The 123,131-nt window shown below is 43.5% G+C and overlaps 1 protein-coding gene across 1 annotated transcript; it reads left to right on the top strand.

The window, feature by feature from the left end:
- The first annotated feature begins 35,712 nt into the window (after positions 1-35,712).
- Positions 35,713-110,570, top strand: HNF1B (HNF1 homeobox B). Its single transcript, XM_070945326.1, has 9 exons — positions 35,713-35,937; positions 43,562-43,826; positions 45,511-45,749; positions 84,933-85,102; positions 87,546-87,548; positions 92,561-92,693; positions 94,539-94,715; positions 97,357-97,475; positions 108,706-110,570. Exons 1-9 carry the CDS (start codon positions 35,763-35,765, stop codon positions 108,724-108,726), a joined length of 1,302 nt encoding a protein of 433 aa, XP_070801427.1. The 5' UTR covers positions 35,713-35,762; the 3' UTR covers positions 108,727-110,570.
- The last annotated feature ends 12,561 nt before the right edge of the window (positions 110,571-123,131 follow it).

Here is a 123,131-nt window from a genome sequence, read left to right as displayed (position 1 = left end):
GTTTATTCCAGTGGAGACGGCCTAATCATTAAAAAGTTAGATAAAACTGCTCCCCCCTCCCGGAGGGGGGAAAATGGATCTGATTTTATTTTAACGCCCCCAAGTCCTTCGTTCGAGGCGAAGAGAGATGGAGGGGTGGAGGAGAAAATTGAAAAGAAATAAATAAATAAGAAAAAGAAGCAAGTGCCCTTCTCAATCCGGTTTCCTCCGGATTGAGCCCAAGCACCTTAAACGGAGTGAGGGCACGGGCTATATATAAATCGTCTGGAAGGGCCCCTTTGAAATTTTCTAGGACTTCCTAAGTGGAAAACTTCTGAAAAGAACGCACCCGCCCTCCCCGCCTCCCCCCACTTCTCATTTCCTCCGTTTATACCGTCCCCTTAAAATTTCAAAAAGGAAGGAAGGAAGAAAGAAAGAAAGAAGAAAGAAAGAAAGAAAGGAAAAAGGAAGAAAGGAAGGAAAAAGGAAGAAAGGAAGAAAGAAAGAAAGAAAGAAAGAAGGAAGAAAGGGAAAGGAGAAAGGGAGAAAGGAAGAAAGAAAAAAAGGAAGAAAGGAAGGAAGAAAGAAATTCATTATCCCCAATACCACTTCAAGGTGACTCAGATCCGCCACATCTTTTGGGGTGGAATAATTGGAGAAACGCCTGAGTGGTTTTGGACTACAGCACCCATCCGCCCCTACCCAACGCAATCTGCAATCCCCCCTAAGTTAATGCAAAGAATCTGGAAACCTCGGTTCATTTTCCGCTATGGTTTTTTTTTTAAAACTCAATGAGGTTTGATTTCTGAATGGAGGTTAGCAATGCTGACCCATAGCAAAAGTTTTTTGTCTTTTTTTTTTTGCAGCCACTTTGATGAACTCTCTAACCTTTATTTACATGGCTGATTTTCCTTACCTTTCTTCCCAAGGGGTTCTCTGGCAGCCTCTGTACCTTTCAGCACACCCTTAGATAGGTCAACTCAAAAGTAAACCCCATTGAGATCAAAGGAAAGTGGAGTATTTGTTTGTACAGGACAGTCTGCAACCCAGGATAGTAGAATGGAGAACCTTCGAGAGAGGTGAATCTAGTTAAATCTTGGAGGTGGTGGTAGTCACGAAAAGCTTCAGCCAGGTGCGGGTTTGCCCCAGGTGTGCAGTTTGGTTACCTTTTGTTTTTTTTAATTTTTTTTTAAAGTTTGGTTTATCTTCTTGTAGCTTAATGAGTTGTACAACCTTAACCCAGCTGGTTAAGGTTGTGCTTCCTATAAGTTGAAAATCGTGTGTCACCGGTTTAGAATAGAATAACTCATTGCGCTTGATTTAATTAAATCTACCGGATTGTTTTACGGTCATTAATCTGGATTTTTTCATCTATTGGTCTGAAGAATATTTTTCTGCTTTATCGATCTGTGCAAAGAAATTCCGTGACAAAAAGCCAATGGGCACTCCTGCCTTTTAAAAGCTAAAAATATTTAAAAGGGGTGGATCCTAAACCTGTTTTGAATCTTAACATGGCCTTCGATATGTGCAAAGGATTAATCATCTATTTTAATTTCATCTATCTTGAAATTCCTCTGTACCTCGAAATTGTCTTATTTTGTTTTGATTCTCCCTAGGATGAACATTTAAGGTTTATGTCTTGCTTCCTTTTTGCTATTTATAATCCCTAAAAAAGACAGACACGCAACAACAATGCTGTTATAAGGGAAGGGGATAAAAAAAATAATGAGTGGAAAGCTAAAGAATGGAGGAGGGGGAAATAAATAAAAATCAAACTAATAATCTGTTAAAGACTTTTCTGTAGTTAAACAATATAAACTTCTGCAGAAATATTTACTTCCTCTGGCAGCTTGAGGTATATTTTTATTAGAGCTTTTTTTTTTTTGCCAAGAAACCCAATGACCAAAAAAGAGCAAAACAAAACATAATAGAATATGCATTTATTTTAATCCCATTCCTCAATACCGTGAAAGGCTCCCCAAATGGCATGAAAGTATGCAAAGAGAAGATAAGAGCCTTGGTCGCGCAGCAGACTAAAGCACTGTTAAGTAACACCAGCTGCCTGCAATTACTGCAAGTTCAAATCTCACCAGACTCAAAGTTGACTCAGCCTTTCCATCCTTTCGAGGTAGGTAAAATGAGGACCCGGATTGTGGGGGCAATAAGCTGACTTTGTATAAAAAAAGAACACCGATACTAAGCAGGTATATACAAAAGTATGAAGGCTATTGCTTAATGCATTGTAAGCCGCCCTGAGTCTCCGGAGAAGGGCGGCATATAAATCGAACCAATAAATAAATAAATAAATAAATAAATAAATTTGGGAGGGGGAAGGGCTTCACACACTCACTAAACAGCAGAATAATAGAGTTGGAAGGGACCTTGGAGGTCCTCTAGTCCAACCCCCTGTTCAAGTAGGAGACCTTACACCATTTCAGACAAATGACTGTCCGGTCTCTTTAAAAGCCTCCAGTGAGGGAGCACCCACAACTTCTGGAGGTAAATTGTTCCATTGGTTAATTGTTTTCAATATTAGGAAATTTCTCCTTAGTTCTAGGTTGCTTCTTTCCTTGATTAGTTTCCATCCATTGTTTCTTGTTGTGCCTTCTGGTGCTCTGGAGAACAGATTGATCCCCCTGTTTTTGTGGCAGCCCCTCAAATATTGGAAGACTGCTATCATATCGCTCCTAGTCCTTCTTTTCACTAGACTGGACATACCCAATTCCTGTGACCATTCATCATATGTTTTATTCTCCGATACCCTAATCATCTTTGTTGCTTTTCTCTGCACTCTTTACAGAGTCTCAACCAGGGGTGGGTTCTACTTACTTTTACTACTAGTTTTTTTTTGTTTTTGTTTTTTAATAATTTGATTTATATGCCGCCCTTCTCCGGAGACTCAGGGCGGCTTACAATGCGCTAAGCAATAGCCTTCATCCTTTTGTATATTTATACAAAGTCATCTTATTGCCCCCACAAAACTGGGTCCCCATCTTACCTACCTTAGAAAGGATGGAAGGCTGAGTCAACCTTGAGCCTGGCGAGATTCGAACCTGCAGTAATTGCAGGCAGCTGGTCTTAATAACAGGGTGCTTTAGACCACTGTACTACCAAGGCTCTTGGTAGTGCAACAGGACTAGCTTTGCTCGTGTGGGCGCGCTTCTGCGCATGCGCAGATCACCCATGATGATGTCGTGGCAGGTGGGCGGAGCCTCCCGCCGGTTTTACTGCCGGTTCTATAGAACCGGACTAAACCAGGAGCAACCCACCACTGGTCTCGACTTCTTTTTTATTCTGTGGTGACCAAAACTGGGTGCCGTATTCTAAAGTCTAGTCTTACTAAGGCTTTATAAAGCGGTACAGGTAGTCCTCGACTTACAACAGTTTATTTAGTGACCGTTCAAAGTTACAACGGCACTGAAAAAAGTGACTTATGACCATTTTTTATACTTATGACCGTTGCAGCATCCCCATGATCACGTGATTTGCATTCAGATGGTGGACAACCGACTCACATTTATGACGGTTGCCATGTCCCGGGGTCGTGCGATCTTCTTTTGCGACCTTCTAACAAGCAAAGTCAATGGGGGAAGCCAGATTCGCTTAACAGCCTTGTTCCTAATTTAAGAACTGCAGTGATTCACTTAACAAATGTGAGAAAAGTTGCAAAATGGGGCAATCTCATTGAACGCGTCTCACTTAATAACATAACTTTTGTGCTCAATTCTGGTCGTACGTTGAGGACTACCTGTAACAATGCTTTCCCGTAGTTAATTCAACTGAGGTTTATTTAATTAACCGAGCCTGTTTCTTTCAACATCTGAAAATCCAAAGCCGTATATCCTTATGTTCGTATTTGAGTAACTTGGCTAATTGCCTGCTTACAAGTAAGTGTTTAAGAAGTTAAATCTGTCTGTTGTATACTTGAACTGCACCGTATAAACTTCCAGCACGTGGGACTCTGGCTGTTATTAATTTATTTCTATAAATCATCAACAGAAAGATACACAAATACTTGTGCTTTTTTTTTTTTAAAGGCGAACAATTTATTTGCAAAGTTGTAAATCCGAACCAACCAGAAGTTGTATATAGACAGTGCATGTCTATGTGTGACAGAATCTTGCTTGAAAAGAAAATCTACCAAAATAAAAGATATTTTCCTTTTCTAGTCTTAGATGAAATAGCAGAAATGCAGTCAGTGTTGATACTTTTATCCTGCTGGGAATTTCCTCAAATATTGTCTCAGATTCTAGCCGTGTTTTTCCAGGGTAGAAAAATTACCATGCCATTAATTCTTAATCCAGGTAGTAGAAAAATACCGGCATGTATCATATCTGGACTGGAATTCAAGGACCTGACAAGAGTAGTACCATAAAATTATATATCAATGGAAAGATAATTTAATCAAGAATGTAATGCAATAACTTTTATGAAGGATTTGCTATTACTGTAGAATAGCAGTTATAAAGAAGAAAAGTGAAACACGTAGAAAAAAACGACATATACAAAAATGCTCACCATAGAAAAAACGAGATATACAAAAATGATCACCCTGTCAGTTAATCCTTAGTTGGGTAACCTTTAGCATGAATGACAGTTTTACAACGTCTTCCCATGGAGTGAACCAAGTCTTTGAGTTCTGCAGCTGTTATGATGCGAAACCAAGATTGAAGATGGCTTCTATTAACTGGGTTTTACTGCTGGGTCGCTTCTGACTAGCAAGTTTCTTTTTTTTTTTTTTAAATTTGATTTTTATTATAACATATAGTGATACATTCAATACATTTTCGGTTCATTGGTGCAAATATATACATATATACATCTACATGCATTATTACTTGTCTTTTATTTTATATTGTTTCTTAAAGCTAAATTTAATTTCAAAACATTTAAAGATAATAGTGCTCAAATCTCTAACACTAAATGTAATACTGTTCATTTCTCCATGGATTTTGTTGATTAATTAATACTTAATCTCTGTACTCTATTTCCTTCTTTATTTCTTTTCCCCATCCATTCGTACCACATGTCCCACACGCTATAAAATTCCGAATCTTCTCTGTCATTAATTTCTGAAGTCAATTTGTTCATTTCGGCGCACTCCAGTATTTTCCCAATAACATGTTCTTGAGGTGGTATTTGTTTTTCTTTCCAATACTGGGCAAAGGAAATTCTAGCGGCTGTCAGAATATGTATAATTAAGTACTTTTTCTTTTTTGCATATTCAATTTTCAAAATTCCCAGGAGAAATACCATACTCTGGTTTCTCTTCAGATCGTATAAATCTTTCGCTTTTTATTGACTAGCAAGTTTCTTTAGTTGGCTCCATAGATTTTCAATTGGGTTAAGAAGGTCTGGGCTATTCCCAGGCCATTCCAGCAGTGGAATAGGATTATCTTGAAACTCCCCCAAAAAAGTGTTGTTATTAGACAGCAAACCTCAAAAATACACTTTTCCCAAAAGGTTTCCACAATTTTGGCCATTACTGTATGTATATATAACAAGCCACAAAGCAAAGGTTGGCATATTGATTCAGATGAAAATCGTCCAGAATTCCTAGTATGACAGATTGCTCGATTTATAAAAGTCTAACCCGTAGGAAGTAAATTTTTTCTGTATGGGTAATCCTCCACTTATGACCCCAACCGAGCCCAAAATTTCTGTGGCTAAGCAAGACAGTTGTTAAGTGAGTTTTGCCCCCAGTTTACGGCCTTTCTCATCACAGTTGTTAAGTGAATCACTGCAATTATTCAGTTAATAGCAGTCGTTGGATATGAGATGGGCAGCAAATAAATTTCATAATAAATAAATAAATAAATAAATAAATACATACATACATACATAGACAATTGTTAAGTGAATCTGGCTTCCCCATTGACTTTGCTTGTTAGAAAATCACAATCCCGGGATGCGGCAACCGTCATAAATATGAACCAGTTGTCAAGCGTCCGAATCACATGACCATGGGGATGCTGCAACGGTTATAAGTGTGAAAAACAGGTCATAAGTTGCTTTTTTCAGGGATGTCGTAACTTTGAATGGTCACTAAACGAACGGCTGTAAGTCAAGGGCTATCTCTACTGCAGGACCCTTCAATTAGTTAAAAGTGAGGGGTTTTTTTTCCACACAAACACACACAAACACACCCGTTCTTCCCTTTTCCTTTAATATTTAGGGTGATGTAGAATTCTGCAAAACTTCATAGATAGGAGATTTCTTGTTATACTAGAACAGTGATGGCTGACCTTTTTGCCGTCGCGTGCCAAAAGTGGGGGGAGTGGGGGGGGTCACGCGCATGTGTGCCCACACCCATAATTCAATATGCCCCACCCCCACGCATGCGTGCGCGATCCTCCCGCACTCCCCCCACTTTTGGCATGTGATGGCACGGTGGGCCCAGTAGGCCTGTTTTTTACCCTCCCCAGGCTCCAAAGGCGAAACAGCCTTCCCCAACACCACGGAGGCCCTCCAGAGGCCGGAAACGGCCTGTTTCCTGACTTCCGGTAGGACCAGAAGGCCCCAAAATAAGATGGCCGGAATGCGCATGCGTGCTGGAGTTGAGCTAGCTGTCTCAGGAATTCTGGGAGTTGAAGTCCACAGGTTGTACAAGAGCCACATTTGCCCACCCCTGAGCTAGGGCAATGCTCAAGTGCCCACAGATATAGCTCCGCGTACCACATGTGCCATAGGTTCATCATCACAGTACTAGAAGGTTAATTTGGCCTAAAGGAAGGAAATCTGCAATTTGGCGTCTCAACAGATTGAAGAAGTCTAGTTCAAGAACATAATTAGAACCCAAAAGGAAATTTCATATTTTGATTGCTTCCAGTCCTGTAGTTTATTTGTTGGAAACCAAAGTAAGATCTGTAAACCTGTTGCTTTTGAAATCTGCTTGGTCTGCAAATACAGATCATTTCTAGTGGATCTTTCTGCATTCCAACTTTGGACTATTTATGCAATACGCACTGGCTCTAAAATCTAATTTTTATAATAATGAGGCTGCCTCTGCATTACGGAACATCCTGCTCTCAAAGGTGAGAAAATCCCCTAATCTCTTAGCCTTCCGCAAACGTGGCTGTGCAGCCTTGCGTAGGGGAAACAGAGGCCTACACAACTGTGAGGCCAGGGGTGAAATCCAGCAGGTTTTGACAGGTTCTGGAGAACCGGTAGCGGAAATTTTGAGCAATTCGGAGAACCGGCCAATACCACCTCTGGCTGGCCCCAGAGAGGGGTGGGAATGGAGATTTTGCAATATCCTTCCCCCAGGAGTGGGGAGAGCATGGGCATTTTGCACTATCCTTCCCCTCGAGTGGGGTGGGAATGAACATTTTGCATTATCTTTCCCCTGCCACGCCCACCAAGCCACACCACGCCCACCAAGCCATGCCCACAGAACTGGTAGTAAAAAAATTTGGATTTCAACACTGCGTAGGGCAGATTAGTTCCATAATAGAATAGAATAGAATAGAATTTTTTATTAGCCAAGTGTGATTGGACACACAAGGAATTTATCTTGGTGCATATGCTCTCAGTGTACATAAAAGAAAAGATACATTCGTCAAGAATCATAAGGTACAACACTTAATGATAGTCATAGGGTACAAATAAGCAATCAGGAAACAGTCAATGTAAATCGTAAGGATACAAGCAACAAAGTTACAGTCGTACAGTCATAAGTGGAAGGAGATGGGTGATAGGAATGATGAGAAGATTAATAGTAATAGTAATGCAGACTTAGTGAATAGTTTGACAGTGTTGAGGGAATTATTTGTTTAGCAGAGTGATGGCGTTTGAGAAAAAACTGTCCTTGTGTCTAGTTGTTCTGGTGTGCGGTGCTCTATAGCATCGTTTTGAGGGTAGAAGTTGAAGGAATTTATGTCCAGAATGTGAGGGGTCTGTAAATATTTTCACAGCCCTCTTTTTGACTCGTGCAGTATACAGGTCCTCAGTGGAAGGCGGGTTGGTAATAATCGACACCCAGGGGGAGGGCCTTCTCTGTGGGAGCCCCAGCCCTGTGGAATGAACTGCCCCCGGAAATACGTAAGATCTCCGACCTCCAGGTGTTTCGCTGCGCTCTGAAGACCCTGTTGTTCCGCCAGGCCGGGCTATTAACATAACGTTTTAAACTGGGGTATTTTAAATTTTTGGGATTTTAATTGGAGCCTAATTATTTAATGATTTTAAATTTTAATTGTTGTTTTGTTTCTGTGTTTTTAAATAGGCTGTACACCGCCCTGAGTCCTTCGGGAGAAGGGCGGTATAGAAATAAAATTATTATTATTATTATTATTATTATTATTATTATTATTATTATTATTATTATTATTATTATTATTGTTTTTTCTGCAATTCTAATTATCCTCTGAAGTCTCTGTCTGTCTTGTTGGGTTGCAGAGCCAAACCAGACAGTTATAGAGATGCAGGTGACAGACTCAATGATTCCTCTGTAGAACTCGATCAGCAACTCCTTGGGCTCCTTGAACTCCCCTCACAACTGTATCAACAACGAATGAAGGCGAATCTACGTGTTCCCAGGATAATGTTGCAGGATCCAATCTGGGTCGGTTACCGGGACCAGAGGTTTTTGTCTTCCGAGCTTTCGGATTCATGCTGGAGCCGATCCTCAGGGATTCTCTCTTTAGCCCTAGGCTAGAGAAATTCTCTCAGGAGGGGCTCCAGCACGAGTCCAAAAGCTCAGAAGATAAAAACCTCTGGTCCCAGTGACTGACCCAGATTGGACCCTGTATCAACAACTGCTATGCCCCCCCCAGCTTGAAATTTTTCACCTTTTGAAATTTTACAATGTTATTTTTTGATAACTTTAAACTTTGTAAATTTAAATCATTTTGATTTTGTTGATTATATTGCGCACCATTCAAAGAGAGGAGCAGTTAAGAGAATACGTGCATGTGTGTGCATATGTATATGTATGTATGTGTGTGTGTGTGTGTGTGTGTGTGTAGAGAGAGAGAGAATAACAGAGTTGGAAGAGATCTTGGAGGTCTTCTAGTCCAACCCCCTGCTTAGGCAGGAAACCCTACACCACTTCAGACAAATGGGTATCCAATCTCTTCTTAAAAACTTCCAGTGTTGGAGCATCCACAACTTCTGGAGGCAAGTTGTTCCACTGGTTAATTGTTCTCACTGTCCGGAAATTTCTCCTTAGTTCTAAGCTGCTTCTCTCCTTAATTAGTTTCCACCCATTGCTTCTTGTCCTGCCCTCAGATGCTTTGGAGAATAGCTTGACCATCTCTTCTTTGTGGCAGCCCCTGAGATATTGGAACACTGGTTATCCATCCATCCATCCATCCATCCATCCATCCATCCATCCATCTACCTATCTATCCATCTACCCACCCACCCACCCACCCATCCATCCATCCTTCCATCCATCCATCCATCCATCCATCCATCCATCCATCCTTCCATCCATCCATCCATCCATCCATCCATCCATCCATCTACCTATCTATCCATCCACCCACCCACCCACCCACCCACCCACCCTTCCATCCATCCATCCATCCATCCATCCATCCATCCATCTATCTATCTATCTATCTATCTATCTATCTATCTATCTATCTATAGAGCAGCTGAGTGTGAGTGTAATGGGAGCATAAGGTGTTGTCTTAAGATGAGATAGATTGCTTGTTCATCCAATAAAGGAGAATATTAGGAGCTCAGGGTTGAAATGAGGGGTCCTTGGTGCTTTCTGAGTTTGGTTGTTTTCTTGCAGGCATTTCATTACCACACTATGTAACATTATCAGTGCACTGATGTTCTTACCTACTTTGAGTAATGAAACATCTGCAAGAAAACAACCAAACTCAGCCCCAAGGGCCCCTCACTTGTTCATTTTATTCAAGAACTGTGACTTTTTAGCAATTGGGGAGTCCTTGACTTACGGCCACTCACTTAGTCACCGTTCAAAGTTATAACCTACCTGAAAAAAAGGGAACATGACCTGGATCCAAAGTTCTGACAGTCCCGCCCCCCCCCCAGCGGTCATGTGACAGTACTTCGGCTGCTCAACAAAACAGCCACAATATACGGACATCGACAGTGACCTGGTGATCCTGGTTTACAACGGTTTTGCGGAAAACTGGCACTTCCATGTTTTCAGCAAAATCGTGCTGTAACGAAAAATGGGTAGGCTTAACGACCACAAAAACAACTACTGCCACCACCTGTTGTGGCCCGCCAGCGGCCTGCACGGATTGTGGCTGATCCCGACGAAGAGGAGGCTGGTGTGGTGTTGCTGAAGAGGATGTGGTGCCAGAGGCAGAGACTCAGCCAGGGCCTTCAGAACCTCCAGAGGCTCCTTCAAGTGGAGAGAGCAAAGTGGAGGAGCCTCTCCTCAATGCTCGAGCACGCAGGGCTGCCAAAAGGCCGGAGTGGCTACTCAGGAGGAGGAGGTCTACCCTAGAGTAGGGCTTAAGGATAATTGGCCACTCCCTTAGCCTATTTAAGTCGCACGCAGCTAGTGCTTTCTTGCTGGAAACAACTCGTATTTATTATCAGAGTATTTTGGTTTATCGTATCTTGTTTTCTGGGCTGGTTGCCAACCTTTGCCGGTCTTGTTTATTCTTGCTACTTAATAAATGTGATAAGGACCATTGGTGTGTGTCAATATCCTCGGAAATCCGGAGCTGGGGCAGAACAGTACCACATAAAGTCATGAATCAGATGGATCAGAGACCAAATCCTTTCACAACCATTCTGACTTAACGATCGTAATGGGCAGGCTCCATTGCAGTTGTAACTTAAGGACAGTTTGTTTACGGGTGCCCGAAGGTTGAGGTTCGGCCGCTGTGATGAAACTTGCGTTCTGCGCCTTAAGGAGCGGCCTTTCCTGTAGCAGAACAGATCGGTGCATTATGTTCTTTAAAAATCTAGATAGGAGAGAACTGCAAAAAAAGCAATGCAAGGGATCAGAAAAAGGAGATTCAGATCAAAGATGGATTTGCCCTCATCTCAATCCTGTTAAAAGCTATTCTTAGACTGTGTGAGTGGGCCTCGGTATGAACTGACTCTATCAAAAGCCGATGTGCTACTCAGAGTTACAAATGTTGATTATCATCTTCTGTTAGTTCAGGGTTGTCAAAACTCGATTTCTTTGAGGGCCACATCAGGGTTGTGTTTGACCTCGGGGGAGCCGGGGGAGGGGGCATGGCCAGCTCAACATCACTCATGTCAGGCGTGCCTGTGCAGAGGTGGGATTCACTTACCTTCCTTACCGCTTTGCAAATGTGAACGCGCGCACATGCTCAATAGTCGCGCATTACATCCAGGCAGGTGGGTGGAGCCTCCCGGAGTCGCCGCTACCAGTTCGCGTGATCCGGAGAGAACCGGCTGAATCCCACCACTGTGCCTGTGGTGAATCGAGCACTCTGCTAGCAAAATGGGGCTCCCGAGCTCCGTTTTTGGCTGTGACGGCTTCCTGCAACCCTCTACCAGTGAAAACAGAGCTCGGGAGGGTCGCATGCCAGCTGCATTTTCCCTGGCAGAGGCATCGCGGGTCAGTCCTTTGCTGTTTCCAGGTCGGCCCCGCGGGCCAGATCTAAGCACCCTGCAGGCTGGATCCGGCCCGTGGGTCTTGAGTTTGACACGCCTGTGCTACTTGCTTTGAATACGTGTTTAAGGATACTCAAGGCTGTTCTTGGAAATGGATCAGGCAAATGTGACGATAGATTTACAGGTAGTCCTTGACCTACGACCGCAATTGAGCCCAAAATTCCCCGTTGCCAAGCAAGACAGTTGTTAAGTGAGTTTTGTTTTTTTTTAAATTTGATTTATATGCCGCCGTTCTCCGGAGACTCAGGGCGTCTTACAATGCGTTAAGCAATAGCCTTCGTACTTTTGTATATTTATACAAAGTCACTTATTGCCCCCACAAACTGGGTCCTCATTTTACCTACCTTAGAAAGGATGGAAGGCTGAGTCAACCTTGAGCCTGGTGAGATTCGAACTTACAGTAATTGCAGACAGCTGGTGTTAATCACAATGCTATTAGTCTGCTGAGCCACCAGGCTCCTTGTTTTGCCCTATTTTACAACTTTTCTGGCCACAGTTGTTAAGTGAATGACTGCAGTTGTTAAGTCAGTAACTGTTCTGCCCCAACTACGGACCACAAAGAACGTAGCACACACAAACTCTATACAAAGCTTATTTTACTCAAATAACTCAGTCTTTATCAACCAAAAGCTGTTAATAAACTGTCTTAACAGCCTACCAGAATTCTAAGATAAAGTAATCACAGTCTTATTAGAGTTGGCAGAAAGCCCAGAAGTAATTTTGCAGAGAATCCAGACGCGAAGGAGAGTGAACTAAAGTTGTTCCCTACAGCTTGCTGCAAGCGGTGTTCCTCCTTAAATAGGCTAAGGGAGTGGCCAATTAGCCCCAAGCCTTACTCTCGAGGAGACCTCCTCCTGAGGAGCTACTCCTGCCTTTTGGCAGCTCTGAGCGCCTGTGCATCGAGAAGAGGCTCCTCCTCTTCTTCCTCTTCACTTATGGGAGCTTCTGGAGGTTCTGAAGGCCCTGGCTGAATCCCCGCCTCTGACACCACATCTTGTCCAGCCTCCTCACTGTCCGACTCAAGCGCCAGCTGCACAGGCTGCTGGTGCAACACCACACCAGCCTCCTCATTGTCGTAATCAGCTACAATCTGCACAGTCCGCTGACCATGTTACTGTTGTAAAGTGAATCTGGTTTCCCCATTGAATTTGCTTGTTAGAAGGTCACAAAAGGTGATCACATGACCCACCCCACCCCCCGGGACACTGCAACCGTCATAAATACATGCCAGTTGCCAAGCGTCGATTGGAAAGCAACTCCTTTATTGCATGTTACCATCAAAGCTCCAAATGGAAATTTACAATCAGATTATAGCCTGAAGTCTATTGATTTAACTCCATGGCTATTAAAATAATGCATTTCAGAGGAACTGTCCTTCAATGTAAGAGCATTCAAGTGAAACTTAAGGTGTCTGGCAACTACATGGTACATTCTACATTGTAGAATGGTCTATTCTACAATGTACAAAGCCAATGATTTAATTCTTTTTAATTATCTTAACTTTTGTATTGTATGTATTTTTAATTTTGGCTGTTCACCGTCCTGAGTCCCTTCTGGGAGAAGGGCGGTATACAAATTAAATAAATAAATAAATAAATAAATAAATAAATATTTAAGATTTGAGGGGGACCCCAGAGTTCATCTAGCCCAACCCCTATATGGTAGTATTCAATGCAGGATGAACAGCCTAAGATGCAATCTGGGTTTAGCATCCCTGCTGCTCTGAATGAGGCTATCGACTACAGGTAGTCCTCAACTTGGGACAACAATTGAGCCCAAAGTGTCTGTGGTTAAGCAAGACAGTTGTTAAGTGAGTTTTGCCTCCATTTTATGACTTTTCTTGTCACAGTTGTTAAGTGAGTCACTGCAGTCATTACATTAGCAACGGGGTTGTTAAATGAATCTGGCTCCCCTATTGACTTGGCTTGTCAGAAGGTCGCAAAAGGGGATCACGTGATCCCGGGATACTGCAACCGTCATAAATATGAAACAGTTGTCAAGCATCTGAATTTTGATCCTGTGACCATAGGGATGCTGCAATAGTCATTAAGTGTGAAAAACAGTAATAAAACACTTTTTTTTCCATCCCAGTGCAACTTTGAACGGTCACTAATCGAATGGCTGTAAGTTGTAAGTTGAGGACTACCTGTACGATCAAGTAGCTTGTAACATTTGTGCATTTCATCTAACCTTTTACTGAACGTTGCTTTCTTCTAATTTCTGAGAGAAATTGTGATTTGACAGGTTCTGCTCTCTGGACCAACAGAATTCTTTAAAGTTATATTTTGTCAAAATTACCTGTTCTCCTTGCTCATGTCCTTGTATCTTAAGCTCTCTGGCAAATATGTATTTTAAATCAAATAATTCCTGCCTCACTTTCAATTCTTTGTAATCATGCCCCAATGCCACCCTCCTCAAGTAGATTTTGTCAAGAACAGATCATGCCAAACAAAATTTATTTCATTCTTTGACAAAGGGACTAAATTAGTGGACCAAGGAAATGCAGTGGACATAATAAACTTGGATTTCAGTAAGGCATTTGACAAAGTAAACCACAATCTATTTCCTGCAAAGCTAAAATATGTGGGATGGACAGCATCTTGTGAGCCATGGTGGTGCAGTGGTTAGAGTGCAGTACTACAGGCTCCTTCCGCTGAATGCCGGCTGCCTGCAATTTGGCAGTTCAAATCTCACCAGGCTCAAGGTTGACTCAGCCTTCCATCCTTCCGAGGTGGGTAAAATGAGGACCCAGATTGTTGGGGGCAAGAGGCTGACTCTGTAAACCGTTTAGAGAGGGCTGTAAAGCACTGTGAAGCAGCATATAAATCTAAATGCTCTTGCTACTGCTATCACCATCAGATAGATTTGTAACTGGCTGAAAAATCATATTCAATGACTAGTTCTTAATGGTATTACATCTACATGGAGGGAAGTAAGTAGTGGGTTATCACAAGGTTCCATCTTAGGCCCAGTACTCTTCATAAACGACTTAGATGAGGAAATAGAAGGCTTCCGGCCTTCCTGAACTCCCAGTAGGCCCATTTTTCACCCTCCCCGAGCCTCCGCGTGAGCCCTGCACTTACCTGCATCCAAAACGGACCGCGTAGGGACTCCTGGGAAGGATGGGGCGGGGTGAGCGGAGCCAGCCAGGAGTGGGATTTGGGGGTTCTCCGAACTGCACAGAATCTTAGCTAGAGGTTCCCCCGAACCCCTGCGAACCCCCAACAGCCCACCCCTGAAGCCATTTCCAAGAATCAGACAAGACTGAAAAGGGGGGGCGGGGAGAAAGAAATTGGGTTAATTAAGAAACCAGGTTAAACATACTGAGTGAATGCAACCATTTCCACAGCAGTAATCAAGGCAGTATGAAAAAGCTTTATACAGGTAGTCCTCAACTTACAAAAATTCATTTAGTGACTGTTCAAAGTTACAAAGGCACTGAAAAATGTGACTTATGACCGCTTATCACAGTTACAACCTTTGCAGCATCCCCATGGTCATGTGATCGAAATTTGGACACTTGATAACCGGCTCATATTTATGATGGTTACAGTGTCCTGGGATCACGTGATCCCCTTTTGCGACCTTCTTGCCAGCCAAGTCAATGGGGACGCCAGATTCACTTAACAGCCGAGTTACTAACTTATCAACTGCAGTGATTTCCCTTAACAACTGCGGCAAGGAAGGTCGTAAAATGGGATAAAACTCACTTAACAAATGTCTCACTTAACAGCAGAAATTTTGGGCTCAATTATGATCGTAAGTCAAGATACTTACCTGTAGTATATACATTGAATTAAGTGGATCCAACTTCTGGATAAGTTTTCAGTGGGTGTTGCCTTAAGGCAGAAATTTGATTAGGAAGTTTGGTGGTTTAAATATTATCCCTGCTGGGTTAGTAGACTTGCTGTAACCCATTGAGAGATTTATTTTAAGCCTCTATAGTGCTTTAGGTTGTGAAAGTTGGACCCTAAGAAAGGCTGAGCGCCAAAGAATGGAGGCCTTTGAACTCTGGTGCTGGAGAAGACTCCTGTGAGTCCCCTTGGACTGCAAGGCGATCAAACCGGTCAGTCCTAGAGGAGATCAACCCTGACTGCTCTTTAGAAGGCCAGATCCTGAAGAGGAAACTCAAATACTTTGGCCACCTAATGAGAAGGAAGGACTCCCTGGAGAAGAGCCTAATGCTGGGAAAGATTGAGGGCCAAAGAAGAAAGGGACGGCAGAGAATGAGGTGGCTGGAGTCAATGAAGCTATCGGCGTGAGATTAAATGGACTCCAGAGGATGGTACAGGACAGGAAGGCGTGGAGGAATGTTGTCCATGGGGTCGCGATGGGTCAGACACAACTTCACAACTAACAACAACAAAATAGTGCTTTAGGTTCCATTCCAGAAAGCAGGTGCCAGCTTTAAAGACTTCTAGGCAGGTGCTACGTTCATGTCCCTAAATACTTTTCTGAAATTAAATCTGTAATCCTCCAGATATTTGGTATGATCTTTGCACTCATCACTCCATCTTTATTTATAATGGTCACAGTATCCCAGGGTCATATGATCCCCTCGTGTTACCAACTTAACAAATGCCAACGATCCACTTAACAACTGTGGCAAGAAAGGTTGTAAGATGGGACAAAAATTCACTTAAAAAGAGCCTTGGTGGTGCAGTGGACTAAAGTGCTGTTAAATAAGCACTTAGCTGCCAGTTGCCTGCAATTACTGCGAGTTCAAATCTCACCAGGCTCAAGGTTGACTCAGCAACCTTGAGCCTACTGTGGGGGCAGTAAGCTGACTTTGTATAAAAAAGAACACCGCTTAGGGGGGGCCAAAAGCCCTACTAAGCAGGTATATACAAAAGAATGATGGCTATTGCTTAATGCATTGTAAGCCGCCCTGAATCTCTGGAGAAGGGCGGCATATAAATCGAACCAATAAACAATAATAATAATAATAATAATAATAATAATAATAATAATAATAATAATAAACTTAACCACTGTCTCACTTAACAGCAGAAATCTTAGGCTCCATTGTGGTCGTAAGTTGAGGATTACCTGTAAAATAAACAACTGACTTTTTATTTATTTCTTAAATTTATATGCTGCCCATTTTGCTGTCCGAAGCTTAGAGCCATCCTCTGCATTTTAAAAATTACGTAACACCCCTGTTACTTAATTAAGCATGTCAGGTGAACAGGGCTACTAAATATAAAATAAAGATTTTTTTTGGAAATATAAATACTCTTGTGTAGGAGGTGTTATCTTTTCAACTCTGAGCAGGACATAGTCATTCCATCAAAGAATCTAGTCTCCGTTTGATTATTTCTTCCATGCTAATCTCTCGCCAAAAATGGCAAAACTTGAAAGATGTGTTAGTGCCCCATTCAAGGAAAATGCATCCATGATTCTGCCAGATTTTTTTTACATTTATTATTTATTATTTATTATTATTTATTAGTTCGATTTTAAATGCCGCCCTTTTCCGGAGACTCAGGGCGGCTTACAATGCATTAAGCAATAGCCTTCATACTTTTGTATATACCTGCTTAGTAGGGCTTTCGGCCCCCCCCTTAAGCGGTGTTCTTTTTTATACAAAGTCAGCTTATTGCCCCCACAATCCAGGTCCTCATTTTACCTACCTCGGAAGGATGGAAGGCTGAGTCAACCTTGAGCCTGGTGAGATTTGAACTTGCAGTAATTGCAGGCAGCTGGCAGCTAAGTGCTACTTTAACAGCACTTAGTCCACTGTGCCACCAAGGCTCCTACATGGGGCAAGAATGGAACATTTAAAATAAAGGTGAGCAGCGTATGGTCTTCAAAAGATAATAACAAAATAACAAAGCCCTCCATCCTAGAAAATGTAAGGGGCCAGCCCGCATGGCTTCGGCCTGGTCTACCCAATGCAAAGAGGAAACATGCCAGTGGTTTGCGGAGTGGTGTCAAGATGGCCACGCCCACCCAGTCGGCCACACCCACCCAGTCAGCCACGCCCAGTGAGTGGCATCAAGATGGCCATGCCCACCCAGTTGGCCACACCCACCCAGTCAGCCACGCCCCCCACGCCCCCGAGATCAACCACAGACTAGATGGCTCAACACCAGACTAGGCTCTCAGTGGTTAAGACACTGAGCTTGTCGATCAGAAAGGTCAGCAGTTCGGCAGTTTGAATCCCTAGTAATGGTCTCCTGTGTGAGCAGGGGGTTGGACTATATGACCTCCAAGGTCCCTTCCAACTCTGTTATTGTTACTGATGCGGCCCTCAATGAAATTGAGTTTGACACCCTTGATCTAGCCAATTGAAGAGAAGGATTTAGGAGGACATGATAACTGTCTTCTAGTATGTGAGGATCTGTCTCAGAGAAAATTCTTATTCTCCAAAGCACCAAAGGGCAGGAAAAGAAGGAATTGGTAGAAGTTTGTTAAAGGGAGATCCAATCTAGAAATAAGGATAAATTTCCTGACAGTGAGAACAATTAATCAATGAATAACAGAATAACAGAGTTGCAAGGGACCTTGGAGGTCATCTAGTCCAACCCCCTGCCCAAGCAGGAGACCCTACACCATTTCTGACAGATGGCAATTCAATCTCTTCTTGAAAGCTTCCACTGACGAAGCTCCCACAACTTCTGAAGGCAACTTCTGTTCCCTTGGTTGATTGTTCTCCCTGTCAGAAAATTTCTCCTTATTTCTAGGTTGAATCTCTCTTTCCATCCATTATTCCTTGTCTGGCCTTCGGGTGCTTTGGAGAATAGCTTGACCCCCCTCCTCTCTCTGGCAGCCCCTCAAATATTGGAAGACTGCTATCATGACTCCCCTGGTCCTTCTCTTCACTAGCTTGTCTCCCAGAAATTGTGGGAGCTCCATCACTGAAGGTTTTCAAAAATAGTCCAGACAACCATTCAACCGGGATGGTATAAGTACTCCTGCCTTGAGCAGGAGGGGGTTGGATTAGAAGACCTCAGGGGACCCTTCCAACCCTAAGATTTTATGTTCTAAAACTAATGCCATTTTTAAACCGAAACTAAGCTCCTTTCTTAAAAGGCCTAAGCAAAGCAACGCCAAACTTTCCCTTGGTAATTTATGAGGAAGGAGATTCCCTATGCTGGTTATTCATTAGTCATACTGATAAAAGGACTTTCCTTGAAGTTTAATATCTGCCTTTATTTATATACCTGGGTGTTGATCAAATGAAGCAACTGAAGGATATTTGTGCCAACCTGAAGCATGAATTTGCATACAAATTGTTCAGATTGTTGCTGGCTGATTCGCTTCCATTTATTCCATCCACTTTTTTAATTTTTTCGAACATCTATTTATCTGTTATCTGTGGGAACAAAACAGGTGATAATTTTCAGAGTCCCGTGTCTAAAGTGGTCATCTACTGCAGGGGTTTAAAACCTTGACAACTTTACGACTTGTGGATTTCAACTCCCAGAATTCCTCAGCCAGCATGCCGCTGGCTGAGGAATTCTGGGAGTTGAAGTCCACAAATTGTAAAGTTGCCAAGGTTGGAGACCCCTGATCTACTGGATTGGACTGCAGATCAGTGGTGGGATTCAAGTCCCAGAGGGCCTTCTCTGTGGGGGCACCCACTATCTGGAACGAGCTCCCCCCAGAGATACGGAGGATCCTGGATCTGCGCACTTTCCGCCATGCTCTAAAGACCCTCCTATTTCAGCAAGCCGGCCTGGCCTAATTTCCTCCCCTGTTTTAAAATTATTTTAAATCGAAATTTTAATCTGTTTTAAATTATTGGGATTTTTAATTGTCTCGGGCTAAATTATTTAATCTGGTTTTAATTATGTTTCTAACTTTTGTATCTATGTATTTTATTTTGTGCCTGTTCACCGCCCTGAGTCCTTCGGGAGTAGGGCGGTATATAAATTTAATAAAAACAAAAACAAACAAAACAAACAAGTAATTTAACAACCGGTTCTCTGCCCTAATGATTTCTTCCAACAACCAGTTTGCCAAACTGCTCAGAAAGTTAACAACCGGTTCTCCCGAAGTGGTGCGAACTGGCTGAATCCCATCACTGCTGGAGATGCTATAGAGCAGCCACCCAGAGCAGATGAGTTTCAGACTATAGGAAATGCAAGGGACTTTGGACGAACCGGTGGGAACAATGGAACAGCTTCCCTTCAGAAGCTGTGGATGCTCCATCACTGGAGGTTTTTAAGAAGAGATTGGACTGCCATTTGTCTGAAATGGTATAGGGTTTCCTGCTCGAGCAGGGGGTTGGACTAGAAGACCTCCAAGGTCCCTTCCAATTCTGCTATTCTGTTTGCACGTCCTACATGACAAGACCCAGCTACATTCTGCAAAGAATACCCACAACACACCATCAACATTTCAAATAGGTTCCCACCAGATCAAAAGTGGCTGCCGACTCTTTTTTTTTTTTTTTAGCAGCTTGTGCAAAATGAGCAAAACGTGATTTTTGCAGACTGTTTTATTGATTTTAATCACAATTGGAGGCCTTACACGTTGCCCTTACTCAATGCTACGTTGATCAAAAGCACAACATGTTGAATCCAGGGCAAATAAACAGACATCAGGAACAACAAGAGAGAACGCTTGCCCACAGAACTTAATCTATTTATCTAGCTGGTTTGCAGCAGTTTAGCCAAGATTTCTGCTCCATTTTTTAAAAACTATAAAAAAGATGTTGAGACTCTAGTAAAGTGCAGAGGAGAGCAACCAGGATGATTAGGGACCTGGAGGCTAAAACTTACGATGAACAGTTGCAGGAACTGGGCATGGCTAGTCTAGTGAAGCGAAGGACCGGGGAAACAGGATAGCAATCTTCCAATATTTGAGGGGCTGCCACAGAAAGGAAGGGGTCAAGCTATTTTCCAAAGCACCTGAAAGTCAGACAAGTAATAATGGATGGAAACTGAACAAGGAGAGATTCAACCTGGAAATAAGGAGAAATTTTCTGACAGTAAGAGCAATCTAACAATGGAACAGAAGTCGCCTTCAGAAGTTGTGGGACCTTCATCACTGGAAACTTTAAAGAAGAGACTGTCAGAAATGGTGTAGGGCCGTGATGGCGAACCTATAGTTCGCGTGCCACAGGTGGCACGCAGCGCCCTCTCTGGGCACGCGAGCCATCGCCCCAGTTCAGCTTCACCGTGCATGTTCGTGCGCCTTCCGCCAGCCAGCTGGTTGTCATATCTCTGCCGCGCATGTGGAGGGGCGCGTACGGGGTGGCCGTGCATGAACGCATGAGGGGGTGGGGTGCATGCAGGGGGCTGCATGCATATGCGGGGGGCGAGGGGCACAATTCACGGGGCCCACACACGCATTGCATTTGGGGGGTTTGAGCGGGCGCACACGCGCTTTGGGCACTCAGTCCGAAAAAGGTGAGCCATCACTGGTGTAGGGTCTCCTGCTTAGGTGGGGGCGGGGGTTGGACTAGATGACCTACAAGGTCCCTTCCAACTCTGTTAATCTGTAAAAAAAAACCATAGCAGAAAAAAAAAAGCACTGCTGTTATTAAATTAAGCCGGGGAAACAAAGAAAAGAGGAGTCCTTGAAGCTCTCTGAGCTTGGTTGTTTTCTTGCAGACATTCTATTGCCCAAACTAGGTAACAGCATCAGTGCTAGTATTGGAAACAAAGCTTGGAATAAGCAGGAAGAGGTTTTTTTGTATAGCAAGATAAGTTTGATTCACTTTAGCCATTTGTTACACATTCCTGAGTTTAGGATTCTTTTATTCTAAGTGATCTTGTTTTCTGGGGTATTTTTGCCAGTCTTCAGCAAATTTGGATAAGTTATAGCAAAACCTACTCCAAAGCAAAAGTATTGTAAAAAAAAATCCTCTTTTACATGTCTGCATTATGGCGCTGAAGCATCCTCAGATCTCATAAAAACCACATCTTGTTTTGTGCTTGTCAGCAAAAAACAAACAGGCAAGCCAGCCTATCAGGTGTGTTTTCCTCATGTAATTGTTATTCACATTTCTTTTAGAATAGAATAGAATAGAATAGAATAGAATAGAATAGAATAGAATAGAATAGAATAGAATAGAATAGAATAGAATAGAATAGAATAGAATAGAATAACAGAGTTGGAAGGGACCTTGGAGGTCTTCTAGTCCAGCCCCCTGCCCAGGCAGGAAACCCTACACCACTTCAGACAAATGGTTATCCAGCATCTTCTTAAAAATTTCCAGTGTTGGAGCATTCACAGCTTCTGCAGGCAAGTTGTTCCACTTATTAATTGTTCTAACTGTCAGGAAAGTTCTCTTTAGTTCTAGGTTGCTTCTCTCCTTGATTAGTTTCCACCCATTGCTTCTTGTTCTACCCTCAGGTGCTTTGAAGAATAGTTTGACTCCCTCTTCTTTGAGGCAGCCCCTGAGATATTGGAAGACTGCTATCATGTCACCCCTGGTCCTTCTCTTCATTAAACTAGACATTACTCAGTTCCTGCAACCGTTCTTCCTATGTTTTAGCCTCCAGTCCCCTAATGATCTTTGTTGCTCTTCTCTGCACTCTTTCCACTCCTTCTTTTCTTTCTTAACTGGTTATCTTATTGAATGCCACCCAGATTTACGTCTGTGAGATGGGCAGCAATAAAATAAAATGTAATTTAATTTATTAAATAAACAAAAATTTGGGGAGACATATCCCCAAAAAGGGGGGGGGGGCAGCTTTTGAATTTGTGAGAATGGTACCCTAACTGCTGCATATTACTTTGGAGTAAAGGGAAAAATAAGTCTCATTGCCATCCACAAGGACCTACTTTGGACGTTAGTGAGATGGGTGGCACATACATACATTCATTCATTCAATCAATCAATCAATCAATCCATGCTAAGCACCTATTTTTCAAATTTCCCTGCTCATTCTTTAAATGATTTTTTTTCATGCTGCTGAGTGATTGTGTCTTTTTGTACTGCAAGAATCCGGCATCTTGTTCCAGGGTACTTTTAGCAGTTTGCTTTGTTTTGTTTAGAGTGACTTTCTCCTTTCCTTTGTTGAATCCATTTCAGGACAAGTTAGATTTCCCCTCTGTAAATAAATAGATGCGAGCTTTAACTTGATGGTGAAGAGAGGGGAAGAAGAAGACAGAAAGGGGTGAAATGTTTTACTTATCCAGGAGGGATCCAGTGGTACTTTTTCAGGCTACAGGTAGTCCTCGACTTACAACCACAACTGAGTTCAAAATTTCTGTGGCTAAGTGGAGATACTTGTTAAGTGAGCTTTCTTGCCACAATTGTTAAGTGAATCATTGAGGTTGTTAAATTAGTAACATGGTTGTTAAGTGAATCTGGCTCCCCTATCAACTACTGCCAGCGAGCTGGGGGATCCCAGAGCGGGATAGAGCCCATTAAATGGCTCGTGTGATCAGCTGTCGCTGGGGTGGGTGGTGGGGGTCAGGGTGATTTTATTACATTAATTTATTTGATTTTTTATGTTTTACTGTTTTTTAAATGTGGTTTTTTATATTCTGTAAACTGCCTTGATTCGCCATGGGTGAATAGGCAGCAGTATAAATCTAATAAATAAATAAATAAAATAAACTTTGCTGGTCAGAAGAAAATTTGGTTAAGATAAGAAGTTAGGATGAAGGGTAATATTGTTTTTTTTTTTTAAAAATAGAGAGAATAAATATTATGGCAAAAAAAAAAAAGTAGTATAGAAATTGTAAATGACTAAAAATTGTTTAAATTTGTGAACCGGCCAATACTCTGTTCAGAAAAAATGCATTGTATGTTTGTACGTGTGTTTGTGTAAAAAATAAAAAAAAACTTTTTATAAAAAAAAAAGGTCGCATATGACCCCGGGGCATTGCAACAGTCATAAATATGAGTTACTTGCCAAGCGTCTGCATTTAAATCACGTGACCAGGCGGATGGTGCAATGGTCATAAATCTGAAAAACGGTCGTTAAAAGTTCCTTTTTAAAGTGCTGTTACAATTTGAACGGTCAACAGCGATATATAATTTAACCATTATAGAACTGTTGTAAAACAAAGACTTACCTGTGACACATTTTGTTAGAAGGCCGAAGCCTCTGTGAATCTTTTAGTCAGGTGTCCTCTCTTTACATGACAGGTTCAGCCCGTGCCCGTTTTTCGGAGAGGCAGGTTGTAGTCCAAAGTTTCTCTCCTGTGCAAATATAAATTATGGCCCCGTAAGAGACTTTGCTCTCAGCTTGCTTTAAGAGAGACTGTTAGACTAACAGAAGAAGTTAATGTGAGCTGCTTTGTCACCATATACCACATGCAGAAGATAAAAGAGATGAATTTCTATCTAGATGAATAGAAAATAGAATAACAGAGTTGGAAGGGACTTTGGAGGTCTTCTAGTCCAACCCCCTGCTTAGGCAGGAAACCCTACACCACTTCAGACAAATGGTTATCCAACCTCTTCTTAAAAACTTCCAGTATTGGAGCATTCGCAACTTCTGGAGGCAAGTTGTTCCACTGGTTAATTGTTCTCACTGTCAGGAAATTCCTCCTTAGTTCCAGGTTGTTTCTCTCCTTGGTTAGTTTCCACCCATTGCTACTTGTCCTGCCCTCAGGTCAGTGGTGGGTTTCAAAAATTTTTACTACCGGTTCTGTGGGTGTGGCATTACTTGGTGGACGTGGCTTGGTGGGCGTGGCAGGGGAAGGATACTGTAAAATCTCCATTCCCACCCCACTCCACGGGAAGGATACTACAAAATCCCCATTTCCTCCCAATCAGCTGGGACTCAGGAGGCTGAGAATAGATGGGGGCGGGGACAGTCAGCATTTTTACTACCGGTTCTCCGAACTACTCAAAATTTCTGCTACCGGTTCTCCAGAACCAGGGCCAGATTTTCCTATAGGCTAACTAGGCTTCAGCCTAGGGCCTCAAGATCAAGAGAGGCCTACATTCAAATTGTTAGCAAAATTAAAATTACACTATTCTAAAAAGAGTGAGCACTAAAACACTGAACCGAAAATAAGGAGAAATTCTATGCATATGACTAATAAACAAACATAAAAACTTAAAAATGGGAGGTGAAAGGGTCTCATAAGTGGAATAGCCTAGGGCCTCTTTACATCTAAATCCGGCCCTGTCCAGAACTGGTCAGAACCTGCTGAAACCCACCTCTGCCTTAAGTGCTTTGGAGAATAGCTTGACTCCCCCTTCTTTCTGGCAGCCTCTGAGATAGTGGAAGACTGCTATCATGTCTCCCCTAGTCCTTCTTTTCATTAAACTAGACATCCCCAGTTCCTGCAACCGTTCTTCATATGTTTTAGCCTCCAGTCCCCTAATCATCTTTGTTGCTCTTCTTTGTTGCTGAGATGAGATGGACGGCACATATGGATATGGAAATTTATTTATTTATTATTTATTTATTAGATTTATAATTTATTAGATTTATAATATAATAAATAATAAATAAATAAATTTCCGTATCCGAAAAGAAATCCAGAGGAAGAGAAAAAGGACAATAAGAATAATAGAAAATTAGGAAGAGCAACAAATTCAGAACAGCAGATATATTGGCAAATAGGCAAGTTATAAATCCAGGTAGTCCTCCACTTACAACAGTTCGCTTAGTAACGATTCAAAGTTATGATGGCACTGAGAAAAGTGAGTGATGACCGTTTTTCACACTTACAACCATTGCGGCATCCCCATGGTCATGTGATCAAAAAAAAAAAAAAAACTACACGTAACTCCATGTGCACACTATATAGGCAGTCCTTGACTTACAACTGTTCATTTAGTGACTTTTCGAAGTTACAACAGCACTGAAAATGTGACTTATGACTATTTTTCATATTTATGATAGTTGCACTGTCCCGGGATCATGTGATCACCTGAAGCCAGATTCCCTTAACAACTATATATATATATATATATATTAATTTGATTTATATGCCGCCCTTCTCCAGAGACTCAGGGTGGCTTACAATGCGTTAAGCAATAGCCTTCATCCTTTTGTATATTTATACAAAGTCAGCTTATTGCCCCCACAAACTGGGTCCTCAATTTACCTACCTTAGAAAGGATGGAAGGCTGAGTCAACCTTGAGCCTGGTGAGATTCGAACTTACCATAATTGCAGACAGCTGGTGTTAATCAGCTGGATAGGAGCCTGGATAGCTCAGCAGACTAATGCATTGTAATTTAACTCCAGCTGTCTGCAATTAGTAAGTTCGAATCTCGCCAGGCTTAAGGTTGACTCAGCCTTCCATCCTTTCTAAGGTAGGTAAATTGAGGACCCAGTTTGTGGGGGCAATAAGCTGACTTTGTATAAATATACAAAAGGATGAAGGCTATTGCTTAACGCATTGTAAGCCACCCTGAGTCTCCGGAGAAGGGCGGCATATAAATCAAATTAAAAAAAAATCACAATGCTATTAGTCTGCTGAGCCACCAGGCCCTTGTTAATTAACATTAACTATGTTAATTTAACAATAAAGTGGGACAAAGCTCACTTAGTAACTGTCTTGCTTAGCAATTGAGATTTTGGCCTCAATTCAGGGGTGAAATTCAGCAGGTTCTGAAGAACCGGTAGTGGAAATTTTGAGTAGTTCAGAAAACTGGCAAATACTACCTCTGGCTGGCCCCAGAGTGGGGTGGGAATGGAGCTTTTGCAATATCCTCCCCCCAGGAGTGGGGAGGGAATGGGGATTTTGCAATATCCTTCCCCTGCCACCAAGCCACGCCCACCAAGGCACACCATGCCCACCAAGCCACACCCACAGAACCAGTAGTAAAAAAATTTGAATTTCACCACTGCCTCAATTGTGGTCATAAATTGAGGACTACCTGTAATAAACATGGCTGGTGTGTTAACTACATGTGGGATGGGTGAAGGAGTTGGCGGTTTAGCATGTTGTATCGGCACAGCCTGTTGGGTTGGGGTGAATTTAACATTTTATCTGAATCTTGAGAATGGGTGAATTGTAAGAGTTCAGGCAACCCCCTTATTTGTCCACCCCTTGTCTATTATTTATTTGTCTGCTATTATTAATAACATAGCTAGACTTCTCAGGTGTGGCTCAAAAGAATAGCCAAACCAAAAAAGTTTCTTAAAATAGACTGGCAAGGAAGATCAAAGGGTTGGTTGGTTTCCAATTTTACTCCAGGTATGTAAAACAACACTGCCTAGAACAAGGGTGTCAAATTTGATTTCATTGAGGGCCGCGTCAGGATTGTGTTTTACCTCGAGGTGGGGGGACAGTGGGGGCGTGGCCAGCTCCACTTTACTCCTGTTGGTGCCTATAGTGGCCCGAGCGCTCTGCCAGCGAAAACAGGCTCCCAAACTCCATTTTCAGCTGCCACAACCACCTGCAACCCTCTGCGAGGGAAAATGGAGCTCAGGAGTCCGTTTTCACTGGCAGAAGCACCGCGGACTGGTCCTTTGCTGTTTCAAGGGCGGCCTTGCCAGAGGTGGGTTTCAGCAGGTTCTGACCAGTTCTGGAGAACCGGTAGCAAAAATTTTGAGTAGTTCGGAGAGCCGGTAGTAAAAATTCTGACTGGTCCCATCCCCATCTATTCTCTGCCTCCCAAGTCTCAGCTGTAGTATCCTTCCCCTGGAGTGGGGAGGGAATGGAGATTTTGCAGTATCCTTCTCCTGGAGTGGAATGGGAATGGAGATTTTACGGTATCCTTCCTCTGCCATGCCCACCAAGCCTTGCCACGCCACCAAGCCACACACACAGAACTGGTAGTAAAAAATTTTGAAACTCACCACTGGGCCCCGCGGACCAGATCTAAGTACCCCCCGGACCAGATCTAAGTACCCCCCGGACCAGATCTAAGTACCCCCCCGGACCAGATCCAACCCCTGGGTCTTGAGTTTACACACCCCTAGCCTAGAATCTATTTTCTACTTCTAAACTAACATTCCTTTCTCTGCCACTCTAAATCCGGAAACTATTTCTTGCACTGTTCAGCCATTTTGCAAAAGCTGCAATAAACAACAGTTTGGGTGGAACAGTTTCAACCAGGAGTACAAGGCCATGCTTGTATTTATTTTGAAAAAAACAACACCACAATTGAATGCAATATCCCAATATTGTTGTTCCTGTTTCCTAGTACTGTCCCTCAGTGAACACGTTTTCACAGAATCCTATTTAAGAGTCACGGAATCATTGGTGTAAACAAGAGGTCTTCAAACTTGGCAGCTTTAAGACTTGTGGAATTCTGGGAGTTGAAGTCCACAAGTCTTAAAACTGCCAAGTTCGGGGACCCCTGGTGTAAACTGTACACACTGTGTGCATCAGATTATTGATGATTATTGATGATTATTGATGATTATTGTGACAGTTATTCGAGAATACAGGGAGTCCTTGACACATGACTGCAATTCAGCCCATTTCTGTTGCTAAGGGAAATATTTGTTAAGTGATTTTGGCTCCGTTTTACAACCTTGCTTGCCATGGTTGTTAAGTGAATCGCTGCCGTTGTTAAGTTAGGAACATGGTTGTTGAGTGAATCTGGCTTCTCCCTTGACTTTGCTTGTCAGAAGGGCTGACAACGGCTTCTCCCTTGACTTTGCTTGTCAGAAGGTCACAAAAGGGAATCACCTGACCTTGGAACATTGCAACCGTCATAAATATGAACCAGTTGTCAAGCATCCAAATTTGTGACCATGGGGATGCTGCAACGGTCGTAAGCATGAGAAAAGGTCACAAGTCCCTTTTTTCAGTGCCCGTTGTAACTTCAAACAGTCACTAAATGAACTGTTGTAGATTGAGGACTGTCTGTATAGGATTGAACAGTCTGGGACAGCTTGACTTTTGTCTTCAAAGCGATTAGTCAGATATCTTTAAGAAGTTTTAGGTTATCAATTAGTTTAATTTCATTTGTATACGGCCCAACTCCCAATGGCTCTGGGAAGTTCATGAATAGTTCCTTAACTGTTACTCAGAGGAAAACTGTTCATACCATAAGATGTCTATCTTCATGAATTAAATGGATTTTGCGGCAATATTGCTGGCACTAGGATTACCCTTATTTTTAGTCTGTTTGGAAGTCAATCCCACGGACTTCAGTAAGGGACTATATAGGAATTACATGTTCTGCCTGCAAAGATCATTTGAAGTTCCACTGAAAGACTAGTGGTGGGTGGGGGGAATCTTTCTTTCTTTCTTTCTTTCTTTCTTTCTTTCTTTCTTTCTTTCTTTCTTTCTTTCTTTCTTTCTTTCTTCCCTCCCTTTCTCCCTCCCTCCTTCTTCTTTCTTTCTTTCTTTCTTTTTCTTCCTTTCTTTCTCTTTCTTTCCTTCCTTACTTCCCTCCCTTTCTCCCTCCTTCCTCTTTCTTTCTTCCTTTCTTTCTTTTTCTTCCTTCCTTCCTTTTTCTCTTTCCTTCCTTCCTTCCTTCCCTCCTTCCCTCCCTTTCTCCCTCCTTCCTTTTTTATTTCTTTCTCTTTCTCTTCCTTTCTTCATTCTCTCCCTCCCTCCCTCCTTCCTTCCTTCCTTCTTTCTTTCTTTCTTTCTTTCTTTCTTTCTTTCTTTCTTTCTTTCTTTCTCTCTTTCCTTCCTTCCTCTTTCCTTCCCTCCCTCCCTGCCTCCTTTGTTCTTTCCTTCTTTCCTTCCTTCCTTCCTTCCTTTTTTCTCTTTCTCCCTCTCTCTCTCCCTCCCCTCCCCTCTCTTCCCTCTCTTCCCCTGCCCTCCTTCCCCTCCCCTCCCTCCCTCTGGGGAATTCTGGGAGTTGAAGTCCACAAGTCTTAAAGTTAGACACCCCTGCTGTAGCACCGGTAAGAACCTGATGGCAGAACACAGAAGCTAATTTCTTTTTTTTCCCTAGATGCGAGTTATGGAAAACGGGATGGGGAGAGCAGGCAGGTGAAGGGGGCAGCCATGTGGGGCCTTTGTGTGTGTACAGAGAGATACAGATTAGATTGTTTGTTTTCACTGGAGAACGGGGTTTTATAATGCAAGGGAATAAATTCTTGGCATACTTCTTGCAGGATGTTACTGAGTTTTATTTACCCACTCCAGTGCGGAGGGTGGTTAAATGGACAGGGGAAGAGGGGATCAGGCAAATGTCCAAACTAAAGGGACATTTTTGAACAAATGGTTGTCTGTTTTGTGCAAGCAAGCGTGTTTCAGTGACTCAGCAAACATCTGACTTTGATCCAGGATCCTGAGTGCAAGTAGTCCTCGACTTACGACCACAATTGAGACCTGGTTTTCTGTTGCTAAGTGAGACAGTTGTTAAGTGAGTTTTTTTAGTATTATTATTATTTTTTTCATATACCGCCCTTCTCCGGAGACTCAGGGCGGCTTACAATGTGTTAAGCAATAGCCTTCATACTTTTTGTATATTTTATACAAAGTCAGCTTATTGCCCCCACAAACTGGGTCCTCATTTTACCCACCTTAGAAAGGATGGAAGGCTGAATCGACCTTGAGCCTGGTGAGAATTGAACTCGCAGTAATTGCAGGCAGCTGGATGTTAAATGCTGCCTTAGTAGGAGGCATTAGTCTCCTACGCTGTTACCCTGTTTTGCGACCTTTCTTCCTGTAAACATTTTTTATTGAGTTATAGAATATTGTAAAATACAAAATACAAAAGAATTGTAGAAGAGCAGTGATGGGGGAGGGGAAAGGGGGAAGAGAAGTGAGGAAAGATAGGGGGGAAAAGAAAGAAAGAAAAAAAAAGCATTGACTTCCGACTCTCTCTGTTACAATAAAATAAAGCATTAAGATCAAATCACAACTTTTTGCTTTTCCATAATAGTATGAACAGGCCAAGGGACACGGTGGCTCAGTGGCTAAGATGCTGAGCTTGTCGATCGAAAGGTCACCAGTTCAGCGGTTCGAATCCCTAGTGCAGTGTAATGGGGTGAGCTCCCGTGACTTGTCCCAGCTTCTGCCAACCTAGCAGTTCGAAAGCACGTAAAAAATTAAACTAAAAAAATAGGGACCATCTTTGGTGGGAAGGTAACAGCGTTCCATCACCTTTGGTGTTGAGTCATGCTGGCCACATGACCACGGAGACGTCTTCAGATAGCGCTGGCTCTTCAGCTTTAAAACAGAGATGAGCACCGCCCCCTAGAGTCAGGAACAACTAGCACATATGTGCAGGGGGAACCTTTACCTTTGCCTTTACCTATGAACAGGCTATTTCTATAAAGATCTATCAGTTTAATCTGTAAAACCCAAATTCAGAGTTTCATTCTTTCCCACATTAAGCTGTCTCCATGTGGAAACAAAAGTACTTACGTTCTTTTCCTTAATCTGTTTTACGACCTTTGTTGACACGAGTGTTAAGTGAATCATTGCAGTTGTTAATTTAGTAACATAGTCGCTAAGTGAATCTGGCTCCCCCATTGACCTTGCTTGTCAGAAGATGGCAAAAGGGGGGGGAATCACGTGACCCCGTAAGAGACGTTACAAACCGTCATCAATATGAGTCGGCTGCCAAGCGTTTGAATTTTGATCATGTGACCCTGGGAACGCTGCAATGGTTGCAATTGTGAAAAATGTCACTTTTTGTCGTAACTTTGAACGGTCACTAAATGAACCGTTGTAAATTGAGGACTACCTGTATGCAAGAAAGGCAACCGCTGATTTGTTTTAAAAGGCACCACTCTAAACAATAATAATAATAACTTTATTGTCATTGTACGTGTATACACAGTATACCCATACAACGAAATTCACTTAACACCCAAAGACCAGGTCCAACACACATAACAATCCCCAAACACACACACACACACCACCCACCACAAATTCCCCACCCCTAAACTATGTCCACACTGGCCACACGAGGTGTTGACCTTGATTTTATGCCCAGAGGTGACCTCGCCTGTCATTTCTTCCCATCTCCCCTCCCAGCTCACACATTGCTTAGCGAGGGGCAGACATAGGAATAAATGGCTACAGGAGCAACACAGGAATGTCATGTCTCTATCAGTGACTAATACATTCATTGTGACAGGAGATAGTGTTTGCTTGTTTTTAGGAGAGGGAGTGGGAGCTGACAAATGATGCCGGTGGGTTAATTGAGTTAAATCTTATATGGCAAGGCAGATATTGGGAGTAAATAGCTAAGAACTGCTGCCTCTTATTTAACTAAGAACAATGCTTAGAAAACTTGGGAGATAGATAGATGAAATGTAGATAGATGATAGATAGATCAGAGGTGGTATTCAGCAGGTTCAGACCAGTTCTGGAGAACCGGTAGCGGAAATTTTGAGTAGTTCAGAGAACCGGTAAATACTATCTCTGACTGGCCCCGCCCCTATCTATTCTCTGCCTCCTGAGTCCCAGCTGAGTGGGAGGAAATGTGGATTTTGCAGTTTCCTTCCCCTGGAGTGGGGTGGGAATGGAGATTTTACAGTATCCTTCCCCTGCCAAGCCCATCAAGCCACGCCCACCAAACCATTCTCACATGCACACATGCACTTTGGGCGCTCGGTCCAGAAAAGGTTAGCCATCATTGATATATACTGTTGATAGATAATGGATGGATGGATGGATGAATAGATAAGATACTTTTGATAGATGACACATTTATAGATATTGTTGTGTTCTTTTTCATTGTTTTTCATTGTTCTATTAGCTTACTTCTGTTCACATTCTTTTCATTTCTTCCTTTTTATGGTTATAACCTGCTTAGCGTAGTCCCAGGTTGAGATAGGTAGCAAATAAATTTAACAGAGGGAGAGAGAGAGAGAGAGAGAGAGAGAGAGAGAGAGAGAGAGAGATGGATAGATGATACTGTTGATTGATAGAAGATAAATGGATGGATACATGGATTAATAGTAGATACTTTTGACTAATGGAGGGATGGATGGACAGACAGACATTTAGATAGTATTTTGCTTCAGAAAGCTTCAGTGAAGTCAACAAATCAGAAGATGCCTAGTATTACCTGAGCACACAAAAATTTCTGCTTTTAATAAAATGCATTATTCAGAAAAGGGGCTACCAGACACCCCTTGATTTCTTTGACTAAGAGGGCTCTCCTCCTTCTTAGTGTCAGTCAAGTAACGAATCACAGAAATTGTGACATTAGTGGAAGAAGCAGGACCAAATTTTGGGGTGGTTTGAGAGAGAGAAATGGAGGTGTGAAATTACAGCCTTAAGTAGGCATCTCCACAGGGCTTATAATATCCTTTTTTGGCTCTTCTTGATCCAAGTGCCTCCCCACGTCAAAAGGGGAAAAAAGAGAAAAAATGGGGAAGCTTCAGGGATGGTGAAAGGGATGGTTGGGGTCACAGGAGGCCTCCGGATACAGCTTGCCCACCTGGGCTCTAGTCCCCCTTCTCAGAGCCTATGTTGGCCTCTGAATTTCACTTTAAGGCATTTCAATAAAAGCTGCAAATATAAAATTCTGCTTTTGCTTGTTAGTATTGAAATATATATGGTATTTGCCCTTCCCTTCCCTTCCCTTCCCTTCCTTCCCATTCTTTTCCCTTCCCTCCTTTCTCACTTCCACAGTTCCTCTTCTATCTCCTTCCTCCCTCCCTCCCTCCCTCCCTCCCTCGTGCAGCTTCTTTTGCATTGCCTCCTTCCCTCATGTTACTTTATTCAAAAAAAGACTTTAAAATCTGCCTGATTTTCTAGAACAGTGATGGCTAACCATTTTGCCATCGCGTGCCAGGAGTGGGTTGTGGTGGGGTGGGTCACGGATGCGCATGCCCACATTCATAATCCTATGCGCCCTGTGCATGTGCGCAGCCCCCCTGCCTCCACTCCTGGCACGCAATGGCCCGGTAGGCCCGTTTTTCTCTCTTCCTAGGCTCCAGAGCCTTTCTAGGAGTCTGGGGAGGGCAAAAACAGCCTCCCCGCCCCCCCCACCGAGGCCCTCCAGAGGCCGCAAACGGCCCGTTTGCCAACTTCCGGTGGGATCTCTGGAGCCTGGGGAGAGAGAAAAACAGGCCTTCCCCACTGCTCCCCCCCGAGGCCCTCTGGAGGCAGGAAACTGCCTGTTTCCCTGCTTCTGGTGGGCCCAGAAGGCCCGAAAATCAGCTCGTGTGTCCACCAATATGGCTACACATGCCACTTGTGGCACACATGCCATAGGTTTGCCATCACGGCTCTAGAAGTTGGCCTCCAGTGGGTCACGGACACTTGGCCAGTGGGATGATTGGCCTGATGATATTACTTCTGGATGTTTGTTTTTATATGGCTTTATATCCTTTTCTTTTTATTCTTTTATGCTTTACTCAACACAGAGCCATGATGGAGTTGGCTGGCCTATCAACTTGATAAATAAAAATTACCTATTTAATTTGATTTAAAAAAAAATAGCTAATATTTAATTTAATTAGAGACATAAATATAAAATCACTTATGCATGTAGAGCTATAATTGATACAAAATTTAATATCCAAATGACTTTGAAATAGGACTTGCACATTGCACAAAGCTCTAATTTGATGAGCCAAGGGAAACCAGTACTATCAAATGAATTCCTGGTTTGCTTTGTCTTTTAGTGCCCTGAATTTGCAGTTTTATAAATTTTACCTTCATGGATTCCATCACAGGGGCTGGACTAGAAGACCTCCAAAGTCCCTTCTAGCTCTCTCCTGATTGTGATTCAACAAGTTGGTATAAACTCTTAGCAGTTATTAATAGAGCTAGATCCTATATCTAATAGTACTGTACTCATAGTAATAGTAAGAACTAGATCTTTGTAGATTTGAGTAGATCTAATAGATGTACATTTAGTAGACTAGCAGATTTAGTAGATCTAGGCATACGTAGATTTTGTCCATGAACTTCCATCATGCAGATAAATCTTCTACAACTGGGACCATAATTTTTGTTGTAAGTGATTGCGTGCATTGCAATCGGACCTGATTTTAAAACAATTTATTTCATGATGGTCAGGCAAATAACATGATTGTTAAGCAAATCCAGCTTCCCGCATGGATACTTTTTTTTGCTGGAAACCAGGGGGGAAAAAAGCAGATTGCAAATTGCAATCATGTGACCACAGGATATTACAAGCAGTCATAAAATGGGAAAAGGCTGCCAATTCTCCAAATTGCAGTCACATGATTGTGTGTTTGTGTGGGTTTTAAGTGCAGGTACAGGTTTTTAGCCAATTTTTTCAAGGCCCTCATAACTTTTAAGAGTTGATTTATTCTCCAAAGCACCTGCAGGCAGGACAAGCTGCAATGAAGGACCAGGGGAGACATGATAGCAGTCTTCCAATATTTGAGGAGCTGCCACAGAGAGGAGGGGGTCAAGCTATTTTCCAAAGCACCCGAAGGCCAGACAAGGAATAATGGATGGAAAGAGAGATTCAACCTAGAAATAAGGAGAAATTTTCTGACAGGGAGAACAATCAACCCATGGAACAGAAGTTGCCTTTGGAAGTGGTGGGAGCTTCATCACTGGAGGCTTTCGAGAAGAGATTGGGCTGCCATCTGTCAGAAATGGTGTAGAGCAGTGATGGCTAACCTTTTTGCCATCGCGTGCCAAAAGCAGGGGGATTGTGAGGGGGTCGCACATGTGCGTGCCCACACCCATAATTCTATGCGCCCCCCCGTGCATGCACACGTGACCCCTGCGCTCTGCCCGCTTTTGGTACGCAGAGCCATATCGGTGGGCACGCGAGCTCAACTCCGGCACACATGCATGCACTGGCCAGCTCATTTTCGGGTCTTTTGGGCCCACCTGAAGTTGGGAAACAGACTGTTTCCAGCCTCCGGGGTGTCTGTGGGGAAGGCCCGTTTTTCACTCTCCCCAGCCTCCAGAGCCTTTCTAGGAGCCTGGGGAGGGCGAAAACAGCCTTCCCCACCCCCAATGGGAGAGTGAAAAATGGGCCTTCCGGTCCCACCGGAAGTCGTCAAATGGGCCATTTCTGGCCTCCAGAGGGCCTCTGGGGAGGTGGGGAAGGTTGTTTTCGCCCTCCCCAGGCTCTTAGAAAGGCTCTGGAGCCTGGGGAGAGAGAAAAACAGGCCTTCCACACACACACCCCGGAGGCCCTCCGGAGGCCGGAAACAGTCTGTTTCCCGACTTCTAGTGGACCCAGAAGGCCCGAAAATGAGCTGGCCAGTGCATGCATGTGTGCCGGAGTTGAGCTCGCATGCCCACCGATTTGGCTCCGTGTGCCACCTGTGGCACGCATGCCATAGGTTCGCCATCACGGGTGTAGGTTCTTCTGCTTGGGCAGGGGGGTTGGACTAGATGACCTACAAAGTCCCTTCCAACTCTTGTTAATCTGAATGTTTCTCCCGCATCTCCCATTGACTCAGCACTAACTAGAATCTTTTCCTGCCTTTCAGTGAAGACCCCTGGCGAGCCGCAAAGATGATCAAGGGTTACATGCAACAACACAACATCCCCCAAAGGGAGGTGGTGGATGTCACAGGACTGAATCAGTCACATCTTTCTCAGCATCTGAACAAGGGGACTCCAATGAAAACACAGAAGCGGGCAGCGCTCTATACGTGGTATGTCCGGAAACAGAGAGAGATCCTCCGGCGTAAGTAATACTATGGTTTGAGAGGTTGGGATGGATGTTGTAACAGGTAGCCCTCGACTTACGACCACAATTGAGCCCAACATTTCTGTTATTAAGTGAGACATTTGTTAAGGGAGTTTTGCCCCATTTTACGACTTTTCTTGCCGCCGCCGTTAAGTGAATCCCTGCAGTTGATAAATTAGCAACCGAGTTGTTAAGTGAATCTGGTTTTCCCCATTGTTTTTGCTTGTCAGACGGTCCCAAAAGGCGATCCTACGTGATCCTGGGACCCAGCAAAGGTCATAAGTATGAACCGGTTGCCCAGCCTCTGAATTTTGATCATGTGAGCATGGGGATCCTGCTGAAAAGTAGTCCTAAATCCCATTTTGTAATTTTGAACGGTCACTAAATGAGCTGTTGTAAGTCGAGGACTGCCTGTACATACATGTGGGCGCAGTTCCCTTGTCCGTCCTCCAAACATGAAGATGGAATGCTTCTCAGTTAAAGGAAACTCCGAAGCTGCTTTTACATGGAGTCCTCGACTTACGATCCCCTCCAAAATTTATGTTGCTAAGCACAAGACAGTTGCTAAGGGAGCTTTGCCCCATTTTATGACTTTTCTTCCGCTACGGTTGTTAAGCGGATCACTGCAGTTGTTAAGTTAATAATATGGGTTTTTAGGTGAATCTGGCTTTCCCGTGGACTTTGCTTGTCAGAATGTCACAAAAGGGGATCACATAACCCCAGGACACTGCAACCGTCATAACTACGAACCAGTTGTCAAGCATCTGAATGGGAATCCCGTGACCACGGGGCTGCTGCAACGGTCATTGGTGTGAAAAATGGTCATAAGTGAGGTTTTTCAGTGTCGTCGTAACTTGCAACGGTCGCTAAACAAACCATTGTAAATCAAGGCCTATCTGCACATCAAACTGACTCAATTCTTGCCACTTGGAAATTGTTTATTTTTGGAAGGTGTCACTTTCTCTCTATTCTTTTTCCTATTTCCTTAATTTTCTTAATCTCTGTTCTTTTTCCTATTTTCTTAATTTTCTTAATCTCTGTTCTTTTTCCTATTTTCTTAATTTTCTTAATTTTCTTAATCTCTGTTCTTCTTCCTATTTTCTTAATTTTCTTAATCTGTTCTTTTTCCTATTTACTTAATTTTCTTAATCTCTGTTCTTTTTCCTATTTTCCTATTTTCTCAATCTCTGTTCTTTTTCCTATTTTCTTAAGAACAGTAGAAAGAAGGAGATTTGTGCCTCCCAATTATGGATAAACTTGAATGGGCCATTGTGTCAAATGCAGCCAGCTCCTCTTGGGAGAAACAATGCGGTTAGGACAAAGTGATCCAATGAGCTGGCCACAGTCTTGCACATCCAAAGATAAACTTGTTGACTTTTTTCTTTTTTTTTATGGTGTGGGATTTAAGCGGAGTGTGAGATACCACAAGGTGTTGCCTACTCTAATTATCACCGCTTTGATGGATGAGTTTGAGGTAGGGCTGCACGTATCAGCTCTCCGCCTCCCCCACCCAGTTCTTAGTGGTGGTTATCAGCAGCAGAAAAGGTGAATTTAGAAATGTTAGCTTTCCCCACTTAGGGCAATTTTCTTGTCCCAAAGAAGCTTTTCTGTTGAATCTCTGGGGTAGTCTTAGGTCAGCTGGGGAGGGGAGAGGAAAGGAAGGGAACGGAAGGCAGTAGTGGCCAGGCAGAGAGAAGGAAGGAAGGAAGGAAGGAAGGAAGGAAGGAAGGAAGGAAGGAAGGAAGGAAGGAAAAAGAGTACAAAAGGAAGAAAGGGGAGGGGAGGGAGGGGGAAGGAGAATAAGGAAGGGAGGGGCAGGAAGGGAGGGCATGGAAAGGAAGGAAAGAAGGCAGGCAGGCAGGCAGGCAGGAAGGAAGGAAGAAAGGAAGGGAAAGGGGTATGAAAAGAAGGAAGGGGAGGGAAGGGAAGGGAGGGAATGGAAAGGAAGGAAGGAAAGAAGGAAGGAAGGAAGGAAGGAAGGAAGGAAGGAAGGAAGGAAAAAGAGTACAAAAGGAAGAAAGGGGAGGGGAGGGAGGGGGAAGGAGAATAAGGAAGGGAGGGGCGGGAAGGGAGGGAATGGAAAGGAAGGAAAGAAGGAAGGAAGGAAGGAAGGAAGGCAGGCAGGAAGAAAGAAAAGGAAGGAAGGAAGGAAAAGGGATACGAAAGGAAGGAAGGAGAGAGAAGGGAAGGGAAGGGAAGGGAAGGGAAGGGAAGGGAGGGAATGGAAAGGAAGGAAGGAAAGAAGAAAGGAAGGAAGGAAGGAAAAAGTACAAGGCAGAAAGGAAGGGAAGGGACGGGAGGGAAGGAAGGAAAGGGAGTGGCTAAGAAGGAAGAAGAATAAGGAAGGGGGAGGGAAGGAATGGGAATGGAGGAAGGAAGGAAGGAAAGGAAGGAAGGAAAGGGAGTGGCTAGGAAGGAAGGAGAGTAAGGAAGGGGGGAAGGATGGGAATGGAGGAAGGAAGGAAGGAAGGAAGGAAGGAAGGAAGGAAGGAAGGAAGGAAGGAAAAAGAATACAGGGAGGGAAGGGGGGGAGGGAGGAAGGAAGAAGAGAAAGGTCAAAAAAGTCAAGATGGGGGCCACAACAGCACAATCAAAGCTGCAGCACTTTCTTTATGGGCATTGGGCTTTGAGATCACTATAACTCAGCAGTGGCGAAAGACTGCCAATAGAGAAGACCGTCCAGTCTTAAGCTTCTTTGTAGCCTTATCCAGCCATATATCCTTTTCTAGTTATTCCTACTCTGCCACTCATTTTTGTGGGAGATGCCTGGGAGTCAATCATAATAAATTCATTAATTAAATGTATTTACTGCTCAGCTCCCTGTCACTTTGGCCAATTATGGAATGGCAGTGGAACCTCCATTTACCACCAAGCCAAGGGATTTCCCCTGGTCCCTGGGCCTCTGTTCCCTTCAGGAAATATTCACTGCAGCCCTGAGACAGACAATTAACTCTCCCCAAACTGTAATTCTGAAGGATTACTTATTAACAGCAATCCTTTTAAACTAACAGTGTTATTTTAAAGTACAGGTAATCCTTGACTTACGACAGTTCATTTAGTGACTGTTCGAAGTTGTAGTGGCACTGGAAAAGATGACTTATGATCGTGTTTCACACTTACAACCTTTGCGGCATCTCCGTGGTCACATGATCAAAATTCAAGTTATGCCCGTTGTTAAACATGTTGCCACATAACTGTGCTTGATTCTATGATTTTTTGTTGTGGTGGTTGTTAAGTGAAATACTGAGGTTGTTAAGCAAATATAAACGAATCCATTGTCTGTAATGGATGGTAGTTGTTTTTTTTTACCAGAAACTTGAAATACAGATAGTCCTCAATTTACAACCACAATGGAGCATGAAGGTTCCGTTGTTAAGTGAGACATTTGTTAAGGGAGTTTTGACCCATTTTACGATTGGCATGGTTGTTAAGTGAATCACTAGTTGATAAGTTTGTAACCCGGTTGTTAAATGAATCCAGCTTCCCCAGTGACGTTGCTTGCAGGGGGTCGCAAAAAGGGATCATGTGACCCCATATTTATGACCCCCATCATAAATATCAACCAAGTGTCTGATCACATGACTATGGGGATAATGCAAAAGTCATAACTCTGAAAAACCATCATAGGTCACTTTTTTCAGTGCCGTTGTAACTTTGAATAGTCACTCAATGAATTGTTGTAAGTCGAGGACTACCTATAAATCAGTGTTTCTCAACCTTGGTAGCTTGAAGATGGATGGACTTCAACTCCCAGCACTGGCTGGGGAATTCTGGGAGTTGAAGTCTACCCATCTTCAAGCTACCAAGGTTGAGAAACACTGCTATAAATGCTGGTTTCTGGAGAAAAGCGTGTGTGTTTGTGTGTGCGCGTCCATCAGACTGTCATATCTGGATCATAAGTAGCTCTGGGTAGATACTACTGTAACTTCAAATAACCACTAAGCCAGGGGTGAATCCTTGGCTCTTTTATGAGGTGTGGACTTCAACTCCCAGAATTCCTGAGCCAGCATGGAATTCTGGGAGTTGAAGTCCACACATGGAATTCTGGGAGTTGAAGTACATATATCATAAAAGGGCCAAGGTTCCTGCAGTCATTTTCTTAGATCCAGCTGATATTTTTCTCCCCCATTTGGAATTATGATTTGTGTGTGCGACTGTGAATGTGTGTGTGTGTGAAATCCCTGCAGTTTACTTGGCAAGAATTCAGAATTGGTTTACCCTTGCCTCTTTCCTAGGGCTGAGAGAGAGTGACTGGCCCAAGGTTGCCCAGCTGACTTCCTGCCTAAGGCGGGACTTACAACTCACTGTCTCCTGGGTTCTAGCCTGGTGCCTTAACTTAAGTTACGATTACAGACAGTCATATGTGGGTTTCTCACTCCCTATAAAGTAGGGGTCTCCAACCTTAGCAACTTTAAAACTTGTGGACTTCAACTCCCAGAATTCCTCAGCCAGCAAAGCTGAATTCTGGGAGTCAAAGGTTGCCAAGGTTGGAGACCCCTGCTATAAAGGACCTTGCTCTTTTACAAAATCTGACATTCTCCAATGCCCGATAAGGCTCTTTATTATTGATTCAGCATATCATTGAAGCTTATTAATCTGTTATGTGTTTTTTTTTTTAAATTGGTTTGCTTTATTATGGCTTCTCCTTTCTCTCTAACCTTGAAGAATATTGCAGATCCTTCGATCACTGTTTCATTTTCTAATATGCCATTCTAAGAATCTTTAACTGTAAATCACTGCAGGAAGTCCTCGACTTACAACCATTCATTTAGTGACGGTTCAAAGTTATAACAGCACTGGAAAAAAGCAACTTAACACCTGGTCCCTACACTTGCAACTGTCGTGGCATCCTCATGGTCATGTGATCAAATTTGGGGTGTTTGGAAACTGGCATGTACTTATGACAGTTGCACTGTTCTGGGGTCATGTGATTGCCATTTGCAACTTTTCCGGCCAAATTCTGACAAGCAAAATCAAGTGGGGGGAGGGGGGAAGCCAGATTCACTTAACAACCCTATGGATTCAGGTTCCCCCCATTGAACTTTGTTTGTCGGGAGCCAGCTGGGAAGGTCACAAATGGTAGTCACATGATCCCAGCATGGTACAACTGCCATAAATACATGCGAGTTGCCAAGCTCAGAAATGTTGATTATGGGACTCTAGCGATGCTAACGATGGTCGTAAGTATGAGGGTTGGTCATAAGTCACTTTTCCCAGTGCCATTGTAACTAGAGCCTGTTTGGTCTAGTCACTAGTGAGAGCCAATTTGGTCTAGTGCAGGGCTGTCATCGAGGGCCACATCCAGTGGTGGGATTCAGCCGGTTTAGCTACCTTCAGCGAACCGGTAGTTAAATTGCTGGCTGGGCCCTCCCCACCCTGCCCCTTTCCAGGAGTCCCCAAGCACCCCATTGTGGCTCCCAGGTAAGTGTAGGGAGGCCTACTAGGCTCAAAACGGGGCACGGGGGTGCCTGTCACCTCCTGGCCACGCCCACCATGGCCACGCCCACCCAGCCAGTCATTAGGGCAGAGAACTAGTTGTTAAATTATTTGAATCCAATCACTGGCCACATCAGGTTTGTCTTTGACCTTGGAGGGGGGTTGTGGCCAGGGTGGGCATGGCGCCTGTGGTGACCCAGTGGTGCCGATGAAAACGGAGCTGAGGGGGCATGCGTGGCCCCCCACCTGGGCTCCGTTTTCGGCTACAATAGCCTCCTACAGCCCTCTGCCAGCGAAAACGTAGCTTGCGGGGGGGGGTGTTGCACGTGGCCTACCCGGGCTCTGTTTTCAACCACGATGGCAGCCCCCCCAAGCTCCATTTTCGCTGGCAGAGGGCTGCAGGAGGCTGTAGCAGCCAAAAATGGAGCTGGGAGGATTGTGCACAGTCCACCTGAGCTCCCTTTTCGCTGTCAGAAGCATTGCGGGCCAGTCGTTGTTTCCAGGGAGGCCTTACAGGCCAGATCTAAGCACCCCGCGGGCCACATCCGGCCTGTGGGCCTTGAGTTTGACACCCCTGGTCTAGAGGTTAAGGCACCAGGCTAGAAACCAGGAGACTGTGAGTTCAAGTCCCGTCATAGCCATGAAAGACAGCTGGATGACTTTGGACCAATCGCCAGGAGATTGAGAGTTCTAGTCCCGCCTTAGGCATGAAGCAAGCTGGTGATTTTGAGCCAATCACAGGAGACAGTGAGTTCTAGTCCCACCTTAGGCTTGTAAGCGGACTGGTTGACTTTGGGCCAGTCACTCTTTCTCAGCCCAACCCACCCAACAGGGTTGTTGTTGTTGTTGTGGGGAAAATAGGAGGAGGAAAGCGTGTTGGATATATTTGTTGCCTTGAGTAATTTGTAAAAAAAAAAAAAACAATACAGGCAGGAAATAAATAAATATTTCAATAATCACTAAACGAATGGTCATAACTCGAGGACTCCCTGTGTTGACTTATTTTTGGGCCTCCAGTGGATGCTTCAGCTTGCTTCCTGATTGACATTTGTTTGGCACTGAGAGAAAAATCATCCCCCTATTGAGGCAACTGCCAATGTCGAAAAAAATCTAAACAACTGCCAGATGAAAAAACCCCAAAGAGAGTTAGAAACCTCTCTTGGCTCCCATCTCGTGTCGGTCCAGATTTTTTTGCATCCCAATTAAAAATGGGAGGTGAGAAAAGCAGCCCACAGCCGCAGTCCACAATCTTTGTGGCTTCACAGCCCGGCTGGTGGGGGAGGGAAATTACGCTGCACGAGTAGTGGGTCGCCATGCACGCCTATGCACATGTAGCTTGACTTGCGCAAGTTGAGCTAGCTGCACATGCGTGTGCATGCGTGCTGGCCTGCTGCTCGTGCAAGTCGAACCGCACACGTGTGCACTGGCCTGTTAGTTGTGCAGCCTGGTTCCAAATAGGCCATGGTAGTGAGCCGCGGCCCACTTAGCAAAGGGTTCTCTGTCCGGTTGCTGAGTAGGTGTGGCCATGGTGGGCGTGGCCTAGTCGGCCTCTTGCATCACAGCAGGGGGGGCTTTTTGCCCTCCCCAAGCTCCAGAGGCTTTTCTCGAGCCTCAGGGAGGGTAAAAATGGCCTCCCCAGGCTCCGAAGGTCCTCTGGAGGCAGGAAACAGCCCCGTTTCCGGCCTTCCCGAACTTCCGGTAGGCCCATTTTTTGCCCTTCCTGAGCCTCCACATGCGCCCTGCACTTACCTGCAGGGATGGGTGGGGCCAGCCAGGAGTGGAATTTGGGAGTTCTCCGAACTGCACAGAATCTTAGCTAGAGGTTCTCCTGAACCCCTGCGAACTCCCAGCAGCCGACCCCTGGAACTAGGCCACACGAGTGGTAGGCCGCCATGCATGCCTATGCACATGTAACTTGACTTGTGCAAGTGCAAGTCGAGCCGCACGTGTGTGCACCGGCTTGTTACTTGTGCAGCCTGGTTCCAAATTGGCCATGGTAGTGAGCCGCGGCCCAGGCATTGGGGACCCCTGGCCTAGCGGATGGTTGAACCAGCCATGCAGGCAAAGAAACCAGATTCTCGTGCCCTGAGCCATTCCTTAAAGTCAACTGACTCTCTTCCTACAGGTGTGTGTTACACAACCCTACCGGCAGGCCCAATCAAAAATCTACTCCTTTCTCTTTCAGAATTCAACCAGACAGTCCAGGGTTCTGGAAATATGACAGAAAAAGGCAGTCAAGATCAGCTGCTGTTTCTCTTTCCAGAATTTAACCAGCAAAGCCAGGGTGTGGGCCAGATAGACGACTCTTGTGCCGAAACACCCAGCAAGAAGATGAGACGCAACCGCTTTAAGTGGGGCCCTGCTTCCCAGCAGATCTTGTACCAGGCCTACGACCGGCAAAAGAACCCCAGCAAGGAAGAGAGGGAAGCCTTGGTAGAGGAATGCAACAGGTAAAAAAGCTCTGGACAAAAGAGAAGAATTTTCCCTTCTGCTGCTGCTGCATCAAATAAACCCACAGCTTGTTGGCAGAGAGCGGAGCTTTTGTTGTTCCAAACCAAAATCCCTATTATGTGAGGGGGCTGGCATGTTCTGGGTCAAAGGGAAAAGAACCCTGCTATCCTCACCATCTAACTAAGCAAACAAATCTCAATCTCTCTCTCTCCCTTTCCCTCTTTCTTCTCTTTCTCTCTTCTCTCTTCTCTCTCTCCTTTCTCTCTTCTCTTTCTCTTTCTCTTCTCTCTATCTCATCTCTCTCTTTTTTTCTCTCTTCTCTCTCTCCTCTTTCCCTCTTCTCTCTTTCTTCTCTCCTCTTTCTCTCGTCTCTCTTCTCTCTCTCTTCTTTCTTCTCTCTCTCTCTTTCTTCTCTTCTCTTTCTCTCTTCTCTTTTTCTCTTCTCTCTTCCTTCTCTTTCTCTCTCCTCTTTCTCTCTTCTCTCTCTCTCCTTTCTCTCTTCTCTTTCTCTATTACTTTTTACAAATCACCAGGAGATGGTGAGTTCTAGTCCTTAGGCATGAAAGGTAGTTGGGTGACATTAGGCCAATCACCAGGCGACGACGAGTTCTAGTCCCAGTTTAGGCATGAAAACCAGTTGGGTGACTTTGGGCCAATCACCAGGCAGCGACGAGTTCTAGCCCCACCTTAGACTTGAAATCCAGTTGCGTGACTTTGAGCCAATCACCAGGAGGTGGTGAGTTCTAGTCCCGCCTTAGGCATGAAAGCCAGCTAGGTGACTTAGGGCCAGTCCCTCTTCAGCCCAACCCACCTCACAGGATTGTTGTTGTGCAGAAAATAGGCAAAGCAAGGAGTTTTAGACATGTTTGCCACCCTTGAGTTACTTATAAAATAATAAAGCTTGGATAAAAATAAATAACTAGAATAAATCTTGAGAGCTGTGCTTTAATGAGGTACCATGACATACATATTTAAATAAAATAAATGTTAGCCCATCTGCTTCGGCTATGAACTGAGGATGAAACGCAACCAGTATCACGAAGACACAATATGTAAAAATAGTTACTGAATTCTGTTATTGCAGTCCTGGTGATGTGAGGACAGGACCTTAGGGGTAAGGTGTCTCTTTGCATACAAATAATTCCTAATTCAATGCCTACATTCTTTTTTAGACTTTTCTTTTTTAGCCAAAAATCAGAGAGTTATTTCAAATTAGAATAATAATATTGAGCTAGCCTGCAGCTCTGGAGCCATATGTGGCTCTTTCACCCCTCTGCTGTGGCTCCCTGTCATTCAAAATATGCATCACAACCGCCAATGTACGACACCCGCTGGCACACAATTTATTGAGCTTTTCAACCCCAGGTAGGCCAACCATGGATAAATCAAAGAAAAGAAAAGTTTCGGAACAAAACAGAATGTTTAATTCAACTACATATGCTAGTTTTGTGGCCGCTCAAGAAATAGTCAGGCCCGGGAAGGGTTTTGTGGCTCCCGGTGTTTTCTTTTCTGTGGGAAACAGGTCCAAATGGCTCTTTGAGCGTTTAAGGTTGCAGACTCCTGAACTAGCCGGACCAATTTTTTAGCCTGGTAATGTTCTTAGAAAGTTCTCCTCCTGTGTTAGTTCAACATCGGGGTCCAAACAAACCCTTTTCTAGGAATTTTCTTAATTTTCTCCTCTAGGGCAGAATGCCTCCAGCGGGGTGTGTCGCCCTCTAAAGCACACGGCTTGGGTTCAAATCTGGTCACGGAAGTCCGCGTCTACAACTGGTTTGCAAACCGGAGGAAAGAAGAAGCTTTTCGGCAAAAACTCGCCATGGATGCCTACAGCACGGGTCAGCCTCACACTATGAACCTCTTACTATCCCATGGGTCACCTCACCACACTCAACCCAGCTCTTCTCCGCCCAGCAAAATGCCAGGTAAGTCAAAGCTCCTGTTTGCAAAGGAGGCGAGACGTAGTTACTATTTTACAGTTACTGGAACACATTGCAGGTAGTCCTCAATTTACAACAGTTCATTTAGTGACTGTTCAAAGTTGCAGTGGCACTGAAAAAAGTGACTTATGACTGTTTTTCACACTTACGACCAGGGGTGAAATGTAAAATTTGTTGCTACCGGTTCTGTGGGCGTGGCTTGGTGGTGGTGGGTAATGTGACTGGGTGGGCGTGGCCAACTTTTTTTTTTTTAACTTTTCAAAGCATTTTTTCTAATGCTTTGAAAAGCCTCTGGCGATCAGGCAACTCAGCTGGGATCGTCAGAGACTTTTCAAAGCATTTTTTTTACCACCTCTTCGGCCAAGAGGTTGCAGAAAAAAATGCTTTGAAACGTCTCTGACGATCCCAGCTGAGCCTCGTGATCATCAGAGGCTTTTTTTTTACTTTTAAAAGCATTTTTTTGTTGGAAGAGGTTGTAGAAAAAATGCTTTTAAAAGTAAAAAAGAAAAGCCTCTGATGATCATGCGGCTCAGCTGGGCGTGGGGGGGGGGGGGCACACAGGGATTTTTGCTACCGGTTCTCCGAACCATCCGCAGCCATCGCTACCAGATCGGGTGATCCGGTCCGAACCGGGAGCATTTCACCCTTGCTTATGACCATTGTAGATTCCCGTGATCAAAATTTGGATGCTTGGCAACTGACTCATATTTATGACGGTTGCAGTATCCCGGGGTTGTGTGATAATCTTTTGTGACCGTCTGACAAGCAAAGCCAATTGGAGGGGGCAGGGGGAGCCAGATTCAATTTACAACCGTGTGACTAACTTAACGACTACAGTGATTTGCTTAACAATGGTGGAGAGAAACATTGTCACATGGGGGGAAAACTCACTTAACAACAACTCCCTGTACAGGTAGGACTCAACTTAACAACCACAATGAAGCCCATAATTTCTGTTGCTAAGCAAGACAGTTGTTAAGTGAATTTTGTCTCATTTCACGACCTTTCTTGCCATAGTTTTTAAACAAATCACTGCAGTGGTTAAATTAGAAACACGGTTGTTGAGTCAGTCTGTCTTCCCCATTTATTTTGCTTGTCAGAAGGTCGCAAAAGGTGATCACAGGACACCTCCCCCCAACCGTCATAAATACAAGTCAGTTGCCAAGCTTCTAAATTTTGATCATGTCACCAGGAGGATGCTGCAACACTTGTAAGTGTGAAACGCGGCCGTAAGTCACTTTTTTCAGTGGCACTGCAACTTTGAACGGTCACTAAATGAACTGTTGTAAGTCGAGAACTATCGGTATATTTGCACAACCTCTGTTCTAGCTGCTAATTACTCCTCTTCGTCCTCTCTTGCTGATGTTCTTTTTCTGGCCTCCTAACACTTACTCTGCCTTCTGTTTCTACTGAGATGTTCACCGATTTCGAAGCTTCCTTCTCCTCTTTAGTTTTTTTTCCCCCCTTAAAGATATTGTTGTTTTTCTTGAAAATTGTGAGCCCAGCCAGCTTCTGAGGTTTCCCTTCTTTTTTCGCTGAGTTTTGAAGAAAGAGATTTTGGAATCATGGTAAACAGTTCAGAGAAAATGTCAACACAGGCTGGATCCACTGTAAAAATACTCAACAGCATGTTAGGGAGAATAAGAAACGGCATTGAAAATCGAGATGCCACTAACATTTTGTGGTATGAACATCTGGAATACAGATAGTCTTCCACTTATGACCAACGTTGTCTGCTCAGTTAGAACAATTAATCAGTGGAACTACTTGCCTCCAGAAGTTGTGGATGCTCCAACACTGGAAGTTTTTAAGAAGAGATTGGACAACCATTTGTCTGAAGCGGTGTAGGGTTTCCTGCCTGAACAGGGGGTTGGACTAGAAGACCTCCAAGGTCCCTTCCATCTCTGTTATTCTATTCTATTCTATTCTATTCTATTCTATTCTATTCTATTCTATTCTATTCTATTCTATTCTATTCTATTCTATTCATATTGCTAAGCAAGACATTATTATTATTATTATTTTAATTTGATTTATATGCCGCCCTTCTCCGAAGACTCAGGGCGGCTTACAATGTGCTCAGGAATAGCCTTCATCCTTTTGTATATTTATACAAAGTCAGCTTATTGCCTCCACAACTGGGTCCTCAATTTACCTACCTTAGAAAGGATGGAAGGCTGAGTCAACCTTGAGCCTTGGCGAGACTCGAACCCTGCAGTAATTGCAGGCAGCTGGTCTTAATAACCAGCTTAATAAACCACTGTACTACCAAGGCTCTTATAATTATAGCATAATTATTATTATGCTATGCTATGCTATGCTATGCTATGCTATGCTATGCTATGCTATGCTATGCTATGCTATGCTATGCTATGCTATGCTATGCTATGCTATGCTACTCTGTTATGATGAACCAGAGATTCTGATAGAGAGCGTATGCACCAAGACAAATTCCTTGTGTGTCCAATCACACTTGGCCAATAAAGAATTCTATGCTATGCTATGCTATGTTATGCTATGCTATGTTACACTATGCTACACTATGCTACTCTGTTATGATGAACCAGAGGTTCTGACAGAGAGTGTATGCACCAAGACAAATTCCTTGTGTGTCCAATCACACTTGGCCAATAAAGAATGCTATGCTATGCTATGCTATGCTATGCTATGCTATGCTATGCTATGCTATGCTATGCTATGCTATGCTATGCTATGCTATGCTATGCTATGCTATGCTACGCTACTCTGTTATGATGAACCAGAGGTTCTGACATTGCTGTACTCGCCCTCTCCCCCAGTCTCGTGATTGAACTCAGTAGCATGATCACACTTACAGCTGTTTGCAGTGACCCATGTTCATGTATGACAGTTTTGTAAAACCAACATTTACTTCAAGTTTTCAGCAAAAGCTATTTCCCTGTCGAACCGTTGATTTGCTTAAGGACCATGACATTCAGTTAATGGAGCCCAGGTGGCGCAGAGGTTAGAATGCAGGCAAGCTCTGCCCACTGCCAGGAGTTCAATCCTGACCAGCTCAAGGTTGATTCAGCCTTCCATCCTTCCGAAGTCTGTAAAATGAGGACCCAGTTTGCTAGGGGCAATAGATTGTTGGGGGGCAATATGCTGACTTTGTAAACTGCTTAGGGAGAGCTGTAAAGCACTATGAATTGGTATATATGTCTCAGTGCTATTGCTATTAATGATTTTTGTATCGTGACTTACAACTGTGATGGGTAGACTCCATTATGCTCATAAGTCAAGTCTGTATTATGTGTGCTTTTGGTTAGTGGTCCTCCAAAAAGAGATTGTGGAGCCAGAGAAGGTTCAGAGGAGGTCAACTAAAACGAAAGTGGCTTTACTATGAGGAAAGATTGTGACATTTGGGGTTTTTACTCTAGAAAGGATGAGAAGGGCTATTTTCCCCTCTATACTCATTTTATAACCCAAACAATGCAGCAATAAGAAGGCACCGAGAATACAACTTCATTTGCATTGTTATTTCTTTGTAACAGTTATCTCCCACTTTCAAGGAGCTTAGTGACATATATTGTCTTCGAGTCACACTATGTTATCCAGTGGTGGGTTTCAAAATTTTTTACTACCGGTTCTGTGGGCGTGGCTTGGTGGGCGTGGCATGGCATGGCATGGCTTGGTGGGCGTGGCTTGGTGGGCGTGGCAGGGGAAGGATACTGTAAAATCTCCATTCCCTCCCCGCTCCAGGGGAAGGTTACTGCAAAATCCCCATTCTGCAAATAAAAGTCCTCCATTTCTAGGAAGTGCCTACCCTTAATGCTAGCAATCGTCTGGATTTTGCAGCTCTATCTGGTCTCTAATGAGCCTTGTACCGTGAGATTCCAGGTAGGTAGGTAGATAGAATAGAATTCTTTATTGGCCAAGTGTGATTGGACACACAAGGAATTTGTCTTTGGTGCATACGCTCTCAGTGTACATAAAAAGACAAGATACACTCGTCAAGAATCACAAGGCACAACGCCCAGTGACTTCATGATGTCAAACAGCCAATACGGAGTGGCATTTGGCCACTGGAGCCAATCAATGATAGGAATAGTCCTGTTACAGACGTCATCTAGACTTGCTCTTCATCTCTTACTCTGTCAACAGTGTGGACACAATGGATTTAATTGACTGGGTTTAGATGTTCTTGAGAACAATTGTCTGGACAGACTTAATTACCTCTTTGCATGAAGGTGTCTTCTTTAGATGAACTACCGTATTTTCCCAAAAATAAGACTCTTATATTTTTTTGAACCCCAAAATAAGCGCTTGGCTTTATTTTCGAGGAGTTCTTATTATTTTGGGGCGTATGGAGCAAGACAGGGCTCCTTTTGCTGTCTTACCTGATTTCCAGATGTGTCTCCCTAACCCTAACCAGAGGAAATGGCGAGAACTGGCTGCGCATTCGTTTAAATATTTTTGGGGAGGACTTATTTTAGCGCATGCACACAGAAGCCCAATTGGGCTTACTATCAGGGGATGTCTTATTTTCGGGGAAACAGGGTAGTTGTCTAGTTTTGGCGTTCCTACAATTATTGGCATCCATGCAGGAAGTAAAATATAACACTGTAGAAAAAAGGAGTGGGCATTGATTGTAGGTAGGCCTCAGGTTATAACTATTTGTTTAGTGACCAAAGTTACAGTGGCATTGAAAAAAATGACCTACAACTGGTCCTAATACTTAACCTTCCGCAGCATCGCCAGAGTCACACGATCAGAATTTGGGCGCTATCCCTGGTCAAAACTGCCATTTTAACTTTTTTTTAAGGTCTACTGTGGATACCATTGTCTACACAACACATTGTCTCCATTCGATGTGCTGTGGGAACAAAGTGGCTGCGTTCACACAATAGGTTCAGTCAGATAAATTAAATATTGGCGGTTGCATTCACATAGCATGCTAAGTGTACATTATATTCCTTGATTTGTAACTTGGTGTGTATTCTATGCTGATTTAATATTGTAGACCAGGGGTGTCAAACTCAAGACTCAGGAGCTGGAGCCGGCCCGTAGGGTGCTTAGATCTGGCCCGCGGGGCCGCCCTAGAAACAACAAAGGACCGCCTCGCTGTGCCTCTGCCAATGAAAACGGAGCTCGGGAGGGCTATGTGAGGCTCTCCCGAGCTCCATTTTTGCTGGCAGAGGGTTGCAGGAGTCCGTCGCAGCTGAAACAGGGCTCAGGAGTCCGTTTTCGCTGGCAGAGCTCTCGGGCCGCCACAGGCGCCCCCGACACGAATGACGTCAAGCTGTCCAGGCCCACCCTGGCCACCCAAGGTCAAACACAATCCTGATGCGTCCCTCAATGAAATCGAGTTTGACACCCCTGTTGTAGACAAAGCCAGAAGTTTAGGTCAATACAATAATCAAGGAATACGGTTGTCCCAAAGGTGTTTTTTCAGAAGGCAACTGGACTTCCTTTGTTTTTCCTTGAAGACGTTTCGCTTCTCATCCAAGAAGCTTCTTCTTCTTCTTCTTCTCTTATCTGAAGAAGCTTCTTGGATGAGAAGCGAAACGTCTTCCAGGAAAAGCAAAGGAAGTCCAGTTGCCTTCTGAAAAAGCACCCTTGAGACAATCATGTGGATTGTATTGTGTCAATGCTGCCAAAGAATAAGTAGCCCAAGGCATCTAATCAGCTTTATCGTTTAGCAGAGACGTAAAATACATTTCTCCCCCCTCATATTAAAGTTGCTCAGGTTCATGAACATAGAGCTACAGGGGAAAACATAACCAAACAATAATCTAGAGCTAAACTGGACCAGAACTGCCTTAACCCCTTGGTTTTGTCAAAATACAGAATAACAGAGTTGGAAGGGACCTTGGAGGTCTTCTAGTCCAACCCCCTGCTTAGGCAGGAAACCCTACACCACTTCAGACAAAGTGTTGTCCAATCTCTTCTTAAAAACTTCCAGTGTTGGAGCATTCACAACTTCTGGAGGGCAACTTGTTCTACGGATTAATTGTTTTGTCATTTTAACAACACAAAAATCCCTTGCTAGATAGAAAGGCCATATCTCACAAAGACCAGGAATGGATCTGATATTTGCTTGATCTAGGGCCGCATTTCACAAATTTGGCAAACTTTAGGAAACTCACTGAACGCATGTATCAATAACAACGCATTTGGGCTCATTTGTGGTTGTAAGTCGAGGACTATCTGTATATATTAAAAACAAGAATCTAAAGGAAGGGATAGGAGCATTATATGGGTGACCACGTTCTTCATTTAACATTGTGACAGACAGCAGGGGTCTCCAACCTTGGCAACTTTAAGACTTGTGGACTTCAATTCCCAGAATTCCCCAGTTGGTAGCTGACTGAGGAATTCTGGGAGTTGGAGTCTAAACATCTTAAAGCTGCCAAGATAGAGAAACACCGCTGTAGCTAATGTAAGAACAAAACTCAAGGTAAGTTCTTCACCATTTTTCCAAATTCTCCCAGGGGATTCAAATTTCAGTAAATTAAATGCTGTTCCATCCACAGTGAGTGATGGGCTCTTTGGTCTTTCTTTCTTAGTAATTTAATTTGCACTGTGGTTTTGTTTCTGTAATCCTGTTTGTTGATCCCCCATCCCCTGACTTCACTGTATCAGAGAAAGATAGTGCTTTAGTTAAATAAAACCTTTCATGATAGCTTCATTTAAATAGGATTAATAAAGTTCTCTCCCCTCCCCAACCTCCATATTCACATTGTGCCAGAGAACAAGGGCAATTATCTTACACTTGAGATGGTGTTATTTCTCACTGATATGCTATCTATTTCTGATACGTTTATTTCTGCTGTAAACTTTGGTTGAATAAAATTAAATAGATCTAATTTAGAAATTCTTCAGTGCAAAAAATGCATTTCAATCGAAAACCAGCTGAACAGATAACAAAATGGGAGCCTATTTCAACACAACCCAGTGGGATAGAGTTGGAAGGGGCCTTTGGAGGTCTTCTAGTCCAACCCCCTGCTTAGGCAGGAAACCCTACACCGCTTCAGACAAATGGTTATGCAACATCTTCTTAAAAACTTCCAGTGTTGGAGCATTCGCAACTTCGGGAGGCAAGTTGTTCCACTGATTAATTGTTCTAACTGTCAGGAAATTTCTCCTCAGTTCTAAGTTGTTTCTCTCCTTGATTAGTTTCCATCCATTGCTTCTTGTCCTGCCCTCAGGTGCTTTGGAGAATAGCTTGACTCCCTCTTCTTTGTGGCAGCCCCTGAGATACTGGAACACTGCTATCATGTCTCCCCTAGTCCTTCTTTTCACTAGACTAGACATACCCAGTTCCTGCAATCGTTCTTCATATGTTTTAGCCTCCAGTCCCCTCATCATCTTTGTTGCTCTTCTCTGCACCTTTTCCACTCTTTGCAGTATTGCAGCTACTTCAGCTGGCTGCTAGTTCAGCAGATCAGCGGATCAAATCTCACCAGCTCAAGGTTGACTCAGCCTTCCATCCTTCCGAGGTAGGTAAAATGAGGACCCAGATTGTTAGGGGGCAATATGCTATTTAGTATACCGTCTTTGGTGTAAGCCGCCCAGAGTCCTCGGAGAGTGGGCGGCAGAGAAACATGACTAATAAATAAATAAACAAATAAATAAATAAATACCATATCGTGTCTCCCCCCCCCTCCAAAGTCCTTCTTTTCCTCTAGACTAGCCAAGCCCAAATGCTGCAACCGTTCTTCATATGTTTTAGTCTCCAGGCCTTTAATCATCTTAGTTACTCTTCTTTGCACTTTTTCCAAAGCCTCAACAATTTTTTCACATTTTTTTTTGGTAATGTGGTAACCAAAATTGGATGCAGTTTTCCAGGTGTGATCTTACAAAGGCTTTACAAAGCGGTACTGATACTTCACATGCTGATTCTATGCCTCTGTTTATGTACAGTAGTGGCCAAAATTGTGGAAACCTTTTGGGAAAAGTGTACTTTCTAAAACTAGCTAATAATGCCACGTTTTTTTTTGGAGTAGTACCATAAAATTATATATCACTGGAAAGATAATTTAACCAAGAATGTAAGGCAATAACTTTTATGAAGGATTTGCTATTAGAATAGCCGTTACAGTATAAAGAAGAAAAGTGAAACACGTAGAAAAAACAAGATATACAAAAATGATCACCATGTCAGTTAATCCTTTGTTGGGTAACCTTTAAGCATGAATGACGGCCTTACAATGTCTTCCCATGGAGTGAACCAAAAGTCTTTTAGTTCTGCAGCTGTTATCATATGAAACCAAGATTGTTTCTATTAACTGGGTTTTATTGCTGGGTCGCTTCTGATGAACAAGTTTCTTTAGTCGGCTCCATAGATTTTCAATTGGGTTAAGGTCTAGGCTATTCCCAGGCCATTCCAGCAGTGGAATAGGGTTATCTTGAAAAAAAGTTATGTTATTTAGCTATCAAACCTCAAAAATACACTTTTCCCAAAAGGTTTCCACAATTTTGGCCACTACTGTACCTGTTAGAATAAAATTTTCTTTCTTTTCAATTTCATGAAAAGAAGGACTAGGAGTGACATGATAGCAGTCTTCCAATATCTCAGGGGCTGCCCCAAAGAAGAGGGAGTCAAGCTATTCTCCAAAGCATCTGAGGGCAGGACAAGAAGCAATGGATGGAAACTAATCAAAGAGAGAAGCAATCTGGAACTAAGGAGGAATTTCCTGACAGTAAGAACAATTAACCAGTGGAACAGCTTGCCACTAGAGGCTGCAGGCTTTTAAGAAGAGATTGCTCAACCACTAAATGGTATAGTTTTTCCTGCCTGAGCAGGGGATTGTACTAGAAAACCTTCAAGGTCCCTTCCGCAACTCTGTTATTCTGTATTCTTGGCATAAGTATTTTTCCTTCCAGAGAAAAATGAAATTAACTGGGGGGTCTTGTATAAACGGTAACTTTTTTCTCCTTTTATACCCAAGAGGCTTGTCTGAAAGGCATGTTGGCACAGCTAAACTAGATACAGTAAAAAGGACAAAGGCAGAACTCGGCTTAATCTGGAGAGAAGCTATCTGCAGGGAGTGGTGTGTAGCACCCAGCATTGTTGCCGAGAACAATCCGCATTGTTCTTCTACCTGTAATCTACACACCAAAGGCCCTGAGCAAAAGGAAAATCCGCTCTCGGACAAGCATTAGGGTCGCAAAAGGGTCAGTGTGGGGTCACCAGCCTTTTCATGTCGGCTTCCACCACTGACTCCTTAAACAATGAAGCATCCCCGGTGGCCCCACCCTCTTTAAAAGGAGGTGGAGGGAAAGACCAGGCATGGAGGCCAACCCCACCTTGGAAGAGGGAGGCCACCAGACAGGCTAGAAGTGATGCAGAGTTCCTGGAAGTGATGCTGTCTGCAAATTTAGTCCTTGATTTATGACCACAGTTGAGCCCAACATTTAGGGATAGATCACGTGAACTGTTAATACCATTTTATAATGCCTTGGTAAGGCCACACTTGGAATACTGCATTCAGTTTTGGTCGCCAAGATGTAAAAAAGACATTGAGACTCTAGAAAAGAGTGCGGAGAAGAGCAACAAAGAGGATTAGGAGACTGGAGGCTAAAACATATGAAGAACGGTTGCAGGAACTGGGTATGTCTAGTTTAATGAAAAGGAGGACTAGGGGAGACATGACAGCAGTCTTCCGATATCTCAGGGGCTGCCCCAAAGAAGAGGGAGTCAAGCTATTCTCCAAAGCACCTGAGGGCAGGACAAGAAGCAAGGGATGGAAACTAATCAAGGAGAGAAGTGACTTAGAACTGAGGAGAAATTTCCTGACAGTCAGAACAATTTATTTATTTATTTTTATTTATTAATTTTGTTTCTATACTGCCCTCCTCCCGAAGGACTCAGGGTGGTGTACAGCCTAATTAAAAACACAAAGACAGACAAAATTAAAAAATAATTAAATTTATTAAATAATAGGCCCAATTTATAAAACCCCAAATTTAAAATCCCATTTAAAACCAATTAAAATCTTTACATTGATAGCCCAGCCTGGCGGAACAACATGGTTTTGAGGGCACAGCGAAACACACAGAGATCAGAGATTTTACGAATTTCTGGGGGCAGTTCATTCCAAAGGGCAGGGGCTCCCACAGAGAAGGCCCTCTCCCTGGGTGTCGCCAGCCGATATAATTTGGCCGATGGCACCCTGAGGAGACCCTCTCTGTGGGAGCGAACTGGCCGGTGGGAGGCTATTGGTGGCAAAAGACGGTCTCGAAGGTATCCAGGTCCAATGCCATGGAGCGCTTTAAAGGTGGTAACCAACACCTTGAATTATTCAGTGGAGCAACTTGCCTCCAGAAGTTGTGAATGCTCCAGCACTGGAAGTTTTTAAGAAGATGTTGGATAACCATTTGTCTGAAGCGGTGTAGGGTTTCCTGCCTAAGCAGGGGGTTGGACTAGAAGATCTCCAAGGTCCCTTCCAACTCTGTTATTCTATTCTATTCTATTCTATTCTATTCTATTCTATTCTATTCTATTCTATTCTATTCTATTCTATTCTTATTGCTAAGTGAGACATTTGTTAAGTGAGTTTTGCCCCCGTTCTACAACCTTTCTTGCCGCAGTTGTTAAGTGAATTGCTGCCATTGTTAAATTAGTAACCTGGTTGTTAAGTGAATCTGGCTTCCCCCATTGACTTTGCTGCTGGCCGTAACTACCAGTTCGCCCGAACCGGTTTGAACCGGCTGAAACCCATCCCTTCCCAGCTGTCCTCTGACAGGCAAAGTCAATGGAACCCAGATTCATTTAACGAGCACATGATTCTCTTAACAATGATAGCAATTCACTTAACAACTGTGGCAAGAAAAGTCGTAAAATGGGGCAAAACATGCTTAACAAATGTCTCGCTTAGCAACAGAAATTTGGGGCTCAATTGTGGCCGTACGTCGAGGACTTCCTGTATTTAATTTCAGTAAAGCTCAGGATTTCATATGGCTCTTTCACTTACTCTATAATTTGGAATGAGACGAAGGCCACATCAGGGGACATGCAGGACAAAGTTGTAGCAGCCCTGAATATGAATTTGAATTTGAATTTGAATTTGAATTTGAATATGAATATGAATTTGAATTTGAATATGAATATGAATATGAATATGAATATGAATATGAATATGAATATGAATATGAAAGAGTACATATGGTCCTTTAGCAATCATTGGAAGTTGCAACTGCACTAAAATAAAAGTGAGTTACAACCCTGTCCTCTTGCTTACAATCTTTGCAGCATCCCATGTCACGTGATCAAAATTTGGGCACTTGGGAACTGGCATGTATTTATGACAGTTGCAGCATTCCAGGGTCACGTGTTCCACTATTTGAGACTTTCCCACCTGGCTTCTGAGTAGCAAAGTCAATGGGGGAAGCTGGATTTGCTTAACAGCCATGTGATTCACTTAACAACTGCATTGATTCGTTTAACAACCGTAGCAAAAAGCTCATACAATCAGATGTGATCCAGTTAACAACTGCTTTGCTTCGCAATGGAAATTCTGATCCCACTTGTAGTCGTAAGTCAAGGACTACTTTTAATAGCTGTTTTCCAAAATATTAGGGCTCGTTATTCTTTTTCCAATATTTGTATTTTGCGCTTCAGTTAAAATAGGTGTCCAGAATGGCTTATTTTTAATAAAACAAGTGAATTTTATAATTTTGGAGAGGACAACGCACAAGGAAAAAGAACAAGGGGTGGGGGAAGAGGAAATAGGTACCCTTAATCACAAAATAGAATTCAGACTTTCTTGCTTGTTACTGCTCTTCTTAATCCAGTCATTTCATTATTTTTTTAAAAAAATGTTTCTTATATCAAAAGTTTCTAACTTTCTATTGTCTCTCAGTGTATGAATGCATGCTGCCTCTATGGCTATTTTTCTTGGTGCTCCAGTGATTGAAAATTCAGGACAGTCGTCGTTTTTTAAGGTGGAGTTGTGTTAGGAAAATTGCTCTGTATACCACAACTCTAAACCAATCTTATTTTCCTTCTGCAAGAGACACCTTCTTCTGGAAAAACAGAAGAAGAATAAGCTAGGAAATGTCTTAGAAGACTTAGAATGGACTTAGAATAACTTTTATCGTCACTTTAAATTTACACTAATTGGCAGTACATTAAAATGAAATTTTGTTGCATACAGTTCTCAAAGGGTCACCACCTCTAATATACACTTCATAAACATGACAATCAATCAAAAAATATGCACATACCCACATATATTATATGACACAGAGAAACAACACAGTCTAGTTTGGATGTATAAATGTACATGGCAAGAAAAAAATGAGTCTATGGAGAATCTCAATCATCTTGCCTGATTGGCAACTTGCCTGCAGAAGTTGTGAATGCTCCAACACTGGAAATTTTTAAGAAGATGTTGGATAGAAGATGTTATCTGAAGTGGTGTAGGGTTTCCTGTCTGGGCAGGGGGTTGGACTAGAAGACCTCCAAGGTCCCTTCCAACTCTGTTATTCTATTCTAGTCTAATCCAGGTCATGGTTGTCCCAAATGTGCTTTTCCAAAAGGCAACTAGACTTTCTTGGGTTTTTTCCTTGAAAACATTTCACTTCACATTCAAAAAGCTTCTTTGGTTCTCGAGAAGCTTCTTGAATGAGAAGTGAAACATTTTCAAGAAAAAAACCTAAGAACGTCCAGTTGTCTTTTGGAAAAGCAGATTTGGGACAACCATGACCTCGATGATTGAGAATCTCCTTAGACTCCATAGAAATATTTACAGACCCCTCACATCCTGGACATAAATTGTTTCAACTCCCACCCTCAAAACGACACTATAGAGCACTGCACACCAGAACAACTAGACACAAGGACAGTTTTTTCCCGAACGCCATCACTCTGCTAAACAAATAATTCCCTCAACACTGTCAAACTATTTACTAAGTCTGCACTACTATTAACCTTCTCATTGTTCCCACCATCTATCTCCTTCCACTTACAACTGTATGACTATAACTTGTTGCTGTATCCTTACAATTTATATTGACAGTCTCCTAATATGATTTGATCGCTTATTTGTACCCTATGACTATCATTAAGTGTTGTACCTTATGATTCTTGACGAATGCATCTTTTCTTTTTATGTACACTGAGAACATATGCACCAAAGACAAATTCCTTGTGTGTCCAATCACAGTTGGCCAATAAAGAATTCAATCTATCTATCTATCTATCTATCTATCTATCTATCTATCTATCTATCTATCATCTATCTATTATCTCTCTCATCTATATCATCTATCTAATCTATATCTATCTATCTATCTATCTATCTATCTATCTATCTATCTACCTATCTATCTATCTATCATCTCTCTCATCTATATCTATCATCTTATCATTTCTCTCATCTATATCTATCTATCATCTATCAATCATCTCTCTCATCTATATCTATCTATATCATCTATCATCTATCAATCATTTCTCTCATCTATATCTATCTATCTATCATCTATCTATTATCTCTCTCATCTATATCTATCATCTATCTATCTATCTATCTATCTATCTATCATCTATCTATTATCTCTCTCATCTATATCTATCATCTATCTATCATCTATTATCTCTCTCATCTATATCTCTCATCTATCTAATCTATATCTATCTATCTATCTATCTATCATCTCGCTCATCTATATCTATCATCTATCATTTCTCTCATCTATATCTATCTATCTATCTATCATCTATCTATCATCTATCTATTATCTCTCTCATCTATATCATCTATCATCTATCAGTCATCTCTCTCATCTATATCTATCTATCATCTATCATCTCTCTCATCTATATCTATCTATCATCTATCATCTCTCTCATCTATATCTATCTATCTATATATCATCTCTCATATCTATCTATCTATCTATCTATCTATCTATCTATCTATCTATCTATCTATCTATCTATCTATCTTTGGGACAAGCTAGGAAATCCAAACCTTGCTAACTCTTACTAAGACCTTTTCCAAGTGACAAATAGGTCTTGTGATTTATCAAAGGTCTGGCAAATGCAGACAAAAGTCATCCCGGCTCGTTTAGAGGAGCCACATAAACATCTGAATGTACTTTCCAGCCCTTGTCTTCATTGGCTTCCCTCTTCTTCCCATTGACCACGAGGTGACCCTTGAGGTGGAATGTCCTGACAATGCTAGTGCCCGAGCGGGGAGCCTGCTACCTTCTGTCAAAGTCTGATTGCTTACAAGATGCCCTACGAGCTCATTGTCAGCAAAAAAATCAGCTGTTTTCAGTGTTTCTCCCGCTTGGCATTACAATAATACACCAGCATGGTGTCTGGGGGTTGTCATGGATTTGTTTTGCTCCTCTCCCCAGTTGTGCATCCTTAATTGACAATTAAAATGGGGCTTTTGAACCATCCTGGGTACCTTTGATGTGCCCTCTGTCTTCCTTCAGCATCTATGGAGTTACCCTAGGATGTTCTTTTGTCTTCTCTATTAGAGGCTGCTGGGATTGTGCTAACCAACATCCATTTGATTCAGAGGGAGTAGAAAGGGCATTAAGATTAGACCTTTGGGCCCACGACCCCCTTTCTCTCCTTTATACTTTAGCAAAATAACAGAACAGAATAATAGAGTTGGAAGGGACCTTAGAGGTCTTCTGGTCCAACCCTCCAGAAGTTAAGAAGATGTTGGAGAACCATTTGTCTGAAGTGGTGTAGGGTTTCCTGCCTATGCATGGGGTTGGACTAGAAGACCTCCAAGGTCCCTTCCAACTCCGTTATTATATTATATATTATAACCCCCGGCTCAGGCAGGAAACCTACACCATTTCAGACAAATGCTTGTTCAATTTCTTTCTTAAAAACCTCCAGCGTTGGAGCACCCACAATTTCTGGAGACAAGTCATTCCACTGATGAATTGTTCTGTCAAGAAATTCCTCCTCACTTCTAGGTTGCTTTTCTCGTTGATTAGTTTTTATCCATTGTGTCTTGTCCTGCCTTCAGGTGTTTTGAAGAATAGGTTGACCCCCTCTTCTTCATGGCAGCCCCTCAAATATTGGAACATTGCTATCATATCACCCCTAGTCCTCCTTTTTATTAAACTAGACATTCCCAATTCCAGCAACTGGTCTTTAAATGTTTTAGCCTCCAGTCCCCTCATCATCTTTGTTGCTCTTCTCTGCACTCTTTCTGGAGTCTCAACATCTTTTTTTTATGTTGTGGCAACCAAAACTGAATGCAATATTCCAAGTGTGGCCTTACCAAGGCATTATAAAGTGGTATTAACACTTCACGTGATCTTGGCCTAAACTTTGAATCAGCAAGCATCACTGTACAGCCTCAAAAGTTGGTTTGCAAAAGAGTTGATTACTCTCCTGAATGAGTCATCAACTGAAAATAAGTAATACTATAAACATTGCAAGGAAAATATTAGCCATTACAGGGGTTTATTTCTGGGAAATGAGGACTTTGTTTATTGCCTTATATTGTGCCAAAGGACCATTGATCTATCTAGTTTAATATTGCATCGAGTGGCTGCTAAACCCCTCACACCTATGCACAGACCCACAAATATACAAATATGTATTGCATGTGAAAACGCGTATCTTGTCACGAGGGGCTCCCAATTTTGCATTTTAGAATCAAATGTGTACAACGATGGGTATTTTTCTTAATTTTGGTACACTTTTTTTCCCCTTTATATGAACATACGACAAAAGGGCTGCAGATAAATAGCTCCATTAAATCCCTGTGAGGCAAGATGAATGTATAGGACAGACTTAATGCTGTAAATTGCAATGCTAATTCTCTGTAATATGCCTGCACAATTTCCATTGCAGAGAATGTGGGGTTCAAGATATCCCAGTGTAGATACTCTGAAAACGTTTTCAGTCATCATTGGAAATTCCCCAGCTTTAAGAAGAGTAACAAAGATGATCAAGGAACTAAAGGCTAAAACATATGAAGAACAGGTGCAGGAACTGGGAATGTCTAGTTTAATTTAAAAAAGGACATAGTGTGACATGATAGCAATCTTCCAATATCTCAGGGGCTGCCACAAAGAAGAGGGAATCAACCTATTCTCCAAAGCACCTGAAGGCAGGACAAAAAGCAATGGATGGAAACTAATCAAGGAGAGAAGCAACCTAGAACTAAAACGTTTCCTGACAGAACAATTATTCAGTTCAAACCTTTATTGTCAGTGCACAACATATGTACAATGAGTTTGGTTGAGCTCCCTCAGTGCACACCCCCCCCAACACAAAACAACTCACAGTGAAGACAGAAAATCCCTAACCCAATAAATCATATATATTTTTTTTATTTGATTTATATGCCGCCCTTCTCCGGAGACTCAGGGCGGCTTACAATGCGTTAAGCAATAGCCTTCATTCTTTTGTATATTTTATACAAAGTCAGCTTATTGCCCCCACAAACTGGGTCCTCATTTCACCTACCTTAGAAAGGATGGAAGGCTGAGTCAACCTTGAGCCTTGGAGAGATTCGAACCAGCAGAAATTGCAGGCAGCTGTGTTAATAACAGGGTGCACTAAACCACTGTACTATCAAGGCTCTTTTATTAACAAAACACCCAGCCCTATTGCACCAGTGTGAACATGTTTCACGTTGCACCGGCCCTGCAGGTCCATCGTACTATGTAGTTTTGATGTTATTTGCATTCAGGAGTCTGACAGCCCACGGATAAAAGCAGTGGAGCAAACTTGCCTGCAGAAGTTGTAAATGCTCCAACACTGGAAGATGTTTTTAAGAAGATGTTGGACAATGGCATAGTGTTTCCTACTTGAGCAAGGGGTTGGATTAGAAGACTTCCAAGGTCCCTTCCAACTCCTGTTATTCTGTTAAAATTATCCTCACACGCACACACCATGTGAGGCAGGGTTGATTGCAGGGTGGATTTGATTTAAATCGAGTTGATTTAAATCACAATTTAAATCATGATTTAAATCGCTAGTAAAAAGGCTTGATTTAAATCAACTCGATTTAAATCATAATTTTTAAAGAGCAACTGTCATCTCTGCTACTCCTTTGACCCACTGTTGACTCACCGATAGTCCCAGTGTTGCAGAATATACAGCCTCATGCTACATAACTAAGCTCCATTTCATGCTGAAGAAACTAAATTATTTATGTATCTTAAATAGAAAACTATCTTACGATAGATTTTTACCCCAAAAGTTTGTTATTAAAATAAATTCGATAAAAATCAAAAAAATCCGATTTAAATAAAAAAAATCTGATTTTTTTGATTTTTTTTAAAAAAATCATTGATTTTTATCCACCCTGGTTGATTGATTGGGCGGTGGGCACTATGCTGAAGTTCCATCTCCCCACACCAGCTGTTTTCTGACCCCACTGATGATTCCCCATGCTGGGATTTGAACTGTCCTTGCACTGGTTTTGTAGAGGTTTTTTTTTTTTTTTTGTCTAGAGCACTAAATTCCTTCACTGTTTAATAGCGTGCCTCAAACAGTCGGTTGGCAGAAGGCTCTACGCCCACTTGCGTTCCAAACAATTGCAACGCATTAAAAGTTATCTGCATTGGCAGGACACAGAAAGATTTTAATCAGAGGAGAAACCTTAGAAAAACCTTTATTTTTTTATTGTTCAAGTTTATACTTAATACATTTCTGTAGCATCCTCCAGAACAGGAAAAAAAAAAAAGAATTTATTTATTGCAAAGGCAATATCTGGCCATCTTTATTGTATTTATTATCCCAACCACTCACAGTACATTATAGACTTGGCTTTACAGACAGGGAGCTGAAAATCCAGAGGTTCAAAAAGCTAGCAGTGCAGATCTAACCTAAGATAACTTGTGGCATCTGGTGCCTTTGTGTATGCTATTTATCACGATATGCAATCCTACTACATGTTTTATATGTTTTAAATGCATCGGTTGCTACGTTTCCAAAAAAAAAAAAAAAAAATTTAGGAGGAAGAGCTTTCTAACAAATCAGCTTGTGGATCATATTGGCTAACTTGTCTTAACATGGTTAAAAGTACAGGTAGTCCTTGACTTGCAGAATAACAGAATAAGTTGGAAGGGGACTTGGAGATCTTCTAGTCCAGTGATGGCTAACCTTTTTGCCGTCGTGTGCCAAAAGTGGGGGAGCATGGGGGGTGGCAGGTACGTGTGCCCACATCCATAATTCAATGCGCCCCACCCTCCCGCGCATGCACACGTGACCCCCCCACACTTCTTCCTGCTTTTGGCACGCGATGGCACTGTGGACCCGGTAGGCCCCCTTTGTCCCCTCCCCAGGCTCCAGAGGCTTTCTAGGAGCCTGAGGAGGGCAAAAACAGCCTTCCCCATCCACCTGGAGGCCTTTCGGAGGCAGGAAACAGCCAGTTTCCCGACTTCCGGTGGGACCGGAAGGCCTGAAAATCAGTTGGCCGGTGCGCGCATGCGCGCTGGAGCTGAGCTAGGGCAACACTCGCGTGCCCACCAATATGGCTCCGCGTGCCACCTGTGGCACTCATGCCATAGGTTCGCCATCACGGTTCTAGTCCAACCCCCTGTTCAAGCAGGAAACACTATACTATTTCAAGACAAAGGATTTCCCAATCTCTTCTTAAAAGCCTCCAGTGTTGGAGCACCAGAGGTGAGTTTCAGCAGGTTCTGACCAGTTCTGGAGAACCGGTAGTGGAAATTTTGAGTAATTCGGAGAACCGGTAGTAAAAATTCTGACTGGCCCCCATCTATTCTCTGCCTCCCAAGTCCCATCTGATTGGGAGGAAATGGGGATTTTGCAGTAACCTTCCCCTGGATTGGGGAGGGAATGGAGATTTTACAGTATCCTTCCTCTGTCACGCCCACCAAGCCACGCCCACCGAACCGGTAGTAAAAAAAATTGCAACCCACCACTGTGGAGCACCCACAACTTCTGGAGGCAAGTTGTTCCACCGATTAATTGTTCTAACCGTCAGGAAATTTCTCCTTAGTTTTAGGTTGCTTCTTTCCTTGATTGGTTTCCATCCATTGTTTCTCGTCCTGCCCTCAGGTGCATTGGAGAATAGCTTGATTCCCTCTTTTTTGTGGCAGCCCCTGAGATATTGGAAGACTGCTATCATGTAACCCCTAGTCCTTCTTTTCATTAAGAAATCCAGTTGCCATGACTCAACCTCCAGACTGGTAGAATATGGCTGCTCCCCATTGCTTTCTATTGCAGTTTCCTTCTTGATTTTTCATTCTGTGGACATTGCGTCCCCACCCAGCTACTTTCAGGATCTCCTGTGTGATCGTTTTTACAATCCTTCAGGTTCCTTCAAATGCCTTAATACTTCTTTCTCAAGAGTGCCGGTAATGGTGTTTGAGCCGTACCACCCTCAGCCTAAAGCAGGCCTGTTAAACTGGCGGCCCGCGAGCCAGATGCATTACATGCAGGCCACGCCCACCCAGGCTCCACAAAGGCAAAAAATGTTGCGATACGCCACGATATGTCACATGACACAATCGAGTTTGACCCCCATGACCTAAAGCATTGTTTCTCAACCTCAGCATCTTGAACCTGTGGACTACAACTCCCAGAATTCCTGGGCGTTGGCTGAGGTTGAGAAATTCAAGTATTGAATAATTTAAAAGTAAAAGTTTCCCCTGTCCAGGTGTTGTCCAAAGGGAATTTCTGCAGTCATGTGGCCAGCATGACTTATACACCAAAGGCGCACCGAAGGCTGTTACCTTCCCACCGAAGTGGTACCTGTTTATCTACTCGCTTTTGCATGCTTTCGAACTGCTAGGTGGGCAGGAGCTGGAGCAAGGAACGGGAACTTACGCGGAGCTCGGGTCTCGAACCTGGACTGACAAGCTCACTGCCTTTATTTGCTGAGCCATCACTAGCATGCCCCCTCAGATGTTGAGAGATTTCTCCAAAGGTTGGACATAAGGGGATTAATTGCAATGATGATGATGGTAATGTGAAAGCAACTGAGAAAATAATGCCTTGCTGAACGCCGAATGAGCTCAGCGAAGAGCCTATGAATTGTTTGTTAGAAAGAACAAAGAGATTTGTGGCACCTTTAAAAAACCCACTTACTCGCCCACCAGCTTTTGCCAATCACAGCCCACGTCATCCGAAGAATCTGCTTTTGTGAATCCTATTCAACGGTCTTTGTTATTTATGAATTCAGACAAGCCTTAAGATTGTCATCGGGCCTTCTGTAAATTGTCGCTCTCTCAATCTCTCTCGATGATCTGAGATGGCCTTGATTTGAACTGAATTGTCCAGCTCTGATTTTTAATGCATCGTGCACCCTTGTCCTTGCAAATCCTCTCATTTCAGTGATCTGCTTTCTATGCGCAGTGGTATAGGTCAGGGGTCTGCAACCTTAAGCACTCAAAGAGCCATTTGGACCCATTTCCCACAGAAAAGAAAACAGCGGGAGCCACAAAACCTGGGTGGGCGTGGCCAACTCGATGTCACTCACTTCCACCAGTCACATGACCACCCCGCCAGCCACGCCTACCCAGCCAGTCATTAGGGCAGAGAACCAGTTGTTAAAAAACACCGGGAACCACAAAACCCTTTTGACATATCTCTCTCTCCCCTCCCTCCCCCCTCTCTCTCCCCATCTCTCTGTATCTCTCTGTCTCTGCCCCGGCTGCTTCTCCATCCCCCACCGTCGCCCTTACCTTCTCAGGCCAGGCGAGGAGTGACTGGGAGGGGAGGGTGAGGGGCGGGGCCAGCCAGTGGTGGGATCACCCAACAAGGAACCACAGCAGAGGGCCCAAAGAGCCGCATGTGGCTCTGGAGCCACAGGTTGCTGACCCCTGCTATAGGTAGTCCTCGATTTACAACAGTTCACTTAGTGACCGTTCAAAGTTACAACAGCACTGAAAAAAGTGACTTTTTATATTTACGACCGTGGTGCATCCCTATGGTCACATGATCAAAATTCAAATTTCATTTCATTTATTTCATTTCATTTATTGGATTTGTATACCGCCCTACTCCCGAAGGACTCAGGGCGGTGAACAGCCACAGAATAAAACACATAAATACAAAATTTAAAAACAGAATAAAACTGAATTAAACAATTTAGCCGAGACAAATTTAAAACACCCAATAATTTTAAAAACAAATTAAAATTTACATTTTAAAGGGGAAATGCTTGGCAACTGACTCATATTTATGACAGTTATAATATCCCGGGGTCATGTGATCACCTTTTGCGACCTTCTGACAAACTACGTCAGTGGGGAAGTCAGATTCACTAAACAGTGTTACTAGCTTAACAACTGCAGCATCTGTGGTATTCACTTACTTTCCCTACCAGTTTGCAGATGTGAGCAGTGCTTCTCCTCCAAGAAGCTTCTTCAGCTCTGACAGGATAGTGCAGAACGGAAGGATTTATATTCCTTGCAGACAGCTGGTCATTTGCATCCTTTTAAAGGGTTGTTGAAACCCTTGGAGGTTTATCTGTGTCCTCAGGGTCACCTGGTTCCTGCAGGCTGCCATTTTTCCTCTGGAAATCCATTCCTACTCCCACACCATTCAAAGGGTGTTCGTCCCAAATTGTGTAGCTATATCCTGTCAGAGCTGAAGAAGCTTCTTGGCTGAGAAGCGAAACTTCTTCAAAAGAAAAAACAAGGAAGTCCAGTTGCCTCCTGAAAAAAAGCACCTTTGGGACAACCATGACCTGGATGACCGAGAACCTCTCCAGATTTTTTCCATCACTGGATGTTTTCACTGGCCAGCTGGTCATCGGGTGTGCACATGTGCGGGGGGACAGGGCACGTGGGGGGGCACGTGCATTCGCGGGGTGGGGTGCGTGTGGAGAGTGCATGCATACGTGGGCACCGCATGCCCATTGCATTCTGGGGATTCGTGCACTTTCGTGTACATGCCTTGGGCACTCGGTCCGGAAAAGGTTAGCCATCACTGTTATAGGGTCTCCTGCTTGGGCATGGGGTTAGACTAGAAGACCTCCAAGGTTCCTTCCTACCCTATTATTCTATGATTAAGTAGCAGAAAACACAATATTGATGTGTGTCTGTTTCTTTTTTCCCCCCAAGTTTTATTTGTTGTATTTATATAACATTCGATTTTCATCCTGCTTAAATAGTCACATTTATACATCTTTGTTGTGATAGGTCATCACCATCATATTAATAATATAACAATATAATCAGTGGTGAAATCCACATTTTTTTTACTACCGGTTCTGTGAGCGTGGCTTGGTGGGCGTGGGGTGGCTTGGTGGGCATGGCAGGAGAAGGATACTGCAAAATCTCCATTCCCACCCCACCCTGGGGCCAGCCAGAGGTGGTATTTGCTGGTTCTCCGAACTACTCAAAATTTCCGCTACCGGTTCTCCAGAACCTGTCAGAACCTGCTGGATTTCACCCCTGAATATAATAATATAATAACATTTAATACTTAAGATTTAACCTCCTCATCTTTAACAACTCTCCACTATCCCATTTCCTCCATTTATATCTCATCCTTTCTAACTTCTATTTCTCTTATCTATCCATTGATAGAATACGTCCCGTATCAAAAAAATATTCAGTTTCTTCTTTATCCTTAATAGCAAGTGTTAATCTATCCATTTCTGCACAATCTATTATTTTTTTAATTACATTCCCCTCAGACGGGATCTCTTCATTTTTCCATTGTTGCACAAATACAATTCTAGCTGCAGTTAGTATATGCAAGATCAAATATGCAGTCTTTTAATCATATTTTTTCTGGTAGCCTGCCCAGCAAAAAAATATCTCTGGTTTCAAGTCTTTATGTTGTTTTATCATTTTTTCCAGCCATGTGTTTATTTTCGTCCAATATTTTCTTGCTTTTGGGCATGTCCACCACATATGAACCAGATGCTTGATTACACTTCCAACATTTATCTGTGTGTGTCTACTTCATAATGACTTTTGGAGCAGAGGTGGGTTTCAGCAGGTTATGACCAGTTCTGGAGAACCGGTAGCGGAAATTTTGAGTAGTTTGGAGAACCGGTAGTAAAAATTCTGACTGGCCCCGCCCCCATCTATTCTCTGCCTCCCAAGTCCCATCCGATCGGGAGGAAGTGGGGATTTTGCAGTAACCTCCCCCTGGATTGGGGAGGGAATGGAGATTTTACAGTATCCTTCCCCTGGAGTCGGGTGGGAATGGAGATTTTATGGTATCCTTCCCCTGCCACGCCCACCAAGCCACGCCCACCAAGCCATGCCACGCCCACCAAGCCACACCCACAGAACCGATAGTAAAAAATTTTGAAACCCACCACTGCCTTGGAGGTCTTCTTTTCCAACTCAAGCAAGAGACCCTGTAATATTGATCTGTTTCTGGGCCCTCCAATCTCAGAGTTTCATATCGTGGGAGACAGGCAGTGAGGTTGGACTTGAGGGCACCCATTGTGGCTTCCTCCTTTAAATGCTAGGGGAGTAAAAGATTGCCAGATTCAAATGCCCAGTGGTTCTAAGCCCATTACAGTTTCCATTTTACGCTTTCTTACTCCTCATTGTGTTCTACCAGGCCAACAGGTTGTTTAGGGAGTTTTATTGGGGATCATTAGAGCTTTATGGCATCATCTGAATGGCTGCAGGGGGGCAAGGGGCAGTCACAATAAACTGGTTTATAATAGACATAAACGATTCACCAATTCACCGTACAGCCAAAGGACATTAACACTTTCAGGCACTTTTGATAGGCAGCTGTTGTGTCTCTGCAGAATCCATTTGTCTGAGGCAGGGAGGGGTTCTGAAGTGCCATGTTAGGAAGGTAGAAAGTTTATTTCATCCACTGACTTTTGAGGCGAAAAGCTTGCCTTCCACCAGACAGACTGACTTGGATGCAGCCCTACGGCATATTTTCAAACTGATTTAAAAAAAAACAGCTTGCATTATTTTTTTTTTACAAATTAAAAATAACCTCAAATACTTTAATGCCTTTAATTAAATCTGGGGCGAAGAGTTTTTAGTGAAATCACTATTCCCAAATGGACGTGCAATAATTAACGAGAAGATAGACCTGAATTTAAAACTCCCTTCGGCTATGAAATACCAAGGTTAGCTATGACAAATGTTCAGTCAGGGTTTATAATCATGTGGCAAACCATGGTTTGTTTTATTTATTTATTAGATTTTTTTTTTAGTCCCATCTTTATTATTCTTATAAGTAATTGGTGATGTGACAGCTAAACAAGCAATTGCAATTCAGGCGACATCACCGGAAGTAAGATTTTGGAAGAAAGGGAGTAATCGTTCTACTTTATTCTGCACTGGTCCTAAATGTATTTCAAGCATCTTGCCAATTCTGGGTGCCGCACTTTTAAAAAAAGTCAGAGGAATCAGAATACAGGTAGCTGATTTGATTTACAACCATAACGGGGAACAGAGTTTCCATCGCAAGTCAGTAAAGTTGTAAAGTGAGTCATCATGTGACTGGACCTGATTTTATGACCATCTTTAACTGCGGTTGTTAATGGAATCCTTTAATGGTCATTAAGCAAATCTGGCTTCCCAAATTGTCAATTTATGCATCTGTCGTAAATGCTAGCTGGTTGCCAAGCACTCAGTTGCAATGATGTGACTGGGTGTATGTGTGATGCGATGGTCATAATTTTGAGGACAGGTTGTAAGTTATTTTTTCTAAACTTATTGTACTCTGTTAATCTGTAAATTATTGTAAACAATGAATCACTGTTAAACAAATGGTTGCAAGTTGAGGACTCCGTATAAGTGCAGAAAAGGAGAAAATGGACAATGAAGGAAAGGAAAGTTGACCTTTTGAGAAGGGAATGAAGGAACAGGACAGGCTGATTCTCAACCACAGTAATTTTTCAAATACTTGAACATGAAATAGTTACCTCTTCTTCACTGGGTGTATTCAACTGAGAGGGGAAGGGGGAGGGAGGGAGGGAGGGAGGGAGGGAGGGAGGGAGGGAGGGAGGGAAGGAAGGAAGGAAGGAAGGAAGGAAGGAAGGAAGGAAGGAAGGAAGGAAGAAAGACACAGTGAGAAAGGAAAGGAAGGAAGACACAGTGAGAAAGGAAAGGAAGGGAGAAAGGAAAGGAAAGGAAAGAAGGAAGGAAAGGAAGAAGGAGAAAAAGGAAGGAGGGAGGAAAAGGAAGGAAAGAAGGAAAGAAAGAAAGAAGGAGAACAAGGAAGGAGGGAGGGGGAGGAAAAGGAAGGAAGGAAGGAAGACAGGAAGGAAGGAAAGGAAAAGGAAGGAAAGAAAGAAAGAAGGAGAACAAGCAAGAAGGGAGGGAGGAAAAGGAAGGAAGGAAAGGAAAGAAGGAAAGAAAGAAAGAAAGAAAGAGAACAAGGAAGGAGGAAGAGCCTTGGTACTACAGTGGTTTAAAGCACCCTGTTATTAACACAGCTGCCTGCAATTTACTGCTGGTTCGAATCTCGCGAAGGCTCAAGGTTGACTCAGCCTTCCATCCTTTCTAAGGTAGGTTAAATGAGGACCCAGTTTGTGGGGGCAATAAGCTGACTTTGTATAAATATACAAAAGGATGAAGGCTATTGCTTAACGCATTGTAAGCCGCCCTGAGTCTCCGGAGAAGGGCGGCATATAAATCAAATTTAAAAAAAAAAAAAAGAAAGAAGGGAGGAAAAGGAAGGAAGGAAGGAAGGAAAGGAAGGAAGGAAAGAGGACAGAGAGGGAGGAAGGAAAGGAAGGAAAGAGGACAGAAGAAGGAAGAAAGGAAAGAAGGAAGGAAGGAAGGAAGAAAGAAAGAAAGAAAGAAAGAAAGAAAGAAAGAAAGAAAGAAAGAAAGAAAGAAAGACTCATAAAGGCATTTGTGAGCTCTGCTAGCCAGTGTCAAAAACACTTGGGCAGGCCCCATAAATGAACTTTTATATTCTGTCAGTAATTCTAGTAAAACTCTCTTTGTGAACCCTGGCACAGACATGCTGTAAGCCTTCAAGAGACTGGGTTGCCGTTGGCTGTAGCCATCCCAGCTTAATGGGAGGTGAACCCCCAGTCTATTTCTTTACATCCGTCCTGCCTCAAGCAGGAATGAGGGGAAGCCAGCTGCACAGTAAGGCTGGCTGTTTCTCCATAAACCCCAGACAATATCCTTTGCACCACCCATTATCCCAAAGCATTCAGCAGCAAGGAAAACGTTCGTCTTCTCATCTGGCTTTTCAACTTTCCTGAGTCAAATATAGCATCCGATGTTTAAGGCATCCTGAAATGGTATAGGGTGGACGAGAAGACCTCCAAGGTCCCTTCCAACTCCGTTATTTTTTTAATTCCGTAATTCTGCATTTAACCCACTGCTTTTTATGTGATTCTTGTTGCTAACCTTTTAATTGCATTGGTAATTGCATAGTTATAGTTAATTTGTAATTGCAGTTAGAACAATTAACCCGTGGAACTACTTGCCTCCAGAAGTTGTGAATGCTCCAACACTGGAAGTTTTTAAGAAGATGTTGGATAACCATTTGTCTGAAGTGGTGTAGGGTTTCCTGCCTAAGCAGGGGGTTGGACTAGAAGACCTCCAAGGTCCCTTCCAACTCTGTTATTCTATTCTATTCTATTCTATTCTATTCTATTCTATTCTATTCTATTCTATTCTATTCCATTCCATTCCATTCCATTCCATTCCATTCCATTCTATTCTATTCTATTCTATTCTATTCTATTCTATTCTATTCTATTCATTTGTAATTGCATAGTTCTAAGCACCATTTTTCTAAAAAAAAAAAAATTTCTGCAGGAAATGGGAAGAAACAATTAGATAAAAACAAATTGGCACCTCCCCAACCGCATCCAAGGGTCAAAAAAAATAAAATCTATATATAAACTGAGAACTATAATGATCAGTTAAAGATACTTCAAAATATACTACTGTGTGCATATTGGAAAGAGTTTCACAGATATAGCCCTAAGCTTAAATACAGGCAGTTTTAATATTATTTATCTGTTTTAAATGACATTAGGTTTTCAGATTGTACCATGGATATTTTAACAGTATTATTTATTCTGTGTCAGCTGTGTCAGTCTTTTTTGATCACGGGCATAGAAATATAATAATGAAATAATGATAAATCATGAAATAAATAGAGCAAAATATACTCATTACAGTTAGTTGCTTACTGACTATTCAAAGTTACGATGGATCCCCCAAAGATATTTATGACCTGGATTTGAAGATATGACAGTCCATCCTACCCATCACCCCGCAGTCACATGATCACATTTTGGGCACCTGGCAACTGGCCTACATTTACCGCTGTTTCTGGAGTCCTGCCAGTCATGTGATTGCCATTTATGATTTTTTATTTATTTTTTTTTGCTGGAAACCAGTAGTCACTTCTGGTTTCCAGCCAAAAACACCCCTTGTGGACAATGAATTTATTTAACAACCTCAGCATCCACTTAACAACTGCGGTGTTTGCAGTTTCCCACTGCCACAAAAAAAAAAAAGTAGTAAAATCAGATCGGTTAATGCAGGTGCCTCAGTTTACGACCGTCATGACATCAGGGTGGATAAAAATCAATGATTTTTTAAAAAAAAATAAAAAAAATCAGATTTTTTTGATTTAAATCGGATTTTTTTGATTTAAATCGGATTTTTTTGATTTTTATCAAATTTATTTTAATTAAAAAACTTTTGGGGTAAAAATCTATTGTAAGATAGTTTTCTATTTAAGATACATAAATAATTTAGTTTATTCAGCATGAAATGGTGCTTAGTTATGTAGCATGAGGCTGTATATTCTGCAACACTGGGACTATCGGTGAGTCAACAGTGGGTCAAAGGAGTAGCAGAGATGACAGTTGCTCTTTAAAAATTATGATTTATTTAAATCAAGCCTTTTTACTAGCGATTTAAATCATAATTTAAATTGTGATTTAAATCAACTCGATTTAAATCAAATCCACCCTGCATGACATACAATGGAAATTCTGGGCTCTGTCACGGTCATAAGTTGAGGACTACCTGCGGGCCATTAAAAACATTCTGCTTTTGAAGATTTTTCTTCATCTAACAACCGACTTTCCTTAAACATTCAGTTTTGAAGACAAATCTCTACGCCTGGGCTGGAGAGGTGCAAAATGAAGTACTCATTTATTTATGTTTCGGTTTAAAAAAAAAGAAAAGAAAAGAAAAATAAAAGCCCGGCCTTCAAAACCCAGCTCCTTTGTTCTTATGATCTTCCCTCCCATTGTTCAAACAATGCTTCAGCTCTTCTGACCTGCCCCAGTCTGGCCACCCTTTGCATGAGTTTAGAAATACAGTCCAAGAATGTGGTGACAGGTTTCCCACTTGAGCAATGTTTACCCTGTTCCTGTCTGCGACGTCCACTTCTCCTGGCCAGAGTCCATTTTTCAAAGGGTGTCCTTCCATGAGAAGGGATGGGGAAACAGAGAGTGAAAAGACCTCTTCAGAAGAAAGCCTCTTGAGACCTTTGACCATGTAAGGTTGGGCCTATGCAAACAGCCCTAGATCCTAGATCAGGGATGGGCAAGTATGGCCCCCTTTGCCACCTGTGGACTTCAACTCCCAGAATTCCTGAGCCAGCCATGGCTGAGGAATTCTGGGAGTTGAAATTCACAGGTGCTAAAGGGGCCATAGTCGCCCACCCCCTGTCTTAAATGGAACGCCATGGAGCGACGTCTAGGGCAGAGGTTGCCAAACTTGGCAAATTTAAGTTTTGTGGACTTAAACTCCCAGAATTCCCCAGAAGCATGGCTGGCTCAGGAATTCTGGGAGTTGAAGTCCACCGGTGCTGAAGGGGCCGTAGTCGCCCACCAGTGGTGGGTTTCAAATTTTTTTACTACCGGTTCTATGGGCATGGCTTGGTGGTCATGGCAGGGGAAGGATGCTGTAAAATCTCTATTCCCTCCCCAATCCAGGGGAAGGTTACTGCAAAATCCCCATTTCCTCCCAATCAGCTGGGACTTGGGAGGCAGAGAATAGATGGGGGCGGGGCCAGTCAGAATTTTTACAGAACCTGCTGAAACCCACCTCTGTTGCCCACCTCTGTCTTAAATGGAACACCATGGAGTGACGTCTAAGGCAGAGGTCTCCAAACTTGGCAAATTTAAATCTTGTGGACTCAAACTCCCAGAATTCCCCAGGAGCATGGCTGGCTGAGGAATTCTGGGAGTTGAAATCGACAAGTGCTAAAGGGGCCATAGTCGCCCCCCCTGTCTTAAATGGAACGCCATGGAGCGACGTCTAGGGCAGAGGTCTCCAAACTTGGCAAATTTAAGCTTTGTGGACTTAAACTCCCAGAATTCCCCAGGAGCATGGCTGGCTGAGGAATTCTGGGAGCTGAAGTCCACAAGTTGCCAAGTTTGAAGATCTTCATTAACAGATGGAGGATTTAGATCTCAAGAAGGCGATGAACCATTATTCCTGATGGCCACTTGATGCTATTGCTGGGTACTTGGCAATGGTGGTCCTCGAATTACAACCACAATTGGGACCGACGTTTCCGTCACTAAACAAGGGGCTCGTTAAGTGAATCGTGCCCAATTTTGTGACTTTTTTTGCCACAGCAAATCCTGACAGTTGCTAAATCACGCAGTTTCTAATTGCCAAGTAGAAAGGTCACAAATGGGGATCACATGACCTGGGACCCTGCTTTATTTTAATTGTGACATCAGGTGACTTAAAAAATGAAAGATAAGCACATTCTGGTCCAGTGCAAGCAGGAGTATCTCCTGATTTCTGGTATTGTAACTGGTTTTGCTGGGCTGAACATGGATAAGTTTAGAAGAAGTCACATAGGCTATTTTTGGACTACATGTAGTCCTCGATTTACAACAGTTCATTTAGTGACCATTCAAAGTTACAACGGCTCTGAAAAAAAGTGACTTAGAACCATTTTTCACACTTACGACCTCTGCAGCATCCCTATGGTCACGTGATCAAAATCCAGATGCTTGCCAACCGTTTCATATTTGCGACGGCTGCCGTGTCCTGAGGTCATGTGATCAGCTTTTGCGACCTTCTGACAAGCAAAGCCAAGGGGGGAAACCAAATTCACTTAACAACCGTGTTACTAAGTTAACAAATGCAAGGATTCACTTAACAATGGTGGCAGGAAAAGTCGTAAAATGGGGCAAACTTGCTTAACAAATTTTTCACTCGGCAACATAAATTTTGGGCTCAGTTGTGGTCGTAAACTTGAGGACTGCCTGTACTTCTGTGCAGCCTTTAGCTTAATTTCCAAATCCCTTTCCAAGGGATTTCTCTTTTGCACAGAGTGGAATAATATTTTGGGAGGGTGGGTGTTGGAGACAAAGGGAGGCAAAAAGAGAAAGATGAAAGAGGCTGGTCCTGACCTTTATGCTACCTTGGCTCACTGCCAGCGTACAGACCCCAGAAAATTAAACTCAGGAGAAAGTGGCATTCAATAAAAATGAAATATTATCCCTCTGCCTTAATGGATGGGTACTACAAGCAATATACATAACTGAACCGGGATGGGGAATGCTGAAAAGTTTGAAAGTTTGTGATGGGCCATGCTTATGGGAAACCTTTGATGATTCCTAAAAGTGTTGGATAGAATAATAGAATGGAAGTTTTGGAAGGAATTTGGGAGATCAAAGGTCATGAGAAAGTATTGATTTTAAAAAAACGAGGGCAGTCCCGTTTCCCAGGTAGCAACTTATTTATTTATTTATTTATTTATTTTATTTTATTTCTATACCGCCCTTCTCCCGAAGGACTCAGGGCGGTGTACAGCCTGATTAAAAGCACAAAGACAAACAAAATTTAAAAATAATTAAAATTATTAAATGATAGGCTCAATTTAAAACCCCAAATTTAAAATCCCATTTTTAAAAACCCAATTAAAATCTTTACCTTGATAGCCCAGCCTAGTGGAACAACAAGGTTTTGAGGGCACAGCGAAATACTGATGAGGTTCTTCCTCACCTTTTTCTCAATCTAGGATTGGCATACAGGTAGTCCTTGACTTATAACCAGGGGTGGGCTGCTGGGGGTTCGCAGGGGTTCGGGAGAACCTCTGGCTAAGATTCTGCGCAGTTCGGAGAACCCCCAAATCCCGCTCCTGGCTGGCCCCGCCCACCCCTCCCAGGAATCCCCACGCGGCCCGTTTTGGATGCAGGTAACTGCAGGGCGCGCATGGAGGCTCACTGGAACTACTGGAAGTTCAGGAAGCCTGTTTCCGGCCTCCAGAGGCTGGGGAGGCTGTTTTCACCCTCCTGGAGGCTCAAGGAAAGCCTCTGGAGCCTGGGGAGGGCAAAAATGCCCCCCCCCCCGCCGTGGTGCAGGAGACTGACTATGGCCACGCCCTCCCAGCAACCGGGCAGAGAACCCCTTGCTAAAATTTTTGAAGCCCACCCCTGCTTATAACCATTTATCCAGCAACTGTTTGAAGGTACAATGGCACTGAATAACATGATTTACAACTACAGGTAATCCTTGATTTAACAACAGTTCATTCAGTCACCATTCAAAGTTAGAACAGCACTGGGAAAAAAGTGACTTATGACCATTTTTCACACTTATGACGATTGCAGCATCCCCATGGTCCTGTGATCAAAATTCAGAGGCTTGGCAACTGGTTCATATTTATGACGGTTGCAGTGTCCCGGGGCCACGTGATCAGCTTTTGCAAACTTCTAGGAAGCCAAGTTAATGGGGAAGCCAGATTCACTTAATAACCATGCGACTAACTCAACAACTGCAGTGATTCACTTAGCCACTGTGGCAAGAAAGGACGTAAAATGGGGCAAAACTCACTTAACAAATGGCTCACTTAGCAAAGGAAATTTTGGGCTCAGTTGTGGTTGTAAGCTGAGGTCTACCCAGGGATGGGCTTCAAAAATTTTAGCAAGGGGTTCTCTGCCTGGTTGCTGGGTGGGTGTGGCCATGGTGGGCGTGTCCATGGTGGGTGTGGCCTAGTCGGCCTCCTACACCACGGCGGAGAGGGGATGTTTTTGCCCTCCCCTGGCTCCAGAGGCTTTCCTCAAGCATCCAGGAGGGCGAAAACGGCCTCCCCAGGCATTGGAGGCCCGCTGGAGGCCCGTTTTTTGCCCTTCCCGAGCCTCCGTGTGCACCCTGCACTTACCTGCACCCAAAACAGGCCTTGTGGGGACTCCTGGGAGGGGCAGGGTGGGCGGGGTCAGCCAGGAGTGGGATTTGGGGGTACTCCGAACTGCACAGAATCTTAGCTAGAGGTTCTTCCGAACCCCTGCGAGCCCCCAGCAGCCCACCCTTGGGTCTACCTGTAATCATTGGCGTTGATAACCATTGGACCCAGAATCAAAATTCTGGAACTTGGCATGTATTTGTGAAGGGTTGCAGCGTCCTGGTGTCATCTCATGCACGTGTGAAGAGGTGAAGTTTGTGGCTCAAACTTCCTCATCTGGACAAAACCAGAAAACCTCTGCAGAGACCCCACAGACCGCCCTGATCTTTTTGGCTGTTTAAACACATCTGATGATCCTTTCCCATGGTTATGTTATTTTGCTTTCTTTGAGGCTTTCCCGAAGGGTTAGCGGAGATGGTGGACTTATACAGACAGACAGACAGACAGACAGACAGACAGACAGACACCAGCATTTTTGGTAGATGCGATATGACAGTTTATAACAAATCACCCTGGAATCCTAGAACTGATAATAGAGGTTTTGTTCCTCAGCTGGGCTCCTTGGTTAATTATTTCTGATCTGCTTAATGAGCTTGCCAGTATGGCATCCAGTATGGTGATCTCTGAAGGGACATTTATTTTTAACTAAATTAAACACCTCTGCAATGAATCATTCCATGATTCTTCGATGCACCTGTTGAACAAGAGGCAACCTCTGTTTTTTTGTTTTTTTGTTTTTTTTTTAAATTTGATTTATATGCCGCCCTTCTCCAGAGACTCAGGGCGGCTTACAATGCGTTAAGCAATAGCCTTCATCCTTTTGTATATTTATACAAAGTCAGCTTATTGCCCCTACAAACTGGGTCCTCAATTTACCTACCTTAGAAAGGATGGAAGGCTGAGTCAACCTTGAGCCTGGCGAGATTCGATCTTACTTTAATTGCAGACAGCTGGTGTTAAATTACAGTGCTTATGTCTGTTGAGCTAAACCAGGCTCCTGGTTTTTCTTCACTAGTGCTAGTGGCTTCCATGAGCAATCAGTTTAAGAATGCTGGACTGCAGAACCTTAATATACGTTTCATGAGAAGCATCAAATAGGTAAAACAAACGCCCACAAAGGTGAGATGGGAAGAGAACATGGAACATGGAACATAGAACATCATCAGAGTTGGAAGGGACCTTGGAGATCTTCTAGTCCAACCCCGTGGACAGACAAGAAACCCTATGCCATTTCAGACAAATGGCTGTCCAGTCTCTTCTTAAAAGCCTCCAGTGATGGAGCACCCAAACTTCTGAAGAGATACCAATGCCTTATATAATTTAAGCAAATAAACACAAAACAATAAATATGACGTTTTGTAGAACGTATTCTGCTTCTGGGGAGAAGAGATCAGAAAGAACCAATTTAATCTAGTGGTTAAGGCACCAGGCTGGAAACCAGGAGATTGTGAGTTCTAGTTCCAACTTAGATATGAAAGCTGATTGGGTGACTTTGGGCCAATCACCAGGAGACTTCTAATCCCACCGTAGCAGTGGTGGATTTCAAAATTTTTTACTACCGGTTCTGTCGGTGTGGCTTGGTGGGCGTGGCCTGGCTTGGTGGTCATGGCAGGTGAAGGATACTGTAAAACCTCAATTCCCTCCCCAATCCAGGGGAAGGTTACTGCAAAATCCCTATTTCCTCCCGATCAGCTGGAACTTGGGAGGCAGAGAATAGATGGGGACGGGGCCAGTCAGAATTTTTACTAGCGGTTCTCCGAACTACTCAAAATTTCTGCTACCGGTTTTCCAGAATTGGTCAGAACCTGCTGAAACCCACTTCTGCACCGTAGGTATGAAAACCAGTGGGTGACTTTTGGCCAATCACTTTCTCTCTGCCCAGCTTACCTCACAAGGTTGTTGTGAGGAAAAGAGGAGGAGGGAGGAGTATTAGGTATGTTCGCCACATTAGTTTATTTATAAAAATAATAAAGGCGAGATGAAAAATATAAAACAAAAAAACCCTAACTAGGACCCAGTTTGTGAGGGCAATAAGCTGACTTTGTATAAATATACAAAAATATGAAGGCTATTGTTTAACGCATTGTAAGCCGCCCTGAGTCTCCGGAGAAGGGCGGCATATAAATCAAATTAAAAAAAAAAAAACCTACCCCAGATTAGGCAGTGACATTTTCTTGACTTCACCTTAAGATTCACCACACAATGCCTGGTCAAAGAGTTTGGCCATTTTTATTAGTATGCGATCACTGCTGTAGGACCTGTGTACTGTAAAATCTTTTTCAGTTTTTATGGAATGAAAACAGCTCCCTTTGTAGCATAGACACCTCGTGTATACACCTCGTGTATACAGGTAGCCTTCAATTTACAACCATTTGTTTAGTAACTAATTGAAATTACAACAGCAGTTTAAAAAGTGACTTACAACTGATTCTTGCACGTATGACCATCACATCCCCAACTCATGTGATTAAAATTCAGATGCTTCTTAACTGGCATGGATTTGCGATGGTTGGGGTGTCCCAGGGCCATATGTTTGTCATTTGTGACCATCCTAGCTGGTTTCTGACAAGCAAAATTAATGCAGGAAGCTGGATTCATTTAATGACTGAATGATTCATTTAACAATGCAGTGATTTGTTTAACAACCATGGCAAAAAAAAGGTTGTAAATTCAGGTATGATTCATTTAACAATGTGGAGCGATGGAAATTTTGATCCTTACGGTAGTCACAAGTCAAGGTCTATCTATATGTGGATATTCATTTTTTTCAACTTTATTTAGAGCTAATGCTTCCCCTTCTTGCTAATCCTTTAATACTGTATTTTCCCTACATGTTTGATTCAGTTATATGGGTGATCTTCTCCAACAAAATATATTCATAAAATAATAATAGTAGTTGTTTTATCTTTCATGCATCTAAAACTCAGCAGCATTCAAAATATCACTACTGGCAGTAATATAGAATTCTTTATTGGCCAAGTGTGATTGGACACACAAGGAATTTGTCTCTGGTGCATATGCTTTCAGTGTACATAAAAAAGAAAAGATACATTCGTCAAGAATCATAAGGTACAACACTTAATGATAGTCATAGGGTACAAATAAGCAATCAAATCATATTAGGAAACAGTCAATATAAATCATAAGGATACCAGCAACAAGGTTACAGTCATACAGTCATAAGTGGGAGGAGATGGGTGATAGGAACGATGAGAAGATTAAGAGTAATATCGTCAGGTAGTCCTCAATTTACAACCACAATTGAGCCCAAAATTTCCATTGCTAAGTGAGACAGTTGTTAAATGAGTCCCTTTTTTCAGTGCCGTTCAACTTTGAACTAAACGAATGGTTGTAAGTCACTAAGGGTTTAACTGTAGCTGTTCTTGCTTTTTTTTCCAAGGGAAAAGGTCGGGGAAGAAGTGATTGAAAAAGGAAAGAGAAAGACAGAAGCCCTATTTAGACAATGCAAAAGGTTAAATTCACCAGATAAACAGTCCCTTCCAGGCATCAGCTAAACTCACAGGGCTGTTCAAATGTGCCACAAAGTTAAATTAGCCATTCAGACTGCACTGTAGGATGCCTTGAGCCCAGGACAAATGACAGCCATTGATGCTAAAATCCCTGGTTTGAGGATTAATTATAGAAGGAGAAAGAAAGAGATTAATTTAGGCACATATATCAATATACCTTGATTCTGAGAAAGCAAAATCCTACAATGATTACAAATAAGCAACGATGAAATATAAAATTTTAAGTAGTTCAGAAAAGCCATTTGCAGGATAGTCTCGCTAAAAAGACAGGAATACCCCAAAAGCATGTTGAAAAATATAAGATGGAATCAACTGGGAGCCACGGGATTATATTCATGTAGCAAATAAGGAATATTAATTAATCTTGGTGAGTATTTTTCTCGAGAAGGAATAAACATTTGATGTTTATTTCACTCTGCCCAAAACATAAAAGTTGTGATCTCTGTGGCAAATTTAAAAGTTGGAATTTTAAAACAAGGAAGTTGGCTGGTTGGCTGGGGAAATTCTAGGAGTTGAAGTCCATAGATGTTAACGTTGCCAACATTGGGCACCTCTGATCTAACAAATTCCTGAAAGCTTGGCTTTCAGTCAAATTATCCATCAATAGACACACAGATAAATCAGTGTGAGGTAGTATGCAGTGTGCAGTATTTATATGCAGTATTTGTGTAGTATTTATCTTCAGCAGAATAGAATAGAATAGAATAGAATAGAATAGAATAGAATAGAATAGAATAGAATAGAATAGAATAGAATACCAGACCACATCAGACCAGACCAGACCAGACCAGACCAGATCTTACCTTACCTTACCTTAGCTTAGCTTAGCTTACCTTACCTTACCTTACCTTACCTTACCTTACCTTACAGGTCTTCTAGTCCAACCTCCTGCTCAATACCCGTGATGGCGAACCTATGGCACGTGTGCCACAGGTGGCATGCAGAGCCATATCTGTGGGCACGTGAGCGTTGCCCTAGGTCAGCTTCAGCATGCATGCCAGCTGATTTTTGAGCCTTCCGGGCCTACCAGAAGTCGGGAAATTGGCTGTCTCCGGCCTCCAGAGAGCCTCCAGGGTGGTGGTAAAAGCTGTTTTCACCCTCCCCAGCCTCCAAAAAAGCCTCTGGAGCCTGGGGAGGGCGAAAAACAGGCCTACCAGGCCCACAGGTAACCTTTTTGCCATCGTGTGCCAATAGCGGGGGAAGCACGAAAGGGCGGTCGCGTGCACATGCACAGGTGGGCGGGGTGTGGGGGACATTGAATTATGGGTGTGGGCACACACACGCGCGACCCCCCCCCCTGCACTCCCCCCCACTTTTGGCACACGACGGCTAAAAGGTTAACCATCACTGCCCTATACCATTTCAGACAAGTGGCTGACCAGTTTCTTCTTAAAAACCTTAATTGATTAAGGATCCACAACTTCCTCTAGGCAAGCTGTTCCACTGATTAATTGTTCTCACTGTTTCTCCTTAATTCCAGGTTGCTTATCTCCTTGATTAGTTTCCACCCATTGTTTCTTGTCTTGCCTTCTGGTGCTTTGTAATATAAATTGACCCCCCCCCTCTTCTTTGTAGCAGCCCTTCAAATACTGGAATACTGCTATCGTGTCACGCCTTGTGCTTCTTTTCTCTAGACTAGCCAAACCTAAATCCTACAACTGTTCTTCATATGTTTTAGTCCCCAGACCTTTAATCATCTTAGTTGCTCTTCTCTGCACTTTTTCCAAAGTCTCAACATCCTTTTTGTAATGTGGTGACCAAAACTGGATGCAGTATTCAAGGTGTGCTCTTACCAAGGTTTTATAAAGTGGTAATAAAACTTCACGTGATTTTGATTCTATGCCTCTGTTAATACAACCAAGGATTGTATTAGCTTTTTTGGCTGCTGCCGCACATTGCTGGCTCATATTTAAGTGATCGTCCACTAGGACTCCAATGTCCCTCTCACAGTGACTGTTTTTGAGCCTGGTTTCGCCTAAGCAGAAACCGAACCCAACCCAACCCAACCCAACCAGCAGGGCAAGTTATTACGCAGTACTTTGGTGGGGCTGAAGTTTCCTCTTTGATGGTTCCTTAATTAGTATTGTTTTCTGCCTGTTTGTTTGTCTGGTGTTAGTCTGATTTAAAGAGAGCAATGGGACAGTTAGTAGAGCTCTCATTCTTAAAAAAATGATGTTGTAAGTAACTCCACTAGTGTCCTTACCATTCTACACTGTTGCCTTCTCTCTTTGTGCCTGGGTGTGTTGATTGTTATATATTGAATTCGGACCTTGGAAATCTTGATTTGAAGAGAATGGAATTACCGTTCGGGGGATTGAATCCCAACTGCTGGACCTTCTCACCTAAGAATCTGTTGTGCAATGGGAAAGCCAGATTCATTTAACAACCATTTTACTAACTTAACTACTGCAATGATTCACTTGACAACAATGGCAAGAAAGGCCGTAAAATAGGGCAAAACTCATTTTAAACAGCTTTCTTACTTAGCAACAGAAATTTTGGGCTCAATTGTGGTCGTAAATTGAGACTTATCTCCAGCAACCTGTGAGTTCTCATTCTGCTTTAGACGTAAAACCCAGCTGGGTGACTTTGGTCTAATAATCAGGAGACTGAGAGTTCTAGTTCCTCCTTAGGCATGAAAGCCGACTGGTTGACTTTCATGATTGAGCCAATCACCAGGAGAAGGTGAGTTCTAGTCCTGTCTTAGGCATGAAAGTTGGCTGGTTGATTTTGAGCCAATCACCAGGAGACGGTGAGTTCTAGTCCTGTCTTAGGCATGAAAGTCAGCTGGTTGATTTTGAGCCAATCACCAGGAGACGGTGAGTTCTAGTCCTGTCTTAGGCATGAAAGTCGGCTGTTGATTTTGAGCCAATCACCAGGAGACGGTGAGTTCTAGTCCTGTCTTAGGCATGAAAGTCGGCTGGTTGATTTTGAGCCAATCACCAGGAGACGGTGAGTTCTAGTCCTGTCTTAGGCATGAAAGTCGGCTGGTTGATTTTGAGCCAATCACCAGGAGACGGTGAGTTCTAGTCCTGTCTTAGGCATGAAAGTCGGCTGTTGATTTTGAGCCAATCACCAGGAGACGGTGAGTTCTAGTCCTGTCTTAGGCATGAAAGTCGGCTGGTTGATTTTGAGCCAATCACCAGGAGACGGTGAGTTCTAGTCCTGTCTTAGGCATGAAAGTCATCTGATTAACTTTGAGCCAATCACCAGGAGACAGTGAGTTCTAGTCCCGTTTTAGGCATGAAAGTCATCTGGTTGATTTTGAGCCAATCACCATCAGATGGTGAGTTCTAGTTTACTCCTTAGGTGTGAAAGCCGGCTGGGTGACTTGGGGCTAGTGTCCCTCTCTCAGCCCAATCCAACTCACTGAGTTGTTCTGGGGCACATATGAGAAGAAAGTATTGTGTCCGCTGCCTTTTTTTTTTTCAATCCAAGTTTTTTTATTTTATATTATTTATACATATCGATGCGTGAATGGTGTGATACCTGTGTTCGCTGCCTTGGGTTACTTATAAAAGAAATAAAACTGGGATATAAATAAATAGCAAATAAAAACAAACGACCTTCTAACCTTTTTTCCTAATTTAGCTTTAAAATTGCTATGATTTCTTCTATGTGATTGCATTCTCGCAGGGATCCGCTACAGTCATCCAGGTGGCAACGAAGTCACGTCTTCAACTTCCATCAGCCATCATGGTAACAATTCGATGGTCACCACCAGCCAGTCCATTCTCCAGCCAGTATCTCCGGCCAGTTTGGACCCAGGTCACAGCCACAGCCTCCTGTCCCCGGACGGTAAAATGGTGAGCACACCTGGGCTATTGTACCTCAGGTGCTGATAAGATAAGTTACTTTAGGAGGCGAAAAACAAACAGAACTTTCTTTTTTTTTCCCCCTATATGTTAAAACTCTCCTTCCCCCCCACCCAAGACCTGCATTAAACAATGAAAGGCTTGTAGGCATGAGGAGGGTAAAGGCCTGAGTGCTTTCAGGGAAAATAGCCTTCTGACCTTCCCATTCCCTGCTTAGGCATTGAAACATGCCAATAAAAACTGTTCTCAGGGTATTGATCGAATGCCTCTCAAATGGGCACAATGGGGTGGATCAGTGTTTACTCTTCGCTGCTGATGACATTCCGCATGATTAAAAAAAAAAAAAAAACCAGGCCACCAAAAACTGGATTAAGTCATCCCAGATTCCACTTAACTCTTCAAATTTTATAATTTTGTTTAGCAAGCTTCAACAATTAACCAGTGGAACAACTTGCCTCCAGAAGTTATGAATGCTCCAACACTGGAAGGTTTTAAGAAGAGGTTGGATTACCACTTGTCTGAAGTGGTGTAGGGTTTCCTGCCGAAACAGGGGGTTGGACTAGAAGACCTCCAAGGTCCCTTCCAACTCTGTTATTCTATTCTATTTTAATTCCCCCGCCCTCCTTTACTTCTACAAATATGGACATCAAATGGAGTGAAGGATACAGTGATAAAAATGCTTTTGTCAGGATAGTGCTATTGATAACTTAGCCTTTGTGGCAATATTGGGGTGAATTCTTCAGTTCAAGCCATATAATATTATACCATAATAGAAAAATTGGTTTCACAGACTTTGTTGGCTATGAGTCATCCCAGCTTGGTACCTAATTTACAATGACAAATTTATTAGGGTTGTCCTGAAGAACTGCATAAACAGGAAATGAAACAAGAAAAAAAATTATCTTTGTCTTTTTAGTTATTATTTAGTTACTATTTAATTATTGGGCAGATGAAAATATAAATTGTTTTCTTCTGTGGGGTAGATGTTTCATTACTAAACTAGCTAACATCTTCAGCACTGATGATGTTACCTAGCTTGATAATCAAATGTCTGCAAGAAAACCACCAAGCTCAGAGAACACCAAAGACCCTACAGTTTAACCCTGAGGTAAAAATATTCTCTTCTATTGGTTGTTTTCTTCTTTTCCCACTTTTTCAGGCAAACTTTCTCCCTTTCCCTCACCTCCTATTTTCAGGAGAAGAGGGTATATATTTTGATTTGTTTATATCGTTGTTGCTGCCTTAATAATAAAATTAAAGGATTAAAAAAGAAACAAAAATCAAGCCCAGAAGGATCCCAGAGTTTACTTCTCAATTTCTCCCTCTTCATAACCCCAATGTGAACAGATGTTTCTGCTTTTTCCTGTTTGTATTTGAAATGCAAGGATCTTTCCAACAATATCCATCCCCTTTATCTTTCTTCTTCATCTTTATCTTTATTTGATTTATATACTACCCTACTCCCGAAGGACTCAGGGCGGTGAACAGCCAAACGATAAAATATATAAATACAAAATTTAAAAACAGAATAAAACCGAATTAAACAATTTGGCCCAGACAAATTTAAAACATCCCAATCATTTAAAAACAGATTAAAATTTTCATATTAAAAAAAAAAAAAGGGAAAAGATTAGGCCAGGCCCGCCTGGTGGAATAAAAAGTCTTGAGCGCGCGGCGGAAGGTGTGCAGGTCCGGGATCCTCCATATCTCCGGGGGGAACTCATTCCAGATAGTAGGTGCCCCCACAGAGAAGGCTCTCCCCCTAGGGGCCGCCAGTCAACATTGTTTGGCTGATGGCACCCAGAGGAGCCTCTCTCTATGAGAGCGTACCGGCCGGTGGGAGGCTATTGGTGGTAGTAGGCTGTCCCATAGGTTAATTAAATCCCAATTAAATCCCCTGATTTAATTGAGGAAAATGGCACAGGCACTTTTTATTTATGATCCCAAAACCAGCTACGAATGTGCACATTGCTTAAATTTACACCGTCATCCTGTCCACACTCATCTCAGAAGTAAAATTAATTGGACTTTCTTCTAAGCAAAATAGTGGTACTATCGGGATAGCAAAACAGTGGTGGGATTCAACCGGTTCACACCACTTCAGCCAAGCCGGTTGTTAAATTGCTGGCTGGCCCCGCCCTGCCCCTTCCAGAAATCCGCCCGCAGCCCATTTTTGCTCCCAGGGGGCTGCAGAGAGACCTAGTAGGCTTAAAATGGGCCCCGAGGGGGTGCAGTGTGCCCCCCCACGGCCCATTTTTGCTCCCAGGCGGGTGCAGGAGGCCAAGTACTGCCTGTCACATCCCCTGGACACACCCACCATGGCCACGCCCACCCAGCCGGTCATTAGGGCAGAGAGCCGGTTGTTAAATTATTTGAATCCCACCGCTGTAGCAAAACATAAATTATCGTTTAAAATATATTCCTAATACAACAGCAGGTTAAAAAAAATGTAAATAGATCAGAATTTGCACTGGAATTTGGCCTATGAATTATTCCGGGGTTTAATTCCTTGCATGTCTTGGGGGCCTTTATTCCAGAGAATGCCATAATGGATCTGAAGTCTTTTATCACAGGGTTTAAATTCTTTCCCAGTCAGGTGATTTCCTCTCCCTTGCCGCATTAATTTTTTTTTTTTCTGTCCTAATTGTTTTTCCAAGATGAGCTGGAGCCTAATGGTGGCTTTTCGCAAATATTTATATTTAAAATTTTATTATGTATGCATGCCTGGCTTAGCTAAACTGAGGAATGTCTCCTTCCTTGAGGGAAGATTAGAAGGAACAATGTCCTGTGCTGAGGAACATTTTTATTCTCTTTATATTTTATGGGCAGTTTACAGTGTGAAATATGAATGTCTGACCACAGATCAGGAACTTGGTTCCTAGGAATTGAGGACAGCTGTATCACAGTGGGCCTAATGAAGCAACCAGCTTCAGTAACCAGTAAATTGTGGAGATCATATTGTTAGTCCTCTGGTTATTCAACTATTCTCCTCAGTCTTGCTTAGAAGTTTCTTTGAGGTTGATGTGAATATAGGATTACCAGGTATAAGTAGCCCATGATTTACAACCATTTGTTTAATCTCTGTTCAAAGATACAACCTCACTGAAAAAAAGTGACTTATGACCATTTTTCACACTGATGACCGTTGCAGCATTCCCCACAGTCACATGATCAAAATTCGGACGCTTGGCAACTGGTTCATATTTATGACGGTTGCACATGACCCGGGGTCATATGATCATCTTTTTTCAACCTTCTGACATGCCAAGTCAATGGGGAAAGCCAGATTCGCTTAACAACCGCGTTACTAATTTAACAACTGCGGAGATTCACTTAACAAATGTGGCAAGAAAAGTCGTAAAATGGGGCAAAACTCACTTAGCAGTTTTCTCACTTTAGCAACATAAATTCTGCGCTCAACTGTGGTCATAAGTTGAGGACTACCTGTACAGCTGTGTTTCTTGAAGATCTATGACTGCGATGGCGAACCTATGGCACGCGTGCCACAGGTGGCACGTGGAGCCATGTCGCCTGGCACGCCAGCTCAGCTCCGGCCAGCTGATTTTCGGGCCTTCTGGGCCCACCAGAAGTAGGGAAACAAGCTGTTTCCTGCCTCTAGAAGGCCTCCAAGGGGGTGGGAAGGCTGTTTTCACCCTCCCCAGATGCATAGAGAGGACCTGGAGCCAGGTGAGAAAGAAAAACAGGCCTACCAGGCCATCACGTGCCAGGAGCTGGGGGAAGGGGGATCATGCATGCATGCGCAGGGCGGGGCATATAGAATTATGGGTGTGAGCACCTCCACCCCAACCTCCTTCCTGGCATGAGATGGCAAAAGGGTTAGCCATCACTGATCTATTAACTTCAACATAGCTGGCTGGGGAAATTCTGGGAGTTGAAGTCCACAGGCCTTTAAGTCGTGAAAGTTGAGAAACACACAGCTTTAAAGGACCGGAAGGGACTTCTGTTGACATAAAGACCACTCATATAGAGTTACCAAATACTAGACACCAAGCCTCATCAGCCTCTCCAGAAAACAGTTTTCCCACCACTGTTGATCTTCCCATCCGCCAGTTGGCAAGTTGAACGGAGACCCATCCTTGACCGATGTCCTCTGTGTGAGCAAAATATGTACTTTCAAAATAAGAAGATGCCACAGTGCCAGACTGCTAGAATCAACAATGAAAACAGTCAGTGCTCTGATGCCTAAAAACCTTTCCCGGGAACACACTTGGCAAAATACAATTGTTCATCTATCATTTCGTCTGAAGTCTATCTCTCTTTTTTTTCTTTTCTTTTAGCTACCTTTGTACTACAGGTAGTCCTTGACTTGCCACCACAACCGAGCCCAAACTTTCCATTGCTAAGCAAGGCAGTTAAGTGAGTCGTGCCCCCTTTTACAACCGTTTTTTGCCATGGTTGATAAACGAATCACTGCGTTTGTTAAGTGAATCATGTGGCCGTTAAGCGAATCTGGCTTCTCCCATTGACTTTCCTTGGTTTTTTTTTTTACAAAAAAGTTTTTAATTTTTCAATTACAAAGATAAACATTCCATCTTTCCTTACGCAGTGTGTCGTCTGGGTACAAGCATCTTGTGCAACATCGTTCCCCATTTGCCACATCTTTCTCTAAGCTTTAGTATTATAATATGTTAAACATTTAAACATTGCAAAAACTCTCCATTTTCTTCTTAATATCTTCTAGTGATGATACATATTAACTTTAAACACCATTATTCTCATCATACATATACTAACCATTTTCATCTTATTTATATCTCTATCTTACCCTGTTTCCCCAAAAATAAGACATCACCTGATAATAAGCCCAAACGGGCTTTTGAGTGCATGCGCTAAAATAAGCCTCCCCCTGAAAATAAGCCCTCCCCAAAAATATTTAAATGCAGAGCTGGAAATCAGGTGAGATGGCAAGAGGAGCCCCATCTTGCTCTATGCGCCCCAAAATAATAAGACCTCCCCGAAAATAAGGCCAAGAGCTTATTTCGGGGTTCAAAAAAATATAAGACAGGGTCTTATTTTCGGGGAAACATGGGTAATATATTTTCTACTTATTCTCTAGCCTTCTTCATTTCCAAACTCCTTTTTTATTCTCCAACCATTGATAAAATACTTCCCATATCATATAATATTCCGTTTGCTCTTTCTCCTTAATTGCTAATGTTAATCTGTTCATTTCTGCACGTTCTAATATTTTCCTTATCACCTTCTCTTCAATGGGAATCTCTCCACTTTTCCAATGTAGTGCAAATACAATTCTAGCTGCGGTTAATACATGAATAATTAAATATACTTTGACTTTCCTTGCTGTGAAGCCGGCTGGGAAGGTCGCAAATGGATATCACATGACCCAGGGACAACGCAACTATTTTAAACACACGTCAGTTACCACTTGATCACGTGACCATGGGGATGCTGCAACGGACTCCCAAGTGTGAAAACTGGTCATAAGTCGCTTTTTTTCAGTGCCGTTGTAACTTCGAACGGTCACTAAATGAATGGTTGTAAATCCAGGACTCCCTATAATTATGTATCTGTTTTCTCCTCGTTGTTTGGGCTCTGCCAGGCCTCGGTGGCAGCAGACTTAGAATATTTGAGCAATTCATCTGGTGGGGTTATTTTTCTTGGCCTAGCTTGACTGATTCAAGTCACACTAGATGGTTTTTATGGCCTTCCTTTCTCTCTCTCTCTCTCTCTCTCTCTCCCTGGTTGGGGATGCATAGTTCTTGACTGAGACAGCCTGGTCTTCCATCCAGAAAGTCATTTGTTGACTCTTGAAGCCAGGGTCAATTGGGCCTCCAGACAGATTCCTGCCACCCCCTTGAAATGAAATGTGAGGCATATTTTCAAGACAGTCTTTTTTTTTTTTCTTTCTCAAGTGAAACCTTTGTAGGAGTTGTGAAGTTAAAGGAATTTCGAATCAGGTTTAGCGAAGTATCTCAGGGGTTGGAGGAGGCTATGGTGGGTTTCAGCAAAATGCAAGCTGTGTTTGGAAGGCCTCCTTCATCTACAGTTGTTGTTGTTAATCCGAAGTTGTGTCCGACCCATCACGACCCCATGGACTACCTTCCTCCAGGCCCTCCTGTCCTCCACCATCCTCTGGAGTCCATTTAAGCTCACATCGACTGCTTCAGTGACTCCATCCAGCCACCTTGTTCTCTGTCGTCCCCTTCTTCTTTTGCCCTCAATCTTTCCCAGCATTAGGCTTTTCTCCAGTGAGTCCTTCCTTCTCATTAGGTGGCCAAAGTATTTGAGTTTCATCTTCAGGATCTGGCCTTCTAAAGAGCAGTCAGGGTTGATCTCCTCTAGGACTGACCGGTTTGATCGCCTTGCAGTCCAAGGGGACTCACAGGAGTCTTCTCCAGCACCATAGTTCAAGAGGCCTCAATTCTTTGGCGCTCAGCCTTTCTTATGGTCCAACTTTCTCATCTACAGTAGGGATCTCCGAATATAAGACTTGTGGACTTCAACTCCCAGAATTCCTCAGCCATCATTGCTGCCTGGGGAATTCTGGGAGTTGAAGTCCACAAGTCTCAAGATTGCCAATTTTGGAGTCCGTGATCTACAGGTAGCCTTTGACTTACAACCATGCAGACGGGAATTCTGGGAACTGAAGTCCACAAAGTTGCCAAGTCTGGAGCCCCTGATCTACAGGTAACCTTTGACTTACAGTTGGGACCAGAACTTCAGCCACCAAGCAAAACAGTTCTTAATTAAGGCGTACCCAATTTTAGGACCTTTTTATTGCTGTGGTCATTAAACGAATCACCATGGTCGTTAAGGGAATCTCATGGTTGCTAAATGAATTTGGCTTCTCCCATTAACTCGTCATAAATATGAATCGGTTGCCAGGCATCTGAATTTTGATCACGTGACCATGAGGATGCTGCAATGGTCGTAAATATGAAAAATAGCCACAAGTCACTTTTTTCAGTGCTGTAACTGCGAACAGTCACTAAATGAACCGTTGTAAGTCGAGGACTACCTGTAAATAGGGCAAATATGACACTCCACAGTTGTCTGTATGATCTGAGGACCACGGGCACGCTCCAAATATTTTGGATGAATAAATCAAACAAACACTTACTGATTAAAATAAGTTTGGATCTTGCTCCTCTGCATTAACAAGAGTGGCACAAGATGGATAATATTGTTTTTTATTTATTTATTTACGGTATGGCACATTCACATCATATTTCAGTAAAAAGGAACACGGGTAAAAGAGAAAACACAGAATATAAAAACTGAAATCTTAACAGGAAGATTACGAAGATATATCTAAGTTACAAATACAACTTTTTACTTCATTTGTCGCAGCCAGGAAATCAGTGAAATCTTCATTATAGGCTCTGCTTTGGCACTTTGTTACTGTGGGTTAATAATATTGCACTGTTGATGGAATTCTGACTTGTTTGTTCTTTCTTCTCTTGACAGATTACAGTTTCTGGCGGTGGGCTCCCCCCAGTCAGTACCCTCACCAATATCCACAGCTTTTCCCATCACACCCCACAACAATCCCAAAACCTCATTATGACACCTTTATCAGGAGTCATGGCTATCACACAAAGTAAGTGCTTTATGAGTTAGACAAACGTCTTCTTGTTCTTAGAATTATTCATGATTATCTCTTTCCTTGTAAAGCACCATCAGGAAGCAAGGAGCTTTACAGAGTCCAAAAGGGCAGGATCCTGTCTGAGAAACTTTGCAGAATATTTACTATCTCTTCCTTTTTTCTTCCTGCAATTGTCGCTGGCATTGGTTTCCATTGGTGTCAGTCTCCAGTTGCTCAGTAAATATTAAGAGAGAAATATTGATTTTGGTGCACTGTGAGAAAAGAGGGAAATTGAGATTAAAAAAATGAATCAGTGATGAGATCCAAAGAGGGGACGGGGAGAGAGAGAGGGAGGGAGGGAGGGAGGGAGGAAGAGAGAGAGAAAAGGAAGGAAGGAAAAAAAAGAAAGAAAGAAAGAAAGAGGGAAGGAAGAAGGAAAGAAGAGAAAGGAAGGAAGGAAGGAGGAAAGAAGAGAAGGAAGGAAGGGAGGGAGGGAGGGAGGGAGGGAGGGAGGGAGGGAGATAATACTTTTTGTGCCTCATCCCAAAACAACTTGAGGGTTGAGGATCTCTGCAAGAGGAGAGGTCAAAAAAATCAAAATGGTGGCCTACATCTCGGGGATTAAAGCCCTATCCCCCCACTTTTTTTTTGCAAAAAGGAGCAGAGCTTCAGTCATGTCATTCCAATAATAGTAATTTAAAAAGTAGTACTAAAGGTGCTTTTCAAAACGCTGTTGGGCTTTCTTATTTTTTTCCCCTTGAAGATGTTTGCCTTCTCATCCAAGAAGCTTCTTCAATTAAAAAATTAAAAAAATTAAAAAAATCAATGCTCTGGAAAATCAGGTTCCAGACTATTCAAGTTGAGAAATTTCATCTTGGAAATTGTAGAGAGGCTGTGGGTGTTATAGGGGAAATCTGAAGACTTTGGAGCTTTGTAATCAAATGCCTCTGATTGTAAGGTGACCAATCGTCCTCCTTTAGGGAGGACAGTCCTTCTTTTGTAAATTCTGTCCTCTCTCGAAAAGTGCCCTCCTACATGTCCTCCTTTTTAATATTTGAAGACTACCGTATTTTTCGGAGTATAAAACGCACCTACCTTTTTTGGTGAGGAAAAGAAGAAAAAGAAATCTGCCTCTGCCTTTGAGCAATTTTGCCTCATTGCAGCAAACAGCAAACAGCCTGCTTTACTTTCAGTTTCGTTTTCAGCATAGCTTGATTAGCACAAGGAAACAAAAATCTGCTCCAGCAATTTACCTCTTTGCAGCAAGCAGCAGAGGCCCATGCAAAACAGCTGAGAGCAAATCAGCTGAGAGTCGGGAGGCCGATCCAATCAACTTGTGCTAATTAGGCTGTGCTGAAGCTGAAAGGAGCTGTTTTTTCTTGTTGTTTGCTTGCAAGGAGGTAACTGCTGTGAGGCAGAAGCCAAAGGGTGGGGGCCAGTGGGTGGGCGGGGCTACATTTGGTGCATAAGACGCACCTAAATTTTCACCCCCTTTTAGGGGGGAAAAAGGTGCGTCTTATACTCCGAAAAATACGGTAATCTGTAAGTCTCCGTATTCGATTGATGCTGATCCGATCTGTTGCGTGTGATGTGACGTATTTGTATTTGACATGACGATTCGTCAAGGCTTGGTACAGCGCGGCAAGACGCGATTATGAGACGCAGGAGAATTGTTTTGAGAGAGTGTCCCACGCGCAAGTGGCTTTGTTTACTCCTTCTGGAAACACGACACGGCACACACGCATGCATGAGACTCATTGTTGCAATGAATTAAATGTTTCTTTTATTTACGATATTTTTGTCCTCCAATTTATTTGTGTCTTCCTTACTCACCTTACTGATTGCCTCTCTGTCTTTCAGGCCTAAACAGTTCTCAGGCCCAGAGCGTCCCCGTTATCAACAGCGTATCCCTACAACCGGTCCAGTTCTCCCAACAGCTGCACAGCCCACACCAGCAGTCAATCATGCAGCAGTCGACCAATCCAATGGCTCAACAGCCGTTCATGGCGGCGGTGACACAGCTGCAGAATTCACACAGTAAGATTCTTTTGGGGTGTCAGCTAAAATAGAAGGGCGGAAGCTAGGAGAAGCTGTCTCAATCAGGAAGGTAGCCACAACTGTGCAACCCAAACCTCATTTATTTTTTTCATGCACAGGTGATCCTCATGTACCTGAATGTGCTTGCCTCCTGAAGTCATGGGTGCTCCAACACTGGAGATTTTTAAGAAGAGATTTGATGACTATTTGTCTGAAATGGTTTAAGGCCGTGATGGCAAACCTATGTCATGCGTGCCAGAGGTGGCACGCAGAGCCCGTGGGCACGCGTGCCGTCACCAGCTACTCTTTTGGTTTCCAGTGCACATATGCACACTGGCCAGCTGATCTTCGCGGGTACCGGAGCACTGGAAAACGGCCCAAGAAACGGCCGGAAAAATGGCCCCAAAAATGGCCAAAAATGGCCAAAAAATAGGCATGCGTGCGCCAGCCAGCTGGTCTTTGGGTTTCCAGCAGGGGTGAAATGCTCCCGGTTCGGACTGGATCGCCCAATCCGGTAGCGATGGCGGTGGGTGGTTTGAAGAACCGGTAGCAAAAATCCCTGCCCCCCCCCCCATCATGCCCAGCTGAGCCGCGCAATCATCAGAGGCTTTTTTTTTTTTTTTTTACTTTTAAAAGCATTTTTTCTACAACCTCTTCGGCTGAAGAGGTTGTAAAAACAATGCTTTTAAAAGGCTCTGACGATCCCAGCTAAGCTGCACGACAATCAGAGGCTTTTTTTTTTCTTTTAAAAGCAAAAAACAAATGCTTTCAAAAGAAAGCAAAAGCCTCTGACGATCAGGCAACTCAGCTGGGATCGTCAGAGCCTTTTAAAAGCCTTTTTTTAACAACTTCTTTGGCCGAAGAGGATGTAGAAAAAAATGCTTTTAAAAGTACAAAAAAAAAGAAAAAAGTTGGCCACACCCACCCAGTCACATTACCCCCCACAAAGCCACACCCACAGAACCGGTAGTAACAAATTTTACATTTCACCACTGGTTTCCAGTGCTCCAGTGCGCACACATGCACAAACATGCATGCACATTCCAGTTTGGGCACTCTGTGCCGAAAAGGTTCGCCATCACTAGTATATAAGGTCTCCTGCCTGAGCAGGGAGGGGTTGGACTAGAAGACCTCTTAGGTCCCTTCCAACTCTGTTATCCTTTCAATAGACCTTTTTCTCATATACAGGTAGTGTTGAGTTTGTTTTTTCAAACAGATATATTCGTAAGAAAAAGACTGTAAGCGAAGAGCATTCTACCATTATTGGAACCAGCATTCTGCAATGTTTAGTTCCTCATAATTTTTTTTTTTTATCAAGAAAAGGAAAGAATTTTTCAATTGGCAAAATATTATTGAGAACTTTTAGTTATCCATGATGTTATCTGTGATGTCTTAGGGAGTCATGTAGGTAAAATTAAACAGCATAAATTAAATCCTAGTAGTGGGACAAGAATATGGGGAGATAAACATGGCAGGAAGTAGCAGTTTTCAAGTTTACAAGTTTACAAAAAAACTGTTTCAGACCAATCACTGTTTCTAAGCCTAACCAACATCAGAGGTCAGTTGCAAAGGAGTGTGGCAATATCAAGGACACCAATCTGGATTGTTGGAGAGTATGTGATGTCTTCAGAATCACAGAATAATATGAGTTGGAAGGGACCTTGGAGGTCTTCTAATCCAACCCCGATTTAGGCAGGAAACCCTACACCACTTCAGACAAATGGTTATCTAATCTCTTCTTAAAAACTTCCAGTGTTGGAGCGTTTACAATTTCTGGAGGCAAGTCGTTCCACTGGTTAATTGTTCTAACGGTCAGGAAATTTCTCCTTAGTTCCAGGTTGCTTCTCTCCTTGATTAGTTTCCATCCATTGCTTCTTGTCCTACCTTCAGGTGCTTTGGAGAATAGCTTGACTCCCTCTTCTTTGGGGCAGCCCCTGAGATATTGGAAAACTGCCATCATGTCTCCCCTAGTCCTTCTCTTCATTAAACTAGAGATATCAAATTCCTGCAACTGTTCTTCATATGTTTTAGCCTTGATGCTTCATATGTTTTATTCCTGATTTGAGCCTGACTCCCGTTTAGCACTTTTATTAGCATGAAGGCCTCTGAGGTTGGACTTAAAATTGCAGAGTTCTAGAACTGCAAGGGACATAGTCCGCTCCCTGCCCAGGTAGAAATCTCTAGCTGAAAAGGAAGGAAAAATTCTTATGTAGGATATCCAGCATTTAATGGATTAGAGCAGGGGGTCTCCAAATTTGGCAACTTTACGACTTTGTGGACTTCAACTCCCAGAATTCTGGCTGAGGAATTCTGGAAGTTGAAGTCCATAAGTTTTAAAGTTGCCAAGTTTGGAGAATCTTGGATTAGGAAATCAATGTTCACAGTCCCATTTATGTTTTATTCTAATTACATACAGTATGTTGAGGCTTTCAAAAGTTGCTGATTTAACGCTTGAAGGGATAGCAATTTGGTTCTGTTTGGAATAAAATATTTGGTGGGAGAGCAATTTATGGCTGTAGTTTAAAATCATTGTCATTCTTTTCATCCCTCTGACTTTGTCTCTATCACTCTTTTTTACACACACACACACACACACACACACACAAACACAAAAGAATGACTGTTGGCCTTTTTTCCACAGTGTACGCGCACAAGCAAGAACCTCCTCAGTATTCTCACACCTCACGGTTCCCTTCAGCGATGGTGGTCACGGATACCAGCAGCCTCAGTTCACTAACCAACATGTCTTCCAATAAACAGGTAAACAGATGTAATGTTATTGGGGAAAATTAATACGGGCGGTACTTGACTTACGACCACAACTGGAATCAGAATTTCAGTTGCTAAGTGAGGCAGTTATTATATAATACAAGAAAAATTGTCAACCACTCTAATTTTGATGGCATGACCATGAGGATGCTGCAACAGTCGTTAAGTGCAAGGACCGGTTGTAGGAGGAATTTGAGTTGATCAAATGGCTGTCTCATTTTATGACCATGACGACATAGGACCTGTTCTGCCCCAGCTACGGACCCCAAAGAATGCAGCACACACAAAGTCCGTTCAAACCTTAGTTTACTAAATAAACCAGTCTTTTACAACAACGGCTGTTAATTAATTGCATTAACAGCCGCCAAGAATTCAAAGAATAATAACTGAAAGCTTACTATAGTTGGCAGAATGCCCAGAAGCAATTTGCAGGAAGCTGATAAAATAAGCAAGACAAGACACAAAGGTATGTGAACGAAGTTGTTTCCTGCAAATTGCTTCAGTCGGCATTCCTCCTGAAATAGGCTAAGGGAATGGCCAATTAGCCCCAAGCCTTACTCTCGAGGAGACCTCCTCCTGAGGAGCCACTCCTGCCTTTTGGCAGCTCTGCGCGCCCGTGCATTGAGAAGAGGCTCCTCCTCTTCGTCCTCTTCACTTAAGGGAGCTTCTGGAGGTTCTGAAGGCCCTGGCTGAATCCCTGCCTCTGGCACCATATCTTCTCCAGCCTCCTCATTGTCCGACTCGAGTGTCAGCTGCACAGGCTGCTGGCGCAGCACCACACCAGCCTCCTCGTTGTCTGAATCAACTACTAGCTGCACAGGCCGCATACGGGCCACAACAGGACCATAATGGGCAGGCCCCATTATGGCTGTATGTTGAGGAATACTTGTATGGTGGAGTTCAAGAGCTAAGGCACTCAGTGGATGTCAGGGGATGAATAACAAAATAACAGAGTTGCAAGGGACTTTGGAGGTCTTCTAGTCCAACCCCCTGCTCAAGCAGGAGACCCTATACCAGGGGTGGCGAACCTTTTACTTACTGAGTGCCGAACAATAATGCGCTTCACACGCTGCGTGCGTTTGCATACCATCCGCGATAATGTGCGGCTCCTCCCCATGTGCTGCGGGTGGAACCGTACCATATGCAAATGCGCACAGCTTTTGTGTGCGCACTGCATGCGCACAAATGCTGTCTGTGCGCACCAGTCATCTTGCATGCATGCACCAACACCCGCACATGCACAGGAGAGCTCTGAAGACCAGCTGGGTCTCCTGAATTGCACGCATGCGCACCGGTTGCCTGAACACCAGCTGGGGCGCGTGCTCAGGTGAGCTTGGCGATGGCTCGCGTGCCCGGAAAAATGGCTCTGCATGCCACTTCTGGCAGGTGTGCCACAGGTTCACCAAGACGATCCTATATGATTTCAGACAAATGGTTGTCCAATCTCTTCTTAAAAACCTCCAGTGTTGGAGTATCCACAACTTCTGGAGGCAAGCTGTTCCACTGGTTAATTGTTCTGTCAGGAAATTCCTCCTTAGTTCCAGGTTGCTTCTCTCCTTGATTAGTTTCCACCCATTGCTTCTTGTCCTGCCCTCAGGTGCTTTGGAGAATAGCTTGACTCCCTCTTCTTTGTGGAAGCCCCTGAGATATTGGAAGACTGCTACCATGTCACCCTTAGTTCTTCTTTTCACCAAACTAGACGCACCCAATTCCAGCAACCGTTCTTCATATGTTTTAGCCTCCAGCCCCCTCATCATCTTTGTTGTTCTCCTCTGCACTCTTTCTAGAGTCTCAAATTCTGCATAAGGGAGAGCAAATTACACAGAACGTCATACTAGACACAACTTGTTTTTAGCTAAAAGAGAGAAGAACCAGAAAAACCCAGTTTGACGCCATGGTGAGGGTGCTGGATTAGAAACCAGGAGACAGTGAGTTCTAGTTCCACTTTAGGCCCGAAAGCTGAATTTGGAGAAGTTGCTCTCTCTCTCAGCCCAACTCACCTCACAGGGTTACTCAGAGGTGGTATTCAGCCAGTTTGGACTGGTTCGGGCGAACCAGTAGCGGAAATCACGGGTGGGCCCACCTACCTACCTGCCCACCCGCGATTTCCGCTACTGGTTCGCCCGAACCAGTCCAAGCCGACTCACCCGCCCACCCACCCGCCCCAGCTGTATGCTGTCGTATTTAGGCATGTTTTTGAGGCCGGGCGCATGCACAGAAGGTGTGCACGTGAGCAAAGTGCATGCACGGAAGGCTAGGCGCATGCGGGGAAGGCAGGCCCATGTGCGAACTGGGTGCACGTGCAGCAAACCGGTAGTAACAAAATGTGAAACCCCACCGCTGGGGTTTCAGTTGTAGAGAAAACAGAAGCTAACATTATTATGTATGCTGTCTTCACGGTACAAAATAAAAGTGGGATATAAATCTAATATAATGAAAGGATCCCCATAAAGGGGATCTTTCAGAGAGATTGATCCAGTGGTGAAATCCAAATATTTTTTACTACCAGTTCTGTGGCTTGGCGTGGCTTGGTGGGCGTGGCTGGGGAAGGATACTGCAAAATCTCCATTCCCACCCCACTCCTGAGGGAAGGATATTGCAAAATCTCCATTTCCACCCCACTTTGGGGCCAGCCAGTGGTGGTATTTGCCGGTTCTCCGAACTGCTCAAAATTTCCTCTACCAGTTCTCCAGAACCTGCTGGATTTCACCTCTGGATTGATCCTAAACGGTTATATTTTTTTCTCAGCAATTGGTTAGAAGACGAAATTAGCTAACTTTACACAAAGTAAAAAAAAAAAAAACAACCACCGCACGAAGGCATCCTGGTTTTTACACTTCTTGATATTATAGCACTTTAGCGTCCCGATGAAAAATAAAACCGAGAGTCCTTTTGTGTAAACCTGTCTGCTCATTTTTTATTTTCTTTTTGTGATGAAAAATTGCTCCAGAGCAGACAAAAAAGCCTCTTTTCTTCCTTTCTTTCATTTTTCAAAGGCAGCTTTGCAGACTGTGGGAAATATGTGGCCTCTATCGATTGTTAGATAGTTCGAAGAGAAAACCTTGAACTTCTCAACAGATAAGCTGGCATGTTGGGGGGGGGTGTTTCCCATTTGGAGAGACTTGTGCCAAAAATCATAATAATGGGGTGTGTTCACCAACGTTTCGAATGCATTTTTGAATTCTGATGCAGGTAATCCTCAACATACGACCACAATGGAGACCCACATTTCTGTTGTTAAGTGAGTTTTACGACGTACCTTGCCACCGTTGTTAAGCGAATCGCTGCGGTTGTTAAGTGAATAACTTTGCTGTAAAGTGAATCCGGCTTTCGGATTGACTTTGCTTGTTGGAAGGTCGCAAAAGATGATTACATGACTCGAGGGCATAAATAGAATAGAATAGAATAACGGAGTTGGAAGGGAGCTTGGAGGTCATCAAATCCAACCCCCTGCCCCGGCAGGAAACCCTACACCACTTCAGACAAATGATTATCCAACATCTTCTTAAAAATTTCCAGTGTTGGAGCATTCACAACTTCTGGAGGCAAGTTGTTCCACTGATTAATTGTTCTAACTATCAGGAAATTTCTCCTTAGTTCTAAATTGCTTCTCTCCTTGATTAGTTTCCACCGTTTGCTTCTTGCCCTGCCCTCAGGGGCTTTGGAGAATAGTTTGACTCCCTCTTCTTTGTGGCAGCCCCTGAGATATTGGAATGCTGCTATCATGTCTCCCCTAGTCCTTCTTTTCATCAAACTAGACCTACCCAGTTCCTGCAACCGTTCTTCACATGTTTTAGCCTCCAGTCCCCTCATCATCTTTGTTGCTCTTCTCTGCACTCTTTCTAGAGTCTCCACATCTTTTTTACACCATAGCGACCAAAACTGAATGCAATATTCCAAGTGTGGCCTTACCAATGCATTATAAAGTGGTATTAACACTTCACGTGATCTTGATTCTATCCCTCTGTTTGTGTGTGTGCGTGTGCGTGTGTGTGCGTGTGCGTGTATATATATATATATATAAGTTCAATTTATATGCTGCCCTTCTCCGGAGACTCAGGGCGGCTTACACTGCGTTAAGCAATAGCCTTCATACTTTTGTATATACCTGCTTAGTAGGGCTTTCGCCCCCCCCCAAGCGGTGTTCTTTTTTATACAAAGTCAGCTTATTGTCCCCACAAACCGGGCCCTCATTTTACCTACCTCGGAAGGATGGAAGGCTGAGTCAACCCTGAGCCTGGTGAGATTCAAACTTGCAGTAATTGCAGGCAGCTGGTGCTACTTAACAGCACTTTAGTCTGCTGCGCCACCAAGGCTCAGCCTAGGACCGTGTTGGCTTTTTTGGCAGCTGCTGCACACGGCTGGCTCATATCTAAATAGTTGTCCACTAGGACTCCAAGATCCCTCTCACAGTTACTGCTATTGAGTAAATAAATTGCCAAGCTTCTCCATTTTGATCATGGGGACGCTGCAACCCTCGTAAGTATGAAAACTGGTTATAAGTCACTTTTTTCAGTGCTGTTGTAACTTTGAACAGTCACTAAACGAATGGTTGTAAATTGAGGACTTTCTGAATAAGCCCAGTGCTTCCTGACATGAGTTAAAAATTCAGGATGCCTTTGTGGACCCATCAATCTGGGTTCTGCGCAACTGATGGAGGCTTCAAATCAATATTTTCTTAAGCCATTATAGCCATGCACAATATACAGGCAGTCCTCCATTTACAACCGTTACATTTAGTGACCGTTCAAAGTTACAATGGCACTGGAAAAAATGTGACTTACAAACCGCTCCTCCTACATAGGACCATTGCAGCATCCTCACCGTTGTAACATTGATCGAAATTCGGGTGCTTGGAAACCAGTGTGAATTTACAACTTTTGCAGTGTCATGGGGGTCATCTGAACACCCTTTGCGACTTTCCCAGCTGGCTTCCAACGAGCAAAATCACAACTTAAGAACCGAACTGCCAGGCTCAATTACAGGACGTGGTGGCTCAGTGGCTAAGATGCTGAGCTTGTTGATTGAAAGATCGGCAGTTCAGCATTTCGAATCCCTAGTGCCGCGTAATGGGGTGAGCTCCTGTGACTTGTCCCTGCTTCTGCCAACCTAGCAGTTCGAAAGCACGTTAAAAAAAATGCAAGTAGAAAAATAGGGACCCCCCTTTGGTGGGAAGGTAACAGCATTCTGTGCACCTTTGACGTTTAGTCATCTCGGCCACATGACCACGGAGACATCTTCAGACAGCGCTGGCTCTTCGGCTTTGAAACGGAGATGAGCACCCCCCCTAAAGTCGGGAACGACTAGCACATATGTACGAGGGGAACCTTTACCTTTATATATTACCCAGGATGGAGAAAAATCTATGTTTCTGAAAAATTCTCAGGAGCTTTGGCCACAGTGGTGTAACTGAACCTTTGCTCATTTTTATTTTTTAAAATTAAATTTAGAGACAGAGATAGAGATAGATAGATATAATTACAGATATAGAAAGATAGATAGATAGATAGATAGATAGATAGATAGATAGATAGATAGATAGATGATAGATATATATAGATAGATATATATAGATATATAGATATATATTAAAATCTTTAAAAAGTTCCGGAGTTCGCAGTATTGTCTGCTTCTTCTTTTACTAATATACCTGGAACTCGTATTTTTAGAATAGTTTGTAAGATAGATGGATAGATAGATAGATAGATAGATAGATAGATAGATAGATAGATAGATAGATAGATAGATAGATAGATTAGAGATAGAGATAGAGATAGAGATAGAGATAGAGATAGGGATAGGGATAGGGATAGGGATAGAGATAGAGATAGAGATAGAGATAGAGATAGAGATAGAGATAGAGATAGAGATAGAGATAGAGATAGAGATATATAAAGCCATGCCCTGCCAGTCTTGATTGGGTTATAGAATAACAGAGTTGGAAGGGACCTTGGAGGTCTTCTAGTCCAACCCTCTGCTCAGGCAGAAAACCCTATACCATTTCAGACAAATAGTTGTCCAAAGTCTTCTTTAAAACTTCCAGTGTTTCTTTCTTGCTGAAGGAAGCAACACACACATTTAAAAACAAATGAACATGAGTAGAGGTTCAGTTTCAGTACTGTGGCCAATGCTGCTGAGAATTTTTTCAAAAACATGGATTTTCTCTATCCTGGCTAATTTGGTTATCTGGGCATCCTGTCTCCTCCAATGGTTGGGCGAGTAGAAATGTGACTTGAGAAAAAAAATTGAACACATTCTGTATGTTCAAAAGCCAAAACATATTCCCAAGGCTCATTATTCCCACTGGGTTTTTTTGGGGATATTGATAGAATAGAATAGAATTCTTTATTGGCCAAGCATGATTGGACACGCAAGGAATTTATCTTTGGTACATATGTTCTCAGTGTACGTAAAAGGAAAAGATATATTTGTCAAGAATCACAAGGTACAACACTTAATGATAGTCATAGGGTACACATAAGCAATCAGGAAACAATATCAATATAAATCATAAGGATACAAGCAACAAAATTACAGTCATACAGTCACAAGTGGAAAGAGATAGGTGGTGGGAACGATGAGAAGATTAATAGTAGTGCAGACTTAGTGAATAGTTTGACAGTGTTGAGGGAATTACTTGTTTAGCAGAGTGATGGCAGCATTCGGGAAAAAACTGTCCTTGTGTCTAGTTGTTCTGGTGTGCAATGCCGTATAGCGTTGTTTTGAGGGTAGGAGTTGAAATAATTTATGTCCAGGATGTGAGGGGTCTGTAAATATTTTCGCAGCCCTCTTTTTGACTCATGCAGTATACAGGTCCTCAATGGAAGGCAGGTTGGTAGTAATTTGGCAGGTTGATATGGATAGAAGAGAGTATTTGTAGTTCAGGGTTGAACTTTGGGGGTCATTTAGCACTGATGGTGTTACCTAGTTTGGCAATGAAACGTCTGCAAGAAAGCCACCAAGCTCAGAGAGCAACAAGGACCGCACAGAATATGGATGTGGATATGAAGAGAGAGATTTTTTTAAAAAAAACTTCATTTGGAGTAATGGTTTTAGGCATCAGTCTGGACCAGAGGTGTCAAACTCGATTTCATTGAGGGCCGCATCAGGGTTGTGTTTGACCTTAGGGTAGTTGTGGGTTCCTCCCGGTTCGGTCCGGTTCGGCCGAGCCGGTAGCGGTGACAATATGACGTTCCCAAACCGGTTCTCCCCCCCCGCCCACCCCCCCCACGTTATTCTTACCTTTTATTTGGTCCCACCCCCAATCTATTGCTGCCTCCTGAGTCCCAGCTAAGGACTAGAGGGAAAAAAACTGTTTAAACTCTTGCCGCGGGGCTTCAAAGGGCCGCCCTACAGCTGATCAGTGTTAAAAGCAAACAAATGAGTCGGGTCGTAAGTGCGAGGGCTGGTCGTAAGTGCGAGGACCTTCCAGAAATGACTCTGACCAGCTATCCACGCCCACCTAGTCACATGACCTCCAAGCTACACCCACAAAATAAGCCACGCCCACAGAACCGGTAGTAAAAAAAAATTGGAACCCACCCCTACCTTAGGGGTGTGGCCATGAGGCGTGGCCAGCTTGACGTCATTCGTATCAGGGGCACCTGTGGTGGCCCAAGCACTCTGCCAGTGAAAACAGACTCCCGAGCTCCGTTTTTGGCTGTGACAGCCTCCTGCAAAACTCTGCCAGTGAAAATGGAGCCCGGGAGGGCTGTCCGCGGCCTTCACGAGCTCAATTTTTGCTATCAGAGGCACTGCAGGCTAGTCCTTCGCTGTTTCCAGGGCGGCCTAGCGGCCCGGATCTAAGCACCCCACAGGCTGGATCTGGCCCCCCAGGCCTTGAGTTTGACACCCCTTGTCTAGACTCTGAAAGACTCTGAGTTCTAGTCCTGCTTTAGGCACCAAGCCAGATAGGTGACTTTGAGCCAGGCCAAAGTCAGCCAGTGGTGGGTTTCAAAATTTTTTACTACCGGTCCTGTGGGTGTGGCTTGTGGGCGTGGCATGGCTTGGTGGGCATGGCAGGGGAAGGTTACTGCAAAATCCCCATTCCCTCCCGATCAGCTGGGACTCGGGAGCAGAGAATAGATTGGGGCAGGGCCAGTGGTGGGTTTCAAATTTTTTTACTACCAGCTCTCTGGGCGTGGCTTGGTGGGCGTGGCTTGGTGGGCATGGCAGGGGAAGGTTACTGCAAAATCCCCATTCCCTCCCGATCAGCTGGGATTTGGGAGGTAGAGAATAGATGGGGGTGGGGCCAGTCAGAATTTTTATTGCCGGTTCTCCGAACTACTCAAAATTTCCATTCCCAGTTCTCCAGAACTGGTCAGAACCTGCTGAAACCCACCTCTGGGCAGGGCCAGTCAGAGGTGGTATTTACCGGTTCTCCAAACTATTCAAAATTTACGCTACCGGTTCTCCAGAACTGGTCAGAACCTGCTGAAACCCACCTCTGGCCTCAGCCCTAGGAAGCAAGCAATGGCAAATCACTTCTGAATTATTTTGCCAAGCAAATCACAGGGACTCTCCAAGCAGTTGCCAGGAGTCAACACTGACTCATAGGCGCAAAAAAATGTAGATTCAGCGTGGCTTACCGTAAATGCAATATCCAATATTTTCACCCAAAGGATGGAGCAGTAGGAACCTCTAACCCGCCTATCTCCATCAGTCAGGCAGTCACGCGCATCCAGGCTCCAGGAGGAGACCATTTCCTTAGAAAGGCCTTGCTGACTCATCTAGCATGCACTCAACCCTAACTTTGCCCTTGATAGATGATTCTCTCCGGCCCGCCCGTTAACTTTGATGCTGGCTTGTTCAAACAAGCCTGCCTGCATTCAGGAAGCATTTCCTTCATCAAAACCTTAGCAAGATGCAACTTGTTGGGCCTTGGCTGGTGATCCTGAGAAGCAGGAAAGAAAATTCAGCTTCCTAGCTTTAAAAGAAAAAAAAAAAAAGTTGCCGGCCATCATCTTGATGGCGGTCAACATTTGGGCATTTCTGCTTTGATGCTCCCCAGATAGGTTTCCTGTCAGCTCCGAGCTAAATCTCAGCACACAGGATTTATAAGCTAAAAAAACATAACAACAACAACAGGGCAAGATGGAACCGAAAGATGAAGAGGGAAAAAGAAGCCAATTATTGTATTACACATAGTCCTCGACTTACATCCGTTCATTTAGTGACCGTTGGAAGTTACCAAAGCGCTGGAAAAAGTGACATGGCTGTTTTTCACACATTGCAGCCTCCGTCCCCATGGTCATGTGATCAAAACTCAGAAGTTTTGGGACTGGCTTGTATTTATGATGGCCGCAGCGTTCTGGGGTCATGTGGTCTTCCGGGTGCGATTCAAGGTGTTGGTTACCACCTTTAAAGCGCTCCATGGCATAGGACCCGAGTACCTTCGAGACCGTCTTCTGCCACCAATAGCCTCCCACCGACCAGTCCGTTCCCACACAGAGGGTCTCCTCAGGGTGCCATCAGCCAAGTTATGTCGGCTGGCGACACCCAGGGGGAGGGCCTTCTCTGTGGGAGCCCCAGCCCTGTGGAATGAACTGCCCCCGGAAATACGTAAGATCTCCGACCTCCGGGTGTTCCGCTGCACACTGAAGACCCTGTTGTTCCACCAGGCAGGGCTGTCAATATAATAATTTTAAATTGGAGTATTTTAATTTTTAGGGTTTTAAATCGGCCAAATCTATTTAATTATTTTAATTTTTAATTATTGTTGTGTCTTGTGTTTTTAAATTGGCTGTACACCGCCCTGAGTCCTTCGGGAGAAGGGCGGTATAGAAATAAAATTATTATTATTATTATTATTATTATTATTATTATTATTATTATTATTATTATTATTATCCCTTTTTGCGAACTTCTGACAAGCAAAGTCAACGGGGAAGCCAGATTCACTTAACAACCCGTGTTACCAACTTAATAATCGCGGAATTCACTTAACCACTGTTAGCAAGGAAGATCGTAAAACGGGACAAAAATTGTTTACCAACTGTCTTGCTTAAGCATGGGGATGTTGGTCCCAGTTATGGTCGTAACCTTCCCAGCCAGCTTCCGATAAGCAAAGTCAATGGGGTGGGGGTGGGGGAGCCAGATTCACTTAACAACCACATGATTCACTTAACAAATGCAGTGGTTTGCTTAACAGCCGTGGCAGAAAAAGTCATAAAACGGGACAAAATTCTTGCTTAACAACAGAACTTAATTGTGGTCATAAGTTGAGGACGACCTGTATTATGTTCGATCTTATATTTCAGTGTTGTGTTTCCTGCCTCAGAAGGATAGGAACCGGGCCAATTCAGAGAATGATTGATGAGTTACAGGCACCCCCAAAGGCCTTACTCTGTCCATCCTCAAATCAATCAATCAGAATAAAGCTGGAAGGGACCTTGGAGGTCTTCTAGTCCAGCCCCCTGTTCAAGCAGGAGACCCTACCTATACCATTTCAGACAAATGGTTGTTCAATCTCTTCTTAAAAACCTCCAGTATTGGAGCTCCCACAACTTCTGGTGGCAAGCTGTTCCACTGGTTAATTGTCCCCACTGTTAAGAAGTTTCTCCTTAATTCCAGGTTGCTTCTCTCCTTGATTCGTTTGATTAGATTCTGTCAGAGCGTTTGCAGCATGACTACTATTAGGAGACAACCCAAGAGCAAAACACAGCACACAGAGCCTTAGATATTTAACAATGCTTTATATACAAGACATATAGAGAAATATATGCAAATACCTGACAAGCAGGGGTGGGTTCTACTTACCTTTACTACCGGTTTGCAACGGGATCACTTCTGCACATGCGCAGATCGCCTATGATGACATCTAGGGCGGTGGGCGGAGCCTCCTGCTGGTTTTACTACCGGTTCTTGTGAACCGGTCTGAACCAGGGGCAACCCACCACTGCTGACAAGCAATCAATCTTCTTCTTAACTCTACACAGAGAACTCAGCAATGAATACCAGACACAACGAGAGGGAATACGCCCTCTCCTGGCTGCCTTAAATAAACACCACTTAAAGTGGTAAATCTTTTGTGGACCCCTTCATAGTCTACAACTGGCAATACTAATGCTGATTCATCTTCATTGCATCAGACTTACATTGCATCAGCTTTACAGGTGTTCAGCTCTTAAATCTCAATACCTTAACAGATTCTCTCCTGATCTAAGTCACTTCCTCACATTTTAACCTCTGTTAACTTTTTTTTTCTTTTTTTCCCCCCCAGTGTCCGTTACAAGCCTGGTGATACTCCATCCCATTCCCTGTGCCTTTAGCAACTGGAAATTATTTTTCCACAACATCCTGCCTGGCCACGATGAGATCTTGCGGCGGCTGCAGCAAAAGCCCGAGTAGCTTGCTTAGCTTGATCCCAAAGAGATCCTGCTCAGCCTGGAAAGCAGATTAGAAGTTTCCAAAGACAGCCGCTGCTGTGTGTCTTTCCTCAAGGGATCCGGAACAGTGTCTGCCAGAGCCGAAGCATTTCCCGTAATGTTTTCCAAAACTTATTGCTTCCAGGATGCCAAAATATTTTCCTTCTGGAGGATATTTCGTTTCTTTACCAACACACCAGAACAAAACGGATCCTGAACGAGAAGCTTGGAAGAGAACCGAAAGCTGGAGATCAATCGTATTTATATAAAGTGACATGCTTCTACTGGAGAGGACCAGAGAGAGGACTTGGGGCTGATACACATCAGGTTGCGAAGGAGGAACCATCCGTGCTGTTGAACTGAACCAACTGAACTGTATATATGAGGAGCTCGGTATTCCGGCTCTCCCTTCCCCCGTCCCCATACCTATCCGCAGAGATTTATATTAAAGAAAAATTAATGTTGTCTATCAAATGGATGTATTAAGAAATTAAGTGCAATGCCTCCCTTCCATCTGTACATAGGATCACAACTTCCGCTACCATGTCCCTTCCTTTTTTTTGTAAGGACAGGATTTACGTTGCAACGTTTTGGATTGGCAGATCAAAAGAATGAAAGGAAACGAAATCTTTTGGCAAAGACAAACATTGATTTATCGGCGTGTCATAAATTCAGCCCATCAGCCTTTTTTTGAAGTTTTGGGCTGGCTGATTTCAAAAAAAGGGGACCGGAAGCAGAATTTGGATGTTTGGAAAGAAAGCATTAAATGGCTGCACACTGAATAGAATTTGAATCCATTTTGGGGGCGTGCGTAGTGTAAGCTAGGCGAGTTGATACAGCTGGTCGTCAACTTATGACCACATTTGGAACCAGAGTTTCTGTTGCCAAGCAAGCCAGTTGTTAAGTGAATCATGGCTGATTTTACAACCTATTTTGCCACAGTTGTTACCGTGTTTCCCCGAAAATAAGAGCCTGTCTTATATTTTTTTGAACCCTGAAATAAGCGCTTGCCCTTATTTTCGGGGAGGTCTTATTATTTTGGGGCGTTTGAAGCAAGACGGGGCTCCTCTTCCCATCTTACCTGATTTCCAGCTCTGTCTCCCTAACTCTAACCAGAGGAAATGGCGGGGACCGGCTGCGCATGCATTTAAATATCTTCAGGGAGGGCTTATTTTCGGGGAAACAGTACATAAATCACTGTGGTTGTAAGTGAATTGTGTGTTAAGCAAATCAGGTTTTCCCCATTGGCTTTGTTTGTCCCAAGCTGACGGGAAGGTCGCAAACTAACCCCAGCTTAACATGCTTAACATCCTTGATTTACGATCACAATTCAACCCAAAATTTATGTTGCTAAGCGAGACATTTGTTAAGTGAGTTTTGCCACATTTTACGACCTTTCTTGCCACAGTTGTTAAGTGAATCTGGCTTCCCCATTAACTTTGCTTGTCAAAAGTTTGCAAAAAATGATGACATGCCTTTTGGGATGCTGCAACCAATATAAATATGAACCAGTGGCCAAAAGTCCAAATTTTGATCGTGTGACCCATGGGAATGCTACAATGGTCATAGATGTGAAAAACGGTCATAAGTCACTTTTTCAGTGCCGTTGTAACTCCGAACAGTCACTAAACAAACAGTTGTAACACTACCTGTATTTGCCTTAATGTATCTACCATGTCTTTATTGAAATGTATTGTCTAAACACAAGTAATGAATTGGTTCACACTTTGCACTAAACCATGGTTTGGTTATCCATTGTTTATTGCATAATCTGTTGATTGTGGCTTTATACAATCTATTAACAACACCACAAGCCGTGTTTCCAAATTTTACACAATAAGCTAAGACCCAAGCCAACATATTATGGCTTATGTGTTGTATTAACCAGCTCCTAAAAGATACCAGTCCCTATTCAGCAATCACTAGATTAGATGTCTTCTAATAATGCATGTGAAAAAGATTCTCATATGATTCTTCATGTGATGGGATAGAAAACTCAGCTTTGATTAGTCTTACATAAAGACAATCCGGTTTTACAAAACAAAACAAAACAAAACAACTCAGAGCCAAGTCCAGACTGATAGATTTGGATCCCTGTTGCTGAAAACTCCAAGATAATTTGGCCTGATCCTTGACCTTCAAAGCTGCTCACACAAGGCATTTTACATGTGTTCAGTCATCCTTCCGTCTTTTCACTGATGCAAGGAATAGGTTGGATCACAGTGTCTCAAGCTCGGCAACTTTAAGATAAATGGATGTCAACTCCCAGAATTCTGGGAGTTGAAGTCCTCCCAGGTTGAGAAACATTGTGTTAGATCGTATTTTGTTGTTGTTAGCTGCGAAGTCATGTCCGACCCATCGCGACCCCATGGACAACCTTCCTCCAGGTCTTTCTGTCCTCTACCATCCTCTGGAGACCATTTAAACTTACACCGACTGCTTCAGTGACTCCATCCAGCCACCTCGTTCTCTGTCGTCTCCTTCTTCTTTTGCCCTCAATCTTTCCCAGCATTAGGCTCTTCTCCAGGGAGTCCTTCCTTCTCATTAGGTGGCCAAAGTATTTCAGTTTCATCTTCAGGATCTGGCCTTCTAAGGAACAGTCAGGGTTGATCTCCTCTAGGACTGACTGGTTTGATCGCCTTCCAGTCCAAGGGACTCGCAGGAGTCTTCTCCAGCACCAGAGTTCAAAGGCCTCAATTCTTTGGCGCTCAGCCTTCCTTATGGTCCAACTTTCACAGCCATACATTGCAACTGGGAAAACCATCGCCTTGACTATACACACTTTTGTTGGCAGGGCAATGTCTCTGCTTTTTAATATGCTAGATGGTATTTTAGGGCACCTATTTCCTGCTTAATTACTGTATCTTTCTTCCACCTATGGAGAGAAATATAAAACTCAATGCCACCAGCGCTGCAGTAACCAGATATATTTTGACAGACCCACAGATTTAGCTATCGGTCAGAAGTGGCACTCTGCTCATCCACCACCTCTCCCAACTTAAAAGTCAGCTGTCTGGGTTTGGCAAGGAGATCTTCTACCCACCAGGTCTTCAAGCCAATTCCTGGAGACCCAAATCATCCCAAACAACTGATAGAGCAAACCAGGAAGGAGAGAGATAATTGATTTATGAAGAATATATGAAGAACGGTTGCAGGAGTTGGGTATGTCCAGTCTAGTGAAAAGAAGGATAGTGTTCCAATATTTAAAGGGCTGCCACAAAGAAGAGGGGAGCGTCAAGCTATTCTCCAAATCAGGGGTCACTAACCTTTTGGACCACTAAATTCATAATTTTAAATTCTGTGGACCGCTAATATGATCTGCTTAATGACCAGATGGGTGGGCGTGGCTAGGTTGCCATGTGACTGGGTGGGCATGGCCAACTCGATGTCACCCACGTGGAGGGGCACCTCCCTAGCCTCTATTCGCCCCTCCCCTCCCAGCCACTCCTCGCCTCCCCAGGCTCCTTAGGGCCCCAACAGGAAGCAGTGGTTGGAACTAAGCAGCCACTACGAGAAAGAGTTGGCAAAACAGCTGGCTCAGTTCAAATTGGATCTGACCAAGAAGGAGGTTCATCATGTTGGAAGAAACATCCTTCTAGGTTCTGCTCCAAGTGGGGAAAACAGACACTGGAAACATGGAGACTGCTTGGAAAGATGGTTTAATGGTGGACAGGATCACATGGCTTGAGTTCCTGAACAGGCTCTGCCTGAAGGAGGTAGATCTTTGTTATGTAGAGTAGACTGGCCCAGGCCTTAATGGCCCATTGACAAAGGGTGGGGGGGGGCAGGAAGGTGGGAGCTGCTTTGTCTGTAAAATATGCTTCTCATATTTCTCATCCAGGGAAATATAATATTCTGCCTTTTTCATATTTCCTAAAATATTTCACTCTTCCAGGAAAGGGGTGGGTGCTAACTTCCTACAATCAGAAGCACCTCACTGAGGACTACGAGCATAGGCTTTCCAAGCAGAGGGAAGACCTGCAGGAGTGCAAGGCCAGGTACTGGCGCCTGGAGGCTCAGCGGGCTGAGATGGTCAGCCAGTTCCAGGCCATGATGCAGTCCCACTGGAACAAGGCCCTCTTCCCCACTAGTGGCACTTCCTTCTAGCCTTTGCCCAAAACCAGGAGGCTGAAGCAGACCCCAAGTCGGAATTTCTGGCCCCCTCTGACCACACAAAGACCCCAAAGGGGGAGACTCTCTTCAGCAACACAACCATTCATTGCATGTATCTGGCCCAGGGACTGCAGTTTGAGGACCCCTGATTTAGTGCAATATAAAAAATGCAAATAATTTTTCTGTGGACCACCAATATTTTCTCGCAGACCATCAGTGGTCCACGGACCACCTGTTGGTGACCGCTCCTCCAAAGCACCTGAAGGCAGGATAAGAAGCAATGGGTGGAAGCTAATGAAGGAGAGAAGCAACCTAGAACTAAGGAGAAATTTCCTGACAATGAGAACAATTACCATATTTTTCGGTGTATAAGACGCACCGGAGTATAAGACGCACCTTAATTTTGGGGGAGGAAAACAAGAAAACAAGAATTCTACCTCTGCCCACCAGCATTTTGGAATGGTCTGGGGGGGGGGGGAATCTGCCTGGCAGCTTCAGGGAACAAGGCGGGTGCCACGATTTGCGGCTGGTCACCCCTCCGGCTGCCCCTCTGGTTGGGAATGTGCAACGGGAAGAAAAGCACTTTCAGGTGGCAGCGCTGCAATCCCCTCCCTGTATCCAAAATGGTTCCCAGTTCCCCATCGCACATTGCAGGGGAACTGGCCGCCCGCTGCCTGAAACGCGGCTCTGATTATTGCATTGGAGAATCCGGGCAGCGGTGGCTGGAAAGGAGGGGTGTTTTTCTTTAGAAGATCTTGTTCGGCTCGCTCGGCTCCTGGGCGCAGAGGGTTTGGCAGCTCCTTACATTGCAGGGGAATGAAGTCATTGCGGCCATTGCCTGCCCTAAGCTGCCTGCTGGGTAGCCAGAGGGGTGACCAGCCGCAAATCGTGGCACCCGTCTTGTTCCCCGAAGCTGCCAGGCAGATTCCCCCCCCTCCAGACCGTCCCTAAGAAGGTTGTTCCTCAGGCTGTGCCCCGACCCAGATCCCTGCCACCTGGAACTGCCTGAAAATAGCCAAAGGGTGGGGGCTGGCAAGCGGGCAGGGCTACATTTGGCGTATAAGACGCACCCAGATTTTCACCCCCTTTTTGGGGATAAAAATGGGGCGTCTTATATACCGAAAAATACGGTAACCAATGGAAAGACTTGTAGGTTCTTCATCCCTGGAGGCTTTTTAAGAAGAGATTGGACAACCACTTGTCTGGAATGGTATATAGAGCCTCCTGCTTGAGCAGGGAGTTGGACTAGAAGATCTCCAAGGTCCCTTCCAACTCTGTCATTCTCTTAAGTTCTTTAAAGTTGGCTGTTGTCCATTTCAAAGCATAGCTCCCCAGAATACCTGTCAGCGATTCTTTGAACACGGGTTGAATGCTCTTTCAAAAGAGGACTAAAACTCTATTCAGAAACAGCTTGAACAAACCATTGATCGACGCAGAGGGATTGTCTCATGAACAGAGAAAACTATCTGTCTCCTCCTTTGGTGTGCAACACTCCATCCCAACCAGTGGTGAAATCCAATTTTTTTTACTACCGGTTCTGTGGGTGTGGCTTCGTGGGCGTGGTGTGGCTTGGTGGGCGTGGCAGGGGAAGGATATTGCAAAATCTCCATTCCCACCCTACTCCAGGGGAAGGATAGAGCAAAATCTCCATTCCCTCCCCACTCTGGGGCCAGCCAGAGGTGGCATTTGCCAGTTCTCCAGACTACTCAAAATTTCCGCTACTGGTTCTCCAGAACCTGTCAGAACCTGCTGGATTTCACCCGTCATCCCAACCAATCCATGGTTAATTTGAACTGATGCTGGTCGCCAAGCTAGGAATTCAGGCATGTACAAGGCCCATTTCAGTTTGAAAGACAAGAGTTTTCCATGGCCTGAAGGAGGATGGCCCTACTACAGCATGGGTATCCAACCTTGGCAACTTTAAGACTTGTGGACTTCAACTCCCAGAATTCCCCAGGAACACCCCTGCCCTAAAGGATAGAGCCAGAAGGCAGAGTGTTTTCACATCAACTTAATGTAGCCAATACATGTAATAACTGTTAGACATATATTGATGGTCGTGCTCATTTGGTTCTATGAGGAAGTTATTTGGTCAATACAGCTTCAGGTTCAAAAAGTTGTTTTATTATTTACAAATATACACATGCATACAATAATGAACAGGGTGTCCTGTTGCATTTTTTTACCCTAACTGTATGACTCAGATGTTGAGAGGAGAGAGAAGTTCACGTGTTGTCTCGCTGAGAGATAGATGAGAGAGAGAGAAAGAAAAGGGAAGATATCCAAGTGATTTCTAGGTAAGAGTCCAATAAGAGAGTTCATTGGCTGATATAGTCACATGTGATGTCTGTAAAGACTTAACCCCTTCTAGTCTCCGGTGCATCATATGCAGGCAATATCTGACAATAACAATAAATTGTATCAAATTGTACCCATAACAACATTGCCACAGCTTGTCGGTGGTCAACCATTCAAGGTAGATCATATTAGGAAACCAAATATTCCTGCTAATATTCCTTTTATTATAGCAATAGGACTTAGACTTACATAACGCCCCATTATCAGGTTATCAATCACTGGAAGCTTTCAAAAAGAGATTGGGCAACCATTTGTCTGGAATGGTATAAGGCAGTGATGCCCGAACCCAGGGGTGAAATGTAAAATTTGTTACTACCGGTTCTGTGGGCGTGGCTTGGTGGGGGGAGGGTAATGTGACTGGGTGGGCGTGGCCAACTTTAAAAAAAAAATCTTTTCAAAGCATTTTTTCTAATGCTTTGAAAAGCCTCTGCCAATCAGGAAACTCAGCTGGGATCGTCAGAGAGGCATTTAAAAAAATATCTCTCTGCCAATCAGGAAACTCAGCTGGGATTATCAGGGACTTTTCAAAGCATTTTTTTTTACCACCTCTTCGGCCAAGAGGTTGCAGAAAAAAATGCTTTGAAAAGCCTCTGACGATCCCAGATGAGCCGCGCGATCATCAGAGGCTTTATTTTTTTACTTTTAAAAGCATTTTTTCGTCGGAAGAGGTTGTAGAAAAAATGCTTTTAAAAGTAAAAAAAAAAAAAGCCTCTGATTATCGTGCGGCTCAGCTGGTCTTGGTGGTGGTGGGGGGGGCAGGGATTTTTGCTACCAGTTCTCTGAACTACTCGCCACCACCGCTACCGGATTGGGCGATCCGGTCCAAACTGGGAGAATTTCACCCTTGCCCGAACCCCTAAAATACAATGTGTGTATGCCCCACCCCTGTGCATGCGTGTGTGCCCCTGCAACGCCTGCCCCCCACGCATGCGCACGGCCCCTCTGCATGCGCTCCCCCACACATGCATGTGCGGCCCCAGCACAGGCCCCACCCCGCATGCGCACACAGCAGGGGTGGGTTCCAGTTACCTTTACTCCCGGTTCACAGCATGCACGCAGAAGCTTCTGCGAATGCGTAGATCACCCATGATGATGTCGTGGCAGGTGGGCAGAGACTCCCACCGGTTTTACTACCGGTTCTATAGAACCGGACTGAAACGGAAGAAACCCACCACTGGCACACGCCCCCCCCCGCAACGCTCCTCCCCCCATGCATGTGTGGCAGAGACCCGATAACCAGCTGGCTGGCAGGAGGTGCACCCGCACGCATTGCGGAGCTGAACTGGGGGTGATGGCTCGCGTGCCCACGGAGCGGGCACTGCGTGTCACCTGTGGCACACGTGTCATAGGTTCACCATCATGGGTATAGAGTCTCCTGTTCGAGCAGGGGGTTGTACTAGAAGACCTCCAAGGTCCCTTCCAACTTTATTATTCTGTTTTATTTATGCCAGGGGTGTCAAACTCATGTTGTCATGTGATGTATTGCGACTTTTCCCCCTTTGCTAAACTGGGGTTGGGGGTGGCCAACATGTGATGCATCCGGCCCGTGGGCCGCGAGTTTGACACCCCTGTTCTATGCTCTATGTTTTAGAACAATCGGGACACTGCTTTGGGCTAAACTAGTCTGCCTCTGGATTCCTCCAAACTCTGTGGGCCTCTTTTTTTTGTTGTCTCCTAAAAGTCCAAATTTGGCCACCTAATGAGAAGGAAGGACTTACTGGAGAGTCTAGTGAATCTTTCTAATTCTGGGAAAGACTGAGGGCAAAAGAAGAAGGAGACGGCAGAGAACGAGGTAGCTGGATGGAGTCACTGAAGCAGTCGGCGTGAGCTTAAATGGACTCCAGAGGACGGTAGAGGACAGGAAGGCCTGGAGGAACATTGTCCATGGCAGTGGTCACCACCTGGTGGTCCGTGGACCACTGATGGTCCGCAAGAAAATTTTGGTGGTCCACAGAAAAATTATTTGCATTTTTTATATTGCACTAAATCAGGGGTCCTCAAACTACGACCCCTGGGCCAGATATGTGCAATGAACGTTTATGTTGCTGCAGACAGTCTCCCCCTTCGGGGTCTTTTTGTGCGGGTCAGAGGGCGGGCAGAAATTCTGACTTGGGGTCTGCTTAAGCCTCTTGGTGCAGGGCTTTGGGTGAAGGCTCTGGAAGGAAATGCCGCTGGGGGCGAAGAGCCGGAGGGCCTTGTTCCAGTGGGACTGCATCATGGCCTAGAACTGGCTGACCATCTCAGCCCGCTGAGCCTCCAGGTGCCAGTACCTGGTCTTGCACTCCCGCAGGTCTTCTCTCTGCTTGGAAAGCCTATGCTCGTAGTCCTCAGTGAGGTGCTTCTGCTAAGCCTCCTTCTCGGTCAGATCCAATTTGAACTGAGCTTTTAGCCAACTCTTTCTCATGGTGGCTGCTTAGCTCCAACAACTGCTTCCTGTTGGGGCCCTAAGGAGCCCGGGCGGGGAGGCGAGGAGTGGCTGGGAGAGGAGGGGCGAGTAGAGGCCGGCGAGGCACCCCTCGCCGCGAGTGACATCGAGTTGGCCACACCCACCCAGTCACATGACCACCTAACCACGCCCACCCAGCCGGTCATTAGGCAGATCATATTAGTGGTCTACAGCATTTAAAATTATGAATTTAGTGGTCCCTGAAGTCTGAAAGGTTGGTGACCTCCTAGTCCATGGGGTCACGATGGGTCAGACATGACTTTGCAACAAAAAAAAGTCCAAATGTATCTGTCCCTCATCTTTGGCCAGCTCTTGACTTCCTTCGTCTCCTGGACCACTTAAGCTTCGTTTTATTATATCCCCAAATCACAAGGCAGACTTTCTGGGTAAACCTTGTAAAACTTTTCTCATCCATCTCTTCTATTTACCTGCTAAAGCTGATCTGGGTATCCCGCCAGGATGACTACCTATTTTCTTTCCCTTATTCCTGGGGCTGTTTAAAAGGGCCAGATTTCTACCCCAGATTAGCAGGAGAAGACAATCTCTCTCTCTCTCTTTTTAAGGAAGTGCTTTCCGTTTATCTGGTTTAATTGTTTGACAAGTTTATGCTAATGAACGGGGCATCTCTAAAAGGGGGGATTCTCCAGGACGGCTTGATAAGAAACGGAGTCCCTTCAAAGTTTTCCCTAAAAAGGAAATATGCAGGGTGTGGAGGTGGAGAATGGATTTTGAACCATCTGGAAGAGTTACAAAGCCCATCAGGTACGAGGCTCAGAGCAATTCTGAAGTAGGTCCATACATTACAGTACAAGTAGTTCTCGATTTATGATCATAAGTGAGCCCAAAATTTCTATTGTTAAGTGAGACATTTGTTAAGTGAGTTTTGCCCCCATTTTATGACCTTTCTTGCCACTGTTGTTAAGGGAATCACTGCGGTTGATAAGTTAGTACCACCACAGCTGTTAAGCGTATCTGGCTTCCCCCTTGAGTTTAGCCATTGAGCCACCTGTATGTTAATTCCATAATTTGGGTTAGTGACAGAAAATTGCATGGTTCACCTCACCTGCTTTGTCTAAAAAAATTCGCCATCAGCCCTAAAGCTTGGTGAGACACAACAGGATTCATATAATACGCTAAATGAATTTGCTTGTCAGATCGTCACAAAGGGGGATCACATGATTCTGGGACGCTGCAACCGTCATAAATGTGAGTCAGTTCTCAAGCATCCGAATCAGGGGTGAAATCCAGCAAGTTCTGACAGGTTCTGGAGAACCGGTAGCGGAAATTTTGAGTAGTTTGGAGAACCAGCAAATATCACCTCTGGCTGGCCCCAGAGTGGGGTGGCAATAGAGATTTTGCAGCATCCTTCCCCTGAAGTGGGGTGGGAATGGAGAGTATCCTTCCCCTGCCACGCCCACCAAGCCATGCCATGCACACCAAGCCACGCCCACAGAACCGATAGTAAAAAAAATTGGATTTCACCACTGCTCCGAATGTAAATCACGTGACCAAGGGGATGCTACAATAGTCGTAAGTGTGAAAAATAGTCGTAAGGCACTTTTTTCAGGGTCATCGTAAGTTCGAATGGTCCCTAAATGAACTGTTGTAAGTGGAGGACTGCCTGTAGTCAATCAGTTGTGGGAACTCGGCATTTGTATAATTCATCACCCAGGAGGTGGTTAAAAGGGGGCGGCCCAGTTATGCTGCTTTCCCTTGCAAAAAAGTCCAGCTGCATTTAATACAGAGCACATATAACCCTAGCAGAAATAGAAAAAACTTCAGAGGAAACAAATAAAAAAAAAACACCACAACACCACTTCGCCAGCAATCAACATCCAGATAAGCAGAGATTAACGCCAAGATTAACACTAGTCACACAATCAAGCAGTAAACAATAACCCAATCAAGATACTACCAACTCAGACAATCAAATAGTAAACAGCAACCTAATCAAGGAACCAACGAGAATATTCCCGCTAACACAGATAGGGCAAGCCATTTGCGTATTAACAGAGAGCAAACCCCACTCCCTTCTAGCATTGATGCTATTACCTAGTTTGGTAATGAAATGTCTGCGACAAAACAACCAAGCTCAGAGTGCACCAAAGACATCCCCACCCCCCGTCCCAGTAGAGGTCTGTTTAAGTTTTTTTCTAAAATGAATATTTTGCTGTTTTCACGTCGCCAAGATCTGTAGGATGCTAGCAACAGTGCGAACTGGAAGCTTAGTAGAAACTCAGATGCAATCAAGGGCAATTTACCTAAGCGTAGTACATAAAATTATCTGCCACAATGTCCTACTTGTCAATGACTACTTCAGCTTCAACCACAACAATACACGAGCAAATAATAGATACAAACTCAAGGTAAACCGCTCCAAACTCGACTGCAGAAAATATGACTTCAGCAACAGAGTGGTCAATGCCTGGAATGCACTACCTGACTCTGTAGTTTCTTCCCCAAACCCCCAAAACTTTAACCTTAAACTGTCTACTGTTGACCTCACCCCATTCCTAAGAGGTCTGTAAGGGGCGTGTATAAGTGCACCAGCGTACCTACCATCCCTGTCCTAATATTCCTTTTTACTCTTACTCTTTTCATGTATTCAAATTACGTTTATACTTTTACCTGTTATCTTATATGTGCTTGACAAATAAATAAATAAATAAATAAAATTTCAGGAACAAAAGGAGGAGAAAATTGGATATGTCTAGTTTAATGAAGAGAAGGACTAGGGGAGACATGATAGCAGTGTTCCAATATCTCAGGGTCTGACACAAAGAAGAGGAAGTCAAGCTATTCTCCAAAGCACCTGAGGGTAGGACAAGAAACAATGGGTGGAAATTAATCAAGGAGAGAAGCAACTTAGAACTAAGGAGAAATTTCCTAACACTTAGAACAATTAATCAGTGGGATGACTTGCCTCCAGAAGTTGTGAATGCTCCAACACTGGAAGTTTTTCAGAAGAGATTGGATAGCCATTCGTCTGAAATAATATAGGGCCTGTACTATTTCAGACGAATGGCTGTCCAATCTCTTCTTTAAAATTATACTACAGGATTTCCTGCTTGAGCAGGAGGTTGGACTAGAAGACCTCTAAGGTCCCTTCCAACTCTGTTATTCTATTATTCTTGGGGGGGGGAATCTCATTCCAGAGAGCAGATGCTGTGACAGTATTTTTACTTCCCAGGAAAAAAACCTCAAACCACTAGCACTGATGATGTTACCTAGTTGGGCAATGAAAGGTCTGCAACAGGGGTGAAATCCAGCAGGTTCTAACAGGTTCTAGAGAACTGGTAGCGGAAATTTTCAGTAGTTCGGAGAACCGGCAAATACCACCTCTGGCTGGCCCCAGAGTGGGGTGGGAATGGAGATTTTGCAGTATCCTTCCCCTGGAGTGGGGTGGGAATGGAGATTATCCTTCCCCTGACACGTCCACCAAGTCACGCCCACAGAACCAGTAGTAAAAAAAAATTGGATTTCACCACTGGTCTGCAAGAAAAGAACCAATCTCAGTGTTTTCTCTCTCTCTCTCTCTCTCTCTCTCTCTTTCCCTCTCCCTATCTATCTATCTATCTATCTATCTATCTATCTATCTATCTATCATCTCTCACACATCTACCAACACATCAAATAGGGCCCGGTGGCTCAGCAGACTGATAGCATTGTGATTAACACCAGCTGTCTGCAATTACTGTAGGTTCGAATCTCACCAGGCTCAAGGTTGACTCAGCCTTCCATCCTTTCAAAGGTAGGTAAATTGAGGACCCAGTTTGTGGGGGCAATAAGCTGACTTTGTATAAATATACAAAAGTATGAAGGCTATTGCTTAATGCACTGTAAGCCGCCCTGAGTCTCCGGAGAAGGGCGGCATATAAATTAAAGCAAAAAATAAAATAAAATAAAAATAAAAAATCTCCATTCCCACCCCACTCCAGGGGAAGGATACTGCAATAGGATAGAGCCTGGTGGCTCAGCAGACTAAAAGCATTGTGATTAACACCAGCTGTCTGCAATTACTGTACGTTCGAATCTCACCAGGCTCAAGGTTGACTCAGCCTTCCATCCTTTCTAAGGTAGGTAAATTGAGGACCCAATTTGTGGGGGCAATAAGCTGACTTTGTATAAATATACAAAAGTATGAAGGCTATTGCTTAATGCACTGTAAGCCGCCCTGAGTCTCCGGAGAAGGGCGGCATATAAATCAAATTAAAAAAAAATACTCCATACCTAATACTCCTTCCTCCTTTACCCAAGTGTGTGTGTGTGTGTGTGTGTGTGTGTGTGTGTGTGTGTGTGTATGCATATTCTTTCTAGCCAGGTTTTACCTACGTAAGCTAAGATGTTCTACAGCCCTAGTTAGAACATTTTACAGAACATCTACAGCCCTAGTAAGAACATCTTAGCTTACGTAGGTAAAACCTGGCTCGAAAGAATATGCACATAAAAGCCTACGAAAAAGAAAAAGAAATATATCTATATCTATATCTATCTATCTATATCTATCTATCTATCTATCTATCTATCTATCTATCTATCTATCTATATACTATATAAAAACCATGCAAAATAAAGTGGGGGGGGGTTGGGGGGAGAGGGGGAAGGGCCATGGCAATAAATAATTCCACACAAAGCAGCAGGATCGTGTTTGAAGGGGGCTAAATGGAGGTGCCAAAGAACAGAAGGCAGATCCTTGTCCCAGAAAGCTCAGTTTCCCTTTGGCTCTAAAAAGCTCCTTAGGCTATCAAGACAAAGCAAAGAGTTTGGTGTAAAAAAAAATCCCCGGGGGATTCAAAGGAACTTCAGAGGTGAGCTGAGGCTTTGGGGGAAACAGGGGGACAAAGGATTTGCGTAGTCATGCAAAAAAAAAAAAAAGAGAGAGAGAGAGACAGCCTTGCTTCCACGCCACTTTTCTGAGCCCCAAAGAAAACTGTTGAGTAAGTGCTGAGCTGGCAAGAAAGGAGGACAAGGCTCTTTCTTCACGAGAAGCTCGGCTTCCAATCAAGGACGTCGGCATCGCCTGGTTCCAGCAGTTCTCAGCCTAGAAGTCTACAAAACACAAAGAAGAATCAGAAAGCAACCTTCCTCCCCCCACCATCCCCTTTGAAGAGACCTGAAACTTCCCAAAATTTAGATATTATTCCTTGCCTCTCCTTAACTCTAAGATTCCCAGCAGTGGGATTGTAAATAAGATAAAAAAATCTTATCTTCTCCTTCTCTTTCTCTTTCTCTTTCTCTTTCTCTTTCTCTTTCTCTTTCTCTTTCTCCTTCTCCTTCTCCTTCTCCTTCTCCTTCTCCTTCTCCTTCCCCTTCCCCTTCTCCTTCCCCTTCCCCTTCTCCTTCTCCTTCTCCTTCTCCTTCCCC

This window comes from Pituophis catenifer, unplaced genomic scaffold, assembly GCF_029215685.1.
Source record: "Pituophis catenifer annectens isolate HBS135680 unplaced genomic scaffold, rPitCat1.0.hap2 SCAF_1, whole genome shotgun sequence".
NCBI classification, from domain to species: Eukaryota; Metazoa; Chordata; class Lepidosauria; order Squamata; family Colubridae; genus Pituophis; species Pituophis catenifer.
The sequence above is the reverse complement of the archived record's forward strand: the minus strand, read 5'-3'. Positions and strand labels throughout refer to the sequence as shown.

Excerpts from the sequence above, each read along its gene's own strand:
- HNF1B (XM_070945326.1), top strand. The coding sequence starts at position 35,763 with ATGATCAAGGGTTACATGCAACAACACAACATCCCCCAAAGGGAGGTG. Across the intron at positions 45,750-84,932 it reads TCCGCCCAGCAAAATGCCAG|GGATCCGCTACAGTCATCCA; the intron begins GTAAGTCAAAGC and ends GCATTCTCGCAG. Across the intron at positions 92,694-94,538 it reads AGTCATGGCTATCACACAAA|GCCTAAACAGTTCTCAGGCC; the intron begins GTAAGTGCTTTA and ends TCTGTCTTTCAG.